The sequence below is a fragment of the Mya arenaria genome, chromosome 4, assembly GCF_026914265.1.
Source record: "Mya arenaria isolate MELC-2E11 chromosome 4, ASM2691426v1".
Taxonomy (NCBI): domain Eukaryota; kingdom Metazoa; phylum Mollusca; class Bivalvia; order Myida; family Myidae; genus Mya; species Mya arenaria.
The window spans coordinates 20,018,351-20,142,217 of record NC_069125.1 but is presented as its reverse complement, the minus strand read 5'-3'; the positions used below and the strand labels follow the sequence as shown (position 1 = coordinate 20,142,217).

The window sequence follows — 123,867 nt, the reverse complement described above, 5'->3', positions numbered from 1 at the left end:
GGGGCGAATCTGGCTGGTTAAAGAAAGAAACTGAGCTCCAAAGACTGTATCGCGTTCACAAGCAATTGTTTACGGACGCACAGACAGCACACCATGGCAAAAGCTCTTCTAGCCAGTAGGAGAGAAAGGGAGAAAGGCAATGGAGAAAACAACTGCACTCTCTCAGTACAGGTTGTTCCTCTTAAACTATAATTTTCACCTCACTTACAAAGCAAGAGAGTAAAAAAGAAAATACCAACTACACAAGTAAATACAGGTGGTCTCTCTTTGACAGTGATCTTTCACTAATAACAATTTTAAGAGCAATAATCCAGTAATACATTTGCGGATCTAGCTTGTGTCTGAAAGGAACCAAGCTCATAGATATCTAACTACTGTAAACGTTTGATTAAGATACAATCAAAACTGAAAACTATCACGTCCACAAGCAATGGTTTACTGACCCTTGGACGTGTATAAAACACCATGGCATAAGCTCTTTTGGCCTTTGTCTGCCCGGTTAGCTCAATCGGTAGAGCATTAGACTCTGAATCGGACAACCCGGGTTCGATTCCCGGGCGGGCCAGGTCACTTCTGTTGTGATTGGTTATGAAATCCTTTCTACGACCATTCGCACTGTACCACTTCCCATGGCATGTACAGAAGTTGTCAGTTCCTTGCAGAGGTGAAGGCACCTAGTACTGGTTCTGCCCAGGATAGGTGTGCGGTGGTCGAACTGTCACTCTGGGACCCTTCAATGTGCTCACGCCGGGACCCGGAGTATAAACTACTAACACCACCACTCTTTTGGCCTTTGGGCAGTTGTTCTTAAAGCATCAACAACAAACGTACAGTGTTTTATGTTTTTATTGCAAATATTTATAAGAGTACGTCAAGACAAAATAAATGAATTGTAGAATGATGATTGAATATTTCATGAAATGGATAGCTTTTACTTCAAAGTTCAAGACAAAACTTCTGGATACAGAACAATAAATGCAAAGATCAAGTTCGCTGAACTTTTAACAACTAATATTGTACAATTATTCTTTCATAAATTTCAAGTACAACTATGTTTGTTGAGAGTTCTAATAAACAATACATCACTGCATAAAGGAGTTTTATGTTCCACATATAGATGTGGGGATGTATGGCTAAATACAGTCACTCCAGTGTTTTTATGCTTTTAATAATTTGTTTTTGCATTAAGTACATTTTTTACACACAAAATACACACTAAGTAACGTCTAGTGAAAATCAGTCTAGAAGCAATATCAAATCTTAAACACAAACTTCTACAGAACACACCTAAAAAGTTTATACACTGTGTTAATGAAAATATTTCATTTCCAAGGTTTTTGTTCACACCTCAACCACAGAATCAGGATTTACTCACGTACAGTTTTCTCATTTTTTTTCTATATTTTCTATAAAGGTCAAGTTAACCACTTAATATTAAGTAGTTGAGATGAAACAAAAGTGTTTTCTTAAAAGGGTGGTTTGTTATAGATTTAAAATGCCTATTCAGTTAAGTTGTCAAGGGTCCAAAATTAACAATTTGACTGCTTGGTCAAGAAAAGTTAAAACAGTCAGTCTAACTTAAAAATCTATAAAATATTATCAAAATCCTTTTCAAACAATAATAACAGAAAACTAACAATATAACTTGACCAGTAAAGCATTTTCTCAAATCATGAGGTGGGCTGCAATAACCTTTTCAAAGATTCACCAAGAAACTTGAAGACAAAAAAAGATTACAAAGATAATACAGGTAAAAAATTTGTTCTTCATATAATCTACATCTACCGCTTAAAAAAGGCAAACTCTCTCTAAGTGTCTATATATATCAACTTTCCAACACTGCCTCAAACTATATACACAGATACTTTAGTCACAGTGTACGGTAGAATACAGAATGGCAGGAACAAATGTTGACATATTCCTGCTCAAATGACTACACCTGAGTGGGGTATCTGAGCTTATGCACATTAAAAACCTCATCTTGCACAGAAAAACTAAGGTAACTTTAATATGACCCATTTGTTTTTAGATTACATTGCATTGAAGGAACATGGGTAGAACTGCATTACCGAAATACATTGGCACATCTCACAGAGATCACAACTTCCTCTTTTTCTTACATTTCATCTGTGAAAATTCTCCACATAGTTTTGGTAAATCCAGAACGAGATGAAGTTTAACCTGTGCACCATATTTGCATGGAAAGCCATTGGAACTGGCGTGTCTAGACAAGAGTTATGCTAGGACAATACAGTGAACAAAATATACATGCCAAACTCTGCTTATAACACTAACATACAGTTCACATACATTGACTGCTCATAAAAAAATACCTCAAATTTACCTTACAATGAATTTATAGAAACACTAAAAAATGCATGCATACTTAGTATGTGACTAAGGTGTGAATGACTGACTACTGTTGCTCATTCTTAGGTCAAAGGTGATAATGATTTCATTTAGATTCATCATATATACATTTCTCTCTGACATTTGCGAACAAGATTTCATTCAAAAGTCTACATTTGACCATATAAATACAAATACCCTACGTGCTACTACTATTATAACTTAAACAGAACACTCCTGAACAAGAGAAATCACAGATTATGTACAAAACTTTTCTGGAATGACATTTTTTTTACATTTCTGTACAACAATTCTATAGACAAACGATAGATGATTAAATGAGTATGGAGGGAAGGGGATACAATATGGCGGTGTGACCTATATAAAATGAACAATGGTATGTGATGATTGAACAAACAGCTATTCCATGCTAAATGGTTACCACAAATGAAAACTAACATATCCCAAAGTGCGTCTGCTACCTGCAGCATATAAGCCTATGTACAAATTATAGAGAAATCTTACTGTCAACAAACTTTTCATCCCACATGAACAATGAATTATGTCGGAATCACTAATCAACTATTTTCAATTTTTACAAAGCACTTAAGATTTTTACTTGAAACAAACATTGTATGAAAAGATGTAAGAACAATGGAATATATTTTCGGACCTTTGGAAGATATGATCTTTAAATATTTGTGCATAATTCAAGTAAAGCTTGTTTCTCAAACATGGAAGTTTTTCCAAATGACAAATCCATGCCCCAACTTTTCTTGGATACTAGTTACCAATACAGTTTGAAGACTTTCTCTTTCCTATTGATGACAACATTCAGTACTTACATTATGTACATATTTCATTACAGATTTCAATATCAAACAGAAATTCGGTTCTACACTAATATAATATGATTACTGGCTGAATTCAGTCACTGATATGGACATACTACATTCACTTAATGAAAACAAACAAAAGTCATAGTTGGAAGTTGAATCTGCATTACTTTCTTCCAAGCCAAGTGTTTCATTTGATGTACACCAACATGGCTTTAAAAGCTATTGTATTCACTTTTTAGAATAGCACCATAGAGTTTGTGAACTATGAAAATGTTCACGGAAATAAAAGACCTGTTACATAGTGTAGAATGTTCCAATATATAATAGATTAAACATCTCTCTTTAACCCATTTTCTAAGGCTTCCAAATATTTCTTCTACAAACATATCACTTTCACCATAATGACTATGAAACCATTCAAATAAATATACCCACAGTCACTCTATGTGAATACTATACAGTTTTCATGCATATGTACATGGATATGATTAAATAGAACATTTACAAAAAAAATAAATATTTACTGGATTAGAGATTCACAATCGACCTCTTTGGTAATGTTTTCAGATGATTTTTTTACAATTTGCATTTTTCTGTGTCTTGTTTCACGCTATCACCTCTAGTTGAATTTGTTCTAGTTCAAATTTAAGACATTTGTATAAATGTCACAGTTAATTGTAGTTGATGTTTATACATACATTATCACAGTTTCAAATTTTTTGTCAAGATTTTTAGCATCAATAAAATATTTTCTCACAAGAACAATTAGTCGAGTGGTCAAACCACCATTTTGATTACTTCAATCTTGATGAAAAACTGGCACAAGGGATTTACAAATGACATTTAAATACCATAATTATAAATATGCAAACACTCTTACTTCAGTAAACTTCAAATAAAATTTTAAATAACACTAGAATTAGTAATGACACACTCTTAAAATTTGCTGACTTCTAGAAAAAGAGTACATATTTGACAAGAAATGAATAGGACATACAAATGAACCCTTTATACAAAGATAAGGGAAGGAAGCAGTTAAGTAAGGCATAGGAAATGTACACAGCATTGTACTCACTGACCTATGTTGCTAAAATATAACTATTGGGCTAAACAAACTGCAACAGTCCAGTTCCTGCTAGGATTTTTTTAACAGTGCAGGGTTGACAGGCTAGCTTAGGATGTTTTGTTTTCCCAGTGCAGGGTTTGCAGGCTAGCTAAGGATGTTTTGTTTTTTCCAGTGCAGGGTTTGCAGGCTAGCTTAGGATGTTTTTTCCAGTGCAAGGTTGACAGATTAGCTTAGGATGTTTTTTCCAGTGCAAGGTGTGCAGGATTGCTTAGGATGTTTTTTCCAGTGCAGGGTTTGCAGGCTAGCTTAGGATGTTTTTTCCAGTGCAGGGTTTGCAGGATTACTTAGGATGTTTTTTCCAGTGCAGGGTTTGCAGGCTAGCTTAGGTTGTTTTTTTACCAGTGCAGGGTTTGCAGGCTAGCTTATGATGTTTTTTCCCAGTGCAGGGTTTGCAGGCTAGCTCAGGATGTTTTTTCCCAGTGCAGGGTTTGCAGGCTAGCTTAGGATGTTTTTCCCAGTGCAGGGTTTGCAGGCTATCTTAGGAAGTTTTTTTCCCAGTGCAGGGTTTGCAGGCTAGCTTAGGATGTTTTTTTCCCAGTGCAGGGTTTGCAGGCTAGCTTAGGATGTTTTTAACCAGTGCAGGGTTTGCAGGCTAGCTTAGGATGTTTTTTCCCAGTGCAGGGTTTGCATGCTAGCTTAGGATGTTTTAACCAGTGCAGGGTTTGCAGGCAGGCTTATGATGTTGTTTTTTTCCCGTGCAGGGTTTGCAGGCTGGATTGATTTAATAATTGATTTCATAAGACTTGTGTGTCATTTATGTAACATGTCAACATTTAAGCAACAAAAATCCTGATTACATGCCTGTGCCATTTGTATATTGCTCATTATTATATCTATCTAACGTACTAGTGTATATTTGGCAATAATTCAAAGAACTTCCTTCATTTAAAAAAATACAGACATATGTCACCCAATCTTATTTTCCAAAGGTGACACTTTGTTTCATTGAAACATTATTTTCTCATTTTTGCTTCTATTAGCAATAACCCTGAGATTCTAACTTGTGTATAAATAAGGATTCACACAGTAATACCAGGCTTTGGCCAAATTCTCAACATTTATACCAGAGACATGGCTAATAACTTACAAATTTGGCAAAATACAGCTCTCAGGCATAAAATCCAAGATTGCTCTCTGGATTAATCCAGGTGAATTTGTCTGTTAAACAATCTTACACAAAATTAATTTCATTGTCGTTATTAACATCAGATGTTTTTTTTAATGTTAAACATTCTACATAGTAGAAAAACATAAAATACAAGCCTTAAGATAAAAAGGTGAGCTTAGCTCTTATATATTAAGTCTTTCTATCGCCATCTTATGAGATCAGTGTTATTTTTAAGATTGTTAACCTAGTTAAAATTCTTGAATCTTGCCTACATTTTTGCTTTAAATTCACTTCAGTATTTATTTCTATAGAAAGAGAGAAAAAAAAAGTACACAAAGAACCTTTGCAGGAAATATGTCTCAGAGTTAGTAGATATTAAAATGCTCCAATATAAAAGTATAAATCTACACACTAAAAAATGTCTGTTTACAAAGAAAACAACACTTCAGTGGAAAAAAATAAAACTGTGCAAAGGCTTCACACACTGGTCTTGGTATCAGTAGAAAAACAACCAGTAATAGATAAACTATAAAAACTCCCACAACTTCATGCAAAACCACCCAGAGTCAAGATGATCAAATCAATCTCCATGGCTCGCTATCTGTTTTTAAGGACACTAGCTGATCAGACAAATAATCAGCTACACCTTCTCTTGCTTGCAGTCCTTACAAGACTTTGCCGTGTGCTTCTCGCAAGAACCAAATCTCAGTCAATCGAAATCCTCCGAAACTTTGGTATGTACATTTTTGTGAGGTGATTTTTGGTCCACAGCATTGTGCGAATAATAAAGTGTATCCTTTTATTCCTGCACCGCACCAAATTCACAATTGTTCGCAAGTTGCACAGTATGTACATAATGTTCACAGTACACACGCAGCACAAATGATGCAGTAAAGCTGTGACAGTGTGGTGGTATGAGTCTGTGCTCACGCAGGGACAATGGCGTTGTGAGATAATGTTTGGCAGTGGTGAGATCGAGGTGCATCATTCCCATACGTGCGGTGAGGGGGGAAGCTCTGAGGGCTGAGCTACCTGAGAACTGAAAAAGGCAACCAGAAAACACAACTTAAAACATTGCCACACCACACTCACTAATTACAGGCCATGCCACGCTTTTTTCATATTTAGCTAATTCTGTAAGGTGTTTAATTTGTTGGCTATGTGCTACAAAAGTAAGACCCTCTCACTGCTATTTACTATTCTCCCACACCAAATCAGTAAAACAACCATGTCAAAACATTCCACTCACGATTTCAGCGACTATCAACCTGGTTTACTGGTATTTTATTTCACTGTAGCAGCTAAATTTTAGAACACAAGAAAAACAACCTATGTATTCCCTAAAGCTTTACATTTGAATGTAGCTGATATGGCCTATAATACAGTAAGTAACCAAAATAAGCTAAAATAACAAAAGCTGTCTCAACTCTGGTATGAAATTCATGCAGAAACTTGTGTTTCATTAGTAATGAACTTGTTTTAGTATAGCCAACAGCAATGAAAACATAATTGTTCACATTCAATCTGGGCTAGTTCCACATTATTAATAAATATCAGTTTGTTTCATGCTGATCTCGGTAGATTTATAGCTAGACAATAACAAAACAACTTGTAACATTTTGTAAAGGCATGCAATCCTTAATTAAGGATTATGATATTATTAACTGTGACAATATGATTTTCCCATACACTTAACGAAAATAAGTTAAGATTGACCATCATCAAATGGTTGACACTAAGATTTTCTCTGCCGTATGTATCATATATGTATGAACACAGTCAAATCACCAAAGATACTCTGGCTCCTTACTTTGCAAAGTTTTTGAATGATATGGAACTTGGATTAAGGCAGAGTGGCACCCGGTTGTTTCCCTTTTGATATTCGAGAATGAACTTGTGTAGCTTTTCTGAAATAGAACAAAAAAGCAAAAATTAGGATAGTTATCTATTTTTTTGAGTAACATGAGTGAGAGGCTCAAGTCCATACTCCCACTTTTTGGCTTTGAAAATTTTAAAAGGTAAAGTGATAAAGCTAAATATTTAAGGTATTTGAAAAGAGCAACTTTTTACAGAAAACAGTACATAACAGTTATATTTAAGATAATTGAATAGAACATCTATTTTACAGAAAACAGTTATAGTTATATTTGTGTATTTTTGCTTCACTACACAATCAGTTTCATAAATCAATGGAATTGTGAAGTATAGCAAAATTAATAACTTTCTTAGTGTTGACAAACCTCTTCTTTTATCTTTATAAAAACAACAACAGATGATAAGAATTTTAATCAACTATGCATCTATGATTAAAGCATCATCTGCTTTTAATTATCAAATCATATCTTTCAATTCATCATGATAACATTTATTATTTCTATCATCCTCCTTATCATTATCATCAAAGAATAATGGTACTGCAATAAACCAGTGCCCAGTTGTCAGTGCCCACCTTTCACCCTGAAGACTGATGTCAGATCATCCTCAAAGTCATATCGGAACGGCTCTTTGCACACAGGCTCGAAGTCGCTCGTGTAGTGTCGTACGCCACCCCCAACATTGTGACAACACGTGCACATGCAGGAATGGTAGCGGAGACGACCCTCGTCTAGATACGGATGTGCTAATGCATCAGCTGCTGTGATTCGCTTTTCCTAAAGAAGGCAGCAATCAATTGTTTACATACATACAGTCACATTGATCTTACCTTAGCTTGCAAGTGGCATACCCCACACAGCTAGAATCTTATTTCTATTCATCTATGAAAAAAGTGTGCATGAACAACTTAAACTGCCTAATGAAAAACTGGAATACCTTACATTTATAAAAAAAACTCTTAGTAACTAACAACAATTGTTTGTGCTAGCAACAGACATGCAACCAAACACTTCCTGTGATTATGTGTCTTATTTTTTTTAAATACTAACATACATTTTCATCCCGTAAAGCCTAAACCATCCATCCATTCTTAATTTCACTTACTGGATCAAACACAAGCATTCGACACAACAGATGGACAGCCTCGTGTGTTGCCTGTCCGGAGAGTGCATAGAGGGCATGTAGTGAAGGCGGGCGATGTGTGCTCCGTAATATTTGAGCTTTCGCACCCTCACATGCTGAGCGCATTTCCTCAAGTGTCGGAGAACCCAGGAGATCAATGATGAGATCCAACTACAAAGATGAGACGATATATAAGACAACAGAAGACAAGGTAAAATACATGTAAGCTTAATTTTTAATCTACATTGTTTAAAGGAGTACAAGACATTGCATGTAAACAATAAAATAATTAAAGCACTTCAGAATTAATGAAAGTTAACTGAATGATTAGTCAAGTATTGAGTGTATGTATAAAACATTGTATACTCATAAAACTGATTCCATTTTGTTGACCAGATTGTCCTCATTATTGGCCCATTTGTTCTCATGTAGACTTGTTGTTTAAAATCAATTTCTCTAATTTCCCCGAGATTTTCTTTTAATTCAAAATAGCCTTAAGAGCAAATCAACTTTGTGTCCATAACCACTAATCTATATAAGGTAGTAAGGTCATCACAGTTCAAAGAGGTAAACGTAGCTGTACATGACAACGAGCAGAGACACATAACATATCAGACGGTGATAAAAATGCAAGCTGAAGATGGAATAACATTCCCTCCAACATTGTGTTTCTTTTTCATGTGCTATTAGAAATACATATTAAATGTCATCTTTGTTTACAGAAAGAATGTCACAAGATCACAAAACAGCATCTTTATCTTATAACCAATAACCTTAGTGTAGTGACTTCACGGTCAGTCACCTCTATAACAAGGTATTCAATTGCAATATGTAACTGTGTGTTCTCCAGTATTTACAACCACCAATTTATAGTACTCAAAAATCGATTTCTGTTACTAATGATTTTCAGCATCATTTCAATGCATTTAAGCCAGATTATTTTCTGATTTTTCAACATCTTTCATGATAGGTGAGCACTTTTATGTTTATAAACATATGTTTTACAAACTGTCAATGAACAGTTTACATACAGCATTATCTATCTAAAATATTTACATCAGTTTTATAATATAAGTTGTGTTCCCTATTCTTAGTGAAGGAACTTGCCATTCCCATTCATTTTCAATCAGATGCTCAAGGAAGGAATGCCACATATAAATAAATTGAATTACAAGGAATAAGATTTATTCAAAGACTAATGTGTTAGCAGTCTTAAAAACCAAGAACTAACCATTTTTGTTTTGCAACCTCTGATGATTCTGAATGATAATGTCAAGACAAAATTGTTGATTTGTGTGTCATATGGCATATCCCTCAGGATTGCTCTAAAATGTCTCATATTGGCCCGAACTATAACATCCGCTGGGGTATCTGACAAACTGCTGCCATAATGGACTGTCCAAAGTTGGGTTATCATATGTGTACTAACCTATTTTGCTTTATGGCAATGTGTTTTGAAAAATACAACAAGACAAACCTGTTGGATGGGAGTTTGAGCTTGAAAGAGAATTCTGCGGCCTAGCAGTTCGGCGAAGATACAGCCAACAGACCAGATGTCGATGCTTGCTGTGTAGTGTTTTGTGCCCATGAGGATCTCAGGAGGGCGATAGTATTGGGTGACAACTTCCTGTGTCATGTGTATAGCCTCGTCCGGCTCCTCAACGCGTGCCAGCCCAAAGTCACAGATCTGGACAGAGAAAGGAGGACATGGTTAGTGCTGATAAAACATAAATAGCAATATTTATATAGAAGTGTATATTTTTGTCTGGTAGCAATAAAGATATTAGATATTTTTAATATAAAAGTCAGTCATTAATTTAAGCAGAACACTTCAGTTCATCAACAATACAAACAAACTTTTATAATTTCTTACACAACATCAATTTGTTCTTGAAACATGTGTTATCCTCAAACAATTTCAGGGACTGTGTGCGAAAAATTGTGGCTTTTATTTTCCGGGCAAATTTTCATAGGTATCATTTTTCAGTCATAAATGACCAGGAGTCGTTTCATTTATATCCTAGGAGTGATTTCATACAAATAGGGTGATTCCTGGAAAACTGTCACCTCCAGCTGACTTTTTCGATAGCTTTCAACATTCCAGGGCCAATAAGTGCTGTTATATTATGTTTGTCTGTATTTTACAAGGCCAACTACATGGACCCTGACACTGTTTCTATATAACTTGTTGTTGAACAATATGAAACTCATAATATCAATAATAATCCAAGGTTATTTTCTGACTTCTATAACATAACATATCTCTATGACAATAGGTCATCACAAAATGAGGATTCTACCACACATTTAACATACTGAGAAACACATGGCACACTTAATGTTCTCAATTATGCAAACATCTTTGACTAACTGTGACTAACATCTCAGAAAACATGCTTTTTATTTCCTAACCATCCTTGAGTAAATAGTTTGTCAAGTTAAAACAGTAGCCCTTCGCGGGATACATTGCATAGAAATGAACGCAATGTGCGATATGCTGTTACCACGTCGTAAAGTGAAAACAGATTAAAATGATCACGTCCACGCGATTAGCAAAATCTGCATAATACGCGTGGTTGGTAGTGTACCTTCTTGTAATATCACTTTTTCTAGTCAAATGCCTAGTCTTGATAAGTAATAACCTTTTGTTTATAGTAATATACAATAATTTTATTTGAATTGCCTTAATTTTAACACACAATATTGACTTGAAGGTTGCCAGTTTGTCAACAAACTTTTTACAAAGTTGCTTTTGACTAGGAAGTTTGCCAAATTGGTTACTCACTTTAATTACACAGTTGCTACTGACTAATATGTTATCAAATTGACTACAAGATTGCTGGAATATCAACTCACTTTTAACACACAATTGCTATTCAATAAAGGGCTGCCAGAATACCAATTTACTTTTAATACACAGTTAGTATTGACTCATAAACATTGGAATACCAGCTTACATTTAACACACAGTTGATATTGACTTAAAGGGCACTGGAATACCAACTTACGTTAAACACACAGTTCCTATTGACATAGGGCACTGGAATACCAACCTACTTTTAACACACTAACAGTTGATGTCGACTTACAGGGCACTGGAATACCAACTTACTTTAAACACACAGTTCCTATTGACATAGGGCACTGGAATACCAACCTACTTTTAACACACTAACAGTTGATGTCGACTTACAGGGCACTGGAATACCAACTTACTTTAAACACACAGTTCCTATTGACATAGGGCACTGGAATACCAACCTACTTTTAACACACTAACAGTTGATGTCGACTTACAGGGCACTGGAATAACAACTTACTTTAAACACACAGTTCCTATTGACATAGGGCACTGGAATACCAACCTACTTTTAACACACTACAGTTGATGTCGACTTACAGGGCACTGGAATACCAACTTACTTTAAACACACAGTTTCTATTGACATAGGGCACTGGAATACCAACCTACTTTTAACACACTAACAGTTGATGTCGACTTACAGGGCACTGGAATATCAACTTACTTTAAACACACTCACAGCTGATATTGACTTAATGCACCAGTCAATTGTAACCCCCCGGTCCTGGGGTATACAGGGGAAATGGGCTGTGTTTTTACCTTTCAGGTGGCCCGCAGTGCCGGGTGAATGCGGTGGTTTTGTCTTTGCGCAAAATATAGCGGGAAATGGGCCTAACCTTAGGTCCCTTCGGTGCAGGGGCATTTGGCAGGAATTTTACCATCAGTTCACCCCCACAGGGCGGGGATTTTAGCCGGGGTTGGCTGGACCCAAGGTCAAAGTCCCCGCTATTCCCCTGGCCTGGGGGGGCTGTGGTTACAACTGATTGGCGCATAAAGGGCACTTGAATACCATCTTACTTTAAACACACAGTTGATATTGACTTATAGGGCACTGGACTACCAACTTACTTTAAACACACAGTTGATATTGACTTATAGGGCACTGGAATACCAACTTACTTTAAACACACAGTTGCTATTGACTTATAGGGCACTGTAATACCAACTTACTTTTAATACACAGTTGCTATTGACTAGAAGGTTGCCAGGTTTGATGTCTCGATGGATGACTCGTGCAGAATGTAAATATTTTATACCTGAAATTATAAACACACATTATCCTCAATGATAAATGTTTACAAGAAAACCTGGTTCACACACAAGCCACAGTATACTGAGATCTTATTCATTATTAATATAGGTGCCTAGAGAATTTGTGCAATGCATAGACTTTTCTTATCTGACCTGAATACAAAAAGGAATCAATGAAAAAGAATTACAAACATGTTTAGAAAAATGAAATCTTCCCAAAAGGGTCATTTTCAACAAAACAAACATGCATCTGTTCTACTTTTTTTGGCTGTAAGGATTTACAACAGAAAGAACTGGAGGTGAAACAAAACAAACATGCATCTGTTCTACTTTTTTTGGCTGTAAGGATTTACAAAAGAAAGAACTGGAGGTGAAACCAAGTATTTCACAGGGCATCGAGACTAAGAAACTAACAGCCAAATTGGTTTTCTCACTATAAATATTTAATAGCCAGAAACCCTTCAATTTAATTGGATTGCAGACGGATGATTTACTTTTTAAGAGAAAATGGGGAAATCTATGCTTATGAAATAACTATTTCTTGAAGAAATATCAACCAATGTTACTTTATTATTTGAATATATGATATAACAGCCTTTATGATTGAAGCCCTGATTTTTCTCTCCACCACAGATATCCTGTATTACTGTGACACTTCACAATGCAAAGTCATGCACTGAATGATATGTGAACATTTGTGTTAAAATTCCCAAACCTATGGGGGCTTTATTATTACATCAGCTTCGTCTAATTCTTACATCAAAGAATTACTGTATGCAGACATTGTGTAAGACAAAATGAGTGTAGGAAAAATAACTGTCCAATATAGTTACTTCAATTCCAGTATGTTTGGGATTGTGACAATTTACAAATGCAGTTTTATTAATGGGGTAAAGTTTTTGCAATAGTCAGTAAAAACACTAAAATATGCTAAGGAATCACTGAACTTAAAACGTCCCTGAATTTTAAGGTGTTTTTTTAGTGCTTAGAAAAAGATTTCTCAGTAAAAAATGGAACACAAGACTCACCTCTGAGTATTTGGTAGAGAAAGACTTTGACGTGGTCCGATGTTAATGGCTGTGGTGAGACGATGATTTTGTGAAGGTCGCTTTGCATCAATGGCGTCAACACATAACTGTGAGCTGGTTAAGGAAGCAATGGTAATACAGGGGTCACATTGTAAGAACATTAACTGCACATCCCTGAAGGGTGTGGAAAGCAACAGTACAATAGTACTGCTTGAAATAAGCACGTAGCAACCCTGCACTGAACTCCTTCAAATTCTAGCCAATATTTCTGCCAAGCAGAAGTGCAAGTATTTGTACTTGTTCATCCAAGTCTTATTTTGATGTCTTTTAATTTAATAGCACTGTTATTGTTGCTATACAATTAATTCATACACTGCCAACCCCAGGCACGGAAGTACCACTGCTGTCTAATTGCAATCTCTATCAATTTATTTACTTGAAACATGCTAATATTCTTATTTCCCACATTTGGTTCTGACCTTGTCATATCTGGTCCAAGTTTATTTCTGTGGTAATTTCAGACTATTTACTATTTGCGAAAGACCACATGAGACAATTAATTCTTTATGCATATTATGTACCTTGGTAACCAAACAGAAACAACTCATAAGAACCAACTATAAAGAAAGTTCCTACTATTAAACTTTTTTCTATCCCATTCTGCCATGGTCTTAGCTGTAAAAGGGCATGCACTCAATGTCACAGAGTCGTATGGAGCAAGTCAGTACTTTGTTACTGTCACGTAAAACATCTTGCACACAAATAGGGCTTTAACCACAATCTTTCTCCCAGCTTTTAATAACTTATTGGCACAACATCTGGTTATCTAACCACATCAGAAAATAACACAGCTACAAAAATTTGGGCCACATATCTATAGGGAGAGTAGAACCTTACAAGTTTTGTAACTGTCATTGAAATGCTGAATGAACTGAAACTTGAATCTTCTCCCACAGACATGCTTCATCACTGGTCTTCATTTGTAACACCATTTGCCTTCCCAATTGTCTTGTCCATGTATTAATTTCCCACATTCTAGTACAACACCAGAGATGTAGACAGATTGCTGATTTTCAGTGCAATGGCCATCCTAGTTCTTTGTCTACAACATGATATTGATCACTCTCTCTCTCACTCTGTGCCAGTATCATGAGACATCTGATAGAAATGTGTAAAGAGTCTTGGTGCAGTGGTAGAAAGGAGGGTAGATCATGGGCTTGGGATGAGTTCCTGCTTTCCAAGAACAAATGTAATGACTTGAATCATAATACTTGGTGAACTTCCTCCTCTCAATGTACACACATGACTATGTTAAATGATATATCAAACATGTCATGTTTTTCTTCTCATTTTCTGAGGACATCAGTCAACAGTATTTGACATTGGTCCATTTGTTAAAGATACTAACCATAATTCAATCTAAGACTGAATACTTGTATCAAACAGTGCATCATATTCATGATGCAAGTAATCATGTGGTCTTAATGAGCCTTTAATAACTCAACGGGTAAATTATGTATGTATGCAGGGCTTCCGTTAAAGGAAGTTTGGAAGTATATTACTCCCTAGAAATGGGTTAAAACTTCCAAAATTGATTCCTTGGAAGTACAAATACTTCCATAATTTTGAAGAAAACTTCAAAGTTGAAAGCTTGGAAGTACAAAAAATCAAAACCTTTTGTTAATATTACTTTTATAGTCATAATTTCAATCAGTTTAAGTGTTTTTAAGTAAAAGGAATTATAATAATATAAGTTAAAGAGAAAATTATTTGATTTTTAATATATTTGTTGAAAAATAGTTGAAAAAGATATTGTATTATGGAGACTTAAACTTCCATATTTTAGTGTAAAACTTCCAAAAGTGATTCACAGGAAGTTCATACTTCCAGTTTCAAATTCTTAATGGAAGCTCTGATGTATGTCAGGGAGTGCTTGCTCATCAACTATGGTTTATATCCTGTATTACAACCTACATTGTTTCACTTGACAGGACACCTTATGAAAACAGTTATAACATATCTACAAATACCACTATTGTTACAATGATCACAATATTTACTACATGTATCATGCATATAACCAGGTGTTTTCTAAATAAACTTTCCTCACATTTAACAACCATAGACATGCATCAGTTTGAAACCAAAATTTATGTGTGTATATTGAGACTTGCACAAACTTAATCAGTATGACTGGCAAAACTAGTTCTTTGTGTTTGTGTTTTGGTTGTATCAAGTTTCACAAAATCATGAGTACCACCATTCAATATTTAAACCTATCAATAACAATATGACAGGAATACTTTTCATGTTACGATTGCAGAAACTTTATTTCATTTTTTTTCTTTAAAGTCTTCCTTTAAACACTTACACAATATGTCTCAAGGATAAAACCCCCAGACAGACCCATTAATTTTGCTTATACAGTTGGAATGAACTTAAAAACAATAATCTACAAAATGTTTGTATAAAAATGTGGCACAGAAGCACTATGTCCTGATAAAAACAATTACAGCCACTGAAATTGGTACAGAAACTCACCAAATATTACAAGTTAATAATGGCTATAACATTCAAATAGAAATGCTTGTTTCAAAAAGTATTATATAGTGTATCACTTTGGTGTATTTTCAAGTATGCCAACAAATAAACATTGATTATAAACTAAAACAGTTAATTTTAATTAGAGCCAATTATATATTTCAAATCGTTCTTCATTAATTTTGTCTAAAACACTTCTTCCATTCTGGAAATTAACATACATTTACAATTTATTCAATATCACTTTCATTGCCTACTGAGATAAACAATCATTAAACTTAACCTAATTACACTAAGTTAAATTTAGAATGAAAATTCATAACCACAGTAAAATGTGGATTTTATAAGAAAAAATCACAACATTCTAGCAGAGGCAATACAAACTTTTAATTATTTGCCTATTACTGTATATTAAACACTGGAGATAGACTTTCCGGCAACCTGACCCCTAAAAACCCAGGTCTACACTATGTAGAAGACACTAACTGTATAATGAATTTATCTGAAAACATCATGTAAGCTGTTAATCTTTCACTTTAACTTACACAACCCCCCATCAAAATCCATAAAGACTTCTCTGCTCTTTGTTACCAAAATCTTTGTGGACTTATAGTCAATAATTTGTGTAACTTCATGGTTCATGTGGAGTTTGTGGTTTAGGGCTTGAATCCTTGTGGTATTTAACAAAGAAAGGAAGAATTTTCCCCAACAAAAATTTGGAACAAAGAAACAAAGAAACTAGTAACAGACTAAAATAGATGATTAAAGTCTAGTGTAATTAATTCCCAGCAGTAACTAATAATCTCAGTTTACACATCGGGACATATATCAATAACAAATGTACAAGTTGTCAAATATATGTAAACAATCTACATAGCATAGCAACCACACTTGAAGACTATGTTTGTGTCTCTATAGCTGTTGTAAGACACAATCTTGTCAATCAGGAAATATAGAAAATAACCAATGACATTAAGGCTTTATGATCTGTTGGTGAAGTCCTTAAAAAGTCCTGTTCCTTAACTTTTGAAGAAGACAATGAAAGCAAACTGACACATGTAGGAAGTTAAATATCAAACAAAGAGTAACACAATTTTAAACAAGGTCACGATAAGGGATTAAACGTTGTATCCTGCTTGCATAAAAACAGAACAGGAAAAAGGAAAATATATTTATAGTTGCTATATGCATTGTCTGAACAAAATTATCAAATGAATGGCACACAAATCATGATCTTTCATTGATACAATGTATCATTTCATCATCTTCTTTGTTAAACCACCAATTGTCTATATTTAAGTTTGTAAGGTCTAGCTTTGTCAGTTGTAAAAACAACAATAACAGATCAAGCCAAGAGCTGGTTGGCGCAAAAACAAAATTAAATCAAATGTTCCAAGTCAGTACAGACAATTTTCACAATAATTTTGAGCTGTTAATTTTTTAATCACATTATACCTAAGTATATCAGAAAGGTTGGTGCATTTGTTGTTAAAATCGGCCTTAATCATTGGGCCAGCTGATGTTCTTACTAATCTAGTGGTATATTGCTTTCTCAAGTAATATAAAAAAAAATCCATCTGATCGGAAAGTTCCCCCAAAAGGGGTATCTTCAACATTATGCTGTTCCACCTTAAATATTTTTCATATAAAACTACATATATATCTAATAATAGCCAAAGGAAATGCTTATTTCAGCTTTATTTATAGTAATAGTGTTTATTTTTGTCTTCTCAACATGCAATTAAATCAGCAGCCCAGGTGCAGCATGAACATAGGCACTAATGATAAAGACTGTAAGTGTGATTATCAGTTAAATGGTCATTATACTTGATCAATTTTGAAGAATATTATCTCTTGCAGATATAGAAATCATGATAATGTGTTAGATTTTAATTTTTAATTTTTAACACACACATACCATAAGCACAAAATAAGGATTATAACTTTTTGTACAAGAATAAAACAACAATTAAGGTCTTGTAAAAAAGTGATTGTACTATCGATAATTGTTACTTGAGTGGAACCTATTATCGATAGTCAAATAGAACTGGTTCCCAGCACCACTGTAACATATTTTTATGTATCAATATTTAACAGACAATTCATAATAACAAATTATTTCTGGGTTTGAAGACGGAATATTTATCTTGCTAAAATATTAAAACCTTTCTGTTTCTGATACAGTTTGACAGGATGCTGATGAATAAACTTGATGTAGTGTCCATGATGCTCTGATGTAAAATCATTTTTAATGAGAATAGTGTAAATAAATAGTGAAAGAAAAATGGATACCATTGGAAAAAGCTCATTATAGCTACTCAAAACTACTCTAAAAATGGTGAGTGCTTTGAAAAAACTACAGTTAGGGCATAATTTATTCTTTCATTCATTAATGCTCTAAATATAACAGGGTACATAAGCCAACCATATTTACAGTATATATATGCAATGAAAAGATTAAAAAATAGTTTGCTTCTGTCCCCTGTGCTACATATAACAAATATAAGGCCTGTGTCTTGCTCACAAAGGCTGACCCACAAAATTGAAAATGAAAGGCAGATGTACATCTAGCATGTCCAGCGGCCATAATCAGATCATTGACCCCTCTGGGTTGTCAATGACCTGCAGTCACCACAATTCAGCTGGTGTTTAACTTCCATTCTGACATGAAGTACAATGTATGGCCTTAAAACATGAAAACTCTGGGCAAAGTGGGCCTCATTTGTGTCTGTTTTTCACCTATAATTAACTTCTGGCCTCACATTTACAGCTATTCACAGCAGTTAAAATGACATTCAAGCTGGTAATTGGTTTTATTGACTTTAAAATTTCAATTCTCTCAATAATATCATACAGTAACTATCATTAATTCAAGCAGCTTTATTTAAATAATTTTAACAAGAAACACTCTCTTGAAATAGGTTGGTTTGACTGATGATTCAAAAATTCTGAAAAACTCACTATAACAAAACATGAGCAGTCTGTGTGTCAGCCTCTGTGAACTGGATGTGCCTCTGTGAATGTCTGTCTCATTTAACAATGCTCACATTTATTTACTGAAATCTGATACTCAAGAAAACATGAAATCTAGACCTCTTACTTTGTGAACATTAAACTCGCTTTGTTCGTCTAAGTTCAATAGCTAAATGCAGTTACTTCTGAAATATGTCACAAATAATGCATTATTAAAATCATGACTAGCAAACTTGTTATGAAGTACAACTGCCTTACCAGTTCTATTTGCAACAAATTGCATATGTTTATTTATAATAGGAAACAGCAACACGCTTAAAGCCCTCGAACAACTGTCAGAAAAGGACAAAACAATAGAAAGAAATGCAGGCTACAATCCCTCACTACATTTCTGTGTTGAGTGAGTGTAAGCCTTGTGACTTGCCGGATGAAAAGCAAATACTAGCTGGTACCAATAAAACCAAATAATTCTATGCACAGTTTAATGACTTAAAATATCACTAGCAGCATCATATTTCAAAAGTCAGTTGGAAGTGTGGACGTTGTTTGTCCCTGTCTGTGTTTGAAAGAGCAGTGAACCTTGCTTTAGAACATACAATGTTAAGCCAGAAACGAATGTGATTTATTTTGGCCAACAATGGACTAGGCCTGACCAAAGGAACTTCATTGACATTGTTTATGTTTTGTGTTGTCAGGCCACACCAAATTGATATTTTGTTCCTCGGATTTACCGCTCCTATTTTTTTGAAAATGTAAAAAAAAATATTTTTATTTTTTGTGCGCCCGCACCTCCATTTTGATCACCAAGCAGATATTTTTCAGGTAATAATTTATTAAAAGGCTAAAAATAATCAAGTATAATTTTTCTACGCTAGTTTTCATGTTTTTGTAAAGGGAAGTTACCGATGCGTAGTGTTTTTATACTGTATCTCGATCGGTTTAGCATGGGTTTCAATAAATTCAATCAAAATGGCGGCTTCCGGTATAAACAATGTGGCTCGAAGTTTGGAAATTAAATCTTATTTTTGACAATAAATATGTTTTGAGCATGCTTGAAGTCATTGTTGATCGTCTCATGCACTAAAGGATCATTATTTAAAGAAATCATTATGCAATAAAGCATGTGTATCAGAGACTGGTAGCGATTATATATAAAATTGGCTGGTGCATTGATAAACACATTTCACCCGAAAAAGGCTAGGTTACTTATTACACATTTTTGGAAAATCAGGAGGTCAAACACTCGTTCAAAGTTCACAGCGCATGGTTGAAGCCTTGCCTCGTTTTCTGTGGAAAAATTCCGTAATACGTCATAGCTATTTATAACCACCAATAATAAAAAGTATATTCTATATAATGTATTGATCACACACGTGACGTCAGAGGTCATGGTTCAGAATCGTGTAAAATGTCGGCTGTTTTATGATGCAATACAATTAGTGGCAATTCATCAATGATTCAATGTTTACTATAAACAAGTCAAGACAATATTCAATTGGCGTTTTCGGACAAAAAACAAATTAAACGCTGGTAAGAATCTTGTACGATTAATAATGTAAATAAGCATAAAAAAATAACTTCTAAACAAGAGACGATTTTCAACGCTATCGTTCATGTTAATCTCGGCGGAAAAACCAGCCACTCAGAGGAACTCAAAGGGATTTTAGCGAGGGCAACAGTTTTACCCTCGGAGGAAGTCCGCGATCATCGACTTTATCCCTTGGAGTGAGCAAGGAAAGTGGGTCTAACTCGTTGAGTGTACTGTACGTTTTAAGTATATAAGAAATTAGATTTATCCATATAATGTTTGTACTAAACACGGATGAATAAATAGTGTGTATTCCGACATTTTCCTAATGTCCATTAGAGGTTCAGTTTAAGATGGCATTAAAATGGGTTTAAGGGCAATTATTTTGAACAATCCTTCTTATTTATATTGAATATAAGGAAAAATTTATTTTTCGCTCTTCGCTCGCTTCGGTTTTAATGAAAATTGACAAAATTTTATTCTTATTTCGCTCGCTCGCTCCAATTTTTTTTGGCAAAAATCCGAGGAACTAAACATTAATTTGGTGTGGCCAGAAGTATAAATATACAAAAGTTGCAAAAAACATCTGAAATAGCACTACCATGGACTCATGAAAACAATCCTGCACCAACACCTAGATGCCAGGGCAGGGATAACAGATTGATGCACCTCGGCAGTCTCGCCAAAGAATTTAAGACTAGCCTTACTTTGCCAAATATTAATAAAATGCAGTCTACAAGAGATTATGTTATTCTTAATAATGTTGGTTAACCATTCATATTTTCATGCACTATTTGGATATTAAGTGCTTTTACAAAGTTATGGTGAAATTATGGCATTATTTTGGAAAGAAAGCATGATTAAACAGTATTATTTTTTTTATATATATTATTACAGCACATTCCTGTAAAACCAAACTGTTCACATAACTATACTACTGAGCAATATCCTGTGTCAAGATAACATATATAAAAGATAACCATAACATAACAAGCAATGACTTGCCCAGTATACTATCAGCAGTATATAGAAAATTACAACAGAATTTACCTCATCAACAAGCATTCATATAAAATGATGAGTCAGCTTAAATTCTACACTATAATCAAAACATTACTACAGGTACACATAGCACACACATTCTGCACAGAGACGAAATATTTTCTGAGAAACCTTGCCAGCACAGACAGTTTGATTGAATGAAGGAACTGGGCTAATAATACTACAGACAGCTGAGAGTAAGGAAAAGAATGCAGGCAAATGCTCAAGGCATTGGCAATAGCTCCCCTTGCGCGCCAAATGAGGCAGATGTGAGATCATGAGAGTTGAGAATCGAAAATCCAAGAAACTCTGCTCTGGCAGAAACACACAAATCATCTCTCCACAAATGTCCTCGTTCAGTTCCTTTCTATCACAAAAAGTTAGCAGTGGGCAAAGAGGCTTTCAACACAAAATCAAGCTGCTTCTTAACTGTTTTCAACACCTGTAGCATAAAGGCAAACAAAGAAATATCTAAACCAATGGTTGTTTTATCAACAATAAAAGAAGTTTAAGTTTCCGCTTGAGCTGCTGATATGTATCTGGCTTGTCTGTCCTTGGGAGACCTGGCCAGCCCATTGATAGGCCATGTTCAGATGAAAGAGACTGATACTAAAGTGAGAGGGGAGGTCAGAGCTGGTAGTCCAAGGATATGGAGCTCATATGGTTTCAATCACAACAGGAGTAACAATGATTGATACATTTACTTTCCAAACTTTGTGCAAATGGGCAATTCTGTTATTTGAGATCATATTTGAACATAAAATCAAACTACACTTTTATAGAATTATACAATGTTTAAAAATTATTGTTGGCTGACAGTCGAGTATGAAGAACGACATACCCTACTTCATTTTTATGCCCATGTGGTTTTTGAAGCAATTTCATAACTTTCTTTTAAAGTGAACGTTTTTATACTGATTCAAAATTGTCTTAGCTGCACTGTGGCAAAAGCAATTTTTTAAATTGAGATCAGAAAATATTAACAAGAGCACCGCGAAACAGAGCATTATACGCCCGAAGAAGATTCGGCTTGAGGTCTTTAATAAACATTTAGGTTATGCTAGTATACTGCTTACTAGGTGTGAAGTGTTTACAACAAAGGCTTAAACTTCCAATATTGAAACTTTAATGATACTTAAGTTAGCAGTGCTAATAAAAACCTTTGTTCAACAGTATTTTTTTACAACATAGCCAGGGCTCATCCTACCAGGCGACTTAGGCGATTAAGTCGCCCTGCCCGCGGCAACTTCGCTATTTTCTAAGATCAAAGCGAAGTCAACTTCGCCGACTTTTTCAGAGATCAATAAACAATATCGCTCTCAAAATATATACCCGACATCGTTTAAAACTATCGCTTGTCATAACAGAGCGACTCCACCTCCCGTCTGTCAGTGCAATTGACAAACAGCCAATCCTGTTAAATCTAGTAAATTTGCTCCATTTACTTCGGCCAATGAGAACGCTTGTTTTATTCAATCGAGGCACGTGTTTGCACCATTGAATTTGTGTACATGCACTATGTCATCGATGTAATAAAATTGTAAGGGATTCACATTTACACTTGCCGTTGTTTGCAAAAGTCAATTAGTGCTAAATAGGATTTATACTTGATGACAATAACGGTTTAAACGATGTGCATTGATGACAAATGAACTTAAATGGGTGTGATTACCGCGAAGTTAGCGAGAAGAAGGGCAAGTGCGAATCACACTTCCAGGTTTTTATTTCAGAAATGCTTTCATTATTATTTATTCTTCGATAGGTTAACATCAATATTCTATATATGAGATATTTTGCATTCTCTTCAATAGTAATCATGCTTTCTTCATGGTTTCTGCGGGATTTCCCAGGCCTGAAACGTTATGATGACGATGTTGAAAGCGATGACATGATCGACAGTCCAAATAAGAAATCATTCAAAAAGTAAAATTATCAAAATAATTTCAGTTGGTACAAACTTTTATATGAAATATTTTGTGTATTTTCAGTCAATCAGCACATTAGGCCGCCTTAGAGAACACAGTTCTGCGGTCCGAGGAGCCAATGAAGAAAATTGTACTGGCCAAACTGTCCCAAGGATGACGAGCTTGGGGTCAAGCTCCTTAAGACTGCCTACAACCTGGCCAAGTGGGAGCTCCCCAAGGAGTAGTTTCACTGATGATATATTGACTAGTTTTGTTTCGTTTTTACAATTGGTGTCATGTTGTTTGATATAAGCTAGTTCTGTTTGTATAAGCTTATTTGATTCATTGATGCAGTATTTAATTCTGATATATTTATGTGTTCATGATAGGTTTGCATGACATAAAATATTTGAAACTTGCATTGTTTTATAAAAAAATAAAAGATAATTACAACAAATTAATACCAACTAAAAACAACCAGCATGACCATTTTAAAACAAGAACAACACCTATTTGAATGCATAGAAAAGTTGTCCAGGACACACCAGAACCCACCATTTGACATTTAAAATCTCAAAATTTTCCGACTTGAGGGAGGGGCTCCCACACCCTCCCCCGATCTCACTTCTCCCTAAATTTTCTGTGTAGGATGAGCCCTGATAGCATAATTGGAAATTGCGCGCGACACATCCTTTTAATGTAATGATGCTTTGTATAAAGTTATTTGAAAATTAATTTATTAGTGACCAAGTTGTGGCCCGGACACGGATTTGCGAACGCACCCCCATGGTGATTCTAGTCTTTGAGGTATGGACCTGGAAATTGCGCGCGACACATCCTTTTAATGTAGTGATGATTTGTATAACGTTATTTGAAAATCGCTTTATTAGTTACCAAGTTATGGCCCGGACACGGAATTGCTAACGGACGGACAGACGGACATACGATGGAGGCCATAACATAATACGACCCTTCGGGCGTATAAAAAACCGACATGCATGATCAAATTATATCCTCAATTTGATAAACAGACAAAATATACTTAAAGTCAAAGGAGGCCAATTAAAAGTAAATTTATCACAGCAGTTCATCATACTCTGAATAACTCATGATTTAATTTCTATTAAATGAATATCCTTAATTCAAAGAAAATAGAATTACATATTCACAGCTGAACGAAGTCAAGACTACATACCTAGACACTGTTTTCACCATGATAGGCAATACAGAAAAACATCATAGGACTCAAATCACAAACATTTTACAGGAAAACATTATGGTCTAATGTAAGATTGAAGCAATGTTTTATGGAGAAAATATTGAGAAATCTTGTAAGTTTATCTCTCTTTTATCAAGCATCAGAGGCAGAATATCACAGAATTGTAGAATATATCTGTATAACCATGCTAAAATCATCACCAGATTTTATTTACTATGTGATCAGAGGTATTCAGCAGTGTAAGAATTAATAGGAAAATCATGAAAAAATGTTTTGAGATTCCTTTGGAAAAATAGAACGATATAATCAAGAAATAAAATATGCAGAGTTTTAATGTTCTACGAAATTCTTTTAATTTTTTGCCCGATAATAGTGATATAAACATTCCATCGCTTATATATTATTTCTTTTATAAATTAACTGGGCTGCACTGTGCTGTGTCTTAAATGAAGTTCCTAAATTCATAGGAAGAGCTTACAATTAACTCAGTAGACATAAATCATATTTAGCCCATTTTAATTTTGACCAACATGGACATATCGGTAATTGGTCTAAATAAATTCCTACCTAGAAACTGGATTGCAAGTAATATGAAGTAAACACAATTGGTACTTATCTGAGTGTATTGTATGACCATACTGATGTAGAAATATAAAGGATACACTTCTTGGAAGAAGTCAATATGTGGAGGCTGCAGAATGTCTACCGCAGATAAAACCTGCAAATTACCAAAATACAAGTTGACAATTCTGAAATAAATTTGTTTTACAACATTAGGAGACCATGAAATAATAATGAAAGATAAAATGGTTTGGTTCTATAGAGAGTAAAAATTTAATAAAAACACCAAAGAAAAAACAAAGAGACAAACTATAACAGGACATAATTAATCACGATGTGACATTTTTATGCATCAAAGTATGTTGACCAAAACAAATGAAGATTTGAACAACTATTAAATAGCTTGACTTGACTTGCCTAAACTATATGGGGCTGATCCTCTCGTTAAACACATTTCATTGAAAAGAACTCTAAATTTGGGTTGAGAGAGAGAGATTATTTGTACAATCCCATCAATAACTTGCTCCAAGTTTATCTTTTAGAGAAAATGACCTACTGATATCAAAACTGACATACCATTCATTTTAAACATAGTTGTTTGATTTTATTACAAACACATTGGGTAATAATATCAAAGTGTTTTTCATTACTGGTATAAATGTCTCTGTTTAAGGCCTCAGCAAGACTGTCATCATATAAATTATATGTCTTGTGTTAAACAATACTGCATTAAAATGTTGAACCCATGTCAGGACAATGACACTTTACTTGTCAATTTGTCTTTTTTTGTTTCTAAAGACTGTATTACTGTGGACTTTTATAGCAGTCTTTTTCTGTTTTACAAGGCATTTCACATGTCATATGGTGTAAAAGAGCTCTTAGAATTTGCAGGATAGTACCTTTATTGTATAATATAAAGCATAAAACATTCATTTAACACTAAGTCATAACTTTAAGGATGAAATGCTATAAATAAGATTGTTATGAAAACAGTATGATCCACATTAAGAAGAAAGCAGGGTTTCATTGTTTGGTATTTTAATCATTTTTTGGCAGCTTGATAGGTTAAAATCCAGTGTATGCAGACCTTGTTTCATACAAAATATAGAGTTAATAACAAATGAATAGATCGCAAATCAATTTTAACTACAAAAAATGAACCCGGAAGCTGACCAACAAAATCAACAGGGTGTACTATATAACCTCGTATGATAAAATAAAATTATTAGCAATTCAAAAGTAAATTGTCTGCATCTACCTATATAGTGTGCCTTTAAATGTTATTCTAGCGCTTAATTTCGATATTATATAAATAATCAAATAACAATTAAGTTAAAATAAAGTTTTACATTTCAAACAAGATATAAACCCTTTTATATATTTTTGCACAAGTCCACTCCTATATTAAACGAACCAAGCAAATAGAATTATTGATTATCCAAAATGAATAAGAACAGTCACTTCAGGCTGATACACTTTCCTTAGTCACAATATTCGTTGCTACCATAGGTTGAGTAAAAAAAACTGATTCATTAGTTGTGTTGATGTTGCCAATGATAACAAAATAATAAAACAGTCAACATTTCCTAACGATCCTTCTCTTAGTCTTCCTCTTACTAAACCTAAATTCTAAGTACATAGATCCAGTGGATGCAACAAAGGAATCATAAGATCAAATACAGATTTATATAATATATTGAATTAACTACTTGAAATAACCTTCCAAAATATATGTAACTAAACTATAACACTTTTTTTTAATAATTTAAAATCATGATTTAACAACATTGTAAGTTAAAGTAATGAACTCAATTTAAACTTTGACCACTAACATGGCTTGTCCCTGTATTTTTCATTGTATTATTGCTACCTTACCTACCAAAACTATAAGATAAACATGCTTCAATCATTTCTCTGTATTAAATCAGCATGAAATATCCTTTTTCGGTTTCCATGGATGCAACTTCGACTACAGACTCACATTATCATGTTTGAACTGGCACAACATCCGTAGTTCCCGGTAAACACGTTTACATGACACCATGTTTTGGAAGACACTGGGCATTTTCTTGAGCGCAACACGTTTGCCATCTCGAGGATCTGTCACTGACCTTGAAAACACAATGTTATGTTGAGTACATGGTTTTTTTTATAAACAAACTGGATTTGTACAATCTTCCCAGTTATACAAAATAGTGAAACAAAGTCTTTAATGATGTAAAACCCTATGGTCTTGTGTCTATTTTATTGACCATTCTATGAATACAAGTTCTAAAATTGTTGTAGAAAATATGTGTTCCAGAAAAAAGGATACGTTCATGTGCAGAGAAATACTTCTTTAGCCTTTTAAGAGAACCCAATATTCAACCAAGTGAAAATATAAATGACAATCACATGAAGAGACACCAAGTCCCAGAAAATGTGAGTACTGACTACTACAACATGTGACAAGTAAAGATATGTTTACATGCAGTCTTATACTCTTAAAATTATTCAAATCCACGAGATAAAAGCTTGTTTTTCTTTTGTTTGAAACATACTATGGTAGGTTCACAGGCATTAGGTTGTTATTTTCACAATTCTGAAGGCTCTGGTGGAGGGGGATATATATATGCAATACTTCAACTTGTTTGTGCAGATACATGTACATGTATGCCACAGACAAGCAACCAACATTATAACATTTTTTGAGCCCAACAAAGCAGTCTGGAAGGTCGCTTTCAGCAATCAAACTACTACTCTAGTGTTAAAATTCATGGCAAAACTGAAAACAAAATTTAATAATTACTAGATGCACAATAAAATATTTAATATATTCAGAATGAAGTGAAAAAAAATGTGTTAAAAATCAATACTAAGATCATAGATCTAGAAATGTCATGTAAATCATTTTTGAGAAATAATATCAAAAATTTTCGGGGAAAATAATGTAATTTAACATGACCAATTTATCAGTTAAATGCAGCTGACAAAACTCAGACAAAAGAACAAAGGCTTGGAAAAAAAATTAGTATAAAAGCTACATGACAGAATGCTGGTAGAGACCATCAAATGATATTGATTCTGCTCTTGAGGAAAGGAGATTTTCCAGCTTCTGGGGAAAAATAATCTGAAATGTCAGTGGTAAATGGGTCAACATACTATAAGCCAGGAGAAAATGACCTAGATTTATTTATTGAGAACAATGTGGCATCCCATGGATTGACTTTGAAGTTCATGATAAGATGATAGACAGGTTCAATGAACTGGTTCATGTAAGTAGATAAAAAAAATTGACTGAGTCATGATTAATGTTTAAAGCTGCACTCTCACAGTTATATTGTTTTTACAACTTTTTTTTTATTTTTGTCTTGGAAAGAGCAAATTTTTGCGTAAATGTTCGCAAATCAATGATAAAAGATTGCTGACAAAAGATCAAATTGCAGATATTCATATTTCCATTCGAAAATTAATGTTTAATGGTTTAAACTGTTACTAACGGTTTAAGAAAAATGCATATAACACCAATTTTTGAATTTGAATGTAAAAATCTGTGATCTTATTTTTTGTCAGCAGTCTTATATAACTGGTTTCCATGGATTTTTGCAAAAATTAGCTCGTTCCAAGACAAAAGATATAAAAGTTGTCAAAACGTTCAATCTGTGAGAGTGCAGCTTTAAAAAAAATAGATTTCAATTTTAATGATACACATTTAAATTCAAATTCAGTGATTTCAAGCTTAACTACTGAGGTCTGATATTTTGTGTTCTTTAGTGACTCTTTTTAAATACCAATAATGTACGTTTTTACAGAATTGGTAGTCAAATTTAAGGTATTCCTAAGGTACACTGTGGTCAACATGCCATTATGTATTGGCAGACATTATTAAACCTCTGAATATGGGGTCATTATTTTCATTGTTATATATGTAATAAGACTAATAAATGTTATGGGTAGCTTTTGCTCATAAAATTGTGTAGTCCAGGTGTTTTTTAACTTGAGAACATGTCAGTTATGTGCAGCATATATAAATTGTTACAATACTAATATATTGCCCCAGGTCAGAGATGCATTTTATGGTCAATGTAAAATTGACAGGGCTGCATTAGCTAGGATGATTATTGTATGTTAACAGAACATATTATTGTTTAAATGCTAAAAGCTGAAAATCCAAAATTGAGTTTAAAAACCTGCAACAAAACAAGGCGGAAATAGCTGTAAACAGCTTAACATGGAAAAGCCCCTTTCATGCGAGTCAAGTTGGAACAGAATCATATATGTTCATGATCACATTAGCAGCTTTTGTGCATCACTGTATAATAAAGGACTGTTTTAAATAATAGTAAGGACTGTTTTAAATTTATGTGAAGAGATACATTCATATATCTCATTATCAAACTTGTTTCATTTCGTCGAGTCACATTCAACATAGAGGAATAAAGCAGTTTAACTTCATTGTGAAACATGATACACATTTATCAACTGATGGAGCTTTTTAGCATCAATCTTCTACTACAGGTGTAGTTATGGAGAAAGCCTTTTCCTTATCTGGGTTTTCTTCCTGTAATATCAACATGTCTTGACATTTATCAGCTGACTTGCCCTAGAACAAAGACCCGTCACAAACACTGGGTCAAATCAACCAATATTGATATTTTTTACATTTTTCTTCTTCAGAAAAATCACTATAATTGTGAAGTTTATACGTTTCTTTTACTCTTTTCACTGCAACAAAAATATCTCATTCACAAGAAACATGAACTCCCTCAAAACTCCACCCTAGCAATGAGTGAAAGAAGGTGGGTACCTACCAAACTACTCCGAAAGCTCCGTATCCGATCGGTCTGTCCGGCTGAATGTCTTGTGGGGGCACGACTTGGTAATAAGGGACCGCCACGGCTGCGGTCAAGATAGCATGTTGGGAGGGAATAGGGGCCGGGGGTCCCGAAAATGCCATCATCTGCCTCGCGTGCCTTTGGCCCACGATTGCCATAGGCATTGTCAGCATCGACCCGACTAGGCCGTTAGAAAACTCTTTCCTATGCACAATTTAAAGCTAAAGCATATCCAGAAAATAGCTCAACACGTTGAGAAAAGATTAATTTAACTTTCTATAAAATTTATCCTGAATTTCCGAGCACGATGGTTGTAAAAAGCTTCATGTAAAGTCACAAAATACTGGTACACTGACTCACACGCGGCGAGACAAGCACACAAAGAAGTCACGTGACTACGCCTTATACATTTCCCAAGATGCAACGTCACAAAGGTTAAAGGTTGCAAGGTGCGAGCTACTGTTTACATTAGTAATTTCAGGTGTGTCGAGTATGGCTTCGATATCCACTTTTTCGTTACTTTGTCAAATGGTACAAAATAAAAATGACGATAATTTGCAACCACAGTGAATAAGTTATAACGATGTATTAATCCCGTTAAGGCGTAAACAAATTGTTTTTCTATTCCATGTCCCACAATGTTATCTTTTATTTCTTTCTTTCACTTTACTAACAGTCCGACGCGCACCTGCCAGTAATACTCGAAAGAGGGGTTCGGCAGTATTCAAAGATAGATAGATAGACAAATAGTATGTTTGTTTCCGGTTTCATGCCCCCCCCCCCAAAAAAAAATAAAAAATAGTACGACCCCTAGTTGAAGCGTGAAACTTTTCGGCCCCTGACCAAATCGGCTTATCCTGTAAACGTTTCGGCCCCTGAGACCTTTCGGCTCTTACTTTTTCCTATTTTAATTTAAATATTACATGTACATTTTTTCTATATAAAATATGTATTTATCATAATATGGCACAACGCCAATTTAATATCTATTTGATTGTCATTGTTTGACAATAAATGTTAGTAATCTCATTCATTTCAATGTAACAGTAGTCCCTTACCATTTCTAATTTGAATATTTTATGTGGAAGCTACTAAATAAGTCTTTCACTAAGTCTTGAACATGGACCTATAAACTTATAGGTCTGTGACTTGAATTTCATGTATTTTTTTTATATTTTCTGATTTAATATACATAATATATTCCAAATAACTTAACAATCGTAACATTTCCCCCATATGGTTTTGTCTTAACTTTTTTTAATTATCATTATTTGTGTTGTTAATTTATAACATATTTTCAGTATACATTTTTAGTACTAAGAAATTTAATTTAATCACTCCGTGTTTCTTCCAATATTTCATTGAGATTTTCATGAATATATGTTTATTTTCCTAAATTAAAAATCTTCTATTGAAATAAAAGTTGAATGTATCAGCTGTGTTCATTTATATTTAAAAATAACACTACAAAAAAGTGGCTGGAAAGTCTCATTTTAATCATGGGTTAATAACCAATTTGGTGTGGGACCGATATGTCTTGCTACCAAAACTATAGGGTAGGTAGGTCCAATTTTCTGTTGTTGATTTTTTTTTATTATTGGCAAATTGATTCTGTTACCAAAACTATCAATTATATGCTTAAAAACATCTCTACATCTGTATAAGCATCACAGTTTGAGTTATTGTTAAAAGTAAAACAGATTTCATTGTTAACTTTTAAAAGAAATCAAACGAATGATACAAACATATTTCTCAGGCCAAAAAATAGGGAAGGTTGGGAAACCGGAACCAAACATTTTTCCCCTTACAATACCAATTTTATTATTGCATGTATGCCTTGCTGGCTTGAAAAACTAAAAAAAGAAAGTTTGAAGAATTAACAGATGGGCCCTTGATAGGAAGCTGAATAATCAGTGACTAAAGCTTTAGTCAGTGGGTCCAAAGTATCGACTCTGTACTTTGAGCACTGGTCTACTTATCCTCATATTCATATTTCTTGATTGATATGTTATCATGTCATTTTCAAATGGCAGACACCCATCCTGCCAAAAACCATAGCACCAAAAGTGTACAACAATCATGGAAGGCAAGAGAATGGTATTAGTAGCTGTCCTCATGGAGAGAATAATAGGATTGTATATATATTGATACCAAGGAATATTTAGATGAACAAGATCACATAATTGAATGCCAGAGCTCCTTGTTTTCACAAACAAGATTCTTGTGAACCTTCTGTTTATTGGTCTGTGTCACAGGAATAAGACTTCCTTGTTTCCTTGAAGTTTTTGTTTGTATTTCTTAAAATGCAAGAGGGAGTATTTATTATGATGCAACTATATTATTTTCTAGTTTCTGACAATATATCAAATAACTTGATCTTATCCTCAAGATGTTGTTTTTTTCTAGCCAAACAATGCTTTAAACATTTGATGACTACACATGTAGAGTTAAGCCCCCAAGATTCCCAGCTGGACAGCGGATTGATTTTATCATATCTACCAGCTCTTCATTTATAGTTTCCAATTAAAAGCATGGAAAGATAGACATTTTGAAAATTTATATTTTTTTTTATTCAGACTTTAAGCCATCAAGTAAGTTCTAGAAACCTGTACCAGCAGGAAGAAATGACACTCCATACCTAAAGTAGATATGCACATACCAATAAAAAGTCTGCTTCATCCAGCCAGCTGTCGCTTACAAAACTACAAACACAAGGCAGTTTGTTTGTATTGCTGTAATATTTTTATTTATTAAATATGATGATCAACAGCTACCTATGTTGAGGTAAAAGTGAGTTACATAAGGAATTACAATGAAATGAGCGCCTTAACCACTACAGGTATATGTAACCGACGGCTACAGTAAACAAGTACAAACATGCTTCACATACCTTTAGCATTCTCTAGTAATATTCAGCTTTTTAAAAGAAATTGCTACATTTTTTGTGTGCAAAGTCATAACAGTTGCCAAAAATAAGTTCACATCACTTTTGTAATAGTAACACTATCTTGAACTTGTAGCTATCTGTAGGGGTTAAACAAAGACAAACATCACATTATTTAATATGATCATAGAAATGTACATGTTTTGGTGAGTTTGACATCAGTTGACAAAGTTTCAATGTGCAATTACATGTAATCTTAAACAAGTGTTATGCATGTACAATGTGTACCTTGAAATCTTAACAAAAATACCACTTCTGGTTTCAACAATCCCTTACTAAGTATATAAGCTAGCGCAATAAACTGTGCAAGCAAAAATATACTAGTTCTTACATTGCCATAGAAATAGCAGTTTTCAAAGGTATCTAATACTGAAAAATGTCACATGCTTTCAGGAAGTACCTACCTCTTACAAATTATGCGTCAAATAATTGAGGTAAATCTCATGACATCATCAAAATACTTAACATTATTTTTGACAGATTTCTTTAAATGCAGTTTCTTTTCCACTAGTATCTTATGTTTCCAACTTTAAAACATCAATATGTTTTACAAAATATTACTGGCCAATTTTACTTTACAAAGACTTAGGGATCATTGATTATTCTGTACGATTTTAATCCAAGAGTCATTTATGTAATGTTAAGGAAGTGTAGGAAATACTGAGAAGACTCTCTGTGAACAACTGTATACTTTACATGAAGAAGATACCCTTTGAATAAGACTCCTGAAATATAGCAAACAAATACCAGTAACTGATGCACAAAAATTGAACATACTTAAATGCCTTAGAACGAATCAACATTTGTATCGTGAAAATGAACAAGAGAAGCCAGCACTAAATAAAAGCAGTTTCTTGAAGAAATTGTCCTACGGTCATCTTAAAGAAGAAAGTCATACATTTGAGGTACTAGTATTACGATGCCATTCAGTTCATGAACTATTAGTCTGCATGAAAAATGATGAAATTGCCTTACACAGGATAATATATGAGCATGCAAGAAAGGAATATATTGTCTGATGTTCAAATAAAGCAAGTCAATTGACATGATGCTAAAATTAGAACATTTCCATCCTCGTATTTACCTTGATTGTTAAACAAAATGAATCTACATTTGTACATTAAATACTAATCCGCATGGTACATCTGTTTGTGCTGAATCTTTATGAATAATATGTACAATCTGGGAGGTTTTTTTCCCCATGTCAATTGACCTTAAGGAGTTAGAAGTTTTGACCCTGTTTGTTGGCTTAGTTTGTTTTCAAATGCTACATGTTTTATCAATGCACTTAAACCGATGTATTTTCTAAATATTCAAATGTCAGTAAAAATGCAACTTATACACTATAACATAAATGTAATGTAAATTTTGTAAATAACATGTGTATATTAAAAAGAATAACGAGCAGATTTAACATGCATTATGTTTCTATATTGATAACAGATTACCTAAAAAAACAGTCCTTCATTACAGTCAGGTATCACCAATGTTCCAAGTTACAGCAAACACTGACAACACTGCAGTTGCTAGCTAATTAGTGGGAAACAGCATTAAATGGAAGTTTGTGCCATGTAAAGTCACAAAAGATATGTTTATTATTTATTCAAGCAACAGTCACACCATAAGGTGCATGTCCAGGTAGGTACTGATCTACATGTACACAGATTAATACAAGAAACTTTTTTTTCATTAGATTAACTTCCTTTTTTATTGACCAAAATGCATCTTCAAAGATTAAAAAGGATTAACTATTAATTAAGGCGTTTGCCAATTTGTTTTTGTCATGTTTACAACTTCGAAAAAAAAGATACAATTACTTTCTTATTTGTAGACCTGTATTCACTCCTCCATTCCTCTAGCAGATGGCTAGATTAGTGGATTAGCCATAAATCTTACATCTATAGTTTACACATTCTTGTAATTCCTGTTCATACATACATTATATTTCATATACTACAGCTGAAAGACATCACTTGGAATTATAGAATAAGAGTTATGCAACAGTTGCTTATTTCATTTAACATAACCTTTAGAATGAAAAAAGGAATTGAAAACTATGACATGCAACATTCATGCATGGCGGTATGTGTGGGTTTTCAACTCCATTGCCTTTTAACAAGTATTTATTTTCATTAAAAAAAGAAAACTTACTTGAAAACTAAATAATGAAAAAATATAATCTGCATAGATAAAAATGGACCTCCTATATAATAGGATTACACACTCAAAATAACATGTACAATTTGAATTTCATAAAATAAAATATGATAAGTTCAGTTACACCTAATACATCACACAGTATGATCACAAGTATGTTGTCAGTGAGTAAACTATAAGCATTTGGGTACACCTTATCTTGTTAGAACATAAACATTTGTATAAAACCCATCTATAGTTATTGTTTGTGTACAAAGTTATCATGACTGTTAACATGAATTTGGCATGAAAGCAGAGAAAATGATATGAGGAATGATTCTGATTTGTGAGTGGCGAAAAATCTCATAGTTTCTAATCCTGAAAACACGACTACGAGTGAAAGAAGCTTGATCAATAAGTTTAAGGAATACACATGTATATAAGGTTTTGAAATAGGCTAGGAACAGAAATTTTAACTTCACTCAATTCTACAAAGTACATGTAAGTGTATGTTATGATAGTGATTATAATTTTTTATCATGAGTATTCCTTAATTAATCCTGGACTTTTTCATGAAAAATCATTAAAATTTTGATTAAAAATCATTGACCAAGATCCTTTATAGCATTAAGGAAATCCTGCATCTGTGTATGTTTCAAACTGTAAGCAAATCTGCATATAATTAACAGAAAACGAGGACACCTACATTAATACACAAAAAAGTAGCTGCATATGATATAAAGAAACAATCCTCATATTAATTACTGAAGTATTAGCAATACATCATTAACTAGCTGAATTAGGTTACAATCCGGACTATCATAGATGCAAACATATAATTTCAATACAAATCTTAAGACAAATATAACTGGCATTTTAAATCAAATTTTGCTTTTTATTTTATGATTGAACGATTATTTTTACAAAGTTACTTGTAACATATCTTTAAATGTTATGAAAAGTATAAAATTAATGTTGATTTATACATTTTTCAGATAATATGCAATACAGTCATACAAATACAATTAATATATATCACATTACATTGTTGTGTATATTGATAAACATGGTTCAATTTGCACCAGTTTTAAAAACAGCTCCCTTTTAATACCTGGTGAGATTTAAACATGCACTTAGGCCTTAAAGGCTGTTGACCTTGACACTGTGACCCTTGACCTATAAAGGCCAAACTTGTATCTTGGCAACCAGGAATTAAAAACTTTGGCAAGGTGTACACTGCAGTATGTCCTCTGGTGTACGAAAGTGTCTGTAGCCTTCCTAGCTAGACATGGCAGGTGTAACACCTGGATATATTCATCCAGGTTAATGTTTACAAATCTCACACTAATTGTCTGTACCGGGAATAGCACTGGTCTTATATATGACTATACTTAGTAGTTGTTATTAAGTAAAGGTTTTATGCACATAATCGTGGTTTACTGAATTGAAACAAACAATAATACAATTCATGGAACTGTATCACATTTTTGTGTCTCCATACAACAATCATTACCATGATATAAACCTTTTATGACATTCCAGCCAGCTCTTCAAAGCTGACGGAAAACAAAAGCACTTCATGCATATTGAAACCAATCCTCTCTGTGTTTCTGACTATCAAATACCCAAGAGGGAACAACTAACTTTTATCATGTTTAAAGACTTCCGCAGGAGTCATTATGATACATAAGCCTGTGAGTTAGTGAATGAACTAGTGCTGTGGCTTGAGTTCAGGCTGATCATGCTGCCTCGCACGCTGATGTCGTCATACTGGGTGTCGTGTATTGATGCCTGTATCAGGTCTCGTGAGTTAATCCCGAGCTGTACGGTCTCATTGTCAAACTCATCCATATCGTGATTCTGTCTCTCATGACATCGGCGAATCCTTTCAGCTTTCTCTTGTTCAAACTTGGCACTTTCTTCCTCCATCTGCAATATAAAATTTCATTTGCAATATATTACAAGTCAACACAATTACTCCCACATTTCGATATAGATGTTCATTTTTTCTTTTCTTACATTGATCATTTTCTGCAGAACTTCTAAGGCCATGTGTATCGAAACCAACTCTTGGCTAACTGAAAATATTTCAAAGTTTTGTTTTTGTTTCTAGACCTGACCTTATTAAGGATATCTCAAAATTATGTGCTAGAGAAAATGTGCATATATTGAGTTTCTACTAGAAGTACTGCCAAGACTTAGGCAATAAAATCTCTACTAAAACATAAAACCATACTACCCATAGCAAATCAGTCAACAGATATCTTTAACCTAATTTTTCAACTTTTTGTGATGTTTACCCAACCCATCTGTTGCTCGAGTAATGCCCATATCTGGGAGGCCCTCTCCAATCAAGTACATGACTTTTTAACCATCAACATCATGTCAATTAAAACACTAGCAGCAATTCTGCCTTGAGCTCAAACATGAGCCTGATTACCCAACCCACTTATGTGAACACATTGCCCCACCCACCTTCTGCTCCAGCAGGGCCCTTCTGAGGGAGACTCTTTCCTCCAGTTGTTTTCTCTCCCGCTGGTGTTGAGACTCTGTTGTCATTTTGATCTTGCTCTGGTATGCCATCAACAGTTCTAGCTCCTGCTGCAGTCGAACCTTCAAGTCTCGCTCCTCGGCGACCTGCGACTCGTCCAATCGAAGCTGTAAAGTTAAAATGAAGGTGGAATAACGATCAATATAGCTTAAGGCTTTTTATAAAAGGTACCAATGCATCTGTAGCTGTACCTGCACTTTTAAATCCCAAACCAGTCTTCTTTTCCAAATTTGACACATATAATTGAAGGTGTTGAGAAAGTTTAAGGTTCGCATTAAGCAATATATGTGTATGTGTAGGAATGTAACAGATTTGTACTGAGATAAACCAAATGCATGGCTAATATTGAAATTATTATCTTTTAAAATAGGTAGATCAAAGGTTGACAGTAATTTGGTAAACTACAGTCCCATTTAATTGACCACATCATCAACGGTCAAAATGAGGACAAGCCCACAAGCCCTGCATTGGTAAAATGCCTTCCAGGCTTACTCAAATTCTGGTTTTATGTAGCAGGGCTCAGTGATTTTTCTATTCCAACCACTAGTGTTAGAATTTGGGCTTATTCATTTAATTTTATTTCAATGACTGCGTCACAGTAGCCTTATATATAGATCATAATTGTTTGTTTCGGCACAAGATTGCAATAATTGAATACTTCATTGAGTCTGTACAAAAAGCTACATGTCATGAGTGGCTTTGCGAAAATATTTGTGAAATATTTACTTTCGGTCTTCAGGATGTGAAAAATATTGCAATATTACATGAAAGAAGCAATTTTTCTCTATACTTCATGTTTATAATGCATAACAAGAACTGTCACAAATACGCCTGTTCTAATTTGAGGACACCAAGTTTGGTGAAAAGTGGTTGAACGTTAAGCCAAATTTAGAGAGTTGACACTGTAGACAGTTTTTGCCAATTCATGGGTCATAACTCTGAAGTGTCTGAGGGGACATTGCTGGTTATCAAACCTCACCAAGATATTCCTATACACATTCTACCCAAATTTGGTGATGATTGGAAAAAAACTTCCATAGTAATTGATCGGACAAGACCGAATTAAGATAATTTATATAGTTAAAGGGTGATTTCTCTTGAGTGACTAAAGCAATATGGCTGGCTAAAGAACCTGTCCAAGATATTTTTCCTATATCCATTCTGACCAACCTTGAAGCTGGTGATGATTGGACACAGACTTCTTAACTCATTGATCGACAAGACCAATTTTAGGAAAATTCTATATGGGCAATAACTCTAGCGATACAGTTGGTTATCAATCTTGTCCGAGATAGTATGTCCATACACATTTTGGGATCATTGAAGAAAGATTCTAATATAATTGATCAGACTAGAGCGATTTTAAGTTATTTCTATAATTAAAGAGTGATAACTCTCGAGTGACTTAAGAAAAATGACTGTTATCGCACTTGTCAGAGATATTATGCACACACATTCTGACCAAATTTTATGATGATTGGACAAAAGCTCCTGAATAATTGTGCGGCAAGACCAATTTTAGGTAATTACTAGACCATAAGGGCAATAACTTTTGGGTGACTAGAGTGATGTGGCTGGTAATCGAATTTGTCTAAGATATCATTCAAATACATAGATTCTGAATAAATTTGGGGATGATTAGAAAAAGGCTTCAAAAGTTATTGAATGTACAAGTCCGATTTGAGGTAATTTCTATAATTAAAGGGTGATGTCTCTCCAGTGTCTACAGGGATATGGCTGGTTATCGAACTTGTTCAAGATATAACGCCAATATACATTCTGACAAAGCACGGAGGGTTCTAAAGTTATTGAGAGGACAAGATCAATTTTAGGTAATTTCTATACTTAAAGGGTGGTTATCAAACTTATTCAAGCTTTAACACCAATATACATTCTGACCAAATTTAGTGATGATTGGACAAAGGCTTTTAAAGTTATAGAGGGAACAATATACTGGATGCCTAAACCTTAAGAAAAGCATAATAGAAGTATTGGCAAACTAAAATCTAACCCAGGGCCACTCACATTTTGTTGCTGCAGCATCTCTGCTATACTCTGTTCGTATTGTTCCCCAAGTATGGCCAATTTCCTCATCTGCTCTTCTTTCAGTTTCTTAACCACCGACTTCACCTCATTACGTGGCGTCGTGGCAATGATATGGTCTTTAAGCGCCTTGTACTGTTTCTGTTGGGTCTTAACTGCTTCGTGGAATTGTCGACGTATTGACAATTCTTTTTGCTGAAGGGGATTAAACAGTTTTAGTTAAATGGGCATGATTAAATAAGGAAACAGACTCATTAACAAAGGTCAAGCCATAATAAATTTAAGTTCTAACAAATTTTATTTGCCAGTGCTCCACAAAAATATTTTTGAAGAGATTCAATTCCAACTCAAATGATTATGAAATCACTACTGTATAATATTGTTTCTGCTTACAAGTTATAATTGCAGGTGAAAAACCAGAACTAAACCTTGATCGTGTAATTACCTTTAAACTCCTTGGCTGCTGTTTCTGCTCCATTGCATGTTTTTTCCGCAGATCTTGCTCTGCTTTGGTATTATAATTTTGCTGGTTTTGTCGCTCTGTATGGTGCTGTTTTCGTAGATGATCATCCCGCAGTTTTTGTATATTTTCTAGCTGTTTAAACTCGAGTTCTCTCGTTGAGTCATGGTGCCTTAACAACATTTGGTGTTCGTATTCAAGCTGGGCTTGCCGCTTAGTGAGTTCCTGAAAATTGTATTTTACACAGATTTGAGCTACTTTATCCAATGGAATTTGATTAAGAAGCTTAAGTTATTAGTTCAATTAAATTGAGGTTGTACAACGAATAACTGAAGATGATTATAGAAATCTCCCATTTAAAGAACCGGCGTTAAAAGACTTTTTTATCACTGCATGAAGATAAATAGAGATCAATTAGTGTACCAATTCCAGCATTTCCAAATTGTTGATAAATAAAAATTTCAACTTATCCATAATTGATCCATGATTACAGACAATAATAACAAACAAATAAATTGCTAATTATACATGAAATGTCGGTGTGCTGAAGAAAATTATCGGATATCACTTATGAAGGACTTGGCATAATTTCTTGATACTTGCTGAGAGCAAAATTAGGATTGTGGGTAAATTATTATAAATTTGTTATTTTTCACCGATATCGGGAAGTTTTCAATCAAGTGTTTATAGGTCTGTGACTCCTTCCCCAACTGTCTAGGTGATTCGTAATTTTGACAAGCGTTTTCGGTACTCTATGCATTACTTATCCATCAAATATAGCTGACTTTGAAAGTTTGCTGAATGGGGAAAAATGATTTTTATGTAGAGTGCAGAAAAAAGCCTCAAAAAGAAACCTGTCTGGTGCATTTTATAGGACATTTATGGTGTTAAAACCCCCCCAAAGAGCCATAACCTTTGTTTTTTTTCCAGTTATCCTTTTATTGAATTTAATAGAAATAATTATTCTTATCATGGCCATCTTGTACATGTTCCTGGCCACACCCACCTCCCTGAGAAGTTCTTGCTCTAGCTGATGATGCTGCAGATATCGTCGTCGTCGGAACTTGCGTATCTCGTACTCAAGGCGCTCCTTCTGCTGTCTTTCCAGGCGATCCTCCAGCTCTTTCTGTCTCATTGATATCGACTCCTTCTGGTTACGTATTGCATCCTCCCGTTCCTTCTTAGGTGTGCTGGAGTCTATGCTCTGTGGGAGGGGAAATATGATCATTCATCAATAAATCGTTCACAGAAAATGCTATTAAATCATTATGATCCCTACAATAAAACATTGGGAGTCTATGCCAAACAGAAAAATGCTTTTATCATTTATCGATAAATTCATAACATTCATAACAAGAACCTTGCAAACAGATGGGAATGCCAGTTAGATGTTCTGAGGTCATTGGGCAAAATAGCAACCAATATGAGCTTGCTACAGATATGGGACTTGCTACATTTGGAATTAGCTACAGATATGGGACTTGCTAAAAGATTTGGGACTTGCTACAGATATTGGACTTGCTACAGATATGGGACACACTACATATCTGGGACACGCCTCAGAAATATGACACACTACCAATAAGGGACGCGCTACAGATATGGGACACGCTACAGATTTGGGACGCCTAATAGGTTCTGGGACGTGCTATAGATATGGGACGCACTACTGATATGGGACATGCTACAAATTTGGGACATGCTCCAGATAGGGGACTTGCTACATCTGGAATTTGTTACAGATATGGGACTTGCTACAGATAAGTGACTAGCTACAGATATGGGACTAGCTACATATATGTGACTAGCTACAAATAGTGGACAAGCCACAGATACATACATGCTACATTTTAGAACTTGCTACAGATATGGGACTTGCTTCAGACATGGGACTTCCTACAGCTAGTGGACTAGCTACAGATATGGGACATGCTACAACACAGACTTGCTACAGGCTACAGACTTGGTACAGGTATGGAACTTGGTACAGGTATTGGACTTGCTTCAGATAGGGGACTTGCTACAGGACTTGCTACAGGTATGGGACCTGCAACATGTTAGGGAATGGCTACAGGTGCGGGACGCGCTACAGGTATGGGACGCGCTACAGGTACGGGACGCGCTACAGGTATGGGACGCGCTACAGGTACGGGACGCGCTACAGGTAAGGGACGTGCTACAGGTACGGGACGCGCTACAGGTATGGGACGCACTACAGGTACGGGACGCACTACAGGTACGGGACGCGCTACAGGTACGGGACGCGCTACAGGTACGGGACGCGCTACAGGTACGGGACGCACTACAGGTACGGGACGCACTACAGGTATGGGACGCACTACAGGTACGGGACGCACTACAGGTACGGGACGCGCTACAGGTATTGGACTTGCTTCAGATAGGGGACTTGCTACAGGACTTGCTACAGGTATGGGACCTGCAACATGTTAGGGAATGGCTACAGGTGCGGGACGCGCTACAGGTATGGGACGCGCTACAGGTATGGGATGCGCTACAGGTAAGGGACGCACTACAGGTAAGTAAGAAAAAACTGGTATTCATGTAATTCAACTGGCCCCCAAATTTTCTTCTTCTATTGTAGTTTATGATGGTCTGCCACTGCACATGTCATATATAGCAGCATTATTGCTAGACCGCATCACAATCCCCAGCATGACTTTGAGTTGAATGACACTTAGCAAACAAAGAAAAGCTGCCCTCTTTAAAGTCATCCCACCAGTCTTCTTCAAGGCTTTTCTGCAGACAATTTATCTATGTCTTCATCCCAGGACAGGTCCATATGTTCCTTATGATTTGCACCCAATAGCAGATCAAAGAAGCCACAGAAAAATTAACTTTAACAAAATTTAAAAGTAACAAACCCTTTTGATTTGTTCCTTGTTCATCTTGTATTCCTTTTTCTGCTGTGCGAGGAAACTTTTCTTCTCCTTCTCCTGCTCTGCCGTGATCTGCTTCAGTAACTTCTTTTCATTGTCAGCATTGCTACGTTGCTAAAAGTACAAACATATTTACAGTCATTATGACTCATTTAAACTTGCTTTCAATGGCATCGGATGCTCAAAGTGGATATGAAAATACTTTCTAGTCGATCTTCCATTGACAAACATGTAGTTCTGTTGTGTGACATGAAAAACCTACAAACACAAATGCCTCCACCACAAAATCTAGCCGTTTACATCTACAATATCATACTAATTTTTCCAGATGGCAAAAAATTAAGCAAGCCTTCAAATCTATTTATCAAGAAGCAGTTAATCAATTGAGTTCCATATCAATCTTTTTGGGGTACCAGAGCTCATTTTCAATAAAACATCCAATAAGCCAATCAGCATACTCGTTTTTCTAGGTCCTGCAACATCTTGCGTTTAAGCTTGTCAAGCTCCATCATAAAGTTTGTCCGTGTTGTCTCATATTCCTTGTCTAGCTTCTGTTTGTGTTCTTCCATCTCAACCGCATACCGGCTCTCCATCTATAATACACCAACACACAGAAATTGTAACAGAGTTAAAAATACATGAACATATTTTTCTCATATCAAAATGTATGGCTGTGCCTATAACTTAGGTTTTTGTGTATGTTACATCTACTGCTTATCATTTGCCTATCCTATTTGCATGGCTTTGCATATCATTACATCTATCTTACAAGCTTGGCTGTGCTTATCATTACATCTATCTTACAAGCTTGGCTGTGCTTATCATTACATCTACTGTACAAGCTTGGCTGTGCTTATTATTACAGCTACCATAAAAGCTTGGCTGTGCTTATTATTACAGCTACCATACAAGCTTGGCTGTGCTTATCATTACATCTACTGTACAAGCTTGGTTGTGCTTATTATTACATGTACTTTACCAGCTTGGCTATGCTTATCATTACATCAACCGTACAAACTTGGCTATGCTTATCATTACATCTACCGTACAAACTTGGCTGTGCTTATCATTACATCAAATGTACCAGCTTGACTGCGCTTATTATTACATCTACCTTCAAGCTTGGCTGTGCTTATTATTACATCTACCGTACAAACTTGGCTGTGCTTATTATTACATCTACCATACAAGCTTGACTGTGCTTATCATAACATTTACCGTACAAGCTTGGCTGTGCTTATCATTACATCTACCTTAAAACCTTGGCTGTGCTTATCATTACATCTACCATAAAGCCGTGGCTGTGCTTATCAATACATCCACCATAAAGCCGTGGCTGTGCTTATCATTACATCCACCATAAAGCCGTGGCTGTGCTTATCATTACATCTACGGTACAAAGTTGGCTTGGCTCATCATTATGTCTTATGTAAAAACCTATGCAAAAACACATGCTTAAGTAAGCATATAATGTTAACTTAAATGCATTCATAGCTATGTTTTAATGATTAAACTAACTTTCAAAACTCTCTTTTAGTCATGACCATAGGAATATGCAGAAACATCTTTTAGAAATTTATATTTACCTAATTAGATTAAAAAGGACATTTGAGACATAGTGAAATATATAATGTAACAGAAATTCCAAACTTTCTATAATAATTTGCAATTAAAGCTAGTTGTGGTATTTGTTTGGTCAGGCATTTCAATTTATCCATGAACAGAAAAACATATAATCAACAGGACAGGACAACTGGCAAATGGTCAATGATTTTAAATAAGCAAAATCAATTTAATTAAGTGCATTCCTGCCCACCTGCTGCAGCTGTTTCTGATGTTGTTTCCTCATACGTTTGTAGCCAGCAAACTGTTCTTTGAGCTCATTAGAATGCTCATGTTCCTGGATCTGTTTGGTCACAATCGACGTTGTCCGTATCGTGGCAAAGTTGTGCGACCCTGGTTCACCCATCCGTGAAGAGCTCTGAAAATAGAATGTAATACCAGTGTATAAGACCAGTATGTAAGATAAATGTTTTGTCTTGTTCTGTCAATAACAGACATTACTCTGGTGTGTCTTATTCACGCTAGCCACAGAGGCGGAAACAGTACACATAAACATGTTGGCACTGATTGGTACCACAAACAACATGTTTTAACAATGAACAGCTATGATAAAAGTACAAAAAAATTGTTTCATGAATTTGTAAAATGTTTTTAATGCGTGAGTGTATATTATAATACATTAATTTGTGCTTACACTGAAATTAAATTTTGATTATTATATACATCAATAGTAATGGTTAGTAATAATACAGGTTAGATATTAGAGCTGCAACAGGTGCCCAAAATACCAGAGTACCTCGGGTAAATTTAATACCCAGAGAGCCCAGCCATGTGTTCCGTAAACATGTTGAAAGAGGGAGACAATACAAAACAGTTTGCTTGTGTTAGGTAACGTTAGACATTACTGAATGCATGGCAGGTCAAAGTTGCTGTAGACTATAACAGGTCAGTTATTTGTTAAGTGTAGCCATTTTAATTGATTAAATTTATAATCATACATTCCACATCCGGTTATGAAGTAAAATGTTTTCCAATTGAAATATATACATTTCTGGATTGGTTTGTCTTGTGTATGAACACAAATGCCAATAAAAGACACCCCAACAACAGTACGGCTATTTTTCGGCTTCCAGGACAATGTCAGGGACATAACAATCAAGCCGTGACTGTGTTTTAAATGTGTTAAACTGATTCAGGTACAATACGGAATCTACATCTTATTTAAGAAGACAACTTGACAGACATCATCCACACATTAAATTGGGATGTTCGAAGAAGTTTAAAAGAAGTCCATAAGTAGATGCAAACACCCATTTTCAAGTGCCACCTGCACTTTTTGTTACTGATTCATTGAAACTTAAATAAAATTATTTCCTTCACTGTTGAACCATGTAGAGAACATTACTGTTCGTTATCTAGTTGCTTGAATTGTTGAAGTTATCTTGTTAGAAAAAAAGTCCAAACTTGTAAAGGACCATACTAAAGACATTTGCAGGTGAGTTTATGATGCTGCTCACACATTTAAACTGGTACAATGTAAAGATGTTGCAACTTTTCAGAGAAATCATATGTTATCAATAATATCCTGCACCCTCCCGACCTAGAATTGAACAATTGACCCGACCTGACCGATCCAAACATTTCAGCCTATTGCAGCTCTTATTAGGTATAAATTATGATTAACACAATGGTCCATTTGATAAATTCGGACAGAAAAACCAGCTATACAGAAAATGTTTTCCCCTTGAAAGCATTATTAAACAAAGAAGAAATTCAATTCATATGTTAAAGAATTGAAAGGTGACTCAGTGGCCCTTTTTCTGACTAGTTATACTAAAAGTTCATGTACACTGCCTATAAATACTCATCACATAAAAAATGATTTCTATCTTTTTGTACAACTTATTCATCATGCAAAAAGTAACAATATGTGCAATTATCAACATCTTCTGACTTCATGCAATCATAAGATATGTAACTGTTTGACAACACAAGTCCTACCATTATAGTTTAAATTACACAAAAACACATTTTACAGCCAAAGTCAACTGAGCATAAAAAAGCTTATCAAAAGAGTGTTAACTTCAATAAATGAGAGATTGTTGTTTTTTGTTTTGTTTTTCTAGCACAGAGTCACCCCTTCGGCTAACATGTTAACCTGCTTTTAGTAAATAGTTTTGAAACATGTGTTTTAATGATATTTTAATTAAGTGCTTGGAAGGAAGCATGTAGGTGTTGACTGCCTTATCTGCCCATCATTTTTGGCATTGGATAAGTGGGAGTAACCATTGGCATTAAATAAGTAACTTCACATCCATTGTATCATCAATATAGTGGACTATATAGTATAATTCCATTTATTACGTTTCTTTGTGCTGCGTTTATCTTGAAATCTGATTTGAAACCATTTTTATGGTCAATTGACAACAGAATATTTTGAATAATAAAAGACACATACAAAGCATAACTACATATATGTTGGTCACATTATATTATGCCTCATAGTCTTATCAATTAAGATAATATTGAAAGCACATTATAAAATCTTAATAAAATAATAAAATGTCATGACAATAATGACATTTGAACTAAAGCAGAATATGGTTTTAATATTATACTTTATCACACACAATTGCTAGTATTGAGTGTAATACTTCCATCACACTGGTGTATTAAACTGGATATAGACATCATTTTGAAATCCGGATCAAAACAAAGTAGAAATAACCCTTTTTATATACTAATCCTTCTTAAAGAACTAAAAAGACACATGGTATCATAATAAATGTATTTTTGATGAAACATTATTTTGTTTAATGAGGTCATTTTGAAAATGCGCAATGAGACTTGTTATCATGTGACATCAGTAGAGTTGAATTGCACTTGAGTCGAATACAGACTACCTTATTTTGCACAATGTATGGCATTTGGATTTATGATGGGTATGTAATAAATACCTTTATTACCATAAATAACGTATAAATTCTGTATTTTGGCAGAAAGCGTATTACATCAATAGTTTGCTTTAATGGGGTTAAAAGTGAACCAAAAAGAAATAGATTTTGATACATCAAACAACTGCATCTTCTAAAATTCATACAACATCAATATTAACATGCGTATGGATGACAAAAATATCATATGTCCTAATACCTAAAACACTGACAAAAAATATACAACACACAACACATGCATTAAAAAAGGAATATATGTAAATATTGAAGGAAAACCATGGAACAGCATGCAAAATGCTGACTCCATTATTACCTTTCCATGCCCGAAATGACCATATGAAGTGGGTCTTGCCGGAGTAGGCCATTCCTTCATGATAGAATAACCATGGTTATAGTTTCACAAATGAATATCACAAACACATTACTACAAATGCAGCATCAAGGTGAACTCCTCTGTTAACAAGAGCATTGGTTTAGTGAAATTCTATTAATGGTTCCTTTAAATTGTCATTTCAGGAAAATAATAAATAAATGTATGTATGTACATGAATTTAAACTTCAACTTGTATTTCTAATAGTGACATTGCATTCATGTTTAAATTTTCTTCTGGAAATTTTAATTTTCTGCATTATGTTTTAATTTTGAAGAAACAATACTCATACATATATGTAATGTTGTATTAAAAGAATAATCTATAACATGGTAATGTGTAATGTGAACCTTGATATAATCTCAAACAAACTAGACCAGGCCCCAATTTCATGAAAATATTTAAGTCAGTTCTCAACCTCAATCTTTACTCATTTTACCACATAACAGCATTGCATGAATCAAAACTATGTTTTCACTATTTAAAACTATTAAACAAGATCGCTCACCTCAGTAAAACTTTGTGCTATAGACTTGTTGATAATTAAAGGGCAATAACAGGGATTTGGCTTCTCTGATGTATGAAATTGTTACCTCGAGAGTGTTAACAAAGTATTTCCATATTTGGGCTCTGTGACCTAGTTTTTTTACCCCAGATGACCCATATTCGAACTTGAGCTAGAAATCATCAAAACAACCTTTCTGACAAATTTCCAGGATATTTGGGCTGAAAATGTTGTCTCGAGAGTGTTAACAAGGTTTTTCCATATTTGGACTCTGTGACCTACATGTAGTTTTTGACCCCAGATGACCCATAATCGAACCTGAGCTAGAAATTATCAAAACAACCTTGGCTTTCTGACAAATTTCCAGGATATTTGGGCTGAAAATGTTACCTCGAGAGTGTTAACAAGGTTTTCCATATTTGGACTCTGTGACCTAGTTTTTGACCCTAGATGACCCATATTCGAACTCGTCCGAGTAATTACTGGGACAAATTGTTTTGTGACAATTGAGGCAAAAATGTGACCCCTAGAATGTTAACAAACTAAGTGTGGACGGACGACAGACGACGACGGACGATGGACAATCATCGATCCTTAAAGCTCACTCACCCTCAGCCTACGGCTAAGGTGAGCTAAAAATTATGAAATATGTGTACAAACATTATCATCAATATTCTAAATAAATGGAATTCTAGAGCAAAAAAATTACTTCAACTAAAAAAAATAATTAATTGTATGGAATAAAAGAATGTATATTGATCAAATATTTTTATAAACATTATCTATAAGAGCGTGTTCTATTAAAACAATAGATACAAGATTTTGAATCATGTTATGTGCTAAAATGAGCTGAGATTAAGAAATGACTCAAGTGTTTTCATGATATTGGGGTCAGATATTCATTACAGGTGCAGTGTAAAAAATACTGCACAAAGGTTTATAATATAAATCTGAGACTGAATGACAATGGATCAAATATTTCTATTTTGAAAGATGATAGAATATCCATGCATGAAACAATGACCTCAGCACTTACATCAAAGCAAGCTTCACAATAATATTTTTAATATAAGCGACTAACATGTTTCACTTAGATGGACAAAAAGAAAGTGAAATAAGAAACAACTTCGTAACCATTTACACTCGCAGTTAGCAACTGTCAATATAGATACTTTTTAAGTGTTCAAAAAAAAAATTGTCCAAAGGAATGGAAGCATTTTTAAAAATTCCTGTACCTTTTTTGCTTTTTAAGTAGTCAGTGGTTGTTGATTTTAATCAGGTGAATTGGTAGATTTAAACAGAGGCTGGACCAGTAGACACAATGTTATTTCAAACACAAGTGCATGCTGGTTCAAGGTTTATTAGTATGCATTAACCAAAAGAAATGGCTATGCAACTGTGTTACTTTAAACCATTTGTTTTGGTGAATACAGTGAGTATATAGTCATTAACCATGATTTAACTATAGGAAGACTCACATAAAAAACAAGAACGAAAAAAAAAAAAATCTAACATTAACTACTTCAACAATGCATTAAAATTAATAATGAACAAAATCAAAGTCATGCAGGACAGAACAGAATCAAATTCACTGTCTACAGCCACTTTGTCTGTAAGTAGCCAAGTGTTCTCTGGTGAATCAATCTTGTTAATTAAAAAATGGGTGAAAAATGTTCAGATGTTCCCAGTTACTGTCTTTCAGAAATAATTCTTTTTTTTTCTTCCTTTTTTAATGCAACAATGGATACATGATTTCAAATATTTCCTTTGGCTAATTTTCCATCATGCTTGTCCATACTGGTAAGGAATTTAAAATACATATATATACAATTTCAAGATAAACCCCAAAAAGGCTTCCAATGATGATGAGTGACCAAACTGAAACATCATAGTGTTCTCTAATTTTCAGCCAAGAATGCAAATGGCATAACAAAAATGCAACTGGCGTTATTGAAGTGGCTTGTAAGCAAATAAATGGAGACCATGCAACAAAGGGGAACAACTGTGTTTACCTGGACCTTGGGAGATCTGGGAGGGAGGGCCGGTGGAGAAGGCTGATATGTAATATGGCAAGTTTTGAATATAATCAATGTTTTCAACAAGTACTGCATATAGTTCTTAGGCTAATAGCCCCTTTTATTTGAAACATACACAGTGGTTGAAAAAAAATCAAGACACTGTAAAAATAGCCTTGCATATTATTAGCATTTACCAATTTTAAAAATTAGGCTTTATTAACCAAAAGTCTTATTTATGACTGCATACAAGTGAACAGTCTGTAACATGCAGGTGTAAGTGCACTCATTTCTGATATCAAAGAGTAAATTTCCTGGCATGGGTGCATCTCAGTTTGCTTACGGATCATTAAGCCAGACTATTATCTTTCATCTGATTCCAGCCTGTATAAAAAATCCGACCGTAGGGCAGGTGGATAAGTTATGAGGCTGGCAGAGGCTCAGAATTTTTCATTTGGACTGGAAACACATGATTTATATTTTTTCTCGCATACTTTAATTAATCTATTTGTGTGAAAACTGACATAAACATACATTAATTGTAGATTTCACCAAATAGTTACGTTGCTTTCTAATGTCATTAAGCATAGAAAATTAGTTGTAGAAAAAAAGAAGAAGTAAAATAGTTCCACTAAAAATTAGCGTTATTAAATTCAAGTAGATTGCTTTTTTTAAAAAGCGCTCGTCTCCCCTATTGTATGGTTGTAGCTGAGAAAAAATAAATAATGTACATGAAATTTGTAATTTTGGACTGGAGACCAACCAACAGTCAAGTTTGGTTTATTCACCGTATTAAATAGTGAAAAGAAAAAAGTGTTGTTGATTAATCTTGAAAAATGTAAACGAAGTTTGCATTGTATGAAGTTCCTGGGCACAATCAAGTTCCTTGATCTTAGACCTACTGATCAAAAAATCATTAGGGATCATCTACATGACCAACTTGCATACCAAGTATGAAGTTCTTGGGTGCAAGTCTTTTTTAGTTACTGAGCGGTAACCGTTTCTTCACCTCAAGGTCACGGCAACCTGGACCTTTGATCTACTGATCTCAAAATCAAAAGGGGTCATCTACTAGTCATGACCAACTTGCATACCAAGTAAGAAGTTCCTGGGTGCAAGCGTTCTTTAGTTAATGAGCGTTAACCGTTTCTTCACCTCAAGCTCAAGGCAACCTTGACCTTTGACCTAGTGATCTCAAAACCAATAGGGTTCATCTACTAGTCATGACCAACTAGCATACAAAGTATGAAGTTCCTGGGTGCAAGCGTTCTTTAGTTATTGAGCAGAAACCGTTTCTTCACCTCAAGGTCACGGTGACCTTGACCTTTGACCTACTGATCTAATATCAATAGGACTCATCTACTAGTCATGACCAATTAGCATACCAAGTATGAATTTCCTGGGTACAAGCGTTCTTTAGTTATTGAGCAGAAACCATTTTTAAGCTTAAGGTCACTGTCAACATATCGTTTTTTACCTGAAGGTAACCTTGACCTTTGACCTTTTCATTAGGGGTCACCTTCTAGTCATGAACAACTAGCATACCTAGTATGAAGTTCCTGGACCCAAAGTATCTTTAGATATTGAGCGGAAACCGTTTCTTTACCTCAAGGTCACGGCGACCTTGACCTAGTGACCCCAAAATCAATAGGGGTCATCTACTAGTCATGACCAACTAGCATACGAAGTATGAAGTTCCTGGGTCTAAGTGTTCTTTAGTTATTGAACGGAAACGAAGTGTGACGTACAGACTGACTGACGGACTGACTGAGGGACAGTGCAAAAACAATATGTCTTCCCATGAATGGGGGAGACATAATTTTCTACAATAATACTATAATTGTTAAAATTTGAATTTAAACTTCTTTAATAGTGATTTGCCATTTCTTTTAGCTGGATCATTAATACAAGTGTAACTCAATGAAAAGTTACAGTTATCACACTGCTGTACAATATTCATATTCATAAATATTTTTTCATTGCTTGGAGACCAGCCAACAAAAACATGACAAGTGAAATAAAAAGTCAATAAATCCATAAAAGCACCTTCATGAAGACTTATATTTTTCAAAGTTTTCAAAGTTCCTGGACATTTTTCTTTTCCTTATAAAAACTAGACAATGTATTTTCTTGATTTGTTATACCTTACTGAAATAAGACAAAAACAGATATAATTCAGCTAGCCAGGCAGTGAATTAAATACAAGATTACATCAAAGCCCAGCCCCTTCATAAAGCAAGTCAGACTCCCTCATTGCTGTTCAAAAAATACTTTGTATTAAAGGAATTTCATTCATGAGATTAATATTCTTTTCTGAATAATCAATAACTGCCGACTTATGTCCAGGCACACTAACATTAAATATCAAACCTTGACTTACACTGCGATCCCTAGCGAAGGTGATGACCTCAGCATCATTGGTGGCCCCCGGTAGGCTGTTCATACTGCTAGAGCGGGACCCCTGACTTGCACTCTGCTGACTAGCCAGGCTGTTAGACTTGCTCGTCTCATCATCCTGTAACCCACACTTATTTATGTACACATATATATATAAGCAGGTTCCAAAAATAGATGAACCAGCTAATGGTACTTTTAATGTGTAGAATTTTTATGAGCTAAATTACTATCCCTTAGACTAGCTGCTCTAGGAAGAAAACACTGAACAAGTTACTATTCAATGGCGGCCTAATGGTTTCTTTTGTGAGGACCTAAAGTCAATTTCGTTCAAACACATGTTTCAATACAACACATTTTACTCATCATGGAGTTTCATTTTCCACATGTTGATAAAGACAGCTCTGTGAAATTGATATTTAATAGCACATTACTTCAGCCCAGACTTGAAACATGCCTTTACAAAAACTTAATCACTAAGCCCCCCAATCAAGATCACCTGAGATGATTCTGAGATATCATCAGGCCCGTTCAAGCTCGCCTGATCTTCTGACGGCGTCTCCGCCATGAGAATTTTCCTTATACGTCGGTATTGGAGGTCGTCCAACTCTCGTACAGCGTCTTTTGTCCGTTGTATGAGGTCAAGTATCACAGTATTTGCATCTATTGTGTTCACAAAAGCATGGCGCTGCAAGATATAACAGATCAACAGGTTTACATTACTGTCAATGAAAATTAAACACTGCTTTTTTCATAACGAAACGTTTGTTGCCGCTGTGAGTTGATAAGAATGACATAAATTAAGATTAACAGAACCCTTCTTTTCAATGAGCATTTAACAACTTGTACAAAATGTGCAGTCCTACACTAAGGACATTTTTTTTCTGAGCAAATGAATACACACATCCATGTCATTGTAATCAAGTAACTTAATCCTTCAACCAGTCATAGCTACATGTACATTGTAGATAAGGTTTAAACTTGATAATAATATTGTACGCCTTGACAAAGATAACTGGGGGCAACTTGAGCCCTACCTTTAACAAGTATTCTGCTGTAGGTCTGTCATCAGGATTTTTAGAGAGACAGGAGTCTACAAAGTTGCGGAAATTGTCCGACCACTCTCCTCCTGCGAGGGTTGGGGAGTCATTCTGAGCAATATGGTAGAGGGCACTCATGGCATTCATGTTGAAAAGAGGCGGCTTCCGCTCAGCTGGCAAGGCAAAAACAGTGTTTTGTGTCATATACACATGTGTGATAAATTTCTACATTAATAGAAAGATTTGTGTAATAACATATTTTAATAGTTCAACATTACTTTCAAAAAATATATGTATAAGTCAGATAAAAACTCTTTAAAACATTCACATAAATTTCATCCACAAATGATAGTCAGGCTGGATTAAATGAAAACTTACAGTAGCAATACTGCAAAAAAGAAGATAAATTAAAAATAACCTTAAACTTTGAAAGATCAAACCTGTTATCATATTTGTTTTACTTACCAAGTTCTATACACATGATACCGAGTGACCAGATATCAGCCTTGCCTTCATACTGCCCCTCATCCATGGCGAGTATCACCTCCGGAGCCATCCAGTACGGGGTTCCCACAAATGAGTTGGCAGGACAGGAAAGAGACGCAGACCCAAAGTCAGCTGGATGATAGTTGGAGATAAAGAATCATTATTTATCGTAAAGTTGCATATCTGAAACAGTTGATATTAGCTTGATGAGCTATTTTGGAACATAACAGGTATCCACTTAACGATCTGTATTCTCCCAGTACTACCTTGTAATACTGACCAACAATGGATTTACTAGTGCCATTTTTAACCTCTTTGGTATGGTTTGGGCCCGGGGATTGAACTAGCAACCTCCTGCTTCCTAAGCAGAAGGGCGGTTTAAGTTAAAGTATGATATATGAAGGACCCGCACAATGTAACTTATTTAGATACACAATGATGTTCCCCAAGGAAACGCTAGCAATATGGTCACCTATGTTTTCCAAACAGTGCATCACTTTTTAAACTAAATCCTATTTTGCTAAAGAGAAACAGATTTAAGCATGCTAAAATAACACTTATACACTTCAGATGTTCTGTGCCCATGCGTACCCAGTTTCACTGTGCCATTCTCAGTGAGAAGTATATTCCCCGCCTTGACATCCCGATGTATCTTGTTCTGGCTGTGCAGGTACACGAGGCCTTGTAAGGCGTCATGGCAGATCTGTGCTATTTCTTCCTCCTTCAGGGGCTTCTTGTGAACCTCAAGGATGTCTGACGCAGAGCCCAAGCAGTACTCCATCACCAGCTGACACGAAAGAAAATAAGATTTAATTTTCATCTCTTTCATCCGATGGATATGATGCACATGATATTATAAGTCAATGACAACAAACGTTTATGGAATCTATTTATTATGAACTATCGAATCTTTGCTAACGATAGCAAGTATGAATAAGTTTTTCTTATTTTTCATTTATAAACAATGTCATTCCTATTTATCATGTTTCAACTTTTAGTCTTCACTTAGCTTTACTGAAGTAAACTTGATTTCATGCACCTACCCATGCAGTGTGTTCCCTCAGAAAACAGCCTTTGTAGTCAATAATGTGTTTGTGTTTTAACTGCTTCATAAACTGTACTTCTTTGATTATGTCTTGCCATTTCTGAAAAAGATGTAAGGTATGTCATGTATAATATAGTTCAATATATCAAAAGACTGCATCAACCTCTGCAATGAGATATTCTCAAGTGTAGAAATCCTGGACCTCAAGAATAGTGTGACAATGGTGGAGGTTGTGACTCCTGAACACACCATTATTTCCATTTTATATGTAGGTTTTTCAAGTTGAAATAGAAATTATAAGCTAAATGCAACATGTTGTACATGTGTGTCTTGTCTTTGGCAATAAGTGTACAAAGTTTCCTTTGAATATCATAAAAGGTTGAGTTATGGCCACCATTGAAGTTTTATCAGAGGCTGGGAAGGGACAAACACCAAGGCTATGAAAAACTTTTTTTTCTTGAAAAAACAACAACAAAACTAATAAAAAATAATCAATCATGGTGGCAGTATTACTGAGTGTATTGACAGGGAAATCTATGCCTTGAAATGGTTTATGGAACTGTTCAATTCAACTTAAGGAAAAGTTCAAAGTCCATCCTTTGTCTTATATGAAGGTTCAAAGTCAAAAAGTATGAGCCCTAAAGCAAGACATTGAGTCCAGAGTCTTCCAAATGAGGGTTAGTAAGAAAACTGACATGAAACATAATATACCTCTGCTGACTGTTTTCCACTGTAGGACATTTTCTTGATGGCAACTATCTCCTTAGTTTGAGTATTTCTTGCCTGTAAATAACAAAGCATGGGGTATGACCAGCGAAATTATGGAAACCAAATAAAATTGTTACCTGTTCATATGTCAAATGCAGAACATGTTTTGCTAATTTGTGTAAAGCCAGTAGCGAAATGTTTGGTGCTGACTCAGTAAAATATGATATTGCTAGCTTAAGCCTGGATCTTACTCTAAAACAAGTAATTCTCTTCATGTTATAGCACTTACAAAGTATACTGCTCCAAAACTCCCATGCCCAATTTCTCGAAGATCCTCAAACATTTTTTCTGGATCTTCGGTGGAGAAGAGGCCAGCCACCTCCGGATCTCGTATGTTCCCTGGTTTCGACGGCATTGTCATTTGTCAGTCCTTCTTCCTCTTATGTTTCTTCAAATTATGTTTCAGTGTTTTCATCAGATAAAAAAGTGTGTCTTCATCTAACCCATGTGGCCTCATGCAAATGCAGGGTCTGAAATGAGAAACATTCAGTATGGTATTCAGTTTTTCTTATTAATGTAGCATGTAATGCTATATAATTACTGACGAGCAGTCATTGAGTATTTATGATCTACCGGTAATATTTACTGTTAAAAAGTCTGATAGAGGTCAAAAGGTTATTCACTTTTAACATTAGTCATCATGTGTCGAATATGTTTTTCAAACTTTCAAGGTTATTTGTTGCCACTTTTTATGGCAGCAATCAACCACAGGCAAGAACTCACCAGCCTAATCAGTCACAGTGTAAGGAATAACACAAAGCAAAGCAGTCTTCAGCCCCAAGTCAGACATTTGGTCTGACTGAAAACAAAGTTTTGTCAGACTTGCTTGCCCTTTTTTCAGACTTGCTTGCCACAGAAATAATTTAACTTGCATTTCTTATTTATCTGAAATAGTTTTACAATTATAAGTCCTGAGCACAATAATACATTTATAAATATTATGCTTAGTTTACTAGATGAGGTTTCTAGTTTTCCAGTGATGGACTCGGATTTGGGACAATTAAAAAAACACACATATACCTTCTATTAAGTGTTCTGCTATGGCTGCACAAAAAAAATCATATGGCACACTAAAAATCATAAATAGGCTGACCGCGGAGTGTTTTCCTTAGGACATTTTAACTACACCTTGCAAATGTCTGGATGTAATTGCAGATGATGACACGTGATTGTTTTATTCTCTGCCTTATCTACTCCATCATAATCAGCAAGCTTGGTATAGATTATTTCATATGATAATAGCTGAATTTGTTCGGATTGGGCATTTCTAGAGTAATTATTTTTAAAAGAACTAGGAAAAATAGTGCTTTAATATATTACTTTCAATTTTGCCAAAAATTGTCACTCACACATTTTGGGTTGCCAAGTTTGGACTGTCTTTCGGACCAAAACAAATTTAGTTGGTCAACTCATTAGGAATTTCATGGTAACAATACAATTGTTCATAGCTTGGTACATTTCACATTACAAATCCCATCAAATTAATAACATTAAGAGCTAATTTGGAAAGACCTAGGGGAATAAGCCAGGTATCGGATATGGTAAAGACGGGTAAAAAGAACCGGAGTGGCTACAGAATAAGCCCTTTTGGACTACTCAGTCTACTGTGGGTTCTGACTTTTCATTGTAATATTTAAATTATAAAAAATTATTCATCGCAAATACTTACAAGACTACATTTTATAACTTCCAGTTGAAATTAATATTTTCTGAATTCTTTCTGGCTGTGACATCTTCAGACGCATTTGTAGAATAAAATCAGCCCATATTTTCATTCAATCTTTGTCAGGCCTGACAGTTAATTTTTGAAAAATAAGTTCTGCCCACACATCACTATTTTTGTTCAAACACACAAGTATTTAGCTTGAAATTATGTTGCTAGAGTATTTATAACTGCTGCTAGACTAAATGTGTATGTTGTGTGGAGTGTTTATAGTTGATTGCATGTTTCGTTTTAGTTAATATTATTCATGTGGTCATTGATATTATGTGTTATTCAAATATAAACAAACATATTTCTTACGACTTTCTTTCTTTTCTAAAAGTCTTAGTGTCAAACACTGCTTACGTTAATTTAAATGCATGTTGACTGCAGATTTATATGTATATATGGATATTTCTTGATTTAAGTATAAATGTATAAATAATTGTGGCACAAAAATTGAAAAATACATGTAACCATTATTTTCTTATTCTTGTTTCATAATTTGAAACGCAACGTTTATGACAAAAAGGAGAGCTTGGGATAATAATTTTTTATTAATACAAAAAATACTTTCAAGTTTGTCTGATGTGCATGCTCTATGATTCACAAGATTTTAAACAATTCTGTTGTTTAAGATGTAGATAAAAAAGTATAATATTTAAAAGTCAAAAGGTAAAAGAAAGTATCATAGACAATTAAATTGCAAAATATATGACGAATGGACAGCCTTGAAACAGGGAAGAAAATGTCACACTTTGGTCATTATTCAGTTATTCAAGAAAGTGCACGTTCTGAAAATATCTAGATTGCAAGAAAATTGAATATCATAGAACATACATGTGCAATTATTTTAAAAACCTACCAGTTTGCTCCTGTATTCGAGTCTGAATAAACAAAAACAATGGATTTCCAATTCCCTTTACTTTTCAATATGGCCGTTCTGACTAGACATGCACTTTAAGTATCAATTTAACCGGGCTTGTGCGAAAGCAATATGTAACATATGGATTTAAAATGGGGCACATATATACATACTATAAGAATCTGCTACAAAATCGTCCCCATTGTTATTTTTAGTTAGAAATTACACATTTTGTGTTCCTTATTTTTACAGGAGAGTATCACATTACGTCACATAAAATTGTAGTACAGAGATGAGGAAATACTGCTATTTGATTGGTCAAAATAGTCGTCTCACCACATAGGCCTGCAAAATAGGATCTAAGGATGGGTTCTTGTCCTATCGGTTGTTTACGATCGCATTCATTAAGTAACATAAAACAGAATCACACAATTAGAAGCCGGATTTTAAAATCTTAGTAAAACTATTTAAACAAAAGTATCCACATCTCGCACGTGCAGTTGTAGCGCGTGTGCAGGAGTGAATTTTGAGTACGGACGAGCGATTGCTCTATATTGATCTTAAAGGACAAATGGCTTCTTGAATTCAACTGCTTCAAGTATCGCTGGTGGAACCTATCTACCAACTGCACAAATGTACCTACAATGGCATCAGGCCATGCGACAGCAAGCAAAACGTGGCACATGTCGCAGACCATACCTCTGCAGAACAACGACCCTGGGGTGGTATTCAATATTCAACTTAAGTAAATCTTATGGTCATACATGATTGACTCAATTCATTCACTCTATTGGTCAGTTATAAATAACAAGTAATCGGATTAGCTACATCGTTCTTAAGATCAATATAGAATACCACCCCAGGCCCACTATCATCAATTTAATGATACAGACAGTAATGAAATTGTGATGAAAAACGCACACGCGCGCGCACGCACGCACGCACGCACGCACACACACACACGCGCACACACACACATGGTTCCTTATGTAGTTCCCCTTTCTTAATGAAAATCTCCGTCGGCATGAATATATACTGCAATGAAGCTGAATATACCAGCATGATTCTTCTTTTAAAAGCGAAATATGACTATGTTGTTGTTAAAGATGTGGTTGTTGCTTCTGCTGCTGGTGTCATTGTAGACTTTGTTACATCTGAAGCGACTGGTTTCGGTGCATCTGCGTTATCGTCATATGTTCAAACGAGTAGCGTGATTTAATTTCATTCATCACGAATATTTAAAAATCGGATCTTATATTTTGTTCGCACAAAAACATCGTTTTTAAATCTTAACTAGATCGCTATCACCTGTCACACTGTCAGCGATGTGTGTCCGAAACATAATGCGTTACTGCTGGTCCTTATAGTCGCATATTTTGAATTCTTTCTAAATTAATGTAAATAAAACTGAAATTAGTCAAATGTATCAAAATCATGTGCTCCAATAAATATCTGACACACTGCTATAAAACTTAACTTCTGTAGATAACTGAACTACAGATCAGAGCAATCCATAAAATCAGGCACTTGATCAAGATATTTTATCACATAATTGATGCAAATACCTTCGATTTTCAATACTTTGACAAATACCTATATGTATTTTTTCTGTAAAATGTAATAATACTGCTTTGGGGGGATGAAGGTGGGGGATTTTGTTCGAGGGATTTGGCCGTACCCAAAAATTGAACTGCTCAGTGTCAGTGAAGTATTCATATCTTAAAAAAACGGTCAGGCCCTTTCCATCATTTTTCGATTATATAATCGAAATTAAACGTTCCTAAAACAATACAATAACAGGCTACGTTATTAAAATTTATCAAGAGCACAGTGAATGACTTAAACCTGAAAGTATATTCTTATGCTGTAGTTTGTTATTTTGAAGTAATTCAATGATAAACTTTTATAGCTGAGTACAAACTAAAATTATATATTGTTGTTCTCGATTCCGAGAATCAGTATTGGGTGGACTCAATCGTAAACAATCGATTTTCACCTGACATGCGTTTCACAAGAACATACTACAAAGGTGTCGTGGACTGTACCATTTCAGGGCGTAATTAATATGATTTTGTACAATTACTGTTCGCACCCGTTCAATATGCTCCGATTAATCATTCTCTACCATATGTCTCATTGATGGCACCTCGAGCGCGTCTTTATTTTTTATTGAGGTCCAAAATTTCTCTTATTAATCTTAGGTTTGTGCGTCTTATTTCATTTAGCCAATTAACTTGGTTCTACTTAATTTTACGAACTGTGCAGTTCACCTTGATTTTCTTTTACATAATTATTATCTCACATCAATTGTTTGAAACAGCTATTTTGAAAAATAAAATTTCGAGGTTGTTTCGGTTCTGACATGTTTATTTAGAGAATTATGAAGTAGTTATGATACATAACTGCTTCTGGTGCACCTTTTTTTGAATAAACTACTTGTTTTTTTTTTTTAATTTGATGAAATCATACTAAGTCGTCTGCAGATTGCACGCACTGTTATTGTTATACTTTACTCCACTAATCTTTGAGGACCGCTGATTGCTTCAATATCGATAAACGTGTCGTTTATTGCCCAATACCCCGACACAGTCGTTTCCATAGGCACATACGATAGCACCCTCCAGACATTGGCTATAAATTACAAGGCCGAATCAAATTATTTTTTCTGTACATGTACAGAAGTTGTCAGTTCCTTGCAGAGGTGAAGGCACCCAGTACTGGTTCTGCCCAGGATAGGTGTGCGGTGGTTGAACTGTCACTCTGGGACCCTTCAATGTGCTCACGCCGGGACCCGGAGTATAAACTACTAACACCACCAATTATTTTTTCTCCATTTATTTTAATCGGCTGGAATATTGCCCCAATACCCCCCACTCCCCCTCCCAGCTCCGGCGGCCTCACAAACACAAAACTGGCATACAGTACTGTTAAGACCAAACGTGTGCACTAATTGTGCACTATGGACAAATATAGTCTACAGTTTTTTTATTGATTTTTTTTGTCCGCTCTGATTGGCCTTACTGCGCAATGTAGTTTGCTGGTGTTGATCGAGCTCAGTTTAATAGGTTAAAGATTGTTGGAGAAAATATGGCTAGCTTATTAAAACAACAACAACATGCGCTATAGCTTTTATAAAAAACAAGAACTTATCGCAATATAGAAACGGGGGCGGGGTGAGGGTTTATCGAGAGCAACTGTGACGGTAATGCCAGAGGTCTTGATTTAGTTAGATGTAACCTTTTTTTCTGATTCTACGAGTTAAAAATATATCGTATTATTGTGCTTACTTCAATTGGAAACTAATTATAAAAACTGTTAAATATGGGGAAAAGAAAACAAATTCACTCCAACATCGTGGAAGATTATGGTAAGTGTCAAAACAATCACATGTGTTTCCATAATTTAATATCTTTTCGGGTTTCACTGCATTTCTCTTAATTTATTTTTTCGTACACGAATGATTCGTAACAAGTGAAGTCAATATAATATAAATATATATTCTCTCAGACGGGCGGTACTTAATGCTTGCTAAAGACATATGCATTTAATTCATCGGTTTAAAGGGGCAACATTCGCTGCCTCGGCAGCAAGTAAATGGGGAGTGGCTTATTGTTAATTCCCTCAGCTATGTACCTGTCTGTTAAACTCAAGTGTTCTATCTTTAGCGCACACTGGAGAAATGTAAACAAACAGGGCTGACCAGAGCAGCCGATGCATTTCCCCACACTACTATCTACTATATGAAATCAAGATGACCAAGCCAACTTTTCCAGATGTTTTCTTTGAAATGATTGTTTTCCTGTTCCTTACTGGCATTTTGTAAGTTCGACTAGATCTTTTTTCTGTATGGGACATCCATCTCAAATGTTTAGAATCTACATTCTCATTCCAGTCCAAAATAGCAAGGTTTATTCTCAGTTTGGAATCCAAAACTAATTATTTTGTCAACATACTATAATAATGCTTTAATAAATGCATCCACAACCCTAGTACATAGCTACAATAATGAGCGATCAGGGATACTTTTTTTATTATTTTGACATTTCTTATGTATCCCTGTAACGCTACAACTCTCTACCATTTAACAACGGGCGAAATGATAAACTGTAATAATATGCATTGATGTTGAATATTAATGACAAAGTTGTTCAATTTTTATCCGACAGTGATCTGAACTGGATTTAATTTGTCATTAGAGTTGTTATTTTCACATTAATATATTATGGGTCACGAATACCGTTATACATGTATACAACCAGTCAGATTTGTCCCAGATTTACCGATATCGGGATACTCGATAAACAATCGACACTTGTAAGTGTTTTATGATAACTTAACATGTTTTTTGGGCATACTGACATAACTTAATACGTGTTTAATAGTAGGCAATAATATTTTCGAAGAAATTTGAATTTATAACGGAGATAATTTCAAAATTGTGGCTGCGAGGATTCTCTGCGCAAGGACCGCTTGCTACTTTTTGCTGGGATGGTGGACGTCACGAGTCTGCTATATTAAAAAAATCGTCAAAAGACTCGTTGACGGCCATTTAGGTGGACTACCCTTGTACAAATTAACCTTATGGTAAGCGAGTTCAGCCCAGATACAGTTGAGTCTGCCATAACATAATTCAGATAGTGTTGACACCTATTATTGATAATTAAATGTCAATGGCTGGGCACTGGCTGGAATCTGGTTTGTGTATTGATAGCTGGAAATCTAATGCACATTTGAGACAAAAAGGAGGGAACTCATACACAGTTATACATGAACATTTGCAAGTCACGTAACTAGGTACTGCCTTCTGTTAAAATAAATACTATGGGCAGAATAAGAATACTCAAAATATGGAACAAAATAATCAGGACAAAGAGAGATATATAGTTTACATGACTGAAGAACAATAGGAGATATTCATTTTACATGGCTGGGATATATACATTTGTAATGATGACAAAGGTTTTGATAGAGAAGTGAAGGAGCAAATAACATTGAAGCAATGAGGTTCATGATTTTTTTTTTTAAAAGAGACAAATATGAAAACAGTGTTATATATTTAAACCTGGGAAAGATTCACCAGAATTATTAAAAAGGAAAATGTGCTAATAGCATAGAAAACATTTAGATTGAAAATGTAGCATATATGAAGCTGATGATATCTATCAATAATTTCTGGATATGCTTAATACATGTGGAATAAAAACTTGTCAAGGTTTGTTCACTTTTGTTACTACAATATTTGATAGTGAGGCATGTCGTCTGCTACAAGCAAGCTGCTAGGAATGTAAACACCAGCACGTGGTAATGTTTTCAACAGAGAGTTCATAACCCCCAGAACACCTATTAGCCACTCCCCCGGCAAATTCAAATTTTCAATCTGACAGTTAGATTTTTTTCTCAAAGTCATGTTTCTAGTAATCTTTAAAAAACAAATTAAGGATTTTTCATTGGTGTAATCTTCATTCTACATGCCTGCAAAGTTTCAGGTCTAAACTTTTAGAAGGGATTGCTTAATTTTGAAAAAAGTGTCCCTGAAGTGAAACATGCATAAAATTATACAAAAGCTTGCCCCAGCGCCACCTGGAGGTTTATATAGTCCTGTTGCCCCTTTAAGCTCCAAATACGGTGCAATTTTCCTCCCAAGTTACATTTATACTTGTGTCTGAAGTAAAGGGCAAGAGTGCCTTGGTTGGTCTTAATGGTTCATGTCACAGGGGCAGGTTGCGTTGTTTTGACACACCACGCCTCTGTCCGTTTTTTTTGTTTTTGTTTTTTTTTATCAATTTTTAGTAAGAATATGATGTGGTAACTGTAAATTGTGATAATTGGCAATTTTTAATTTTTATTTTATGTGAAGAAATAACACTATTTCCCTTTAAAGTTTTCAAGAAAGACAGTTGAAGTTTTTGACGATTTGGCAATAACAATAAAAAGGGAAACAACTTTTTAGGTTACAGTCAACTGTTTTACACGGCTGTGGTAAAATTCGTCACAGTATCAATACATTTCGGGCACTTGTAAGGAACGAGGCAGTTGGTTGGAAGGTAAGTTGTTCCTGTGTCTGACCAGTCTCCATAATCTCTAGTTCTTTGTATATTGCTCCGCGAAGTTCAGACAAACTTCAGTCCAACTTTCGGTTCCATGATCTCTGGTAAAGTGAGAGGCCTTGTTTCCGGTGGAAGCCTCTCAAGGATTATGGGCATATGCAAGTTTCCATAACTGCCTGCACCTAACGACTCAAGACTTCTGATCGTAGTTTCTAGTCGATCGTTGAAATCACGGAGCTCTCTAATGTTGTTGGATGGGGAAAGCAACTGTGGAAGTGTCTGCATGTATGCAGTTGAAATTTTGTGCTTTTGTCCAAAACATTAAGTCAACAAATTTAGAGCTTGCCTGTAGTAAGCATTGGTTAATGTGAAACCTTTGATTGCTGCATCTCCTTCTAGCAAAAATTTTAAATACCCAAATTTCTGCACGTCGGATAACGTAAGATTTCCGTGAATGGTTGACTCGAATGAATCGCAAAATGTTTGCCATATTACAAGTTTGCCCCGAAGGGACAGTTTCGGCAATTTGTAGTAGTATGAAGGTGTGATGACTTGTTGCAATGATTCTACTATCGGCTCTTGTGGTCGAGATGACTGGTTTACGTTTCTGTATTCTTCTTGAGCGTTGACAGCGGCAGTTGCTTCGGCGGGAGGCATAGTTGTATTGGCGGAGGTACATGTAGCTTCATCTGATGGTGCTCCTGAAACATCAGGGGTTACAGCGGCGGACGCAGTGGCAGGGATAACTGAAGTTACCGTAGCAAAATGCCTTTTCTCTCTCTGCAGTCGAAGTTTCAAAAGTAAATAATACGCGATCGTCTCTTTCATCTCACGTGTAGTGTTGTCAACATCCATTTGTGATACAATTTTATCGTCAAGAATTTTCATTGCATCGATAATTCCATGAATTGAAAAGACATTAACTCAGGTTCGTTTCCTTTATTTAAGTCAAACATACAGTAACAACACAGGAAGTTACGTTACATAAGTATCAATATAATTATTTTGCGTGTTACATCTCTCTCATACATTGCATAACGTCACGCCAAAATCCCAACACCCTTATGAACAAAGACTTTTCAACCCCTTACTTTCTCAGATTTTTTCAAATAATTACTACAACAATAAAAGATTTATTTTGAAAATTAATTTAAAAATCAAGAACCTATTAAGAATAAAAATATAACAAAATTTTTAAAGATAATACATAACAAATATGTAATACATACTATGAACACATGATAATACAATAACTCATAAAATATTTACATGTAAATAAATACTACAAAAAATGCATGACTGACTGTTCATTTTGTTGTTTAGTCGCCTAGCCATAAAACATATTTTGTTATCAATAAAAAGACAACACTTGAATAAGTTGAACTTCAAAATAAATCTTCATGATATTTCAAAATATCTTTATTTAGCAGACAAAGTTTAAGAAATACAAAAGTAAACATTGAGTTTAAAGTTGTTCAAAATACATTGTACATTGAGTTTAAAGTTGTTCAAAATGCATTATACATTGAGTTTAAAGTTGTTCAAAATGCATTATACATTGAGTTTCAAATGTGGTCAAATTGCAAATAGAATAACATAGAATTATAATCATGTCAAGCTCAGATGAAAAGTTTTTAAACAGTAAATAAACCACATTATGCCAATTATCAAAAATCTCCCGAAGAGAATAAAAAAATTCAATCACTAAATGCTTTTAAAATGTGTTGATAAATGTAAAAACATATCTCTGTGTAACATAAGATTTTATAAATGTTTGTTTTCTCAGATAAATAATTAGGACATTCTATTATAACGTGGTATATACGAGGGCATAGCCAGAAATTCGTGGAAAAGCTTGATAAAATGAAAACAATATGCAGCATATCTTTAAAACTTTCTTACAATAATAATCAGGTAATTTGAAATTAGGAATGCGAGTTTCAGCGTATAGCATGTTATTACAACAACGTAGTGATCACTATGGAAACATGTGGTCGCGCATTCCTCCGCAGTTGCAAAAATAACCCATGACAATATCTTGTTTTGTTGACCAATCACATTGAAAAAATGGGCAGTGATACAGTTCTGTGTGAACCTAGGAAAAGCTTCTTGCAAACACTTAAACTGATGAATGAAGCATCGAGTGACACTCCAGTGAAGCAAATGCTTGTGTACAAGTGGCACAAGCGGTTCAGTGAGGGGCGGGACAGCATTTGTGACGACGTGAAGTCTGGGCGACTGTATTCACAAACTATGGAGAGTGACATCGAGGCCGTGAAAAACATCGTTGACGCTGATCGTCGAGTCACTCTTCATGAAATAGGCAAGATGTTGGACATGAGTTATGGGTCGGTACGGAGGATAATGAAAGACAGATTGAAAATGAGTCTAGTGAGTGCGTGTTGGGTTCCGCGGCTGTTGACAGAAAATGAGATGAGCAGAAAAGTACAAGAATCACGCCGATTCTTAGCTCGGTACGAAAAGGAAGGAAACCGTTTTCTTGAGAAGATAGTCACTTGTGATGAATCCTGGCTGTTTTATTATGACCCTGAGACAAAACAGCAATGCAGTCAATGGATCACTACCGGTTCCCCGCCTCCGAAGAAGGCACGATCATCCCGCTCGATAGGAAAGCATATGTTCATTGTCTTCTTTGATGTGCACCGTGTTATTCTTCTCCATGCAGTTCCACAGGGCCAATCTGTGACAGGTGCTTACTATTCTAAGGTAAAGTGATATATAACAAAATTCATTTTTATCAATATTAAGATCTTGATTAAATCTGCATAAAACAATGTTTAAAGAAGTTTATGATTAAAAATATGTGATTGAATAAGTGTTAGTTTTAATTATGATATTTGATGAAGTATGCAAAACGCGACAAATGCACTAGGTATGTTAAATATTAGCCTCATTTATGTTCTCCATTTAAGGTATTGAGGCGTGACTTGTACAGGGCGATGGCATTAAAGAGACCACAGGCGTTGCATGATGGGTGGATTCTTCACCAGGATAATACACCAGCGCATAGATCGGAGGATGCCCAGACTACCACGACATTCCAGCTTGAAGTGGCAATCCTTCCCAACCCCCCTTATTCGCAGACCTAGCACCATGCGATTTTGCTCTATTTCGAAACTTAAATGTGAACTGAAAGGTAAACGCTTCAATGACTTTCAGGAACTACAGAGTGAAGCTCAGACACGCCTGTATTCTTACAAGTCAGGGTGGTCCAGTGACATTTACCGGCAGTGGGTAGCAAGACATCGACGGTGTATTGCTGCGAACGGCTCTTACTTTGAGAAGTTATAACTTTGACATCAGATTCTGATGTTTGAACTGCAGGGGCTATACTGACCTCATGTTAATGAAAAAGCTGTAGTTTCCTTTATATTGTATGTATCAGTTTGAAATTTTATTTGTCATTTACACCTGAAATAGATTTTATAGCAAGCTGACGTTCGTTGAAAAATGTTAAAATGTGTTGATTTTATTAAGCAATTCCACGAACTTCTGGCTATACCCTTGTAAGTAAAAAATGCTCTAAGCATTGTATTGTTTTATGCAATTAAAGAATGGAATGAAGGTCACACATTCATTAATGGGCAACATGTGTGACATGGTCATAAATTCTTATGGGATTAAGGGGCTTCATAACACCTTTAATTTAGGTTATAATAACTTAAAAGTGACAGTCAATTTAAAAAAAAGGTTGTTATACCCTGTCAGATGGCCATCATTTTAAACTTTGAGCAGCTTGATATATTTTGTGTTTAATTTTCCAGATTTAAAAACCAAACAAAAATGAATTTAATTTTAACTTATTTCCCTACCCCCAATTCTCAGAATTTTTAGATATAAACACATAACCAACAACTAAAAAAGCAATATGGTACTACAACAAAATGTTTCAACTGCTGACCTTTTTTAAAAGCAATTAAAGTTTTATAAATGTTCAAGTGAAGGTTTTTATGGGTGGTCTACAGTCAAAATATGGAGATTGTTCCGTAAATCCTTCAATACATTTATTTTCTTTTACAATTATTCAATTTTGTTATTTAAAGAATAAAAGGATGGACATAACTTTGTACATATTATATGTTAATTCCTTCAGATACACTTTAGAATAATACAATAATACAGCAATTTTTCAGGGTAACCAGGCATCAAAATCTTACTTTACTGTACCATTGCTATAAATGTACCGAATATTATAGCCAAAATAACACTAACCATTAACTGTTAACTTTTACTAATATTGAGAACATACGCATATCATCGTGTGAGGTATTGCAACTCATGGCTAGATGCCAGCTAAGTACATCTTGAGTAATATATATTCTAGTTCTACCAATGTAATATAATTAAAAAAATCATATATTTAATCAAAGATATCATTTGCTGTCATGAAACAAGTGATTGATAAATCAATGCAACACCTTGTCTAAATTTCATCCAGTACTTTGGAGAAAAGTGTAACAAATAAGGCAAATAAATCTTTAATTGTATTTCAATAACAATTTGTTAATTTGTAAAGTTTTTTTGCCAAAAAACAACAAAACAATGAAAAAGACAACACCTGACTGACAAAAATAATAGTGGTTGAAAAATCTTTAATATAAATAGGGGTTAAAAAGTCTTTAATATGGCTATTAAAATATTTCAACCAGGGGTTGAAAAGTCTTTGATATAGGGGTTGGAAAGTCCTGCTCCCCGTGCGGTCCTGGAATTGAGTCCCACACTCCCTCCCAGGTTTACTTTAACACTGATTCAAATTTTTTATAGCCTACAATGTTCAATTTAGAATTTTGACAGGCTATTCCCATGCTAACCAATCAATGATTGACCATCAAAAGCATACATTGTCTTTTAATGTTGCCTTTAACACTTAAAAATGGTATGTAGAAAAGCCCATACCGTTGCATACTTTAGAAAATTGTGTAGTTATACGATTGTACAACCAGTTTAATAGCGTCTTCCAGTTCAATATTGATGGGTAACGCTGTCCAAAGACTTTCCTGCAGTTTTCTTAATATTTCAGCGATTCATTTACCACATGTCACTGGTCTGTCTTCACCATTTCTTACTATTTTGCAGCAAGATATAGTGTTTTTTATCAAGTCTTGTTTTTAAAGAATTTAGGGTTGTATTTTTGTCTCCTTTGGTTTATTTTTGAGAAAATGTGACTCGTAAATCTAAATTCTTTTTCAATTGTGTCGTTTCAGATTCGCCAGAAGAAGTGCAGTCACCATCAAGCCACAAGAAACACAAAAAACACAAAAAGAAACATAAGCGTAAGCCTGTGGAAGAAAATGAAGAGCTTGAATCTCCAAAAGCCTCACTTAAACTGAAGTTTAAGATTGGGGGTGAAACACTTGGAACCAAAAAGTGGGTCACTCCGTCAATGTACACCTTTAAATGAATCGATAAAACCTTTCATAACTTAACATGTATTCATTTTATTTTATTGTTTTACTGTCTCTTACTTCCTTGTATAGATCATTATATAATAAGTGCTGGACTCCATGTTATCTCAGTACGGTAATATTCATGATTTATAACATTAAGATATACTTTATCAGGGTTCTCAATAAGTTTCGGTTGGACTGTCTCAAACAATAAAGTAACCGACCAGCCACTACTTATTTAACTTAAAATTCACTTATTTTTCCAAATTTGAACTGGCCTTATCTCCACTTGAACCGTCCATTTTGGCCGGCAGCCGGTTCTTATTGAGATCACTGCTTTGTACAATTATGTGAAGTTAAGATGCCAGGTGAACGCATGTTATTTTAGTGTGATTTGAAAGGGATTTATGTGTAGTGAAAGAAAATGAAAAAAGATACTGCCCATTAGGTATAAAACGATGATCTTATTTACGTCCGAGGTCAGCGATAATCGATTATATATATCCATAATCAATTGTCGGTTTGTACAGCAAAGGGACCTTACTGCTGTATTGAGTTTAGACATTTACATGTATTCTATAAATCTTATACCCGGAGTAATTGAAATTATACTTGAATCCTTTAAAGATTAGCATGAAATATAAGTAAATAGCATGGTAATTTATTTGCACAAAAGTTATTTAATGGTTACGCTCCACCTTCTTGTTACCATTCCAATGTGGGAGTATTATACACATGACTATGATTGCTAAAGTAAGCCTCGGTAATGTTCAAATCACTGTGATTGACTGAATAGGTATATCTTTGTTAATATTGTTTTGAAGTGGCTGACTGAAAGATAACATACTTTCTTTAACTGTTTTAGCCAAATGTTGTCTGTTTAAGAGTGATGTTTTCTATATCAAGGGTTTAAAATTTATCTAGTCAGTTTAAGGTTGAATTTTTAAATTTTGATAAAATTGTTTTTTAAATTTTGATTCACTCGATGATCGATTATGACTTTCGTCCAATTTTCAAACACCTACCCCACAATATCACTAATAAATGAAAGAGCTCAAAATAGGTCATTTCATATCTGATTACAGTTGAATTTAAGAAAAAAAACACAACCAACAATAGCAATATCTGTTAAAAATATCGTCATTTGTATCAATTTGGAGCGTATATTCTTTGTTTTCGTTGATACATTTCAACCATAACATTAAAAACCATACTGGAAGCCTAACAAGAAGGCAAAGCTTAACTGTTCAATTACTAGCATGTGATTAGACACTATTCACTCATACACATGCTTGTTATTGAAGGTTGTCCATGACAACATGGTATAAAACAGTAACTTCACCAGCAACCCTCATCACACGCTTGTTTGTTATTTCAATAACTCTGGTTCAAACGATACAAAAATTATAAGAGGTCGCCAGGCAACAAAATTTAACATAACAGCCAAAGGCACCTTAGAGTGACGCACTCATGTTTTTGGACCAAAAATTAGTTTTCCCGGTAATGCATCTGAAAACATTTTTGATCATTATTTTACTCTATGATATCGAAAATGTAGAAAAAATACAGTTATAGCATAAAAAAGTATTGTAGTTTTATGGGGTTTGAACCCACACCAGTAAAGTCAAGAAATTTTTTAGAAAACAACCGTTTAACCACACGGCCACCGGGACTTTAACAAAAGTGTTGAATATATCGACTTGTTAAGGATACATTGATAACATCATGTGATAATGTCAATCAACCAATCACGCAACACCACATCTGTAAATAATTTTCATTCACTTTTTAAACGCTAATGAAAATTGTGGTCTTCAAAGACGATATTTGAGCATATATTAACATTTTCTGAAGGGTTTCAGCTTTGGTATTTTTATTTTAACCCTCCTTATGATTTGCCACACTTTATTTCGTAATAAAAAAAAAGTACATTTTACAAACCATGAGCAGTCACTTTAATATGTTGCAGATTTTGTTGTTGTTGTTGTAACAGTGTGTAACATTGTCCTTAAAAGATTTATCATCATTTAAAAGCAAACCATGTATAAAAGATTACAATGGCATTATTCAATATGAGAATATTTTATTTGCACTTTTCAGTGTTGTGTCCGTGACGACAGAGAGCACAGATGATATTGTCAATGTGACTGATGACCAGCCATGGGGTATCTATAAGTTCTTAACACAGAGTAGTTACTGTTACAATTATACATTTCAAATATAATTTAGTCACGGTAAGACACTGCATTTTGTAAACCATGCTATCTCAGAACATTATGGCATTTTGCTGTGATGAGGCTCTGTTTGATGTTTATCATTAACTCTTATTTTTCGAAATCTAGCTGCTTATCAAAAAAACAACAACAAGCAAATTCGTTTCATGAATATTTGACCATGTATAATGCCTCTAGTTTGTTCCAAAGATTTTTCTAAGATTTGACCTAGTGACCTAATTTTTGACCCCATGTGACCCATTTTTAAAAGAGGTCGTGATTTGATCAAGGGGAACATTCTGACCAAGTTTGAACATTTTCTGATCAATGCCTACCAAGATATGGCTCTGGACAGACGGATGGACGGACGAACAACGCCAAAACAATATCCCCCTCCCGAAACCTTCGGTTCGGCGGGGGATAGCAATGTCTTAAAAGAAGACTGCAAGTAAAGCTCACCATTTCATTGGCACTGTAGTTAAGGAAAACAAATATCATCCTGGGATGTAAAACAAGCACATTTATTATTTCATTGCAATTCAAAATACACATTTTTAAGAAAAACAAAGAAATAAATGTTATAAGACTTCCTCTGTTATCAGTGATTTCTTTCTGATGTATCAAGTGCAACTCATGTCCAAATCAAACTTCAGTGCACACACGACTTGAACAAAATTTCAGCAACATCATTTTGGAAATGAAGTAACATTTGCACGCAATTGCTTGCACTTTTCTTAGAAACTATGATTAAATATATATCTTTTTTACGCATATAATAGGAAGAAAAAAGTTTGCATGCAATTTGGAACACTTTTCTTAGAATCTATGATTAAATATCATATGACATCCTTTTTATGAATATCACAGGAAGAAATAAGGAGTTTATGAAAAATTGCAATTAATTCCAGGCATGAAATATATATTGTGAACTCATTTGGAAAACAAACAATAATACTCTTTATATTTAATTGATAATTGTAGAATTAATACCATGAAGACATTTAATGCAAGTTGGTTCTGTAGCCAAATTTTATCTCAACAGAGGAGCCAAAAGATGTGGAAGATCCGTCTGTTAAAACAAAGAAGGCCGGGGATGATACCTCAGATGAGGAGAAGGAGTGGTTAACTGCCCTTGAGAAGGGGGAGTTGGATGATTATGGTGAGGTCAGCAAGGGCAAGAGGGATCCCACACTCATGACTGCCAGACAGGTAAAACAATTTCCTTCATTCACCTTTTTGGCATGGCTAGTTTTTGTTCTCTGGTCATGTTTTCTAGTAATTAGTGTTCTATTGTTAAAAAAATCTTAATGAATATTGAGATAAGGGTAACATTAATTTGAAATCACAAATATGATACTGTAACATATGCTCTGGAGAGCTACAGAGCTTTTATAGTGACAAACATATGAACAGTTTTAAAATATGATTGAGAACCATGTACCATTCCTGAGTGATAACCACTATAAAACATTGATGAAGCTCAGATAGGGGATTGAGCCACAAACTCTCTGATCCTGAGTCAGACACACTCACCACACGACCAATGGTAGATAGTTATAACAGTAATGTACTCGATGCATGTGCATACTGGGAGACAATATGGGGCATGGTGTTTTGTTGCTGTATATGTCATCATTCAATGCTATTAAATAAATGCATAATTACATCATGACATATATCATCTTAAAATAACTGTCAGTGAATTTGTATTGTAGGAAGGCTGGTTATTTTGTTGAAAGTTTTGATGAACCAATGTTTTGGGGATGACTATGTCCGATATTCACAGGTCTAACTGTTTGTTAATTAATCAGGTTTTTCCAGATAAGATAACCTTTCATAAAGACTGTTGCATACGAAGGAAGTGTTATCATGACCTATTTTGATTGCAGAGGGCGCTGAAACATGGCACACAGGAGCAAGAACTGCTACAGTTGCCAACAGGTTTGTGCATAACTAAACATTTAGTGAATAACAAATACTTTTAAGGAAAAATGGACTGAAGAGTCAACCATTAACTTGAACTATTTTATTGGATTGTATTCATAATTATCTTGTCTGTTTTTTCCAAGAAAAAGGTTGAGGTATTGTAAAAGTCTGAGGTGGGAAGGAACGCCATTGTTCTTGGGGCAGCAGATTGGGTTGGGTTTGGTTTTACAGACACCTTTTTATTAATGGTCAGATCTGGTGCATTTCTAGGAATGATTTATAGCTCTTATTGGTAACTGAATTCTTGTGACATAGTCACTACCAATAATGTCATACATATGTTACACATGATCTTTTGTTGGTAAAATAAACAGACTGAGCTATTTTTTTGCATTTTATTCCTTTCTTTCTCTGCCATTGTATACATTTGCCATAACTCAAAATACAAAACTGCATACATGATTATCATTTCTGTTGATGCAAATTGGCAAACAGTATCTGGTACACTGAATAGCTGAAACTGAGAGTTGAATGAGCATTGTTCAGGGTCCTTTTACAAAACGCTTGTTTTGGGAATGTAAAATTGCTAGGCTCATTGTCTCTTCCAGTTTTAAGCAAAAAATGACAATCCTGTTAATGTATCTAGAACTACAGAGTTTATGAGGATGGTCTTAATTGAATTTAATTAAAGAGCAAAATGTTTGTTTTCTTTGGTGTTGATCAACGAATGAAATTAATTATCAAAATATTCAATTAAATGTACCATGTAAAAAAATCTGATGACACTCATTTGTGTTTGTTTTCACGCGAAACGACTTATCCTTGATGGCAGAATATGAGAAATTAGGTTTTTTTTAATTGCAAGTGTCTTTTATGCATGCCATCTTTTACAATTAACAAATTCATGGTCATGTTTGACGATTATGGCCAATTATACGAGGCTCCTAGTCAGAAACTTGAGAAGAGTTCGGAGGTGTTATAGATTATCAATGGTGCACTGTATTCTGTTACCAAGTCGACCTACACTAGACTCGGGTTATATGACCATAATTGCTGAATATTTTATTGTACTAAGAACCGCCACAGTCTTTCACCTTAATAAAAACTTTTTTCTTAAAAAGACCAAATTAAATTTTCACCACTTAGCGCTATATTGGAGCAGCAGCCGCCGAACCCGTTGCTACAGCTCCTGCTTCTGAGCCTTGGTGTTGAAGCAATTGTCTTAAAAACTTAAACCTCAGCCAGCGGTTTGTAAGCTATGAAACATCCAAAATGCATACATGCCATATCCCCCGGTGGGGGGGAAAATCCCCCGGAATTTCGATCCATCCCCCGGTCTTCCGGCGGGAGATAAAAATCCCCCGGAATTTAAAAAAAAATAAATAAAAAAATTTAGGGCAATAATGACAAAGTGAAACCACAGTATGTGAGTGAAACTCTCCAATAGGAAACTTTTACAACAAGTGATCAATTAATTTGTAGTAATTATCAAAGGCAAAGAAATATTACTCTTTTGGAAGGAAGAAATTAATAATATTTATTCTATTCCCTTATTGTCTGAAAGTCATCAAAGCTGATTAAAGCACAATTTTTTTAAAGACTTTGGAGGAAGGTGAATTTCATTTAATTGTCTCGAAAACATATTTTTTCAATGACATATTTTGTTCTGCAAGTGCAATTTACAGTATGACATGACAGTGTATCATAAAAATATGATAAATCATGACATAAAATAATTCTGTATAATGAAAAAGTTAAGAGGTTTTCAAAGCAAACTATATGTGAAAACATTTTTTCATACTTGCGTCTAAAAATACTTTAAAATTTCGCCAACTTAGACCTGCTAAAAAAATCCCCCTGAATACAATCAAAATCCCCCTGAATTTTCAGCCTTTTGAACAAATCCCCCTGAATGGTCTCCAGAAAATATGACATGTATGAAAATGTTCAAGTGAAACTTGGTATACATGTTGCCAGAGACAGTATGCACAAATACAAGACGGCCAATAACTCTGGCATCAATAATTGTTGAGTTAGGAGTTTGAGTGAAAAACAGCAGATGAGCATTAGCGTTCTCTCTGCGGCTCTCTTAATCTTAATATTGCAATAAGTTTTCAATGTGGAAAGCCTTAAAAAAGTGTAAAAGGTAAATTCTTGAGGGTAAATTGTGCTTTAAGTTGACTTTTTTAGCCTGTTTGCTTTTCAGAGAAAAGTTTGGCCATTAACCCATTGGATTTTCTCATGCAACTTAGTTAGCTTGTGGAAAAGTTCCTATATCTGAGCTTGAGATTGAATACATGAAATATACTCGTAAAGAATTAGTGAAATTTATACTAAGTTGTTTGTAGGCTACAAGCAAGTCGAGTTGACAGAAGAACAGCTAAAGCGTAGAGAACAACGGGCAAATAAGCGTAAACAGATGGCGCATGAAAAACAAGAAAAGGATAAGGTAAAACTTGATTGACAATATAGAGCTCTTTTGTTATATTATAAACAATCCTTTAATGTTTTGATTTTTCATAAGAGAACAAACAGATATTTTATTTTAAAAAGTAAGACGATAGTGTAAAATAGCTCTCCATAAATGTCTACTGTTAGAAATACCATTTACATAATAAGTAGTTAACAGTTTAAACAAATGTTTTAATTTGACAATTCCTTGAACATTTGTCTTGTGAGAATTCTTAACCTTAGTCCTTGAACTCATGTTGATTATACCATTTGTACAATATAATTTTATAGTTTCAAGTCATCCAATTGTCTAGAAAAATGAGTACCGGTATGTAAGGTAAATGAATATGATCAATCTTATTTCATCAATGAAACCAGTTGAAAAATCTGTACATTGAGGTATGAAAATGTATAATATTCTGTTATTTCACAGAGACAAACAATTGACCGGTTGCTAAAGAAACAAGAAAAACAACTGAAAGGAGCCGCCAAGGTGAGATAGCAGTATAGATTCATATATCATATTGGCCTGTCTGTAAGGTGAGAAAGTGGTATATACATTCAGATAAACTGACCTGTCTGTTAAATGAAATATCAGTATTACATTCATTTATACTGGTCAGAATGTAAGATGAAATAGCTGTATACATTCATATTTACTGACCAGTCTGTAAAGTTGGATAGCTGTATAAATTAGTATTTACTGGCCAGTCTGTTCTGTAAGGTGAGATAGCTGGATAAATTATTATTTAGCGGTATAAATTTGTATTTACCAGATGTTCTGTAAGTTGAGATATCTGTATACATTCATATGACTGGCCATATTAATATTGATATTGTACATTCAGTTATCAGTTTGTTTTACAGGTTTAAAGTACAAAAACATGTCTAAAGAAATTTGATATTTTTTGCAGTTTTGTACAATAAGACAATTTGTTATTTATATTAAAATGCAATTACGTTATTGTTCAAAGAGATTTTTTCATATTGAACTGAATCTACTTTTTTATAACTATAAAAAATCATTTCAGGCAAGAGCAGGAAGAAAAGCAGATGCACCAAAGGTTACATATCTGAACACCACAAGAGGAATCTCCATCTCTGTCCCAGAGGGTATCAAGTTTCCCCTGGACAGCCAGAGTGCTGATAAGCCCCCTGTGAGGCCAAGGTGTGGTGTGAAGGGCTGTAAAAATGACAGAAAATATTCATGTTCAAAGACTGGAGTTTCACTCTGTAGCCTACAGTGTTATAAGAAAAATCTTAGTTTACATAAGTTGACCCCGCCCAGATTAGTAACAACATGATAGGTTGTAGAGGGAAGGATGGTCTTGTTTGTAATTCTAAATTTCGTGACATGAAATGTTTCAGAAACTAAAACCAGACATGTATAAACCATGTGGTTTCAATGCCCATGCTATCATGGATGCAGAGAATGTGCTCAGGCTATGAGATTTCACATGTAATACAATATCACATAGTAACAGTTATGACAATATCTATACCATAAACTCATATTATGAAAGGGGATACAGATTGAAATTAAACAATATGTGGCTATTAGTAGAACATGTTGATTCAGCACTCTCATTTCACCTTAAGAAGTAGTAAATTCCATGTACTTGTTATTGTTATAATGCTATTCTGAAAATATACAGCAGCCTTAAAGGGGCCAGCATTAGTTAGAATAATATATATATTATTTTTTTTATGCAAGTTGTACATTTTGGTACAGTAAGCACTAACAAGATTTATATAGCACATGTCTAATAGCAATATGTTTCGCTAACATTTCGATTTTGTGATCATTTCTTAAAGCATAAATACTTAAATCTGTAATTCCAGACCTTTTTCTATTCCGACTGGCATGTAGCTTCCATACTCCATAATTTAAACCATGAGTTAAAATTGATTCCTGTGATTGTCCAATACTGCGAATTTTGGGTCAACTTGTTATTTGTTAATATTTAGGAAAACAAGATAATTTCATTTATAAGCCCATCCAAAACAATTCTTTCAATTCTGTCGGGGGGCCATTACCTGCAGGTAGGCACGCTGTGGTCAGGGATATATCCCTTGAAGGTATGCCTTCTGCTGTCGGGGATACCTCAATTGCAGCCTCGATGGGGTATGCCAGCTTCTCAGTGCCTTCAAAGCTAAGGTGAAGACCATTTCGAGACATGTTGTGACGAGCAGCACTGAACATCATGTTGAATTTACTCTGCCTGATAATCTGCAGCCATTTAATGGACGACGACAACTCATGCACCAGATAATTCGTCTCTGCAGCGACATAATTCCAGTTTTTCAGAAAGCCAGTCTCATAGGCTTAAGGTTCTGCGGTCTGAACGTGAAAATAGTTTCGCCCCCTTGGTAGGATCTTTCACACCAGGCCAGTTCCACGTGGAGACATAGCATGCAGTGAAAAACATAGCCGTTTGATTCCTTCCACAACATAGCCGTTTGATTCCTTCCACAATGCATGCTGCTGACTTGCATGTCATTGGCACCAATAACAAGCGCATTCGTCTGAATGAAATAGTCAGCAAATAAATTGGCCTGTAAAGTCTCTATGCAACAGTGTCGAGTTTCGCTTTATGTTTAATTGGGCTCTTCTTGAAGATTCCTTCTTCCAACTGGTCTACTATGGAAAGGTGAAGTGAAAGTTGAAGTACTAATACATGTTTGATCTATTCAATAATTGCTCAATGCTATATTTTGAAACTTCGCAATAACACAACTTCGCAATAACACTTGATATTGGCAGATGACTCACCATCAAATGTAACCTTGTTACTGTTCTTGTTTATGTTGAAGCCCTATACAGTGTGTGTGTGTGTTTACCACGTGATAAAAAATTCAGGCGCGTAGGAGCTGGGGCAATGGGGTCGCGAATATTTGATAAAATTATTTTTAAGCAATATCTTGCTTTGAATAAAGACTTTAAACAAAGATTACGTTACTATTTCTTCACCATTTTAAATGAAACATAGCACAGTCTACGCCGCTTACGGATCCCGGCCTTTGGTATTTTACCCGAGTTTGAGAGTTTAGTTTCCTAAAACACTCCGACAAACCTTTTCACAATACGGCCGTCTGACGGAGCACTGTCAAAACTATTTTGGAAGCAGGTTTGTCGAAGTGTTTGATGAAACTTATCACCTTTTCTAACTCCGTTAACAAAACGAAGGCGGGGCTCTTTAAGCGGCATATACTGCCCTTTGTTTCATTTTAAATGGTGTAGTAACCAAAATTTGTCATTGTTATAAATCATCATTTTAAGCAAAATGTTGCCTTCCGACGTAGCATATATGACGTAATTTATCACGTGTAATACACACACTGCTATATGATAATTGAATGTACATTAGCAGCAAACTCATTGTTATATTTATATTATGAATAATACCAAAAAAGTGCTTAATAAAAATGACCCCTGACCCAGGAAATGTTATGTATGTATTGACCTATTTATGTTAACTGTGACAGGTGAATAAAAACAATAACGTTTTATGCACTGTACATATATGTACAGAGGATTGACCGTGGATGAATATAGCTAGAGAGTGGATTTCGCAATGATGAACTTTTTTAAAAATGGGACTATATTTAATAAACACATGTTTACTGGTTTCATTAATACCTAACTAAATATCTGGATGCCCCTTGAACTATGAATGGTCAAGCATTTAATCTGCTTAGTCATATAAGTGTGTATTTTGAGCTAAAAAGACCTTTAAAATTATCAAAATCTCGCTCCCCACATTTGTAAACATTAGAATTGTCCAAGGTTTCCCTTCAATAACTTTTTTTAATCCGCAACCTACAATATTAAAGCCGAGAAAAACATGGAGATTGTAGTGACGAATGCTCATGATTTTTTGAAAAATTATAATTTTCACTACTTTCCAGGCGGAAACAGGTTCCAAAATACCTATTGTTTTATTTTTCGCCGCCATCTTGCAGCTCAGATTGAAAATCCTCTCTTCCCCGTTGTGTATTCGTAATGTTTCACGTAAATATTATCAAGTGCCACACAATAAATCTAAGGATGGCCTTTAATTATATATATATATATATATATATATATATATATATATATATATATATATATATATATATATATATATATATATATATATATATATATATATATATAATTTATTTGACCCTCTGGCAGAATATTTATGCGTTGAATGCAATCAATACTTGGATAATAGATGTTCGCAAACAATTCGTACTAGATTTAAAATACGAGCATTGTTGCTTAGTTATGGATAACAAACTCTGAGGAGATCCGAATTTGAAATAGTTGGCTGCTAATACTGACTTTTAAAAGGCTTACAATTATGCTGTTCAGCGATAAGATATTACGAGTTAAAGCATCCGAAGTCTACTGGTTATGATTGTTTTGTTTGAATTGTGTACGGTACTTTTCGTCAGATCTGTCGTATTTCAAATTTCATATGTACTCAACGCCATATCTTATCAGTATTTTACTTAGCAGGCGAACTTTATGCCCCCATTTATAGTCCCAAGTTGTCACAATTGAGTGACGCCATGTTTGCCTTGGTGTGTTTTGCTGTTCATCTGGCTAGCGCGTGCGCATTTCTAGAGGAAACGCTTGCTTCCGGCAGCGCTGACCACGCTGCTCTCGTGCAACTCATTGGCCAAGAGCAGTCGCTAAGAATGAACCTTGAAACTCAGGTAGGTTGAGCGTTTTTAAGTTAATTTGCTTGTCAATATTTTTAATAGCCCAAGTCGTTTTAAAACGGGATGACTCATGCATTTCTTTTTAATCTATTTATTAGGTACATAGTCAACAAGAAAACATAGAAAAACTGCAAGCGAGTGTCAACACACTCAACAGTAAGTTTCAGTTTTTGTTTGGAAAAGAAACATTAACTTTTTGCTAAATGTTGTACTATATTTAGTTTTGCATTCTACTTCTTTCTATAACTCTGGACATCGTCTTTTTATGGAAACCGTGAGTAGCTTTTTTAAGTGTTAGCTGGTAGAGTTTATAGTAATTCTTTATATAATGTACATCTAACTAATACAAACACGTTGCCTTTACTAGAATCCTTGACAGCGGAAAAGGCAATCATCGCATTTGAAGGAAAGCTTAGCTCAACCAGACTGGGGTCAACCGAAGGTGGACGCATCCTGATTTTCGACACAGTCTTGACTAATTTGGGAGGGGCTTACAGCACAACTACCGGCATCTTCCATGCTCCTGTCAAAGGCCTGTACCTTTTCTCGGTCACACTCTTAGCCGATGGAAGGAATGGTACGGCATCCATTGAGCTCTACCACAACACCAAGCTTATCGCAAGGCCGTTTACAGGACCATCAAGTAGCTTTGTTGGAACGGGCGAGGTCGCTTTAGTAGAAGCCAATGCAGGAGACGAAATCTTTGTGAAAGCAAGTGTAGGAGGGACAAACGCTGTTTACGATCACTTTTCTCGGTTCTCTGGAGTCCTTTTACATGCAATGTAAATGACTAAATGTATTTACAGTTAAAGTTAACACACTCAAAATAAAAACAAAACAAACAAACCTTTAACGTGGTTAATTCCCTTCAGATTTATGTCTTTACCAACATTTTACGGTGTTGCATTTGAATATCCTTAGTTAAATCCAAAATTAAAGCTATTGCATGTTATTTTTCTGTCAAAAAGGGAGCGTAACTCGGCAGTTATTAAGAACATAGTTATGGGCCTATACATGTGCATGTTGAATATCTTGAACGTTGTTTGAGTAATCGCCAATGTTACAGTATGTTCATGTTGTTTGAGTAATCGCCAATGTTACAGTTTGTTCATGTTGTTTGAGTAATCGCCAATGTTACAGTTTGTGCATGTTGTTTGAGTAATCGCCAATGTTACAGTGTGTGCATGTTGTTTGAGTAATCGCCAATGTTACAGTGTGTGCATGTTGTTTGAGTGATCGCCAATGTTACAGTGTGTGCATGTTGTTTGAGTGATCGCCAATGTTACAGTGTGTGCATGTTGTTTGAGTGATCGCCAATGTTACAGTGTGTGCATGTTGTTTGAGTAATCGCCAATGTTACAGTGTGTGCATGTTGTTTGAGTAATCGCCAATGTTACAGTGTGTGCATGTTGTTTGAGTGATCGCCAATGTTACAGTATGTGCATGTTGTTTGAGTGATCGCCAATGTTACAGTATGTGCATGTTGTTTGAGTGATCGCCAATGTTACAGTATGTGCATGTTGTTTGAGTGATCGCCAATGTTACAGTATGTGCATGTTGTTTGAGTGATCGCCAATGTTACAGTATGTGCATGTTGTTTGAGTGATCGCCAATGTTACAGTGTGTGCATGTTGTTTGAGTAATCGCCAATGTTACAGTATGTGCATGTTGTTTGAGTGATCGCCAATGTTACAGTATGTGCATGTTGTTTGAGTAATCGCCAATGTTACAGTTTGTTCATGTTGTTTGAGTAATCGCCAATGTTACAGTTTGTGCATGTTGTTTGAGTAATCGCCAATGTTACAGTGTGTGCATGTTGTTTGAGTAATCGCCAATGTTACAGTGTGTGCATGTTGTTTGAGTAATCGCCAATGTTACAGTGTGTGCATGTTGTTTGAGTAATCGCCAATGTTACAGTGTGTGCATGTTGTTTGAGTGATCGCCAATGTTACAGTATGTGCATGTTGTTTGAGTGATCGCCAATGTTACAGTATGTGCATGTTGTTTGAGTGATCGCCAATGTTACAGTATGTGCATGTTGTTTGAGTGATCGCCAATGTTACAGTATGTGCAAGTTGTTTGAGTGATCGCCAATGTTACAGTGTGTGCATGTTGTTTGAGTGATCGCCAATGTTACAGTGTGTGCATGTTGTTTGAGTAATCGCCAATGTTACAGTATGTGCATGTTGTTTGAGTGATCGCCAATGTTACAGTATGTTCATGTTGTTTGAGTGATCGCCAATGTTACAGTATGTTCATGTTGTTTGAGTAATCGCAAATACGACGACGCCACCGACGACAATATCAACCCAATCACCGGCAATAGCCGGATTTTTGTCTTCGAACAAACAGACGAGCTATAAATATCGAACACATAGTTTGCTGCGCAATACTTGTTCGATGATTTACAATGGAAGTGGGTGCTTTTATCAAACGAATTTTATTTTCTATGGAAATTGATATTGAATATGTATATAGATATTGAATTTGTTGTCATCATCAAGGTTTCAAAGAACGGCGATATTTCAAATAAACGAAACTTCAGTAGAAGTCATAGATGAATTTATTATAGTTCATTTACATGAAGAAAAGTACAATGAACATACAAAAAATACAAAAAAAGAAATGACAGTTTTTAAAGCAGTTTCTTTATTTTATAAGGAAAGATAAATAATTTAAAATCGAGCGTTTAACTGTTGAACCCGCTAAAATTATCCACTGAATGGACTCCGAAGCACTCGTATATTTTGAATACTTTCTTTAAACATATCTTACGATAATTATTTATGCGGAACAAATCGTTATACTAGTTTAAAAGGAAATATATCTTATATATAAAACAATTATTTATGAGTATTGGCTATTTTAAGATGTAATACAAATAATAACGAGGATGTTTACTAAGTTGACTAATAATTTATTTCTGCCCCTACCTCGTCCAGTCGGTACGTTAACACATTGCTTGACCAATCATCTTGTCATGGCAAGTCCAATACACACCACAACGTTTACGTGACGGACGTTACAACGCGTAAGTGGCCAGTTGCCTGTCAACTTTGATTGATGATTCACTGTTTAGACTGACCGCTAGGTAAATTATTGTCCACAAATATGGTAGAGGCTAAACTATTACATTAAGTAAAGTATGTATGAGTAAACATGTGAAACTAGAATTTAACGAAAGTGCAGCAACAACTTTTAGAATATTAGGCATTAAAAAGTAGACATGGACGGTAGAAGATGCCTGAGTTTTTGGATCGTGTTATTTTGTTTAAGCACAGGTATGTATAATCTAAAAGTCATCTAAATAAATCGGTTCATAAAAGATACAGTTGTGAAAACTTGATATTGTTTATTCTACATTAAAAAGGTATGATTATTAACAACAACGACAACAACAACAACATAAACAACCACACTAACTATTGTTAGATATAACGGCGTTTTTAAATCGCAACAACCAAAATAATATAATAATAATAATAATAACAACTTTATTTAACGAAGGTTACATACTAAGTGTACAATCATTACAGTCATACTACTTATTTCCAGCATGGCCTTCACACAAAAAAGTATTACAAAAACACATATACTAAGTTACATATTAAGCAACATAAAAAAAACAAAACAACATACAAACACACTATCACTATCGACAAACACAACTCAGTTTAATATAATGATTATAACTTACAATAATTTCATAATGTAAATAATGAAGATATATTCAGTAAAACCACATTCAATCAATATATTTTCAACATTTACATATTTGGTAGTATCCATTACAAGTTGTTGCAAGAGTGTCATATACGTACATTAACACAATTCACAATTCATGTAAACAATGAACTTTCTATTATAATGTGAATTAAATAAAGTGTCAAGATTGTTTTTCATATGATAAAATTATTCTGCCAATAAGTAGCCTTTAATGCATGTTTAAAGGCTGGTAGCTTATCTTTACATTTAATGTATGTAGGAAGAGAATTCCAAATTTTCATTGCTTTATATGCAAATGTATTTTTGATATAGTTTGTTCTGGGTTTAACAACAAAAAGATCCTTGTTTTCTGAAGAACGCAAGCTATAGTGCTCATTTTTGGCAAATGTTAACAATTCTGTGAAGTACGAAGGAGTCAAAAATTTCATGCTTTTGAAAACAAGTAATGAAAAATGATAATAGCACCTGTCTTCAAAAGATAGCAACCCTGACTGTTTGAATATGTTTCCACAGTGGCTAGTTCCCGACTTCATTATTAGCTTAATCGCTCTTTTCTGAATATTAGTGATTTTTGTGGTATTTGAGGAATGTGTAAGTCCCCAGACACTTCAACAGTACTCCATGTTTGAAATGATATATGCATTATAATACAATAATTCCATCTCGTCTGTTAGATAATATGCTATTCTTCTTAGAAGTGCCAATTTTGAATTAAGCTTATTCACTACAGTCTTAACATGTGTATGCCATGACAATGTCTGATCAACATGCACCCCGAGGACCTTTTGGCATTTCACGTTTTCTACTGACAATCCATCTATTGATAGTTCACGTTGCAATGCATGTTTTGCCTTATAATTAGTACATAGAATCATACATTTGGTTTTTTGATGGATGGATTGACATATTATTTGTCTTACTCCAACAGTTCACACTATTAAGACTTTTTTGTAGATCTGATTGAATGCTCAATATACTTGGACCTATTTTGTATAACGTGCAATCATCTGCATATAAGTCAATACATGAATTGGAAGAAATTAAAGGCATATCATTGATGTATATTAGAAAAAGTAAGGGACCGAGTATTGATCCTTGAGGGACACCCGACATAGTTTTCATTTTCTCAGAATTAATGTTGTTCCCTTTCACAAATTGCATCCTGTTAGTCAGATAGGACCTAAATAACTTCATAGACCTTTCTGTGAAGTGATAAAGTTTAAATTTGTGTAAGAGTATTTCATGGTCAACTAAGTCAAATGCTTTTCGGAGATCGAGATAAATGGCCCCTACATAATCACCACTGTCTATACCCTTCAACCATGTATCTATAAGATGGGTTAATGCAGTCCGACATGAGTGATTTGGACGGAAACCCGACTGATTTCTGTGTATAATATTCGTTCTCTTAAAAAAACATTTGCAACTGAGACGCAATATGTCGTTCAAATATCTTTGATAAAGTATTGAGAATGTATATAGGCCGATAGTTTCCCGGTTCGTACTTATTTCCTGATTTGTGTATCGGGACAACAAAAGCTTCTTTCAATTTGTCAGGAAATATACCGCTTTCTATACTGTTATTGATGATAGAAGCTATTGCAGATGTTATGTAATCGCCACAATAGCGTAAAATGTTTGGTCCTATTCCATCAGGACCAGTGGACTTTGAAGTGTCAAGTTTGTCAATGATGTGCTTTACATCAAGGGCTGTAATATTTTCCACATTAAATTGATGATGTCGCAATTTTTCATCCAGATATTTTTGCAGAGTAGAAAAATGTTCCTTAGCAAATGGGTTTCTCTTAATTATATTAGATATATTGGTGAAGTGAGAATTTAAGGCTTCCAATATTTCCACTGCACCCTCAAAATCTTTTTCATTTATGATAAGTTTATTTGGAATACTTAATTGGTGTGCTTTGTTGTTATTTGTGATATCATTCAGGTTTTGCCAAAGAAACTTTGAAGATTTATTATTTTTGATAGCATCGTTATAGAAGGAATTTTTGCTTTTGCGTATCATAGATGAAATTTTGTTTCGTGTTTTTTTGTAATTCTCAAAATCTTTGTGCAAAAAATAATAATCCCTCAAAAAAAATGTTTGTTTTATTTGATCCGAGAACCAAAACGGTTGACTCGCATATTTAATTCTCTTTTGCTTGATTGTCGTATGGTTAGAAAGAGCAGTATGAATTGTATCATATAAAATGCCCAAAGCAAAGTTTGGATCTGCTATTGAATCGATAAGGATCAGATTTGAGTTAACTAAATCTGCTTTAAAAAGATCTTCATCGAAGCTTTAATAACATCGATATGCTATTGAATCGTGACTGTTTTTCACTTGTTTCTTTTTTACTGATCTCGTGAAAGCGATAGGCAAGTGGTCGCTTGTGGTATAATTATATACAGCAATATCTGAGATGAGATCTTTTCTTGTTGTGTATATATGGTCTATAATAGACGAACCATTTTTATGAATTCTAGTTGGCGTTTCAATGATTTGAGAAAGTCCAAACTTGGAAAGAAAATTTTCCCATTTGTCATTATTAAATTTATTTGTTTTGTCTGGAAAAAAATTGATGTTAAAGTCCCCAAGAGCATATACTTCACTATCCTTGCTTCCTAATTTGTTGTATTGAGTTTCAAATAGAACTATCAAGTTTTGTGAAGAATCAGGAGGTCTATATACAAAGTTTACTAAAAACGATTTACTTCTGGGTAAAGCGATTTGAACCCTGACGGATTCTAAAGTGTCGGACTCTAAATCATATCGCCTAACATTTGAGAGTTTATTTGAAATGTAGACAATTATACCCCCACCCCCTTTGTCGTGGCGATCATTGCGCACGAAGCTATATCCAGGAATAACTAATTCATTATCATGTACACTGGGTGTCAAAAACGTTTCGCATAAACCAATTATATCAATGTGAAATGACTGAAATAAATGAAATTTCAACTCATCTCGCTTGTTTAAAATATGTTGAATATTTAAACTGACTATGTGTAAGCCTTTATGATTCTTTTTGTCATTTTTAATTGGCAAAGTCGAACTATTACTATTAAAGCCTGTATTTCTTATCAAATCAGTTTTGGTATTCACCGTACATGACGTAAATGGATATATATTTTGAGGCTGACCCGTAGGTTGTAACAAATAGTCAATAGTTACATGCATTTGTATTCGCACATTTTTTATTGGGATTCCTGATTGAAATTCCTTCATTATACTTGTCCATAATATTACAGAATTTACTATATATATACAATAATTGTAATTGTATCATTATAAACTTATTACGTGGAATAATATGAAAAACAGTTTCATTTCTTTGATTGTGTTTGTCGGCGGATCCGTAGTATTTCCGGTAAAGGCTAGAACTAAAATGTGTATTTCCAGCATGCCGCCTTCGTCCACACTCGCTGGTATTGTGGTTCTGCATTCTGCAGTGTGTACACCATTTATTACGATCTACGGGTATATCTCGTTCTCTGTCAATGCCGGCAACATTTTGCCGAGGGGATTTATTGTCCGAGTGCCTCCTTGTTCTTTCTCCGCGTTGTCCTGCAGATTTTCTTTCACGATCCGTCCTATAAGCTGCTTCGGGTTTATGTGTGTTTCGCACTGCACCGCCGATTTCGGAGTGATAACTTCTTGCGTCTGTTGACCTTCGAATTATTTTCACCGACGTGTTAATTGTACGAACCAAAGCACTTGTTCCTTTTTTGTTCAAATGAATACCGTCGTGGTTGTAATACTCCGGAATTGAGGAACCGTCACCGAATACAAACTTATTAAATGTATTAATAAGTTTGGCTCCCGTTTCTTCGCACAGCGCTGCCAGCATTTTATTAGCCTGGCTAACGTCACAGTCGGCTCGGGGACAAATGGTGCAAACGTACATTTCGCAGTACGGATTTCTACGTTGTACAGATTCTATTCCATTTTTCATTTGTTTATACATTTCGCGAAGATCCTGGCCATCAGATACATCGTTCCCACCGATATACAGAATAACGTTTTTCAAGTCGTCTACTTCCCATTTTTCCAACCTTAAACCAACATGGTTAACTTTTCCCCCTCTAATCATTCGAATTTCAACATTTCCTAGTCCTCTAGAATTAACATTCTTGAGAATAGAATCTCCTATCAACAATGTTGTCTCGGGAAGCAATTGTACATCTTCATTGCAACTTGCCTCGTTATTGGTGTCTATTGTAAATTCGGGACTTTTTATTTCACGCCCACTCTCTGATTTTCCTTGACGAGATTTCAGTATATCCATAATTGACTGCATTCGTTTCTGTAACATGCCATTGAATTTGTTTATGTCTAGCTGAGAATTGTTTATTTTTTGCTGTACAGACTCAATTTTGCTGTCAGTACTAGACGCTATTTGAGAATTTAGCCTTTTCAAACTAATAACTTCATCACTCAGTCTTTAAAAATTAGAGTTTGTATTCTCAATATGACATAGTAATATGTCTATCAGATCGGCCATGTCTGCCTGTAAAATTTTCAGTAGACGTGTTTCATTGTTATGTTCCGTACATGTGTCTACAATTTCGTTTAATGTACTCTCGTCACACGAGTTATCCGCGCCAGTTTCTTCCAGTATTATAAGTTCATCTGGATCAAGTTCACTCAGTATTGAGTCGTTCGATTCAGTATTATTCTGGATAATTTGGGATGTGTGTTCCGAAGTATTTTCTGCATCAGAAACGTCTGACAATGCTGTAATGATTTTCTGTCGTATTTTCTCATTAAAATCGTCGAGCGTGATGCCTTCTTCATTCAGTCTGTTTTCAAGTTTTGACAAGATTTCACACATATCTTTTGTCATAAACTGCTGTACACCTTTTCCATTTATAAGCATTGAACTAGTTGTATGGTAAAAGTTAATTGTATAATGCAACTACTACTCTACACCGGGTTTCAACAATGTTCTGTTTTTTTATCAGTTGCGTTAGTGCAATCTGCTTTCATTTCGTCTGACGTATAATACTGATAAGCTGTATGTTTAAAAAATTCATACATACCCACATTCGTATGCAGTCTTATTCCTCCGCCTGTTTGAATGATTGAGAATGTGGTACTATTCGCCGCATCTAACTTCTTCTTTAGAGCCTTTTCTGCGTTGAGTTCATACTGTTTTTTCACCTTTTGACCTTGAATTTTGTCTTTTTCTTTTGTCGCGTTCTCCTTGATTGTTTCTACAGTCGCTTTGTCCTTCTTTTTTCGTCCTGTTTGAGTTTCTTTAACAACGGTCTCGCTTCATTCAAATTAAATGCCGCCGTTGAACCCACTTCCGGTTGTCCCGGAGCCGTCACAATCGATTTTTCATTCATATTTTAGCTGTTAGTTTATACTTTTTAATGTTTTTCGTATCAATTCATCCAGAAAAAGAAGCGCTTTTAAGACGTGTACGTTTCCTTTATTTATCTTTTGACGGCGACATTTTATTTTTTATTTTTTACATTTTTTAACGTACGATTTTAAAAAGTTGTTTATCGGACGTGACGTCATCATTGCTTCTTGATATCAAATTAGTATTATTATATCAGTGTTTCGGGTGGAAAACAAGAGGATGTATAACACAATAACTAACATATTCAGTTAATATAATCTATTTTATATATATACATCTTCTTGTTTTCCACCCGAGAATGTTAATTATAATTAACATATTCGATTAATATATTCTATTTTATATCTATTTTATATGTGCTATACATCTTCTTGTTTTCCACCCGAGAATGTTAATTATAATTAACATATTCGATTAATATATTCTATTTTATATGTGCAATACATCCTCTTGTTTTCCACCCGAGAATGTTAATTATAATTAACATATTCGATTAATATATTCTATTTTATATGTGCTATACATCCTCTTGTTTTCCACCCGAGAATGTTAATTTTAATTAACATATTCAATTAATATATTCTATTTTATATGTGCTATACATCTTCTTGTTTTCCACCCGAGAATGTTAATTATAATTAACATATTCAGTTAATAAATTTCATTTTATATATATACATCCTCTTGTTTTCCACCCGAGAATGTTAATTATAATTAACATATTCAATTAATATATTCTATTTTATATGTGCTATACATCCTCTTGTTTTCCACCCGAGAATGTTAATTTTAATTAATATATTCAATTAATATATTCTATTTTATATGTGCTATACTTCCTCTTGTTTTCCACCCGAGAATGTTAATTATAACTAACGTATTCAATTAATATATTCTATTTTATATGTGCTATACATCCTCTTGTTTTTCACCCGAGAATGTTAATTATAATTAACGTATTCAATTTATATGTTATATTTTAATTGTGCTATTCATCCTTTTGTTTTCCACCCGAGACTGATTTTCAAAAACAGTATTTTAAACAAAAGAAAAAAACTGGAAATGAGAAAAACTTACATTATTTACAGAACAGAACAGAACAGAACAGAAATTTTATTCGACTTAAGCATAAAAAGCTCATCGTCACAACAATATGTATAGAAACAATGCATGGCATGTGACAAATATAACATAAGTTCTATTGATAAATCAATCATAAGTTTGATATAGATATTGTGAGAGTGTATATAACAATAACAAGAATGTCATCGATATTAAGGTATAATATGAAAAGGTAATGATTTCGGTGTTATAAAAATCTATATGAATTTCTCTCTATATATAAATACTTCTCAACGTTGATTAATACAGCCGCAAGGTTCAAGCTGCGTGATACATACAACTTTGTGGCTACTGTTTAAGGATATGAATATTACAAAAAAAAGACAACAAAACCAACAACAACAATAACAACAAAAGGAAAAACACGCACACAAAAGGAAAAAGAATATGTACATCTCGTATGTCCTAAGGATCTACAGATTTATGATTAAACACTACCGTTTATGATACAATCAAAATACCAAAGAAACATTTATACTATATTAAGGAATCACGTAATTTGAAGGACTTATCACAGTAAAGCGCTAACTTCCTTAGGGTGGTTTGGTTGTTACTTTGCATTAAAACAATATATTTCATCAAACTCGTATGAGTGTAAAAATACTTCGGAATATATTGACGTCTAAGGTCCGCATATACTGGACATTTGAGGACAAAATGAAATTCGTCCTCAATATCATTTAAATTACAGAGTGAACATTTTCTTTCATTCCTAGGAACCTTATTGTGTCGACCTATTTCTATAATTAGTTTATGGGATGAAAGGCGTAATTTAGATAAAATACTTCTATACTTTGTATTTTCAACAAGACTGAGATATGAAGATTGTTCAAAATTTGTCTTAATTTCTTTAAACACATCTAGAGACGGAGACAAGTCTAACCCAGACCTCCAATTGCTGATATACATATCTCTGAGTCTACTTTTTAGTACGGGAACAAATACGTCCATTTTTACCGACTCAGGGTATAACCATATTTCATAAAGACCGGATGATTGGAGAATTTCCTTAACCTTTGATGCCCAGTTCGTAGACGAATGATTTTCAACACTATACATTTGATCCTGTAATACTAGTATAACATTTAAAATGCAATTATCTCGCTTGACTATATGAAGTTTTAAGAAATATTTAACCATTCTTACATGTCTTTCGATATATAATGGGAACCTGCCCAACTCTCCGTACAAAGCCAACGTATTGGTTGACTGTTTCACATTTAATACCCATTTACAAAACTTTTTGTGGACTCTTTCTACCACGTCCGAATTTATATAACCCCAGACTTCAGAACCATAGTTAAGGACTGATAATACGTATGCATCAAACAGATTAAACATTATATCTGTTGGCACTTTAATATTACGGACTAGCGCCATCAAAGAGTGAAGTGATCTCAACCCCTTTCCAGCTAAAGTTTTTGTAGCTTGCATAAATGCACCGCCACTACTAAATACAATTCCTAAATAATTAAACGAGCTAACAATTTCCACTTCCTTATTGTCATAAAACCATTTATCATTAATACCTAGTCTCCCACCCTTTCTGAACACCATTACCTTAGTCTTATCTATATTAACAGTGAGGTTCCATTTGCGACAGTATGAATGTAAACTATTTAGAGAATTCTGCAATCCTGCCTTAGTTTCTGATACAATAACCGCATCGTCGGCAAAAAGCAGCAAATAAATTGAAATATGGTCAATGTTAATTCCGACGTCAAGGTTTTCTTGTAAATGCATTTCAATATCATTAAGAAAGAGAGAAAAAAATATCGGCGAGGTTATCTCTCCTTGAAACAGGCCAATGTCACTATTAAAAAAATCTGATAATGTTCCCAAGTGTTTTACACATAGTTTCACTTCATTATACATTGATCTTACTAGGGACAAAACTTTACCATCAATTCCCAACTTAATAAATTTATACCAGAGTCTGTTTCTATCAATGCAATCGTAAGCTTTTTTATAATCAATAAAACAACAGTAAAGCTTTTTTTCTTTTTCTTTCAAACTGCTTTTGAATCAATGAATGCAAAATAAAAACAGGATCCACAGTACTGTACTTATTTTTAAACCCAAATTGTGCATCTGTTAATATACTATTTTCCTCCGCCCACGCTTTTAATCTTTCATTCAATATAACAGTGAATAATTTTGAAAAACAGCTAGTGAGAGTTATCCCCCTATAATTATTTGGATCTGATTGATCACCCTTTTTATGAATTGGGATAATAACACCAGATGCCCAAGCGCTTGGAAATGACTTCATGTCCAATATATGGTTAAAAAAAGAATTCAATGGCCCAATGATTAGTGGGACTGATACCTTAAAATACTCGTATAACACATTGTCAATAGAAGCAGCCTTATTTGAGCCTAGTTTCCCAATTGCTTTTTTAATTTCATCATTTGTGATAGGTGCATCCAACGAATCAAATGTAACATTTTGTTCTACCTCCGCATCGAACTGGCCAACAAAATCATCATAGTCATCATTATCACGAGATTCAACACCTGACATGAGGTTACTAAAAAAAGTTCGAAATTCCTCGTTAGTGATATTATCGGACCCATTTACCATCTTCGATGGTTTAAATATTTTCCAAAATTCTCTTGGGGTCTTTCGTCTGAGATCATTCATTTTACGACAACGTGCATAGTTGAATATATTTTTAGACTTCCGACACTGATACTTGTAGTCTTTCTTCGCGTTATACAAAGATGCTCTATCAACATCAGAATGGTTAAGATTAAATTGACGCACTGCATTTTTATATATTTCATATTTATGTTTACACAAATCGTCAAACCATTCCTGTTTCCTATTCCCATCATGAAATCCGACATTTCTTTTTTTAGCTGTTTTACGAAAATACTTATTTCCGTGATCACATAAAAAGATTGTAAAAAACGATGTCAATCTATCAACATTCCCCTCCCCGCTGATCTCAGTATTTAGATCATGTATCAGGCTATCGATATTTTGTGTTATATCTCTCACAAAAGAAGCCGTGTATTTTGTGTCAAATTTATAAAATGTGAATTCATTATTTCCATCGCTTGGATCCCGATGTATTGTCTTTATTTTAAATGAGAATGACACAGGTGCATGGTTAGAGAACGTATTAAAATCCCCGACTGTAAAATTTGCAAGCAGATCAAAATTATCATGGTGTGTCAACAAATAATCAACTACACTGGCCCCGTTATAGGTCATACAGGTAAAATTCCCACGGTCTCCTGGCCATCGACCGTTAACTATACGCTGATTGGTTGCCTTGCACAGGTCAAGTAAGTATTCACCAAAGCGATTGGAAGTTAAATCTCGCGAGACGCGTGGCGTAGGTGGCGATAACGTCATTTACATTTATACTACGATCGCATTGAATGAAATCCGCTTTACTACCAGTCCTACTATTTAAATCGCCTGACAAAAATATTTTCCCACGTTGGCTAAACAATAAAATATCTTGTTCTAACTGGGTAAAAAATGTCAACATTATACATGTTATGAACCGGAGATGACTCCGGGGCAATGTATGTAAAGCAAATATATAAATCATCATCAATATGAAAGAAGTTTTTATCTAGTCTTATCCAAATAATACAATCAATTGTATTTTTTATTAAATGCACACCATTACGAATGTCATCTTTAATATATACTATAATTCCACCACTGGATCGTTTGGCCCGTCGATTTTGATATTTACGATATGAATGAATAGGTTTAGAATATCCTTTTATATCTATAATAGAGTTCTTATTAGTCCATGACTCGCTTAAACATATAATGTCATATTCACTAATGATATTTACAAAACTATTGGAAGATTTTTTCTGAAGTGTAAGCCCTTCTACATTCCATGATATACACTTTAGCACACTCTCACTAGCGTCCTAACACGGTCCACGGTAAAGCTGGTGGTTAATAAACAATTTATCGACCTTAATGTAGGCTTCCTTTCCATCCTTCCGGGCCTGGAGCATGATGGGTATCAGTTTCCGGCGTTGCTCGACTACCTCTCTTGGAAATTGTTCAGAAATACCGTAGATTGTGCCTTTCAGCTCTTTCGCCGCACGGCGTACCTTCTCGCGGTCGGGGAAGTCGGCGAACTTGGCCACAATCGGTCGAGTTTTTTCGGGATTGTAGGGACCTATCCGGTGCGCCCGCTGCAAACGTTGTTGAGAAGCATTTTCTATTTTTAGTTTTTCTTGTATGAATTGTAATATTTTTTCCTCACAGTTTTCGTCCTTTTCCTCTGATAATTTATGAAACAGTAAATTGTCACGCATACTGCGGCATCTGAGGTCCTGGATTTCTGCTTTTAGAGCTGTTTCACTGGCATTGCGCTCACTTTCAAACTTTTTTACTTTTTAAATGTAACTATCTAAGTCTTTGTGCTGTTTGTTTATTTCCGACAATGTTTGGCTATCAAACTCGCGGCTCCTCTCAATGTCACGCACATTACTCTCGAGAGCATTGATCTTTGTCTCCATGCTCTGGATCCGTGTATTTATATTGTTTACACTAGTTTGAATGGAATCCAGCCGAGCGAGTTTACTGTCCATGCTGTCTAATCTGTTTATAAGCATTGAAACTAGGTCATTATTTATTGTACCTGGTGAATTTGATGTTGTTTGTCCACTCTGTGGCATCCCGGGTGGTAGCGATCCCCAGGCCGGGTACGGGCTTGCCGCCATGTTTAAGCTCTGCGGGTACATGAAGCCAGATCCCGGGCTGCAGTACTGTGCCTGTGGAGTTTGAGGGTTTGGATATTGACTAAACTGGCTGGTTGTAATCCCATTGTTATTGTTATTGCCACTGTTTTGACCTTTGTCAGTGTCCATTGTTTGTCTTTGTTTTCTTTCCCGCCGTTTACTTGGAGTTTGTTTTTCTTCTCCCGGTGAAGCTTTTGACTTTTTTCGTTTTCTAGTCATTAAGACTACTTCATATTAATCCAAAATAGTGTCTGAATGATTGATCTATCACTTATTTCCTTCCTAGAAACATACAATATAACTTAATGAAACGGCTGAAGTCACATTTCGATATAACAGGAGGAGAATATGCATATAAGAAACTATACATGCAGTAGGCATATCTCTTTGACATTGATGAATGCTGGTTGAATTTGATAATAAATGTGATTTGTTAAACAATAATTTCATAAGCAAATTAATCTTATTGTTTTTATATCAAAATGCTTAATTATGGTAATCACAGAATATAGAATAAGAATTTAATCATTAAATTATATACGAAAAGAAGATACAGTCGAAGCCCGATGGCTCGAACTTCCATAGACCGGCCAAAATACTTTGAGCTTCGGGAAATTTGAGCCAAGCGAGATTGTTTACTGTATGTACAAAAATCAGTCCTTCACGTCCAATTCGAGCCAACGTGGAAATCGAGCTAAAGCGGTTCGACTGAATACAGAAGTCAATTACGGTAACTTTGTATCAATAACAAATCTATATTTCGAAAATAAGCAATTATGGGTAATATGGTGACGGGCAGGTAGACAATGATACTAATAACCAGTACATATAATATTTCAGCGTATAGACAGGCAACAACAGCAGACAATGTAACAGATCCTTTTACAAGCTCGCAGCAAAGTATTTCTGACTGCGCCGATATCGCGTGTTCCTTAGAGTTCATACCCACCGAGTGCCAAATAAAGCCTGTATTGACAAGGAGCGGACAACACTGCTATGGATGTGTAGAATGGAAGCCATCGTGTAAGTCTGAACTGGAAAGCATGATTGCTGCAGGCGTGCCCAATGGTGTTGCTTGTCCCAAATTAGAGTGTCCTTTGTCAAATATTCCAATTGAATGCAAAGTTATAGAGACATATGAATTCAAAGGTCTTGTATGTAATAAGTGCCCTATTCATAATCAAAATTGCACATTAGAAAGTAAACAAACAGCCATAAGTAAGCCTGATGCGAAATGTCCAGTGCTGGCCTGCACGATGGAATTTATTCCAGAAGAATGTAGAGATGTCCCAACGACAATTATTGGCGGACAAGTCTGCAACGGATGTATGAAGTGGAAGGAATCGTGTAAAGCTAGAGCAGATCATAATGCACAACCGGCTTCATTTACTCCAAGAAAATCTTGCGGACTTCTTCGTTGTAAAGGGCACATTCCTTCCGAGTGTGAAGAGAAAAGAAACTACACGGACAGTCAGGGACAGGTGTGTCAGCGGTGTCCAGAGTGGAGAGTCGGTTGTCGAGAGGAGGAACGAAAGGTGTATATCTCACTTCCCGATGGTGCTGTTCCTGCCGTGTGTCCATTGATGGCGTGTAAAGAAACAGTCCCTGCGGATTGTCAAGAAAAACAGCCTTACACTTTCATTGGTAGGCGATGCTATAAATGTCCAAAATGGCGGGAAGGCTGCCAGCCGTCACAAATTAATATGGAAACCGTTACCAGTACATCTAAACCAGAAATAGCATGTCCTTCAATGAGATGTAAGAGAATACCTGGATTAAACAATAATTGTTATCAACGGGAATACTTCAAATTCATGGGTAAAGTTTGTGAAAATTGTCCTTCTATTAGAAAGGAATGTAGAGAACTGGCACGTCCGATTCCACATGTTTCGATAGAAGGGGCTAACTTAGACACTGCTCAAAGGAAATGTCCACCGCTTGCTTGTCAAATGATAAACATTCACCCAGCATGTCGAGAAGAAACACAGTACATGCACGAAGGTCAAGCCTGCCAGGGGTGCCCAAAACAAATCCCGAACTGTATTCCACCGTTAGATGATAACCTCCCGAGGCCGCCAGTCCCGGATATGACATCGCAAACCCAATGCCCTCTCAAAGCATGCACGCTTATGCTCATTCCTCCAGAATGTCGAGATGAGCAGCCATACAGTTTAAACGGGGTAACGTGTTACCACTGTCCCAAGTGGAGAGAAGGATGTATACCGGGCGGTGATTCCAACCAAATGAACCACAACGAGCCTGAAATGTCGTGCCCATTGTTCGCTTGCCCGCGAGTATTCATACCAAAAGAATGCCGCGATGAGCAATCATTCCAGTTTCGCGGAAAATCATGCTACAGATGTCCAAAATGGCGGGAAGGATGTAAACCAACAGGAAATCCACCGAATTTGCTTCAGGAATTTAAAACAGAAACAACTACTCAGACCACAACCACTATTTCATCTGAGCCTATTTGTCCATTATTAAACTGCACCACTTTGAAAGCTCCTGCTAAATGTGTGGTTTTAAGTACAATGAAAATGGATGGAATTACATGCACAGGCTGCCCAACTATCAAACCGGATTGCCCATCTAAAAACAAAACAAAAGAGTCATGTCCGCCTTTACCATGTCCACGTCTTCTGATTCCAAAAGAATGCAGATCAGAACAGTCATATGAATTCAAAGGACAAACATGTTATTTGTGCCCACGGTGGAAACCAGGCTGTATTCCAGGCACTCGGCAAACGCCGTTGCAGAACACAAATTCCGTTGAAGAAACCACGAGGATATCTGACTTAACTGGTGTTATACCAGTAGATAAGTTCATGTCAACCATAGAAACTCTGGTCTGCCCACCACTGCCGTGTCCTGATATGCTGATTCCCCCACAGTGCCGAGAGGAGACGAGCTACAGGTACAACGGGTTTCAGTGCAGGGGATGTCCAAGGTGGCGCCTTGGTTGTCAACCTTCAGGAGGAATGGCGTCAGGCATGAACGCTAACGGGTATGTTGAGACTTTTGCCATTAAAGCTCTCACATAAGGCAATATTTAAATTAAGATAACACTTCATCATTTCACCTGAACATAAATTTAAACTTTTTGATATACTTATTATACCTGTTTTGTTATATTGTTCAAAATTTAAGAATTTGCAAAACGAAAGCCAAATGGAAGAATACGAACTCAGTTCATTAAATATGTACTCTCAGTAAGAAATACTAGACAACGACTTTGTTTAGACTAGATTTAATGTCGCATTTTTGTATCAATATTACCAAACGCTGGTTTAAAATCATACATGTCCCAAATGATAAAACATCTACAATGTAATGCTTGATGGTGTTCTAAATTTTCCAAACAAAACAAACTGGACTGTTCATAATAGAACTATGTAAAGTAATTTGGGTTTTAGATGAATATTCAAGTTTTATGTCACTTAAGACGCAAAGAATGAGATATATCTTTGTTTCACATTTGGAATGTCGATTATTGGAATTGAACAGAGCGTTATTTTATAAAAACATATCAATTTTTAATGTTTTTCCTTACTGTTTGAGAACAGGAAATTCCTTTTTGATTGAATGCAATCTATATTCAGTAAGAAGAACTAAATACATTCCACGATGTTATCGTACTGGTCCAAATATGTATATAACGATAGAATTGTTGACCACAGAAACTTATATTATGTTAAAGAATCTTTCAATATCGCTTACAAAGCATTTTCCATATTATTAATAATTTTATCACTCTGTAGTCTATGAATAGTTAATTTGTTGGTATCAAGCAAATAATATGTATTATTAAGATTACTTCGGTAAATGGCCACCCCTAAATCAATCGATAATACTTGTAACTCTTCATATCATAACTGATTTTTTTATGACCATACATGAACACTTATTATCTTCTGCAAAACCGAAGGTTTTGGAGGAGGATATTGTTTTGGCGTTGCCCGCCCGTCTGTCTGCCTGTCCGTTCGTTTTTCTTTCGTTTCATCAATCTCCATGAAACTTAATCACAATATATGCCTCGATGAAATCTTAGATTGAAACTAGGTCACATGGCGGCTCAAAAACTAGGTCACTAGGTCAAATCGTAGAAAATCGTTGGGGACACTCTAGAGGTTATATTTTTTGCATTATTTCTGGTCCAATCTTAAGGAAACTTAATCATAATGTTTGCCTTGATTAAATGTTTTATTAATTTGAAACAGGGTAATGTGGGGTAAAAAACTAGGTTATTATGTCAAACCTAGATAATAGACTATGCGTAATTTTATTTTATCTTTTAATATACAAGTATATATATATATATATATATATATATATATATATATATATATATATATATATATGCTGTCAAATAGAGTTCAATGACAACCTCATACAAATGTTAAACAACGTAAATGACCATGGGTTATAACAACCAAATTAATCGATGTGTAGATGTTATGCAATGAAATAGAAGTGTTTTCATTCCAATATTATGTGGCTTTTCATCCAGTTTTTTAAAAATACACATCATAAATTGAAGGAGAATATAATAAAACAGTATATTTCGATGCATACAGATTTATTATCATGAAAATGAAGAAATATATATATCAGTACATTATCGTATTGTAAATCCTTTATCGTTCCTTGTATTTCAGAATGCTGTCTTTCAGTTTGTTTAACAAACTGTTCGGTCTTGGATTGTAGAGGTCGACAACACCCAGTCGCCATGAGACAATGGTTGTTATTCTATAGTTTGTACATGTACTTTTATACATTTTGTAATTTGTGTATTTTGAAGTTTGTATGTAGAAATATGATGTTTTAATATTTGTTATATGGTTATACTGTTATATAATACATATATAACAATCATGCGTTTCTTTTATTTTGTACATCGTTAAAGCTTAACTACAATGTTGGTGTACTAGTAGTATATAAGAACGGATTCAACTTAGATTAAGACGTTTCTTACGAATGACGCAGGTTTTTTTCTGGAAACGGTTAACAACTTTGTAGTTTTCATTAATGTCACAAATTATTCTAAATAATAGCCATATACACTTGGTTCTTCTTCTCATGTTGTTTGATGTAAACCATTCTACATAACCTTTAATTACCAATACGAGATAACAAAATAAGACAACTTCCACTTTTATTTCAAATCTGGCAATGGGGTTTATGAAATTAAAGTTGAAGTCCTATCAGCATCGCCCTTAAATTAAACTATTTATGATATCGGTGTAGTTATAGTATACACAATCGGTCAACACATGTGTTTACGAATCATCATTAAATGGGTACTCTCTGTGGTTTGATGCTCTGAAATGGAAAATAAATATCAATACAAGTATGTGAATAATACCAACAACAACATGTTACCATGGAAACTACAGGACCAAGCCCAGTAGTCGGACATTCATAAATAAACCCTGTTTAGAGGCACAAGGCATGGACCCAATCGACAATGAACTCTGCACACACATGTATTGACACCACATACACTAGTACAAACACCAAAAGCTGAACATACACGCATACCGATAAATGATGGGTTTATCGCTTCGGAACGGTCAGTGAAACACGCATTCGCTGGAACACGAGGTCTACTGCATGGGAGCTGCAACTACTTTGTATGGCCATAACCTGACACTTGTCCCATCATTTATCATTAATTACAAACTTACAAAAATAAGCCTCATCAGAGCCATCATCAACTTGAGAAAATTGAAAAAAAACAACAACATATAAACTGAAAATGTAATTTTAATCACTCAACGACTGGATACAAACATTACTTGCAAACGAATGGATCAATCCGTAGCAACCGTGCTAGCTATCAGACACAGCTCGCCATGAGCACGGTTTTAAATTGTGTTTCATATAGTCTAATAATGAAAGTATCCTTGTACAAACTATAGGAGGAAAAACACATAGGAAATAGATCAAAACAATAAAAAATACACAAATGTTGTCGATTATAAATGCTGTCGAAAACTTTTCCGACAATCTCTCATAAAGGGGACAGCGGACCGTTTCAAAGATCTTATTCGATTTTAATCATAAATTGAAATCATTTTAGTGTCATAGTTTCCTTATTTCGCTACATTGCTACATATGTGTGAATTGATCTTTAGCCAACAGGTTGAAGAAATAAAAAAGTCAATGTGTTGCCATTTGTAAAGATTTTACAGATTGAAGATTAATGAATTAACGACTGAAATCTTTTATTGAAACGGACCCTAGGATGCTGACAGAAAACGGTTTTAAAGATAAGTCTCAATTCTTACTTCGAAAGTCCATCCGCTTTCACAGCTTGGGGATTATTTCAAACTAAATTCGTCTGTAACGTTTAGTCTCGACTATATTGGATGATACCGCGTTTAAATGGGGTGAGAAGAGGAAGTAAATATGCATATTCGTTGGGTTACAAAATATATCTGTAATAACAGCATCAGCTCCTTTACATATAATTATATAGACACATCGAATAATGACACAGACTGTGTTTACATGATATACAATGCGTTAACTATATATGTGGGTGATACTTATCTAGACAATCAATAAAACACTTAAGTTCGATCCATTCCATATCATAAAAATATTATCTAACAAGCTTAGCCAAACCACTGGATTTAATGGCATTGAATAAAGAAATTCTTCATCTAATTCTTCATAAACAGTGAGGATTATGATGTAGCCATAGGACCACCCATAGCCTTGCCAATTATTTGTAGATAGCGTTGTGTTTGTCACAAAGTAAAAACAGTTGTTGTCAAGCACGAATTTTAACAGCTTACTTACATCGTCAACGTTTATGTCTGTGTTGCCAATGTCTTTGTTAAGAACATAAGAACAAACTTCAATTCCGTCACTATGTGCAATATAAGCGTACAACAAACATAAATAAATATGAATCTTTTTATCAATTTGATATTCTTATCTTTTGATATAACATCGGTAAAAACAATTACTAGATAAATAAGTATGCATATATGTTTGTTTGTTGGTACAAAACGAGGTACATACATTGGTTCTGCAAACGCTCGGAAATTCCTGTCCAACGATGCAATTTTGGTCATTTCTTCTTCTGATAGTTGGAAGTCAAAAACCTAAAATAAAGGTATCATATTACCGTGTTCTTTAAAATCGGGTTAAAACGTCCAGCAAGGTATGCACAGTGCTGTGTGAAGAAACGTTTAACTGTTATTTTTATTATCAGCGTTTTTTAACCTTATACAGACTATTCGTGCGTATCCATTGTTGTACTTTCTTACATCAATATTTTCCTTGATTCTGGATGGCGTGATGCTTTTCGGGATAACCACCAGTCCACGTTGGATGTGAAACCTAAGAATAACCTGGAATATAGTATCAAATATCATACCACAGGTATAAATGTGTCCAGGAAGAAAGTTCCTTTATATGAAAAAATCTGCCTCGGTTTGAATGGGGACTTACTGAGAACCATGTGCTTGACGTCATATGTAGTATTCAAAATGAGCAATTTAAGGTCTTATTTGTTAAACACATATCTCACGCAATTTTATAGACATTATTATGAAATTGCCAATATTGCTTAATGAATGTTATTTAATTGCAAAACAAGATTACAATACTAAAAGCAAATATTCATCCGAAGGCCACCAATCGTACAATGCTTTCCAGTGATTTCCAGAGATTTATGAGTGAAATGAAATAATATTTAACTGTTAAAACGGCGATAAAATATATTGACATTTTCACTGTTTTGAAATTTTAACCCGCTCCCACGTTGAAATTAAACTGTATTTCTAGATTCTATTAAGGCATATAATAAAAAGAAAAATATACTTCAGTGTAAGATTGAGTACATTTCGCCTTATAAATATTTATGCAAAAAGCTACAGAAACAAGCTCAGTAGCAAAACGTTAAAACATAAACCTGGTTTAATGGCACTGGGTAAACGCCAAAGACATAGAACATAAAATTACAAACAAGAAATATGGAAGAACAGCACAAAACTCCACAAGCAGCACAGTACATACATACTATGACACAAAAATAAAACATTTCAACTCGTGGCTACGTCACACGTGAACTATATAGCTTTTTGTGCTGACTCGGTGAAATGTATATCGTTGAAATGCCTGGCTAAATTGTTTTGTCAGAGAAAGAATGCTTTTAATCGCTTAAACAAAAATAGTGCAAACAAATAACAACCTGTGGAATGGACTTTCCTTTACTAGCAGAGATCTCCTTTAGAATCGGTTCATCAAATACTGGCCCTGGTTGGCCACTTTCATGCCTGTCAACAGAAATGTCAAATAGTTTTCGTATACGACCAAAATCTAAAGACTATGATTACCCTTAAACTGGCGACGAAAGCTCGGATATAAACACGACAAATGTTTGGAAATGACAGATTGTGCATGATCGTTACATATATGGGGCCCAGTATTATTAGTTACAGGAGGTAGAAATGAGGAAACGTTTACTTAAATAAGGTTTTTATTTTATTTTTAACTGCGTTGAAAGTTTTAACGTATGGGAAGCTTTATGTGTAATTCATTTAATAATTGAATTGTGGAGAAAGCCTGAGGAATAGGGGCACGTTTTGACATATTGTCTTACCAAGGTCTATTTGGAGCCCCAAGGGGCGCATATGCTGTAAGAGTCATTCCCTTTTCCTTGCAGAAGTCCAGAATAGGTCTGTTAGAGAAGTAAGGGGATACTTCAACCTTAACACAATGGGAGACAAGCACATGTTTATGAATCTTAATTATTTGTGTTCTTTTATCACATACATATCATATTTTAAATGATTTGTTGACAAATTTATCATAAGCGTTAAATGTTGTTTTTTTACAATTTACGACTTAACCAATTTGCAAAAGAATGCATGATTACGAACCTGAGAAGCGACCGGTCTGATGGAACAACTATTCAGTATTCTAGTCACTTGGCTCTTGTTGAAGTTAGATAGCCCGATGTGCTTTGTCAAACCTGCCTTTTGACATTCCTCAACCGCCTGTGGACATACAAGAACACGCTTAGTCGCCATTCTGTGTAACAGCCTTTGTGTCAAGAAATAGAAATAGCTCAGCAGTATATGTTTTATTTGTTTTGCAATATTTAGAATATTCAATGCAGAAAAGTAATCTTGGTTTTGTGTCCATCTGAATAATTAAAAAAATATGAATGAAGAATGAGTAAAAAATGTTTTAAGTGTCATTTTATCTTTTAAATGATATCAGCGACATTACATGCAATAAACGACACGCTTTAAAACACGTTCAAAAATACAATTAAATCTACCGTGTCGAGCCCAAAAGTAAAACATAAATAACTATGAGCTTGTTTAACAAGGGTCAACCCGCTGGTGTGTACTATACTTACCTTCCACACGTCTTCCAATTTGTGGTCGGCGGGTATTCCCTTTCCGTTTTCGTCCAGAGGACAAATAGTTTCTCCGCTCATGTCCTGGTCCTGAAAATATTTAAAAATGGAATATAGGAGCTAAAAGATATCGTTATTTTTATATATATCTACTGCATGTATTAGATGGTGATATTGTAGGCGCTTGTTAAGAGTTTTTCAGACCTTGAACTTTGTGCCTCTAAACAAGTTCATTGTTATGATTTTGATTGCTGACCTGGCCACTGAGGTTTCAATTGTATAATTAAAAGGAGAATGGTGCGTTTGTTGATTATGTCTATTCTCAAAATAAACATGGTCTGCAGTGGCGAGGGATACATAATACCACGGATATACAAACCGTCCTATAAGTGATAAGATTGTTTATATAGATAATCGCGTCATTTCTGACAGGAGGAATAGAAACACTAACATGGACCAGACTTACAATAACATGTGATGAAAAAAACATTGCATCTTCAAGAGTGCACTTTTGTTAGAAATATCAACCATGTCGTGAGTGTCGATTTACAAAATTTCACAGCAGATACTTAAAGAAAGGTTCTTCCATGTCAAACCTTCAGAGCCGTTGGCCAGTGAATCAGAAACAGGTCGACATAGTCCGTTTTGAGCTGTCTCAGGGAATCCCTCAGCTCTTCAATAACTAGGCAGGGGTTGTGGTGCGTGTCCCATAACTAAAAGGGAAAATAAATCGCAGACTCATGTAATGCTCTACGCGTTTTTTATTGAGCGTTAGTCCCAACATTTTGAAATAGGTTTTTTCAAGTACAAGTATTTTATCAATGAGAACAATATATATATATGTATATATATTGAATTTCTCCATACATTAATCAATATTCCATAACACGATTGCAAAACCTTTGTTGTCAGAAACATATCCTCCCGTTTAATGACGCCTTCCTTGATTTTCGCTTCAAGCGCCTTGCCCACTCCAGGCTGTGTCCCATAGTTCCACGCGCAATCAATATGGCGGTATCCTGCATCAATGGCCGCCAGGGTAGCTCGCTCAACCTCATCAGAATTACCCTGTTAATATATGGCGATATATAAAGTTGAATACAACATTAAATCAACTTCTGAACATATTTTATTGAAATATAAAAGAACGCATGTGTAATTCGTAGTCTGTGTATTATACAAAATGAGGCACATATTTTTAAATAGAACCATTTTATGATATAAGACGATATCGCTTAGTAGGTTTATTTATCGTTCGTTTGTTTTTACAACATCAAAAGACCTCCAGATTCACTTATTTGCATTCAGTTTAATGCTGATTTGTACAAAAAATACATCGAGACAACGCTAGTCACATGGTTTGTGTCTCAATATAGTAGCCTTGTGACCATTTGCAATATGTAGGTAAGACGGTCATCGTAAAAATAACTACAAATAACAAATTATTCCGTTAATATTAGAATACCTGTTGCCCAAACACCGTCCAAGTTCCTAATCCTACCACAGGAATAATCCCCGAAGCATTTCCTATGGGAACAGTTTTTGACATTGTTTTTATTCAAAATTGCAAAATTGACCTAGATCGTGGAGTTATAATGGAGACGTGAAATGTGGCAGGTAACTACTCAAATCACATGAGATGCCATATATGGGGTCACTTGATTTAAGATATCGAGGTCGTACTTTACGATATCATTTTCCGACGAAGATAGCAAATATTGAAACAGTGTACAGGAGTGTCACGAAAAACTAATCATGCTCGTTTTTAATCTATTACACTCTTAATAAGGTCAGGCATCATATGCAAAGTATCAAGAAATAGTTGTTACATTTAAAATGTTACGTTAGCTGACATGTATATGATATGAAATTAATTTAATGTACGTATAGATAACGTAGTGTTGTTGTGACAATTTGAATACTTTTTATGTTTATTTATGCTTATTTTCATTGGAAATATACAAACTGGGCCATAATGTATTGATTGTATTTAGTTTACATAATTATGATACCAATACTCCGTTATGGTCATTTGGCATGAGCACTCAACAGTTGTTTGCATGGAGGGTTCAACAATACAGACTTCTCTGATATTAATGTATATCTATCTATCTATCTATCAATATTCGAAATGGCATTCGATTTAACTTCGTGTTTGTCTGTCAAATTTTCTTCTAGTGCCATATTATTATGAGTACGCTGCGTTCAACGTACTTGAGGTTTATTACTAAAACCCGGGACGCGGTACCGTACACCCGTTCATTTCATGGCTGTCTATTTTTAAGTACTTAATTTATATTACAATAATTTTCAATGTTTATCGTATTTGTGCATAAATGTTCAATTATTTTTTACTTACATTTAAAGGAAATAAATTATTCCATAACAGTACAATAGTTCTTCAAAACGCTCTTTCACTTTTGCAAACTGTAAATGTATTCCTGAAGGACGCGGGAGGCCTTCATCTAGTACAGCGGCATCTAATGTAGAACGTACATTGTATCTTTCTGGATGTGACATATTGGGGGTAAGTCAGTATTTTTGCAGTATAGGTTCCACGAAAGATCCCCGATTACACCGGAAGTGACAAGTGATGAATCAGACATATAACCTTCGGCCAATAATACAATGAAAACTACGGAGACAAAACCAGTCTTCAGTATTCAAAAAATAAACCCTGTTAACATTTAACAATTATAACTTAAAACTAAAATTAAAAGCTTTAACAAAGCAAATATCAACTTGAAAACAATGAAAATTAAAGTAAAAAATAACATATAAATTGAATAAGTAATTTCAGTTACTCAACTACCGGATACAAGCATCACCTGCAAACGAATGGATCTAACCGTAGCTAAATTGCTAGCTCTGAAAAGGTCCAATAAAGTCATGGAAAGACAACCATCGGACATAGCTTGTCTTAGTAAGGTTTAAATCTATGTCCTCATAGTGTCTTATAATAAAAATAGTTATTATTATACAAACCGGGACGAAAACCAGAATGAAAATTTATAAAATAGTAAACAAGAGGACCATAATGGCCCGATATCGCTCACCTGATAAAAATGGCTAACTAATCAGTGGTTATTAAGGATGCTGCATCTTGCTAAGGAAGAAGATGGTTGCCGAGTAATTCGATGGTCGATAAGGAGGTAAGCCCTTGTAAAGGGAAATCGATAGTATGTCCAGGGAAGTCAAAACATTGTCAGCTGGTTGTTCCCAGGGGAAATGGATGTGATGGCAATGAAAGCAGACTGTTGCTATCGTAGTCAATAGTTGTTAAATTATCCCTGCAATATTTCAAAATATTAATTATTATTATCTTAAACAAAAAATGAGAAAAGGTACATGAAACAATTAAAATAGAATTTTCAAGTTTGAACACATTTTATTAAAAGCGCTAATGCTCACAATGAAAAATCAGTCCTGTTATACAAGTAAGCATTGAATAATTGTTATTTTCTGTAAAACCTCCAGAAAGCATATTTCTCATACTTGGCATTTGCGCAGTCTGAATCCCACCACGGAGGTTGTTAAACCGGAAGTTGCCGCCTACCGCCTACCGCCCTTCAGTCGCATGCATTCGCAACTATTTTGTAAAATGTTCACAATTGGTGTTGACTCTCAATAATGTCATAATCACCGATGTTTTCTATCATAGTATTAAAGGCTGGAATGAATTTGTCAATGTATTGTGTTCGTAGAGATTCCTTCCACCTAAACGTGGTATAGCTGGACAGATTTTGGTGTAGATCCTCAGTCGGCTTAGGTCCATCTCCTTCCAGGTCAGCATTAAGTCTTGCAAGTAAGAAATGTCTAAAAACTCGAAACCGATGTCCGTAATAAATTCATATAGATTCGACAATGCAAGAAAATAATCTACTACACTTTTTCCATTATTAGCAGTACACGTTTAGTTTCTAATTAAATATCTCGAAAGCCGGTCGTTTAGAATGTGTACATCTATTGTGCAGGATAATTGACGTCATTTTGTACACGTGATCTAGATTTTCATCTGGTATGAAGTCATGCATGTTTCCTGTTCTTGCATTTAAATCTCCCGCGACTATAAGAGATATATAATTTAAATCCGATACAATACAAGTAAGTTTCTCAGACAAATTTTCAATACCGTTATTTGAGCTGTCTTCATATATTGGTGAGTGTTTTGGTGAATCATACGTGAAAAATAGAACAATATGTTGATGCAATCTCGTTAACTGTTAATCAATGTAAAGAACTATACATTCTTTGAACTCTTTGTAAATTCATTTAATAACCCCAGTGTCACAAAGTTGCTTCTTAACAAATGCTGTTACTCCCACTGAACCGCGTGTGCCTTTCGATGACCTTGAAAAATTTAAACCAAATTGTCGAACGCTTCTATTATGTCGAAGTAAACAAATGAGATGGCTAAAGAGTTTGATTGGCTTACAGAGATCACATGAGAGGTCAAGTGACCTGATAATCCCGCGTGCCTTAACAAATCTCCTGATTGGCTGATCTCGGTCAGCTGACTGATAATGGCACTGCTAATGAAATATTCGTTGAACAATGACATGTATGCATTAAATACTATATAGCTATCTCGAATATTTTCTTTGGTCAATATTTTATTTCTGCATTGTTTAAGTAAAATTTATATTAACAAACCGAACTCGCTTTTTCGATTATTATTGCTATTTCGAAGTCAAAATCACGGACCCGATTCTGTATTTCACACCTATGTATTAATCCTTGTTTCGAAGTGTGTCAACTCATAATTTTCACTCCATGATACGATAGCTCGCTGGTATCGGATTGCGGTGATTAGCGCTGTCAAAGAATTACATCGAGCACCCGTATTTAACAAAGATCGATGCCAGATAATGAGCGATTTTTTTAAGGCTGTGAAGTTTACAATATGACCTCTTTACTGGTTGATGCCCTAATAGGCATATATTTTAAATCACAACATACTGGTTGTCGCCCGAGTAGGAACATAATAGTGACATTTTGAACCTGAACTGAACACAGAGAGACCTCAGCCAACTGGTTGTCGAAATTTTAGGATCATAAAAGGGACATTTTAGTCTTGAACAAGACATGTACGAGCCTTTACCTTAATAAACAGTGGCTTACACTATGATCTGGTGCCCTATAAAACATGTCCTGGGCCTGAGCGGAATATATAATGACATCATACTTGTCTGATAGTTGCCATAGTTTACTCATTATAGGGAGATACTAGACATGAACTGGACATATAGTGACCTCAGACTACTGGTTGTCGCACTAGTAGACACATGATTGAGACGTACTTGACCTGATATGAATATGCAGTGACCTCTATCATGACCTAGTGCCCTAGCAGGCATTAATAAGCGTCAAAAAGTAACAGGCCGTACTGCTTATTGCCCTAGTAGCTGTATTATTGGAACATACTGGGCCTGAGCAAACATATAATGGCCTGCGCGTACCGGTTGTCGCCCTCCTGGGCACATCTTGTGAATCAGCCTACTGGTTGTCTCCCTGTTCGGCACACAATAAAGACATACCAGACCTGATTAGAACACATATTGACCTCCGCTTACTGGCTGTCCAGGTAGGCATGCAATAAGGACATATGAGTCCTGAACTGAACAAAAATTGATATCCGCCTACTTGTTACCGCACTAGAGGACACAGTGTAGGGATACACTAGGCTTAAACTAAACATTTAATGATTGTTGGAACATACCAGGTTGAACTGATCATACAGTGTCATCCTCGTTATGGATGACGCCCTAGCATATGCATGAAAGAGACATACTAGTCCTGAACAGAATGAATAATGACCTCCGGCATGACCTTGGATCCTAGCTTATACTAAGCCTAATCTGAACATACGGTGACCGCAGCCTATTGGTTGTCGTCCTAGTTTACACATAGAAGGGAAATACTAGACATGAAGTGCATGTACTTAGGCCATAACCCGGGGCCTTTGTTGGCACATATTAGGGACACAAATAACCTGGGCAAAAGGCTGGAAATATAGTAACCTCCTCCAGCTGGTTGCCCATCGAATAGGCACATATTATGGACGTATTAGGCCTGAGCTGAACCTTTGAAGACCTCCGTCTGCTAGTTGTCGACCTAGTACTAGTAAGCACATAACAGGGACAATACTAGCCATGAGTTTAACACATAGTGTCCTCTTCAGACTAATTATCGACCTTTTAGGTGCATACTAGGGACGAGACCTCATCTGAACACATTTTGTCTTACGTCTACTAGTAGTCACCCTGATAATCACATGACAGAGACATATTTGGTATAAGCTGAACATAAAGTGACATCCGCCTACTGGTTGGTGCCCTAGTAGGCTCATAGTAGGGACAAACTAGACTTGAACTGAACATATATTGACATCCGCCTACTGGTTATTGTCATAGTAGGCACACGTCCCGAAGATATAGTGACCTTTCCCTATTGATGTTCACCCAGATAGATATACTGGACCGTAGCTGAACATTGTATGACCTCCGCCTACTGGTTGACACCTTATGAAAATGATAGGGACATACTGGGACTAGGCTGAACATATATGCATACTGGATGTCGATCTATTAGGCATACCAATAGGGACCTATAAATCCCTAAGCTATACATATAGAAACATCCGCTTACTGGTTGTCGCCTTCTATACCTAATGTTACCTCCATAGGCAATACTATTGGAATACAGTCCAAAGTAACGGTTAGCTTTATAGTACATAAAATATTATACTGTCAACAGATTTTGTATAATCACCGTATACAGCCGTTAATGCAGTAATATTCAGATGTAATGTGATCTAAGCTATGTGTAATTTACATTTTGTTTCGAAATTATATACCAATTGAATGAATTACATGGTATTTCAAATTAAGTTTCATTGACGCGTACCAAATAATACGTTTTCAATTATCTATACAGTCGAAACCCGTTTACTTGATATTTCAGGGACCGACTAAAATACTTCGAGCCTCGCGAATATCGAGCCAAGCGGTATTGCTTATGGTATGTGTATTTGTTTAGACGTAACACAAAGTCTAGTTAACCTTGTTTGTTGTTTGCTACGTTATCTCCGCAAAAGTAATTATTACCGCACACACATCGTACAGTTCATAACATGACGCATTTGATACTATGAAATCATTTGATTTTTTTAAATTTATTTACGCAATAAATAAACTCATCCATAGGAAAACAATAAACAAGCATTGCTGTATACTAAGTTAGGAATACGTATGAATAAATTAGGTTGTACCGAGTTCTCTCTAGATTGCTCACCATTTGACATTTGTATTAATTCGTTCATTTGGAGAAATATATATTTTTATGTGAATACGCCTTTTCAAAAGACCTTCAGAGTTATACCTGTACTGCCATTAGAAGTAAAACGCTTATAAGATGATTTTGGACATACATATACATGTGGCATAATGCAAATGTTACGAAAGTTAAATTGGAGATGTTAATCCAACGTGTTCATGATCAATACGCACTATGTTGGTTTGAAGATGTTAATAATAGTAGAAAGCTACAATCGTATGTACTTATGAAGAAAAGTATTGTATGTGAACCCTATCTTAACTATATTAATAATATATTAATATCACGATTCAGATGTTCTTAACATAAACTTATGATTGATCAAAGGCATCGATAGAGCAGAAAGACTTGTGCACAAAGTGCAATATGTGTATTGTCGAAACAGAATATCATTTTCTACTAGTGTGTCAATATTATAAAGATCTGAGATCTACAAAATCTTAACCAAAATAGTATCGTTCTTGGCCGACTTTTCATAAATTTAAATCTTTAATGAATAGTAATCAAGGAGGTACGTTACATAAACTTGCAACAACAACAACAACAACAACAACAACTACCTTTATTTGCCATGGTAACATTTGTTACAACAGTTCGAAAAAGCATCGGTGAACAAGATGGTAATGAATATTTCGTTACACTATATTTGCATAGATATTTCTATGCTATCGAAGTGAAATTATTACGCAATATAATAATGTTAATATGTGCAACTGAAATAAAGCTTCATAAACGTATTTGCGGGTTCAGTGACATGGGTAAAATTAGTTAAACAATTCATTTTAACATTTTGAAGAAAACTCTTTTTGAGAGGAAATGTAGGATATTTGTGGTATTTTCTGCAAGTAAATAGTTATCTTAAAAAACAGATTAGTATACATGTATCGTTCATTTCATTTGATAGTATAAATACTGCTATTAAAACATGACGCTTTAGTGTAATCTGGCACAAATCAAAACGTGATTGAGGGTCATTTACGGAAAAATATTTCTATAGTAATCAGCACACCATGAAAATCCACGTGCAAAATACAATTGTGAATAAATGTGTTATTTAAACCTTAAAAGTGAATGACATTCCGGTGTGGATATAGTAGCAACAGGTAGGTTTGAGTTTTATTTTATTGTTGGTTAGGCAATTACATTTTTAATAAGTTAAATTGCTTGCCTAAATTATTCAAAACCGTGTTATTTTTATTATTAAGAAGCTCTGCGAAATTAATTATATTTGGATTTTGTCTATAACATCTCGGGATCAGGGCTTCCGTTTTGGTGCGAAATTCGGAACATTCTAGTGTATAGTGAAAACTGTCTCCTACTGTATTTGGACAAAAATGACAATGTCTTTCGTTGTATGGAATACCTCGCCACGCAAGTGTTTCAATTGGGAATTTAAAATTACAACTCCATAATTTATAGATTCCCAAAGCTGTATTCCGTGGAAAATTCAGTAAATAACTCTCAAGATTAATTTCTTCTTTAAAACTACTGTATAATACATGTGATTCGTTCATTTTCTCTCGCCAGACTTGCATATGTTGGTCTTTTAGGGTTTGTGTAACTAAAGTAGAGACATTTTTGCTGGTCAACGTTTCTTGGTTATCATAAAGATAGGTAAATCCAGTGTTGTTCAACAACGACTTTACATAATTTGTCCAATTGTAATTTAAGCCACTTTGAGCCATTGTTCTATATACCATTGCTGCATATAAATCCTTTTCAATGACAAGTTTGTTCCAGAAATTGATTATTCGTTTATTGATAGTCTTTTAATAGAATACCGGCCTAATTCTCAATAAAGCATATACGCTGGAGTACTTTTTCTAGAATTTGTAATTTTACGTAAGAAATCCAAGTGAATTTTTTCATATCCATCAGTATTTTCAAAGCCGATTACTTCACAGCCATATGTAAGGAAAGGGAAATTGGATGGTCAAATAACTTAAGCTGTAAATCTATTGGCAGATCCAGATTATATATTATTTTATATAGTGCTTTTTTGCTTAATGAATTAAATGATCTTTCGCTTTATTGAAACTTTCTAGTTGGGCTAAATAGAATACCGAGATATTTATAATTATCTACTATTTCTAATAATTCATCGTTAAACTTAAATGAACAATTTCTCCATGTTCTTCTGTTGGTGTCGAATATCATAAACTTTGTTTTATTTATATTGATGTTGAGTTTCCATGTGTTACAATATTCTTCAAAATCATTCAAGCATTTTTGAAATTTATTCGCTGACCTAGCAACCAAGATGGTATCGTCTGCGAATTACAAAACCAGGATATCAAAGTAGTGAATTAAGTCGTCTATAAAATATTCGATTTTAACTCCCTCATTATTTTTTGATTTTAAGAAATCCAGTAAATCATTTAAGTAGTTAAGGAAAAAAGAATCGGTGATAAGCTCTCTCCCTGCCTTAAACCAAGTTTACTGACAAAGAAATAGGACGTTTCCCAACAGGATTGAATGCAAGACTTTACGTTTGAGTACATGTTTCGGACTATTCTTAGTATTTTACCGTCAATCCCTAATGATATTAGTTTATTTAAAAGCTCATATCTCGGAACAAGGTTAAAACACCGTTTAAAGTCGACGTATCCAACGAACAATTTTGTTTGCGTGACTTTAGAAGCTCAGTTAGGAAGTGTGATGTAAATATATGGTCAACGGTTGAACGAATTTTCCTAAATCCGGCTTGATTTTTTATTTGAAAATTGTGTCAATTTTATTTAAGTACTGATGTCAACTTGGGATATTAATCCTAGGTCTATAATTTTCGGGTAACATGGAGTTACCCTTTTGCTTATAGATTGGCACAATGTAGCCTTCCGACCAACACTTTGGATATACTCCTGTATCTAGAATGTAGTTTAAAAAGTTGGAATAAAATGGTAAAAGAAATTGTTTCGTCGATTTTAGGTGCTCGTTACAAATGTTGTCAGATGGGCTTGAAGCCTTGCCGTTATTGCGAAAATGGAAATCTGCGATCTGATCTTTTGTCAGCAATCTTTTATCATTGGTTTGCAGATATTTACGCAAAAATGTGCTCTTTCCAAGACAAAAAAATAAAAAAAGTTGTTAAAACGGGATATCTTTGAGAGTGCAGCTTTAATATAGGACCAATATTGTATGTAAATCACGCAAGCGGGACGATTTATTGAACTTAAATTGCCTAACACAGTATTTCAAGGTACGTTTGTAATCGTGCTGATTACGGTTGAGTAAGTTTTTATTAATATGCGATTTGTTTGTATTATATCTCTTCCAAGCCTTGTTATAAAATATCCGTTTATTTCTGCACTGAGGTCCGTACCAGGGCTTATCATTATTATTGCGACTGGTGAAATTGTTCTGGGAATTATACATAGGCTTAGGTTTGAAACTTTTTTGTGCGGATTCGTTGAAAAATGTCCGATAAAGCTTCTGCAATTTTATCAATATTTTTATGGTTTTTAGCTAAGGTACGGAGAAGATTTTCTATTTCGGCTGCTTTCTCTAAGTTGATATTTTCGGTAAATTGTTTCGCATTTTGATCCTCCCATTCATGTTTATATTGTACGTGACAATTATTTTCCGCTGGCTTTGGTCAGACAATTTGGTTTAATATCTCCAACTTTAAGATGGCATGACCATCCGAGTACAGTGGATCTAGGGGTATAAATTCAAAGTTGCTTAAGTGTCGTAACATATTTGCAGAACATAAAAAATAATCAATAACGGAATTTTCTTTTAAAGTCGGGCCCGCGATTGATTTATCACAACCAAATCTTCCATTTAAGACAGGTTATTATTCTTGCAAATATCAATAATCTTATTGCCGATATTACTAACTTTTGTATCGACAGACACGCGTTTTTAGAAAATAATTCAATATCTAATTCCTTTACTTGGTTGAAATATTCTAAAACTTCATCATCAAAATCGAAATATTCCGAAATAAATTCATCGACTTCTAAAGTATTACACATATTTGATGTGTGCCCGTTTGTGTCCCCACATAATACAACTTTTTTATATTTGCTACACATATCAATAACATCAGTTTCAAAAAGTTGAAGTTCGTCATAATTGAACAATCTTGATGTTTCCGGTGAAATATAAATACACCTAAAATACAATCGGTATCTTATGATAATATATATCTTTATATGGATCCACAAAACATAATCAGATTCAGTTTCCACAACAGAAACAGATTTAGATAAATGGCTCGTGCAAAATACTCCGATTCCACCGGATCGCTTAATAAACATTTGTTTTCTTGCCTGTGATAAAAAACTATAGTTTGGTACATCTAAAACATCATAATTTGCCAACATTGTTTCAGTACAACAAAATATATCATATATTCTGGATAATTTGACCTCTGTTTTATACCACATACATTCAGGCAACCTTGTAAGTTAAAGAAAGACTTCTCACAACATGATTGGGTCACCGGACCCTTCCAATCCTATGCCGGTTTACTGTTTCCGGCGGTGCTACCAGGTCTGCCGGAAGTCCCCTCAGGGCGCTTGGGAGCATCGGTGGAAGCCTGTTTTTGTGTAGGCGCTTTACTGGGAGCACTGTTGCTACTGTTTTTGTTTGACCCTGTTGGTGTCACGCGACCGCGAGGGGCGGCACTACTTCCTGCTCTATGTGATGAAGCGTTTTCGAGCCATTGTCCCGTGATGTTCTCCCTTCTGGTTCTGCTTCATTCGCACTCCTCGCGCTGGGGATCAACGCACTGGGCTCGGGTAGCTTTGGGGTTTCCTGGACGGTTTTACTCTCCGAAAGCCCCTGATCAGTCGGCGTCGTTTCAGTCAGTGATTCTCCGGAAGTTGCCGATTGCTTCGTTACCGGCGAATATGCTGCTTTTAGTAGTTCCGGCATTTCCCGTGGTAGTGACTGGTGTACGTCCATTCTCAGGAATTCATAAGCTCCCATAACACGTTTCTGAAGGTTGGTGGCTCTGCTTTCAGCAAGTACACTAGACCAATGGGGGGATCATGTCTCTTACTATTTCACCCTTGGCCACTAGGGCTGCAGGGAACCTAATTTTAACATTGTTATTTCCAAATTTGTTCCTGTACTCCTTATACTCACTCTTCAACATATGCCGCGCGTCCCTGATCTCTTTAGGGTAGTCTCGGTTGAGGCTCATCGTGGTGCCCTTTAGTTTGTAAGCATTCTTTATGATTTGATTTACTTGGCCTGGGTGTGGAAAGCTAACAAAGATTTGCCTGTGGCTGTGGGAGGTACCCTGACTATAGGACTTACGTCCCACCCTGTAGGCACTAATCACTGCAAAGTCCTCTTCATGAAACTGGAGGTTATCCTTTATGACACTCAGGACCAGTTCTGTGCAATTTTCTCCCACGACTTCCTGTTGGCCACCGATGAAAATGTTAGTTTCTTTCCGACGGGCTTCCAGATCAATGGATTCGTATTCCAATAGACGCAATCGCTCGTCCACAATATCGTGCGAGGCAAGATTATAAATACACGATTGCTCTAGCCTATTTAGCCGTACATGTGTCAATTCAATGCCACCATGTTCTCGAGCAAAACATTTATTTTTACGTCTACAGGTAATTGTTTAAGTAAGTCAATATCGGCCAAAGACCCACTATTCCAAAGGTTCCCTGTCCCTGATACAGTATGTGAGGGGCTACTGTCTAGAGTACCAGGTTGTGGCGGAGGTGACCTTTCCCCACCCGTCGACTGTCACTGACAGTCAAAGTACTATAATTTACATTTGGAGAAGAGGTATGTTTTAGCACATATAAACCATACGTCCGTTGTTAAAGACATCTTAATTCTAATTAAAAAAAATAAAACTTGTAAAAACACTGAGTTCAGAAAGTCGACATATTATCATTCTGATTCAGTCTAATTTGTGTATTTTACAGAAATCAAATAAAGTATATGTATTCTTAATATTTGCCACTAATCACTGGAGCTCCAAAATTATTTTTACTATCTTAGTACTGTCAAATGGAAGCATACTTACCCCACCCACTAAGACTAAATGGCATTTCCATTTAGTTCCTCATTAGGACCCTTTTATGCCATTTTTATATTTTAATAAAATATATCATGTATAAAAATAACACTTACACACAAATAAGTGGTAATAATTCGCCCCATATTCTGTCTTTGGTCTAAAATATCGCTTGGTTGTTTGAACAACTCTTTGGTCGGCCATGATGGACTATTTTCTAATAACCCGTATTATTTCCGAGGTCAATTCCTGTTAGATACTGGCCGAGGTGTTCCGATTGTTCTTCTCCCTAAAACATTAAATACGAGCCTTTATGGTTGAAAAACACATACAACACGTTTCTACTATGGGCGCCGGCATGATGGACTATCTTTACAGACCCGTATTATTTCGGAGGTCGAATCAATTGGATAATTGCCGAGATGTTCCGATTGGATATTATATAATGTAATACTAAACGGAACAACGCCATCTCCCCCATACGACGTTGTTTCACCGAGGGAAATGGCCAAGATGCTCCGATTTATTACATACTTGAATGACGTATCGGGAAATATCGGAAAGTATTGGTCATGTATTCCGCTGTATTAATTGGAAGTTGTTCCTAAGCTGAAATAATAACAATGTTAATTGATTGTAGTGTTTTAACGTGTAATTTGTTTTACGTAGTTCAAATTGATTCCCAGTGAAGTTAAATTTTGCATGAATAATCAAGATTTCTATAAGAGTAAAGGCCTTTGGTTAAACTGTTGAATTAAAATGACTACGCAATCCACTTGCAATGCAGTAAAATGAAAGAATTATGACATTGTAAACCGTCCATATACTCCGAGGTTGTTTTCTATGAAAAATTGCCGAGGTGTTCCGATTGACCCCTTATTAGCCGATGCGTTATCTACGTAACAGATAGTACTGTCAATGGTCCATACTGCACTCAAATATAAAACATTCAATTAATAAAACATGCATTAATATACTTAAAACTTAAAGGGACTACTGTTTAAAATATAATTATTATATGCATACGCCCCACCAGGACAGCACCCACTAGAATACCAATATAATATATGCATACTTTAACTACGCCCCAACAGGACAGCACCTACTATAATACAAATATAATGCATGCATACTTTAACTTCGTCTTTCCAGGACAGCACCCACTAGAATACCAATATAATATATGCATACTTTAACTACGCCCCAACAGGACAGCACCTACTATAATACAAATATAATGTATGCATACTTTAATTGCGCCCCAACAGGACAGTACCTACTAGAATACACATATTGTGTATGCATTCGTTAACTACGCCCCACCAGGACAGAACCCACTAGAATACAAATATAATGTATGCATACTTTAGCTACACCCCACCAAGACGGTACCCACTAGAATACAAATACAATATATACATACTTAAACAACGCCCCACCATGACAGCAGCCACTAGAAAACAAATATAATGTATGCATACTTTAGCTACGCCCCACCAAGACGGTACCCACTAGAATACAAATACAATGTATGCATATTTAAACAACACCCCACCAGGACAGCAGCCACTAGAATACAAATATAATGTATGCATACTTAAAAATGCCCCAACAGAACAGCACCTACTAGAGCAGTATATATTTCAAGTAATCCGTGTTACTTTAGCGCACACTCAATTAAAGCATCAGCACATATTATACTGTGTATTGATTATATTGTATTCGAACACTGCTTTTTAGCCCCTGGACACGTGAATATTTAGGCATGAATAAATGGAGTGTCAGGTGGTCAGCATTGCATGTATATTGGTCAGTATTGATCAGGTGAAGGCAGGAGCGATACAAGGCGGATGTTTCGTAATGTCTGTCATTCGGACAAACGTTTCTGTTTATAGGTATTTGAGTGTGTTTTAAATGCATTATGCTTCCTGATATTACGATTGGTGGGACTATATATATAAATGAATTGTTATCCAAAGTGGAACTTATCTGCGTATGAACGTCCATTGCGTCATCATCGCAGAAAAAACACGCAGGATCGAACATAATCCCCCGCGTACTGGCACAAAAACTACCCCCGCACCCCACGTCAAGTTGTCAACCCCACCACTGCTTTATGACACCGTAATGGTTTAAAGGTAATTTCAATTTGCTCACAATTTAATAGTGTTACTAGTATGTAGTGTTTGTGGGTCAGAACCAGAGCGCCGTGCTAGTGTTTCCAGGTTTACCTAAATTACAATTTGTTGAAAGCCATCTCTTTTGTATTTTAATTCATGGCGAAAGTAAAACAATTAAAACGTTTTGCACAATTAAGATAAAAAAAATCATAACGCATGATTCGCTAAATAGGTCATTTTATATTTCATGAGATTGAATTTAAAAAATACACGAGAAACAAACATGCATTTTCTTTTGGTCTTAGACTTCTTAGCATCTTTCCAAAGACCTCAAACCCGAGTACCAGAAAATATTTGATTCATTTCCGTGTACATGTTGTCATAAATATGATATTTCACATTAGTGCAGACATGTTCTGAAGCGGACTAAAATCGTTTCATTGAGATTACCGATACTATTTAAGGAAAGGCTTATGTAATATAAAATGAAAATTATTATGAAAGGTAATACAGTAAAGGTATGTCAAAATCTCAAGTACCTGTATGTTATCCAGGATGAACTCTTTATATGGCTCAATACCACAGTTATCTCCCCCACCCCTCCGTTGTCCAAGATCCGGATGTTAATGCAGGAAAAAAGAGTGCTTGTGTTCAAATATCAATAGTTTATTAATAAAAAGGAAGAAACGGGTGCTCAGATCATGCTAAGTGGTCCATACTGACGGGTGGTTGTGTTAGTCAGTGAATGTATTAAAATAATGCAATGTAACATTTATAATTCTTTATTAATTAATATCAGAAAATACAGGGTGACGAGCAGATAAACCACAAGTAATCCGACAATCCCACTCTAAATGTCCTTTCACCTCTAAGATACCATGAGATGGAGATTTAGCAGGATCAACATATTCCTCAGCAGTGTAATGAGATTCACGATTCATTACAATTTTAAAAGGTTCATAATTATTTACAACAGGAGCCCCATTAGTGGGATTGATTTGACACTGAGTATTATCATTCAAAAGTGATTTAAGACCAGCATCAATCATTTCATTGTTTTGCAAAATAAATTGAATAAACTCAATAACAGAAATCTTTTTTTTGTTTTGTGCTTCATTCAAGAGCTGTAGCCAGGTTCTAGAAGGATGAGCCTTGAATTTCCTGAATATCTTGAAGGATGGTTTGTGAGATCCCATCACAAGAGTTTTGGCCTTGTACAACTTCTGTTCGTCTCCTTCTGGCATACCACGATTTTTAAACTTATTGTCATAGTCGACGACATACCGAATATCTTGTCTGGTTTTCACCTTTGTTTCACAATTGGTAACCATCTGGTTGGTATGAGTTAGTTGAGAGCCGTAAGTTATAGTTCCTTACATTGGGAGTTGAACAGTTCACACTTCACATAATCGAACTTATATTGTTCGTAATTCAAACAAAGGCTTTGCATCATTGGTGAAAATTCATTCTTACCAAAACTTGTCTTGGCAATGTGAAATGGCCAAATCCTAGCAACATTGTAATCAGCCTGAGCCTTTGTCAAAGTATCGTGAAGATAATGTCTAGCAGAGTGAACTAATTTTATTTTTCAACTTTTGGCTACGCCAAAGCGCTTCCGCTTATTATACGACAAACGACCCCTTGTCGATCGCCTGAAAGATCGCTTCTTCCTAGCAAAACGACTTCGACGAGTATACAATTTTTTACGAAATCTCTGGATTCTAGTATATCCAGTTCTCCTGCGTTTTGCTAAAGACGTGTTCCCGGCGAGCGTAGATTTGCGTTTAAGTCCAGCCATTATTAATGCTGATTTGTGATAAATACATATGTCGGGAAATGATACTTACACATTCATATCTTTACAAAATATTTTTTCTATTATTTAAACATAATTTATTCAAGAATGTACATATCTGTTACATTGGTTTATGAAACTAAACATAAAAGGTTATGTTAGTTCACTCAAACTAAAAGTAAATATCTCTCTACTGTACCTTTTATCCCGACCTAAATGTTACCCTTGTATAGCCTCCGTTGATACGAACGTTTGATAGCAGTCAATAGTTTGGTCATAATTGGAAGGTAATTTGGGATCATTAGATGCGATTTGGGGATCTCAAATTTCTATCTATAAACCATTAAAGGTAAGTTTGGGCATTTTCTGTTTTTAAAAATATAAAATGCTACTGTTTCTGCTGAACATGTAATATTTTGCTACTGTTTCTTATATTTTGGGCAATTTTTATTCGAAACTGGTGGCCACACCCTCGAATTCAAATCAGCGCCAAGGCTTCAAACCTGTTGTCTGCTAGCCGGTGTTTATCAATATCGTACGCAGTATTCTCCCTTGACAAGCAGAACGGATATCTGCATATGACTGGAACTCAACTATATACACTTTTTTAATTGCACTTTCTTACCTCTCCTATTTTGGTAGATTTGACCAAATTGCAATTA

General features: G+C 35.0%; 6 protein-coding genes across 10 annotated transcripts; 3 read left to right on the top strand and 3 right to left on the bottom strand.

Moving 5' to 3' along the window:
- Positions 1–830: 830 nt before the first annotated feature.
- Positions 831–30,526, bottom strand: LOC128231343 (serine/threonine-protein kinase NLK-like). Its single transcript, XM_052944025.1, has 10 exons — positions 30,119–30,526; positions 27,310–27,439; positions 25,430–25,485; positions 13,562–13,668; positions 12,453–12,538; positions 9,897–10,106; positions 8,402–8,590; positions 7,872–8,073; positions 7,233–7,329; positions 831–6,461 (listed from the first exon to the last, which is right to left on the bottom strand). Exons 1-10 carry the CDS (start codon positions 30,313–30,315, stop codon positions 6,407–6,409), a joined length of 1,329 nt encoding a protein of 442 aa, XP_052799985.1. The 5' UTR covers positions 30,316–30,526; the 3' UTR covers positions 831–6,406.
- A 2,662-nt stretch (positions 30,527–33,188) lies between these two features.
- LOC128231259 (serine/threonine-protein kinase TAO1-like) lies at positions 33,189–59,178 on the bottom strand. Of its 5 annotated transcripts, none has more exons than XM_052943841.1 (19): positions 59,055–59,178; positions 56,544–56,784; positions 56,258–56,329; positions 55,545–55,646; positions 55,093–55,288; positions 54,481–54,633; positions 54,013–54,188; positions 53,475–53,663; positions 52,962–53,096; positions 50,579–50,620; positions 48,004–48,057; positions 44,990–45,154; positions 43,632–43,766; positions 43,159–43,287; positions 41,283–41,480; positions 40,262–40,501; positions 39,799–40,011; positions 37,698–37,880; positions 33,189–37,151 (listed from the first exon to the last, which is right to left on the bottom strand). In XM_052943841.1, exons 2-19 carry the CDS (start codon positions 56,673–56,675, stop codon positions 36,900–36,902), a joined length of 2,766 nt encoding a protein of 921 aa, XP_052799801.1. In that variant the 5' UTR covers positions 56,676–56,784; positions 59,055–59,178; the 3' UTR covers positions 33,189–36,899. The 5 variants fall into 5 exon arrangements, with proteins under 5 accessions (XP_052799801.1, XP_052799800.1, XP_052799803.1 ...); XM_052943840.1 differs by lacking the exon at positions 59,055–59,178 and adding an exon at positions 58,882–59,027; XM_052943843.1 differs by lacking the exons at positions 48,004–48,057; positions 59,055–59,178 and adding an exon at positions 58,882–59,027.
- A 2,967-nt stretch (positions 59,179–62,145) lies between these two features.
- Positions 62,146–78,762, top strand: LOC128232904 (INO80 complex subunit B-like). The gene is made up of 8 exons (XM_052946703.1): positions 62,146–62,248; positions 70,154–70,316; positions 72,437–72,501; positions 73,592–73,758; positions 74,439–74,490; positions 76,824–76,924; positions 77,360–77,419; positions 77,958–78,762. The coding sequence occupies exons 1-8, from the start codon at positions 62,203–62,205 to the stop codon at positions 78,228–78,230; spliced, it is 927 nt and encodes a 308-aa protein (XP_052802663.1). The 5' UTR covers positions 62,146–62,202; the 3' UTR covers positions 78,231–78,762.
- Positions 78,763–81,483: 2,721 nt separating this feature from the next.
- Positions 81,484–82,466, top strand: LOC128230685 (complement C1q-like protein 2). The gene is made up of 3 exons (XM_052943129.1): positions 81,484–81,630; positions 81,735–81,792; positions 82,004–82,466. Exons 1-3 carry the CDS (start codon positions 81,484–81,486, stop codon positions 82,420–82,422), a joined length of 624 nt encoding a protein of 207 aa, XP_052799089.1. The 3' UTR covers positions 82,423–82,466.
- A 14,597-nt stretch (positions 82,467–97,063) lies between these two features.
- On the top strand, positions 97,064–101,332 carry LOC128230684 (uncharacterized). The gene is made up of 3 exons (XM_052943127.1): positions 97,064–97,076; positions 97,422–99,588; positions 101,240–101,332. Exons 1-3 carry the CDS (start codon positions 97,064–97,066, stop codon positions 101,286–101,288), a joined length of 2,229 nt encoding a protein of 742 aa, XP_052799087.1. The 3' UTR covers positions 101,289–101,332.
- Positions 101,333–101,809: 477 nt separating this feature from the next.
- LOC128232947 (1,5-anhydro-D-fructose reductase-like) lies at positions 101,810–107,555 on the bottom strand. Its single transcript, XM_052946755.1, has 10 exons — positions 107,429–107,555; positions 106,864–107,031; positions 106,560–106,676; positions 105,964–106,053; positions 105,479–105,595; positions 105,199–105,305; positions 104,788–104,872; positions 103,862–103,945; positions 103,614–103,696; positions 101,810–101,903 (listed from the first exon to the last, which is right to left on the bottom strand). Exons 1-10 carry the CDS (start codon positions 107,510–107,512, stop codon positions 101,861–101,863), a joined length of 978 nt encoding a protein of 325 aa, XP_052802715.1. The 5' UTR covers positions 107,513–107,555; the 3' UTR covers positions 101,810–101,860.
- Between the last annotated feature and the right edge of the window lie 16,312 nt (positions 107,556–123,867).

Bases quoted from the DNA above. Each gene is read 5' to 3' on its own strand.
- LOC128230685 (XM_052943129.1), top strand. From the start codon at position 81,484: ATGTTTGCCTTGGTGTGTTTTGCTGTTCATCTGGCTAGCGCGTGCGCA. The intron at 81,631-81,734 runs GTAGGTTGAGCG...TCTATTTATTAG, and splicing joins GAATGAACCTTGAAACTCAG to GTACATAGTCAACAAGAAAA. The intron at 81,793-82,003 runs GTAAGTTTCAGT...TGCCTTTACTAG, and splicing joins GAGTGTCAACACACTCAACA to AATCCTTGACAGCGGAAAAG.
- LOC128230684 (XM_052943127.1), top strand. The intron at 99,589-101,239 runs GTATGTTGAGAC...CTTGTATTTCAG, and splicing joins TCAGGCATGAACGCTAACGG to AATGCTGTCTTTCAGTTTGT.
- LOC128232947 (XM_052946755.1), bottom strand. From the start codon at position 107,512: ATGTCAAAAACTGTTCCCATAGGAAATGCTTCGGGGATTATTCCTGTG. The intron at 104,873-105,198 runs GTAAGACAATAT...TTCTGTTGACAG, and splicing joins GGGGCTCCAAATAGACCTTG to GCATGAAAGTGGCCAACCAG. The intron at 103,946-104,787 runs GTTGTTATTTGT...ACTATATTCCAG, and splicing joins AAGGAAAGTCCATTCCACAG to GTTATTCTTAGGTTTCACAT.
- LOC128232904 (XM_052946703.1), top strand. From the start codon at position 62,203: ATGGGGAAAAGAAAACAAATTCACTCCAACATCGTGGAAGATTATG. The intron at 74,491-76,823 runs GTTTGTGCATAA...AGTTGTTTGTAG, and splicing joins ACTGCTACAGTTGCCAACAG to GCTACAAGCAAGTCGAGTTG. The intron at 77,420-77,957 runs GTGAGATAGCAG...AAATCATTTCAG, and splicing joins AACTGAAAGGAGCCGCCAAG to GCAAGAGCAGGAAGAAAAGC.
- LOC128231343 (XM_052944025.1), bottom strand. From the start codon at position 30,315: ATGCTGACAATGCCTATGGCAATCGTGGGCCAAAGGCACGCGAGGCAG. The intron at 27,440-30,118 runs GTAGGTACCCAC...TGTGTTTTCAAG, and splicing joins GGAGCTTTCGGAGTAGTTTG to GTCAGTGACAGATCCTCGAG. The intron at 13,669-25,429 runs GTATCCTTTATA...ACCAGCTCACAG, and splicing joins ATTGACTTCTTCCAAGAAGT to TTATGTGTTGACGCCATTGA.
- LOC128231259 (XM_052943841.1), bottom strand. From the start codon at position 56,675: ATGACAATGCCGTCGAAACCAGGGAACATACGAGATCCGGAGGTGGCT. The intron at 41,481-43,158 runs GTTTGTTACTTT...CCCCTCCCACAG, and splicing joins ACAAGGAACAAATCAAAAGG to AGCATAGACTCCAGCACACC. The intron at 40,012-40,261 runs GTAATTACACGA...AATCCCCTTCAG, and splicing joins AGCAGCCAAGGAGTTTAAAG to CAAAAAGAATTGTCAATACG.